The sequence below is a fragment of the Cnephaeus nilssonii genome (genome assembly GCF_951640355.1).
Source record: "Cnephaeus nilssonii genome assembly, chromosome: 5".
Taxonomy (NCBI): Eukaryota; Metazoa; Chordata; class Mammalia; order Chiroptera; family Vespertilionidae; genus Cnephaeus; species Cnephaeus nilssonii.
In genome coordinates this window covers 49645055-49789233 of record NC_137076.1, presented here as the reverse complement: position 1 = coordinate 49789233, position 144179 = coordinate 49645055, and the positions used below count along the sequence as shown (strand labels likewise).

The 144179-nt window shown below is 40.8% G+C and overlaps 1 protein-coding gene across 1 annotated transcript; it reads right to left on the bottom strand.

The window, feature by feature from the left end:
- Nucleotides 1-61517: 61517 nt before the first annotated feature.
- Nucleotides 61518-143639, bottom strand: CPE (carboxypeptidase E). The gene is made up of 9 exons (XM_079772432.1): nucleotides 143131-143639; nucleotides 86161-86357; nucleotides 84020-84187; nucleotides 78696-78813; nucleotides 77061-77243; nucleotides 72245-72384; nucleotides 66214-66313; nucleotides 63086-63204; nucleotides 61518-62321 (listed from the first exon to the last, which is right to left on the bottom strand). Exons 1-9 carry the CDS (start codon nucleotides 143435-143437, stop codon nucleotides 62223-62225), a joined length of 1431 nt encoding a protein of 476 aa, XP_079628558.1. The 5' UTR covers nucleotides 143438-143639; the 3' UTR covers nucleotides 61518-62222.
- Nucleotides 143640-144179: the final 540 nt, after the last annotated feature.

The following is a 144179-nucleotide window of genomic DNA, read 5'->3' as shown; positions in this document are numbered from 1 at the left end:
AACACTGAGGTACACAGAGGTTAAGCAGCTTGCCCAACATCATACACTAGGGTCACACAGACTGGCTCTGAAGTCCATACTCAACCATTATGCTATAACTCCTTTCTCCCTCTGTTATAGAACTTACTGTATTTTAAAAAATTATATTCCTACATGTTTTCTTTCATAACAGCTCATGCCCAATATCTAATACCTAGTAAGTACACAGCAGGTATTTGTTGAGTTGAGTTATCTGCATAGCTAAAAACCATGAAACAAAAGGAAGCCTCTTGTAAAACAAACAAACAAACAAAAACAGAGGAAACAACCACTACTAAATCCATGCATAGATGGTTCTGACCAGGAAAAGTTCTGGCAAAAAAAAAAAAGGAAATGAGGAAGAGGAAAGGATAGGGGAAGAAGAGAAGGAAAGGGAACATTATATTGCAAAGCAGATAACTATAGTAAGCACACATTTTTTAGTTTTTAGCTATAGCTGCTTATGCTCTGAGATTTTTTTGGTCTCTGGCTTTCATTTTGGAATATTACAAAATGTATCTTTTCTCTCATTACCCTCTCTTTGCTGTATACCATATAGGGGCTCAAATGTTGATCCATCACTAAAATTCTTAGAGATCCTTGGAGTAAAATCATTACCTAACCACAAAAGCACATTTGATTGGTATACTTGTCGGTTACCAAAGAAACACTCAAAAAATATAAAGCTGTAAATTTGCTGTGTGGGAAGGGAGCAATGCTTTTAGATAAAAAACTTCTCAGTCAATAAATAATTCTAGACAAGCTAAGGATTCTTCAGTTTCCATGTGCATTAGTGACCATTATTACAGATGTTCTTCAATCATAAATAAAAATTCCCAATTTCCTTACTATCTTAACAGCACTATTTACAGGTTATTTACTTCTTTTGAGGATCTAAGACTTTGACCTTTGTCTTCATGCTTCTACATGGTTGGGCAAAATATTAAACACATCAATATGAGAAGAAATATCAATTCACTCATCAAACATTAGAATGTGTTGGCTCCTAGAAACAGTGGTAACGGTCTGACCTGGTTAAAGCAGGGGTTGCTCAGAGGATGGGAGGAGCTCGGGATGCACAAAGGTAGTTTTTCCAGCTGCCCAGTATCCAGGAAGATGGTTTTGTTTTCTCTTCCTAGAGGAATTAAAGAGATCATCTGTTATCCTTGAAAAGCAAATTAATTGCTTATTAACCTGGCTTTTTATTTGTGTAAAAGATACTCATTCCTTTTTTGTGTTCGCCCCCGTGCTCACTGATGAACTAACAGAACATTTTTTTTTCTCTTTCAAGTCTCACTTCCTGAGTGAGCTCCTGCGGACCCACTGATTGAAACGCCAGGCTCTTGCTCCCCCTCACACTGCAGTCCTGACCTCTCTCCCGAGCTCGAGGTTTGTAGGCACACTATTTGATATTTCTGCTTGTGTATTTAATAAACATCTCAAGCTGAATATCTTCCAAAGGGAGCTTTTGCTTCCCACCTAGAGGAAATAACTCCTTTTCAGCCCCAGCATCGCAGCACCAGTTATCAACTAGAGGCTCGAGACCAAAAATTTGAGAATAATATTTGATTCTCTCTTTTTGCTCACCCCCTACATCCAGTTCATTAGCAAATTTTATCAACTTCACTCTAAAATATATCCCAAATCTCTCCAGGTTTCATCACCTTCTACTGTTGCTCGTTCCCCAACCCACCTATAACCCATTCTCTACAGAGCAGCTAGGGTGAATTTTTTTAAAAAAAAAAAAAAAGAAGAAATCAAATCTTGTCTTGTCATTCTTCTTCTTTTCAATTAATAATAAAATCTAAAATCCTTATTCTGATCTCCACAGCAAGCATTTAAGTCACTAACCATCACTTTCTACTTTCTGCTAACTCCCTCTAATTCCCAGCTCTGCAAAATTTTGACCCACCATGGTCTGCAGTCCATAGATCTACCATCTTCATTATCTTCCACCTCCATCATCCCCTTATTCATTTTGAACAGTTTAAAATTTATGATCAATGATTATAATCAGTATTTTGCATATATACTTTCAAATCCTTTTTTCCTTTCTTACTATGCCATATTTATTTGGCAAACTTCTACTCTTAGTTACAGCTCATCTCAACAGTGTACCATGCCTGCATCCACACAAATGAATAAAGCCAGAGAAAAGCAAATGCCCAAACTGGTAGCTTCTCTGGCATCAAGGAGACCATTCATGCTGCCCAGCAACCGTTCTCTGTTTCTCTGGCCACCACCTTTTCCACTCCTCCAATCTCTCAAATAAGAACCAAGCTCCTAGTTCCTCTGAGAAAATAGAAATAATCAGAAAAAAATCTTCATAAGCTTATATCCACCCAGCTACCTGCATCACTGTGTCCATATGCTCTGCCTCCTCCTGTAACTTTGGCTAAGCTGTTCATTATCCCAGCAAAGGTCAAATACTCCATCTGTGCACTAGATCTCATGTCCTCTCATTTACTTGAAAACATTGCTTCATGACTCTCCCATTTCTTTCCAATACCATCAAATTTTCCTTCTGGCTAAAATTTTTAAGTACACTGGATTTCTTCCTTCCCTTCTTTCTTTCTTTCTTTTTTAATTAACTCTCTCTACCTGGAAAAATTGAAATTCAAAAATGCATCTACAAGTTGTTCAAGATAAAATTATTAGAGATTAGGTTTGAAAGGATGAAAATAATGGGTGATGGTAGAGTATCCATCCATTAATTTATGTTTGGAGATACTATAGGTTTGTTGTCTTTAATTATAGGGTTGGGCAAAAATAGGTCTACAGTTTTTGTATGGAAAATAATAAATAAATAATACTATAAAAATAAACTGTACACTCACAAGTATAAACCTACTTTTGCCCCACCCTGTATAATGAAATAAATTCTTTGTTACATAAAATTTTTTTTCTTCTGTACTGGATCTATTCCAATAACACATAAATGTGTTGCTATCTCTCCCATCTTAAACAACAAATTTTCCTCAGTCTCACATATACTCTAGGCTCCATTTCTCTCTTTCTTTTTACAACAAAATACCTCAAAAGAGTTTTGTGTCTTCAATATTCATCTTTTCATTCTTTGAGCCCACTCCGATCATCCTTTTTAACTACTGAGTAGGAAGAACATACTACTCCTGTGTGTCTCCTTTACTCTCACACTACTACTGCATTCACAATGCTACTTCTGGCCACCAAATGTATGCGGTCCCCCCCCCCCCCCCCCCGCCTTCCAACAATACTCTGACACCAGCTGGGTGTCCTACAATTTAACTCAATTTTGACACTACTTACTGAGATAGCATCTGATTGCAAAGATACAGACTTGGTCCCACAAGAGTGCCCTCCCCCCACTTCAGATGTTAATTGAAGTCCAGTTGTCACCTATACTTCTGACGACCAGCTATAAATTGGGATTATCATAACCTCTTCCTTGGGTTTGATCATTTGCTAGAACAGCTCACAAAACTCAAGGAAACACTTACTTATGTTTTCCAACTTATTAAAGAACATGATAAAGGATAAAATGAACAGCCAGTTAAAGGTCAGGTCTGGAAGGGTCATAAGTGCAGAAGTGGCTGTCCCCCAGGGAGTTGGGTGTGCCACCCTCCTGACGTTTAGATGTTTTCACCAAGCCATCCAGAAGCTACCCAGAGTTGCCTCATTAGAACAAAAACACTCCTATCACCCAGGAAATTCCAAGGAAGTTAGCTCAAATATTAGAACAACAGATGCTCCTAGTATTCTTAGCACTTGGGAAATTATAAGGATTTTGGGGAGCTCTGTGCCAGGAATCAGGCAAAAACCAATACATATTTTTTCTATTATTTTACAACTTCCATTCCCACAAAACTTCTCTCACCTAGTTCACAGATTAGCTCCAAGTTGTTAAAACTCAGTGCTCAATTGCCAGCTTTTACTTGACTTTCAGCGGTATTTGAGACAGTTCTCTACTCCATCCCCCACATGAGTATTTTATTCACTTAGTGTCTGGCAAACTACACTCACCTACCTTTCCTCTTACCTCACTGGCCATTTTTTTCTCTGTCTCCATTACTAGTTCCTCCTCTTCTCCCCACTATATTAATATTGATGTACTTTGGGGTTGAGTCCTCAGACCATTTCTCTTCTCTTTCTACACTTGTTTTTGGATGATCTCATCCAGGTTTATGGCTTTATATATCATATATATGCTGATAATTCCCAAATTTATAACTCTAGCCTGAACATCCCCCCTGAACTTCAGAGTCACACACCCAAACACCTACTCAATAACCACTTAGATGTCTAATAGGCATTTCAAACTTAACATGTCCATGATCTTCTCTCTCAAACATTCTCCTCCTTAAGTCTTCCCCGTTTCAGTGCACGTCAACTCCATTCTTCCAGGGACCTCGGCTTAAATCGTTCATTCTGTTATACCACGCATTCCCTCTCTCAGCATGCTGTACCGCTACCACTGAGTGCAAACTGCCAGGCTTCCTGTTTCACTACAAAGTGCTATTCTCTGTTGCCACAGGTCTTCTTGCCCGTGCTCATCTTTGCCCCTTTATAGTCCTTCCTCAGTGCAGAAGCCCTAGTGATCCTGTTAAAAAATAAATGAGCCCACCAAAACCCTGTAATAGCATCCCATTTCGGCAACAGGGAAAACAAAAATCCTTCGAATGGCCTGCAAGGCCTCGGCTGATTTGGTCCTCTCTACGGCTCTCCTATCCTACTATGTCCAATCGGCCTTGTCCACTCCCTTCCGATGCATGGGGCTCGTTCTTGTTCCTGGAACACGCCAGGACCTTTGCACTTGTAATTCCTCTTCCTACTTCACGTTTTCCCCAACTATTCACTTGGCTCAATCCTTTATCTCCTTCAGGAATTTTCTTAAATGCCACTACTTAAAATTATAACCTCTCTTCCCCCACCAATACTTCCTATTCCTCTTTTCTGCTCTATTTTTCTTCATAGCACTTATCAACTGTAGTAATTTCTCAAATCAGTTCTCTGGAACTTCTTCAGCTCCTTTATAGCCCCATAACCGTGCATGTGTGCATGTGTGATAAGGAAACAGACCATACCAGACCTAGTTCTCTAACATGAATGCAAGCAGAACAGGGTGAACGATTTCATCCTGGGTCACTCATGATCCTCTAGTCAATGGTATAAATTAAAATCTGAGAGTCTAATAAATACTTTGTAATAATAAATGTTAGCACTATTTTTGAAAATGAGAATGTCTCACGGAGACTTTAGGTGATTTGCCCTTAGTCATTCAGTCAGTAAAAGAGGCTGAGCTAGAATTTAAACCCAGGTCTTTTATCCTGACTTCACACAATCACACAATCAGTTTTCTAGGCCAGCTGTCCTAAGTCTGTGCTAATTATGTAATATATAACTTCCATGGAAAGGCACTTTTTTTTTTTTGCAATTTGCTAATCGCTTAAAGTTATTTTGCCTAAGACTGCTTTTAAAACCTGCTGTGACCTCTTTGTCCTTTTTCCATAATGTGTAATTCTTCTTCATTATAACCTGGAAATTCCATGCATTCTAGACAGAACACCTGTTTACACCTTCAGTACAAAAAAACTATTTAACAACACACTTTACTCTTCCTACTCTGCTTACTACGTTCATCATCGTCATTCTACTCATTGAGGCTCAGATTCATTTTTCACACTCAACCAAGGCCAAATAGCAGATGCAGACTTGCACTTTGTGAAAATGAGCCACGATTCACACCATCACAAATTTCTCCAGCCTTTACTTGGGAAATAGCTCACGATATCTGAAGATGTAACCCCCCACAATTCCAACCTCTTCCCCTCCCATCACCCACTCCCAGATTGATGACATAGGTTTTTGCTTCTCGGCAGGGAGGCAGCACTAGGCAATCTTGCTTACACCTCATGTGAGATGTGCTGCAAACCCCCGGGGTGAAGACCCAGGCCAGCCCTGTCTCTTCTGATCAGATCCTTTCCTTCGCGGCTTCACACTTGGCACCTGTTCCCTGACAGCTGGCTGACGCCGACCTACTCCAGAGTACAGTTGCCCAGACAAATACCTTGCATTTTACAGAAAAAGAAAACTTTAGAAATAATGGGGATTCCTGTGGTCTGGAATGGATAACCGTCATTTTATAAGGTACTTCCATCCCCATCTCAACATAGGCCTGTGTGTTGAGCTCTGAGAGAAAAATCACCCTCTAAATTTTTGCTCAATTGACCCAAGGAGCCTGAAAGTCTCCTATTGCTTCTTCTTCTTTTTTTTTTAAGCATTGGACCTTTCCTGGACTTATTTTAAATGTGAATATTTCTAAAAGAAGTAAAATATTATTCGTATCACTTTACTGCTGACTAGTTTATCAGATGTTTTCATAGGCAGAAGGCATAAAGGTGGCATTAGAACACCTAAAGAAAGAGAGGTTTATAACTGAGATGAGATGGGAGTTCTGGCCCAGAAAAGGGGGCACAAAAATTAAATCTGGTATTCCTCCAAAGCCCACCACTAGTTAACTGGAAAAAGGAAGGAAGGGAGAAAGGGAGGGCCCTAGCAGGTTTGACTCAGTGGATAGGACGTCGGCCCTCGAACTGAAGGATCCAGGGCTCAATTCCAGTAAAGGGCATGTAGCTCAGTTGCAGGTTCGACCCCAGGCTCTGGTGGGGGTGCATGCGGGAGGCCATCAATGTATCTCTCTCACATCAATGTTTCTCTCAGTCTCTCCTCTCCCTTCCTCTATCTCTAAAAAATCAATGGGAAAATATCCTCAGGTGAGGATTACAAAAAATAGAGGGTGGAGGGAGGGAAAAAGGGAGGGAGTAGGAGCCAGGGGAGATTCAATATAGTTTAAACTTAATCTAACCTCATGATTTTAATAGACCTTTAGTAGTGCTCATTGTCTCTCAGAAAACACACACACACACACACACTTTCAAGTAGCCAATGTCTGGGTGTGTAAACAGGAGGGGTATTCACATGACCTCATGGTGGGGGAAGGTCCGGAGTCTGGGCATTAGTATCCTCTTGCTTCTGTGGTCTCTACAGCAACGTTGCTGCACACCATGCGGGTTTGATTGTGAGATGCACTCTGTGAGCATGAAATGCTCCTGAGGAGCTCCTGCACTGAGACACGCCTTAGCTCCCACTGACTCATTAGGCTTCTGTAAAGGCTGACTGAGACGGGCATGCAGACCAGGCCAGGCAGTGTTCTCTGCAGCCCTCACTTCATCTTCTCACCCACAAGGAACCACGCCCCAGGAAAGCTCTTCATCCACCCCCTCAGCTACGTGATGATCTCAAGAACCAAGTTACAGGTGGCTAACCCACAAGAAGCAGTCTCTTTTCCAGAGTCCTCAGGTAAGCGTTTCTCTTAACATGCTAACCATGGGAAGGAAACCAGGACACAGGAACCTGGAAGCTGTGCATTCCTCTTTGCCTACAGGGATGAGGTTTCTGCAGGCAATGGAGCTCTCTGTAAGGCACCAGGGATAACCATGCTTTCAAAGGAAAAAAATGGAAACATTAGCAAGGCTGCAAGCAGCCCACAAATAACTAGCACAAGTAACAGGTGTGCCAAAAAGTAACTAAAGTGTGACTTTGCCCATTTCACCACACCCAGGACTACAGGGGATCCACTTTCCCCTCTATTATGTTCTCATTGAATCCTACCGTCTAGCCCATAGGGGTATTTTCTCTATACAGTTGGAGAACTCTGTGAGATAATTTTTCATGGATTGGAAGTTGATATTCTAAAAGGGGAAAATACAGTTTAGAAAACCTTCTCAGACAATGATCTGATGAAAGGAAATTGTCTTACTGCGTAATGCTATTTTGCATGTCAAAAGCTTAATGATTTCACAGGTCATTCTATTTACATTCCTACCATAATAAATCTTCATCTCCTTTTAAGTGAATTAAATAACTGAAGACAACTAGGGCAAAAATCATGTACTCAGAACAGAGATAAGTCAAGCATGTTAAAAAATTTCAAAACTATTCTAAATGTAAATAGAATTTTAGAGAGAGTGCAAAAGGATTATCTAATAAATATACCTCAATAAACATATCTTTTTGACTAGTATAAAAGTTTTAGGAAACAAAAGAAAATTATGTATTTTCATGGAAATAAAATGAAACCCAAAATTTTTTTATCTTGAGTTTTCTAAGAGTTTCTTAAGTTTCAACAAAACAACACTACTTTATGTCAACATTTTATTTTTCTAATAATATCTTAAATCCAAAGTTCCTTTTCAAATTTTTCCTGGTCCTTTCTTTCCCCATCATGCCCACTCAAAATTAGTACTCCTTCTCGGAGAACTTCCCCACCCTCCCATTTCAGACACCTAAGACCTGGGAAGTAGTTATCATTTGTCAGTTTTCCATCCCTACCTCAACTCTTCCCAGGACTAAGCTCCCTACCGAACTATAGGCTCCTTGCCAATCACTGCCTGAAGACCTAGGTGGTGATTTGTATGCTTTGTACTTCTCCACTGTACAAAGGGCAGAGTAATGCCTTGAATTCCTGAAACTTATTCAAGTTCCCTGACATAGGGGAATTAATTCAAAAGGCTTTGTAGAGGTCACGCAAGTCTGATCACTCCCTTTGGAACATTAGAACAGACTTCAAACATCTTAACCTCTATTTGCCCAGCACCATCAGCAGTTTTCTTACTCTCACTGAAACTGTCTAAGGATTCACAAGCAGTTGGCTGCAAGAAGAAAAGATCCTATATAAATAACCACGTTGTTTTTGCTATTTCCTTCTTCCAAGTACATTGGAAAGGACAGGGTTTCACACAGGAAACACTTAATGATAATATTTGGAGGAAACCTGCTGACTTTGTAAGACACAGTTGGCCAAAATTCAGGTCAGAAGTACCCAGGGAAGTAAAAGGCTCCTAGAATTACAGGGATGAGGTTTCTGCAGGCAATGAAGCTCTCTGTAAAGGACAAGGGATAACCATGCTTTCAAAGGAAGAAATGGAAACATTAGCAAGGCGGCAAGCAGCCCACAAGTAACTAACACAAGTAACAGGTGTGCCAAAAAGTAAGCAAAGTGTGACTTTGCAATGAATGAAGTGACTAAAGCCCTCAGATTTAATGATAACAGAAAAAGAGAAGGAGTAGGAAAAGGGGGGGGGGGAGGAAGTAGAGAAGAATGAGATGAAGATGAAGGTAGGAGGAAATAATAACTACTCAGGAAGAAATTCAGCAAAATCGCATCCAGGCTCTGTGATCTGAGAGGATAATTCTCTAATATGCCAACTGGGAGAATTCTAGAAGAAAATCCTCTACTGCCCGGCTGGGTGGCTCAGCTGATTGATCGTCATCCTGTTGTATATCAAAAAGGTTGCAGGTTCAAATCCTGGTCAGGGCACATACCTAGGTTGTGGGTTTGATTCTGGGTTTACAGGAGGCAACTGATCCATGTCAGTGTTTCTCTCTCTCCCCTCTCCCCCTCCCTCTTTCTCTAAAATCAAATTTTTTTAAATCCTCTACTAAAGGATTTTTGAGAATGTTCTTGATGCAATCATTAACATTATTGATAATTCTAAAGTGCTGAGCCCATAGAGAAAAACTGTCACTTCCCTTGTTTGTTTTCTAAGAGCATAAGTACTACAGGAGATGTTCATGTAGTTCCTCCTAAAGGAATATGAAGAAAAAAATGGGTTTTGACCTACTAAACTCACTGAAGAACAAGTTCCAATTGACTAATATTGAAATATATGGAAGGCCATGTTTGATATTTAGACTGTCAGGATTTTAAAGCCAGGAGGTATCTTAAATGTTCTATGGGTTAAAAAGCAAACGCTAAATGACAACCCAAGGTCATATCTAGTTAGGAGGAGAAATGAAATTTTACTATCCAATTATTATCACTTGTGATGAGGGGCCATTTCTAAGAGTTTTATGGGGGGTAAATGGAGGAAAAGCCCGTTATCTTCTCAGCCCCATCTGCACAGTGTGCCAGGCACTGAACTAAGGACTGGGGATACTAGGATGACTCCTCCGAGCTCATGAGCTAAAGAAGAGGACAAGCATGAGACACAAATAACCAAAAGCTAGGAAGAGTTATACATGATGGTGTGAAGACCTATTGGGGAGATCTGGGGTGACTGTACAGGAACCCAAAGGCAAATGGGGTCAGCATCACATTACTGTCCTGCCTTTTCTTTCTCTGCTCTGCTATTGATTATTGGAGAGACACTTATCTAGGCCTCATGTTTCCCTGTAAAGGAATCTCACCTAGAGCAACACTTCCAGTTTCTCTCCAGCTCCTCCTCATTCTTCTCCAGGGGGCGGGGAGGCTTATTTTATTATTGAACTAGGGAGAGGGACCAAGATCTTCTACTTCTGGCCTTTCTCTCCAGAAAGTCTGCCTCTGGGCTAATGGTTGTGGTGGACTTTATAGAAGTGGGAGGTGGTGGATTTATATAAGAATATTTCCTGAGACTTGGGAGCAAGAATCAAGTCCATCACTATCATGATGATAATTAGCATTTTTTCTGACATGATGTCATTTAAAACCTAACATTGTTCTTTTTTAAGGGGCCTTCATATTCTAAAACGATCTGTTTTTATAAACATACATGTGTGGCTTGGTCATGAGGGCTATTGCCTTGGGTTGCATTGACTAATGAATGCTTAATGATACTATATGATTAATGACAAGCCAAATGGTCTCCTAATAAAAGCTGAGTGCTCTGTTGTATTTACTTGGGAGCACAGAGTGGTAGAAACCACATAAAATGGATAAGTAAGCAGTTTTTCACTCTTATTTTATTACCACAGCCATCAGCACCTTTCCTAGCACATTCTTAAAAACCCTAGACTATATACTGTTGCTACATTTCTATACAGTCAGATGCATCCATTTAGCTTATAAGTTAAAATCTGGCAGGTGGAGAAATTATGGAAATGACAACATGTACAGATATTTGTATCAAAGGTTTTCAGAGACTCGGGATGCAGTAAATTACAAATGCCTACAGGACTGTTTTCTGCTTCAGGAGACCAGAGCCTGCTGTGGTATTCTTGTCTGTCAAGAAACAATTCAGGAGTTGTATACCATCTTGGAATTTCCACGTGGGACCAGCAGAAGAAACTGCAGACAGATGGCCCAGGTGCAACACCTAAAGGGCAGCACACACTGCAGCACGATGAAGGAAACTATTATCTCACTGAGTATAACTTGGAGCTGTGTTTTCAATAAGTCAAAAGATTTCAACATGTTGGCCCTAACACATGGCTCAATGTAAAGATGTCTGGATCTTGCACTGAAACTCTGTAATTTAAACAGCAGGGTTCTTCAAAACAGATATTTCACACAAGTAATAGAACGTCTGACTGATTTCCCAATTCTTCACAACAGAAAGATCCAGGGGATGTGTAGTTCACGAGATGGTGTTTTTACTGGCATCCACAGCTGACAGTGACAGTAACAATGAGGCTCAGAGAGTCTCCATCCCTAGTTCAAAGGTTCATGATTCACATCATCCTTCGAATATCACTGCAGGATACTGGGCAGAATGTATATATTATTAGCCTCATTATAGAAGGACTAGGGTTGGAAACGTTATTTAATTCTGTAAGGCAAAGGCAAGGCCCAAATCCCAATCTCTTGATACCTACCAAGTCTCAACTCACATTCTCACATTACTGTACAAAGTGCAATAAAAATATCAGGATTACACAATTCATTTGGTCTTTGTACTCAATCAAATTAGTTTTGGGTTTTTTTTTGTTTGTTTGTTTTTTGTTTGTTTGTTTGTTTGTTTTGTTTTTGTATTTCTTTTACCTTCTTCAGTCTACTTAACACCATCCAGGTCAAATTGACTGTGAAAGGCTATGTCTACAATGTACTTAGCTCTAATAATGAAAAACAGGAAATTGATTCACTATCTTAAGGGTGTTTACATTAAAGCTCCCTTTACCTTGTTTCCCATGTTGATATCAGGATAAGCAACTGTTTCGTTTTGGTTTTTCTTAAATATCAGGGATTTGAGCTGCGTGGGTCCACTTATCACAAATTTTTTTTCAAAACAGTCGCACTTCACCTGGGTTTTGCATCAGCTGATTCAACCGCCTGCGGATCCATCAATGAAAATGTATTTTTACATTCCCAACAGCAGATTCCCAACTGCGAACTCCCAGCCACTACAGAAAATACTACTTTTGATTGGTTGGAACCTGTGGATGTGGAAGATTGACTAGAGTCAAAACTTATACAAGGATTTTTGACTGCTGAGGGTGGGGGTTAGGGGGGAGTGTCAGTGCCCCTAGCTCCATATTATTCAAGAGTCAACTGACGGTTTTTCTCAGGAGATGGCAGCGTAGGTGACCGCCTGTACTCGCCACCTCCCACAACCATATCAAAATTACAACTAAAATACAGAACAACCATCATCCAGAACTGCTGGAGAAATAAAGAAGAAAGCACACTGAGACTGGCAGGAGGTGCAGAGGCACAGAGCAGGCTGGTCTGGCACCCACATGTGCTGCTTTTTTAATCAGGAGGGAGATCATCTCTGTGGAAGCCACCCGGAGGAGCAAGAGGCCCCCGCCCCACACCAGACCCCCAGCCCAGGGTCCCAGAGCTGGGAAGTCTCTACAGGCGGTAAGAACTACAGGCTCAGTGACACAGAGGCTGCTGGAGACTCAGCTGTTCCTCTTAAAAGGCCGGCACACAAACTGAACTTACAAGGTCCTGCTTCCTCTGAGCTTCAGCAACATGGCGAGGTGCTGGGGGACACAGACACATAAGAGGAAGAACTGGACTGTCTGGCATCAGGGCAGGAACTTGGGGGCAGCTTTCTCCCAGACAGAGGTGCTTGTAGAGATCATTGTTCCTGTGCTGGGACCGCCCCAGTCGCAGGGCTGACTAGCAGCCATTTCTGTTTGCTCGGCCCTGGTGATTCCCTAAGACCCCGCCTCATCCAATTTACAACCCCACCCAAGCTGTATATAGCAGCTTTTGCATATGAATGGCCTTTCCTTGCTCAGGGTAAAATCTCTCAAACAAGCTGCAGCTGGGCCAGGGAGCCCCAAACCTATCAATAAAAGCCCAAGCCCTAACACCAGCACCATCCTGCCTTGCTTCACAACTGGGCCTCATCTGGCCACTTCCAAACCGATTCAAAGAGGAGGAATCTGAAGATCTCTCTGTAGCTCCTGCTGGGTGGCTGACTTTGCACCTCCCTGGAGACCCAAGAGCCAGTGTACCCAGTGGTTAGTGTGAGATCATACCAGATTACAACTCTACACATCCAAGTAACACACTCAAGGGGCAGATTCAGTGAGCACCAAAACCCCACTGAAGCAAGTCCTGCTCCATAGAGGTGTCTCCTGCACAGCAGCTTTCTCACTGTAGTTACAGCTGGTCCTCACAGCCAATTGGCCTGGAGGTCAATTCCTCCAGTGACACCAACAGCAATCAAGTCTCAACTACAACAAGACTGTGCTCGCAGCCCACAAAGGGGTGCATCTGGAGCTCCCAGCTCAGGTGACTGGGGAGGCTGAGCTATTGGGCCCTATAGAACACCTACTACACAAGGTCACTCTACCAACTTAAGGAGACATGACAGCTCTACCCAATACATAGAAACAAACACAGGGAAGCAGCCAAAATGCGGAGACAAAAAAAAAAAGATGTCACAAATGAAAGAAATGGAAGAAAGCAGACTACTGGATATAGAGTTCAAAACCATGGTTATAAGGTTACTCAAGAATCTTCTAGAAACCTCCCAAAAATGTAAAAGGACCAGTTAGAAATTAAGCATACACTGACTGAAATAAAGAATAATATACAGAAATTCAACAGTGGCATGGAGGATTCTGAGAACCAAATCAATGATTTGAAATATGAGGAAGCAAAAAACACCCAACCAGAAGAGCAAAAACAAAAAAGAAACCAAAAATGTGAGGATAGTATAAGGAGCCTCTAGGACAACTTCAACCATACCAACATTCGCATTCTGTGGGGGCCAGAGGAGGAGAGAAAGCAAGATATTGAGGACCTGTTAGAAGAAATAATGACAGAAAACTTCCCCTACCTGGTGAAAGAAATAGACTTACAAGTCAGGAAGCACACAGAGTCCCAAACAAGAGGGAGCCAAAGAGTATCACACCAAGACACATCATAATTAAAATGCCAAGGGCTAAAGACAAAGAGAGAATCTTAAAAGCAGCAAGAGAAAAGCAGTTAGTTACCACAAGGGAATGCCCATATGACTGTCAGCTGATTTCTCAATAGAAACTATGCAGGCCAGAAGAGAGTGGCAAGAAATATTCAAAGTGATGAATAGCAAGGATCTACAACCAAGATTACTCTACCCAAGAAAGCTATCATTTAGAATTGAAGGTCAGATAAAGAACTTCACAGACAAGAAAAAGCTAAAGGAGTTCATCACCACCAAACCAGTATTATATGAAATGCTGAAGGGTATTCTTTAAGAAGAGGAGGAGGAGAAAAAGAAAAAGATAAAAAATATGAACAACAAAATGGCAACAAATACCTATCAACAATTGAATCTAAAAATCAAAATAAATGAATAAGAACCTAATGAACAGAATAAACTGATGAATAAAATATGAGGCATGGGAAGGGAACTGGCGATTCTCAGAGGGAATGGGGGGGGGGGGGCGGGTTGAGATGAGATTAACCAAAGATCTTATATGCATATATGCATTACCTATGGATACACAAATAGGGTGGTGAAGACCTGGGGTGGGGCAGGAACCAAGTGGAGGGGAGCAATGGGGGGAAATAAGAAGGACATCTGTAATAATCTCAACAATAAAGATTTTTTTTTAAAATTAGAGGAGAAAAAAAAAGAGTCAACTGAGGCTGCCCTTCTAATATGGAGATTCAATTAACCACAAATTGAAAAAAGCATTTTCCATCTGGTTGAAAAATGTGTTTAGCTCCACATTGGTTTCAAACTTCGCAGAAGAGGAATGTTATATATCGATTGCCTATGTCCTCAGCATTCACATGCACCCAAATTCTATCTCTTTTTTTTCAAATTCTATCCTTTTTTCTTTTTTAAAAATAATTTTTATTTTTTAAATATATTTTTATTGATCTCAGAGAGGAAGGGAGAGGGAGAGAGATAGAAACATCAATGACCAGAGCCATTGATCAGCTGCCTCCTGCACACCCCGACTGGGGATCGAGTCCACAACCCGGGCATGTTGCCTTGACTGAAATTGAACCTGGGACCTTCAGTCCGCAGGCCGATGTTCTATCCACTGAGCCAAACCAGCGAGGGCTGTCCTTTCTTCTGCATGTGCCATCCACTACTTGAAACATCATCTCTCTTCCAATGACACAACCGCCTGTCTACTTCTAGGAAAGATCTGCCCCAGCATGTCCAACGCTGTACAAACTGAATGCATATCTTTGCTCTGGCCAAGATGCTCCTTATTCCCAACCCTAATATCTTTGCCATTCACCTGGTCTCCCAACCAAAAACCCAGTTTTCATTGACAACTTTCTTTTGCTCACGTCACATGTTCAATTCTATCTGCCTTATGTATCCCATATTTTTCCTTTCCTCCTCATTTACCCTTCCATGTCCTTAATTCGGACTCTCCTCATATTTCATAGATAACAATCTCCTACACTTCACCCTACTACCAATCTTTTCCCCTCCTCTCCATTTGCCAATGGCTGTTAAGGTGATCTTTCTAATACAGCAAAGAACAAAAAAAAAAATCAATGTCACATCCTTCCTGGATAAAGTCTGAACTCCCAAGGGTAGCAGCTTCTGTTATTTTGCCCTTGCCTAAACTCTCTAGCCCAATCCCTCGTGACTAATCTCTGTCGACATTGCACTCTTAGTCATACTGTACCCTTGCAAGAACATTGAGATTTGCTCACAGGACTTAAGCAGAGGTTTAAGCAGAAAAATAATATATGAGGTCAAGATAAAATTAATTTTACCATCACCATCAATCCTGCCTAACACGAATTCCATCCTATCTAATAGGAATAAATACATTTGCATACTTCAAATACGCATTCAAATTATGGTATTTTAAAGGTAACAGTGGTCAAATCAAATATGCTTTCATTTATGTCATATCAATGTTAATTTCCTGTTGTCAGTGAAAAGAAATCTAACAAATTACCTCGCAAGTGTTACAATGTTCTCAACATGGAGCTAACCAAGTTTATAATAGTCCCTCAGTCCTTTCCCTGAAATCTACTTCACTTTCATTGTCCTCTTAACCTTCTGACCCCAAGTTAGATACCTTCCTTCACAGAGGTTTTCCTAATCACTTCCAATCCCCTACCACAATTCTCACAACACCCCTTATTGGCTCTATTAGGACCCTTAATTCATGCTGTTGTGATTGCCTCTTTACCTTGACTGTATGTCCCCTCTTAACTCATTGAAGTCAGGTACATCTTGTTGATCAGCGAGTCAGCACCATGTATCATCATGTTTGCACATAGTAGGTGTTCAGTAACTCTTAAATAAACTAATAGATAAACTGTTTATACCACACATTATGTTAAATGCAAAAGATAGAATTCACTAGAGACACACACAACAAAGTAAAAGGCACTGTGCTGACTTAAAGAAGCTTACAATATACTTTGGGGAACAAAATTAAGTGGGGACAAATCAGTTATTTTAATGGTGTTTTTCCTTAATCTTCAAATAATAAGTATCAACAATTTTTATAATGCATTTTAATAAGCAAAAAAAAATCTAAAGAATTTCATTTGTTGATAACACGGAGTTCAAAGAAAGTCAATAATTGTGTTTTTCACAGTTTATTGCAGAATTATTTATTGCCTTTAGTGACTCCTAACTAGGACAAACTGACCATCTCCTTCAGCAGCCATAGCTTTCATTGCTTTTATTACCTGTGACTAGTACACACGTGCCAAACCCAGTGATATGGGCAATAGTTGTACATTTCATTAATTTGGATAATAGCTGATGATCATTTTTTTCTGTGCTCTTAAATTTTCACCATTACAAATACCCATAAATAATGTCACTCTGTCTTGAAGCGTGGATTTGGGAAACACGTCATCGTGAAGCTAATCATAGATCATGTTGCTGTCACTGATTTCAGCTTCAATTCTTAACAGCTTGAAAAGCTCTGGGGGAGTCTACCACTGGTTCAGAACATTACTAGGGTTATGTCACTAATTTTAGTCACATTGAAAGTCATCTTTGAGTCATTTCACTTTTCAAACAGAACATCATGAGCATTGCCCACCAAAACTTAATCATATTTTTAATCAGTGCCTTGTTGTAACAGGCATGCCAGACTGTTCTAGGAAAAACAGCAGGTCACTCGGCCATCTAACAAAGCTCAACTGGTAAATTGCTGAGTTTACTTCTTGCTGCATGGACATTGCAGTCAGACATTTCTGGGTCCTTAGACATGACTCAGAGGCTGCAAATGTCCTGCAGTCACATTCACAGACAACTTACCCAGGACCTTTGAGATGTTTGTTTTTTTCTTACCTAAGACCCTAAACAAGGGGAGAAATCAGTTGCATAGCTGCTTTACCGGATGACAGCATGCTTGCATTGTGCTGGTTATAAGCCAGGAAAGAGGAGACCAACCACAATCTACTAGGCATGTAGAAAATCTGATATTTGTGCCTGGACTTGCAGGCAACCAATTAAGTTAACTCGGCATGTTCAACATTTATGTTTAGCTTTTAAGAATGCTAAACATAACCAACTCAAAGAATTGAGGTCCAAATAACATCTAAATGTTGCTCACAAATGTTTTTTTTCTTTTTAAGCGTGTCTTCAATGTATGAGGGATTGCTAATAGATTTTCTGTTTTCTTGCAGCTTTAAGTCAAGGAAAAATATCCTTTACACAGACATGACTAACATGGCCACAAATTCAAGGTCCCCCACAGTATAACGAGATAGTAAAGAAAGAAGAAAATGGGAAGATTCCGAGTATTCATCAGACTAATACAATCTATAAATGTAAAATGCATATATAAGGCTTCTGATGAGAATTTTCTAAACTGAGGAAATTATTATAGAACCTATTAGGTGAACCACTGGATGATGACAGACAGGTCCTTTGTCATTTAGATAACTAAGTTTCTCAAATGTATCAAAATGATTCAACAAGACAAAGCACCTGGGTAGGTGAGTCTGGAGGGAACATACAGCTTGGTAAGCAGGCAGTTAGAGCAATGGAGTGTCCTAATAGAGCCCAGTAATGGTTGCCGTGAGAATTATGGTTGGGAAATGGAAAGGGTTAGTGAAAGCTCTTTCAAGGAAGTGATGTCTAACTGGAGACCAGAAGATTAAGAGGACAAGGAAGGTGAAAATCTTAGGGAAAGGAAGTAGGCCATGCAAGGCCTAGAGGCCTACCAGACTGTGGTTTGAGCTGGTGAGCTCCGAATTTCTCAAATAGGGCCCACAAAAGTCCCCTAAATATACTGACCAAATATGCTGGGGAGGGAGATATATGGAATGTATGATTATTATCATTTTGATGTAGTTTGGAAATTACCTGCCATATACACACACACTGGAGCCTGTTTTGGCGATATCCTGATCCCCACCCACCCACTCAGGCTCTGTTGGAAAAATATGTCTTTTTAATTCTTTGGTGTTACATAAAGAAGAATTAAAGAAGGAGACCTTGCTTAAACTGAAATTCAGTCTCCAAAGTAATGCATTAGCAGCAGGCTTCAGTAATATTGCCTTCCCTTCCCCAAACCTCCTCCCACTCCACCCACACATAAGATGGACAGATTTTTAGAAAACGTGTAACCTAGAACCAAAATATAGCTATCCTGAAGTTAAGCAAAATACCAAGCTTTTTTTAATCATTCATCCTATCTAATAAATCCTATCTAATAAAGAGGGAATATGCTAATTGACCCTCACACTGTCACAAAGATGGCGGCACCCACAGCCAATAAGGAGGGAATATGCTAATTGACTGCCCCGCCCTCAAAGATGGCAACACCCACAGCTAATAAGGAGGGAATATGCTAATTGACTGCCCTGCCCTCAAAGATGGTGGCACCCACAGCCAATAAGTAGGGAATATGCTAATTGACTGCCACACCCTCAAATATGGCAGCGCCCACAGCAGTAGATGGCAGCACCCAGTCCCCTCAGCCCCACCAGGACAGCAGGCATGCAGAGCAGCCGGAGTCCCCCAGTCCCCTCAGCCCCCCAGCCACCCAGGGTCGGCCCAAGGCACAGGCAAGCCTCGGATGGCAGCTGCCCAGCCACCCAGGGCCTCCTGTGGCTCAGGTAACTGCTGGCAGTGGCAGCAGCAGAGGTGTGATGGGGCATCTCCTTCCCCTGATTGCCAGGTCGCCTCCTGCCCCTGAGGGCTCCTGGACTGTGAGAGGGGGCAGGCCAGCTGAGGGACCCCGCCCCCGCTCCAGTGCATGAATTTTCATTCACCGAGCCTCTAGTCTTAAGACAATAGCTTATATAATGAGTATTTTTCCTTTGACAGAATTATAAACTGGCATTGCAAAAGTAAAACAACCATTTCACTGCTGTCTTTCAACTTAATTTCCTGGTGCAACTAAAAATTAAGCATATTCTTTTCAGTGGCATAGTTATAATTCCTAATAGTTTGACACATTTGTTTTTCTTCTATTTGACTATCAGCTCAGTAAGGATTAAGAACTTGTCTAAAAAATGAACTTGTCTTAAACTTCTTTGTATTTCTCATGTGCATAATAACATGCCTTAAAAACAACCAATAACAAATATTGTTGATTGAAAAAGCATATGATATAATGAGAATGGGTTTTATTCAGAGCCCAAAATTGGAAATAAACTTTTTATCCAGGAATAAAGGAAACAATTTGAGAAAACCAGGTATCTTTACACCTTCATTTTATATCTCAGCAGAAAAATAAAATAGTTTTAAACTAATACGATAACCAGACCAATTTCACAGATTCTAACACTAGATCTCAAAGTGTATCCGATCCTACCCTGGGCCTTTCAGCTGCCTGAGCAGAGGGCGGGGATGCAGCCTGCTGATCCGGTTGTGATGTGACACTATAACAGATAATTTGCATATTTCTCTATAATTAGTATAGATTATCACAGGAACACATATCCATCGTTTGAGCCATGTCATAACAAAACAGGACAGTCTCAGAGCTGTATTCTCTTTTCCTATCCTTGAGTCCACTCCCTCAGGCAACCACATGCAAATCATTTGATTGTTTTAATTTAACATTGTTTACTTCTGTGTGTCTAGTGCTCTTTTATTATTTTTTTCTATTCTTGATATCATCAACTGACTTTCTATGTGCAATACATGTCTTCATGGTTGTGAGCATCCAGTATTGCTGCTGAGCAGTCCAACCTCATTCTGATTGCTGATGCTTGGTATTTGACCTTTCTCTTTGTATCTCTTTTTCTCTCTCTCCCAAAGCTTTTAGGCTGTTCACTTCCCACTCCCCAACCCCTCAGATTCTAAAATGTTATATGATGTCACTGTGTGTGTGTGTGTGTGTGTGTGTGTGTGTGTGTGTGTGAAATGACACTCCATGGACCATTGCAAAATGGAAGAAAAAAAACACGTTTTCAGTTCTAGGAAATTTTCTTATTTCTTTGATAATTTCCTCCTTTTCATTTTCTCCCTTATTTTATTTTGGAGCTGCCCTCATTGAAATGTTCAGCCTCATAGACTGATTCTCCAGTATTCTGATTGTTTCCCCCCTGCTTTTCAACTCTTTGCAGTTGTACTCTATATAATGGAAGATTTACCCAAGTTTTGCTTCCAAACTTTGTATTTATTGTTCTGTTCTCATTTACAAAAGCAATATCCTCTGAAAACAGCTTTTCTATTTAATTATGGTTTTAGTTCCATTCTGTTACTCACATTAGCTCTCTCTTCTTTAAGGCCTGTTCTTCTGAATGTTTTGATTCCTATCTTTCTATAGAGACTTGACTGCTTACTCAGAATTTACATTTAACAGTGGGGTGAGATGCTAAAATTCAACTCGAAGTGCTTTGGTTTGTCAATAGGTAGATTCAGGAAAGGGTTATCAGGCTAAAATCTCTCTTAGAGGGGACTCCCAAATGTCAGTATCACCCAGCCTTTTCTCTTAGGCCAATCTAATTCTCTTCTCAAAGGGAAATTATTCAATTTAATTCCCGAGGGGGCAGGTGTGAGGGAAGGGAAGGAGTTAACTAGTGTCTCTGAGGACTGTTTCTCTAATTCTTTTTTTTTAAGGTCCTTTTCATATACTTGTTATCAGCTATGCTGTTCCCTAATTCTAATTCTGGACCCTGGCTTACTCACATTTTCTGAAGAATAAATCTCTCTCCTGACAGGAAAATATATGTATGTGGAGAGGTCATGGGGGCAACTAGAGTTTTGTTGGGAGTGGTGATTCCTGGCTGTACCAGGTATGGGAAAGATCTGAGGGTCGAAATGTTCCATATAAAGACTCTTAGTCAATTTTCATATATTTACTTCTATCCATCAAACCCATATTTCATAGAAATCTGGTGCCTCAAATTCCAGAGCTTTTTCTGGGATTCTGATACATAAATCATCCTGCTCCTTGTGGGCTCCCGGTGCCACTTACCACATGTCTTTCTGTTCATCTCTCTCTCTCTCTGTGTGTGTGTGTGTGTGTGTGTGTGTGTGTGTGTGTGTGTGTGTGTGTGTGACAGAGAGAAAGATAGCACACATATAAAAAAGTATATATACATATAATTATTATTTTTCAATGCCACTCAGCTTAATAAACAAGCATTACTAGTGCTTTTTTACATTCCCCTTGGGAAGTTCCTCCCACTTACATACCCCTTCTGCATAGTTACAGAACCCAAGGAAAGTGATTATTGGTAAAGGTAAAATGAGTGAAACAGTAAGTATTTTAATTTTTGGAGATTTGCAATGTCCCACTCTCAGCCACAACTAATATCAACCGCTGCTTCATTGTCCTCTGGGTGTGGTTCCGCAGTCTGAGCAGAGGACCCTGTCTTCCTCTTTTCTTAAGGTCAGAAAGGACTCTGACCACTGTGGTTTCAGGGCAGCTGCACTTGAGCTTGGGGATGAGAATGCACTGCATCAGCAGGCCTTTCTGCTTCAGCTCATCAGAGACCCAAGCAAGATGAGAAGCAGTTCTTATTTATTTGACCTAACTAAAAATAGGAATTTGCTCTTGGCTCTAATTTCTAATTCAGTTTTTATTAGGGGGATTAAGACTTTTGGTTTGAATCATCAATATGGAGACTAACATGCCCTTCTTTCCAAAAATGTTCACCAAAGTCGGTGCAGTGTTTCTTTTTTTTTTTTCTTCAATATTTAAGCCAATTTTATTTTTTATTTTTTAACTAAATCTGTATTGTTGAAAGTATTACATATGACCCTCTTTTTTCCCCCATTGACCCCTTCTAGCCCGCCTCCCTCCCTCTCCCCAGGCCTTCACCTCCCTGTTGTCTGTGTCCACGGCTTAGGCAGTGCAGTGCTTCTTTACTACATGATTTCTGTCCCACATCACGGGCGTTAGTTCCATGAGGAACTGTGCCGCCCTCCCGGCTTTCTTACTCCTCCCAGGGGTAACTGCATGTTGAATTAGTTTCACAAAGGGTATTTGTGTTGGCGGTGGACGTCCTCTCGCTCGGATGGCCCTTCTAGAAGTTTCTGGGCTGGAGGTAGCTGGGCAGACAGCCTCCAACTGTGACATCTTCCAATGGGCTGGAATTTTCACCTGAGGCCATCCTCTCCTCAGGCTACCAGCCAGTGCCTGAGCTGGGGCAGTGGAGTGGGGTCCTCGCTGCCCGATTCAGATTCAGGACTCCGCTGACAGGCTCTGTTCTGGAGCGCCCCGTCAGGTAGCCAAGACGGCTTCAGGGCCACGCCGCAGCTTCGCACACTCACTCCCCCTTCCTTCCTCATCTCCTGCATGATGCTCAGCAGGATTCTCTCTTACTCCTCCCGCTGCTTCTCTCCTCTCGCCTATGACACCAATGAGCTCAGAAGCATTTGGTAAATTGGCAATGGTGTTGGTATAACATGGACATTGCAGCAGTGACCTGTATGCACATTTTTCCTGGTAGACTGGATAACCTTCCATTGAAAAGAAAGAGACCCCTCAGCTTTTCCAAGTCCTTCCTGCTCTGCTTTAAGAAAATCGAGGATGAGTCATTGCACTCAGCACTGCCTCCCCGGAGAGGCTCACCTCATCTTTGCATCCCACGCTCAGAGCAGCTTTTCCCTTCCTCCTGGGTCTCCTGTGGAACTCGTTCCATCTCTAATATCTTGGCAGCACAGCTAGCATTTACACGCCATGGATTTTACATTTTGAATATCCAGTCTGAATATCAGCAGCCTCCAACCACACTGAATTGGCCTGCTCCGTCCAGGTCATTATCTGAGATACCAATTGTGGTGGGGGTTTTTTAGTTCTATGGTTACAAATTAAATAGATATTCAGGTTATTACACTGTTGTCTTTCAGTTTCAAACACAGCGATATTCGTTGTCTATTGCTGTGTAACAAATGACCCCAATCTCAGTGTCTTACAGTGTCGCCCATTGATTAGGTCACATTTTGCCTGGTCAGGAGTCTGGGCAGATCCTCCGCTCAGGGTCTCACGAGGCTGTAGTCAAGGTGTCAGCAGCACTGTGGTTCTCACTGGGAGCTCCAAGTCCTTTTCCAAGTTACTGTATTGGCAGGTTGTGGTTATAGGACTGAGGTCCTTGTGGGGTTTCTTTGCTAGCTGTTGGCCAGGGACACTCTCAATTCCTGCAGGCTGCATGCAGTTCCTGGCTATGTGGCCCCTTTGGGCAGTTCACAGCTGGATTCTTGCCCTCTTCTAGGCTGCAGGAGAGACTGCCTCTCGGACTTCCAGTCCTTCTCCAGTCAGCTGTGACTGAGTCTTATGTAGCAACTAGAGGCCTAATGCACAAAGATTCATGCAAGAATGGGCCTTCCTTCCCCTGGCTGCCGGCACCACCTTTGCTCCGGCCGAAGCCACCTTTTCGCTCTGGCCTGAAGCCGCCTTTCTGCCTTCCCATGCTGCCCAGTGGCCCGGAGCAGCTGGGGCAGTACAGAATGCCTGCGTCCCACCCCCGGCCAATCGGCACCTATGTATGCAAATTAAACCGCCATCTTTGTTAGATAAATTTGCATACTCACTCCTGATTGGCTGGTGGGCATCACGAAGGCATGGTCATTTTGCATCTTACTCTTTTATTAGTGTAGATGAACTCACAGGAGTGACTATCCCATCACTATTTGCCATATAATGTAACCTAACCAAGGGACCCACTGTCCCACCACATCCTTAGGATCTGCCCACACTCCAGGGTAGGAGTCATATACGAGGCATGTACACCCGGGAGTGAGAATCATGGAGCCCATCTTCGAATTCTGCCCACCACACTGCCCTTCTGCACCCTGCTTTGTGACGTTGGAGCTGAACTCTGCAAGCCACGTTTCTGCCCTTCCTTCCGGCCACAGTAGGCTCTGCCAGTGATGGGCACACAGGGAAACGGGAAGGTGGGAAAATAAGGATCTGAGTCCTCTCTGCTGCTCTCCGTCCCTGCCTCAGCGACAGCCTCACACTTTGGCAACAGCAGTTGGCTTCAGTCTTCAGTTTTTCAGCAGAAACCACCTCGCTGTGCCCGTCGGAGGTCTGAAACCTCTTCCACGCACTCCTCCTCTGAGTTCCTGAGCTACCATCGCGAATGAGGTAGCACCCAAACTCACAGGTTTCCTGCCGGCTTCACTTGGTCCCCTTTAGCCTCTGATGAACCCACTTTCTTTCCTTTTTCTCCCAAACCTAGGATGGGAGCAGTGTCCTTCTGTCACTTTATTTGTATTAACTCAGTGTCCCTTTTTTATATATAAACATTGACTCAGGCAGACAGCTCTGGTGGGGACGGGGCCATGTTGATTATAATCAATGAAATACAATTATAAACAACTGTGTTTCATTTTAATACATCTTATGCAAGCAGAGGCTTCTTTATAATGCCTAGTTTTATAGCTGGGGGGGGGGGTAGGGTGTGAGAAGAAATGTGAAGCCTCACATAATAACACTTGGCAACATGTATAAGAAACCTTAATTATGTGCCTACTTTTTTTTAATCTTCTCTATATGTTGACAAAGAACTTTATTTATTTACTTTTAATCCTCGTCTGAGGGTATTTTTTCATTGATTTTTAGAGAGTGGAAGAGAGAGAAAAAGACAGAGAGAAATATCAATGTGAGAGAAACACATCAATTGGTTGCCTCCTGCACACGCCCCGACCAGGGCCCAGTCTGGGCAGGAGCCTGCAACCTAGGTATGTGCCATTGACCAGAATTGAACCTGGGACTTTTTTGGTCTGCAGGCCAACGCTCTATCCACTGAGCCAAACCAGTTAGGATGTGCCTACTTTTAATATACTAATTCCATATTCAAGTTTCAGCTAAAGGAATATTTATTTAAATGCTATTATAATTGTGAGCAATGAAAGATATATGTACCCCTATGTTCACTGCAGCATTATTCATGGTGGCCCACACATGGAGACAAACAAAATGTCCTGTGATAGAGGATTGGATAAAGAAGATGTGATACATATACACAATGGAATACTACCCAGCCATAAAAAGGCAAAATACTGGCATGTGCGACAACATGGATGGACCTTGAGAATATTATGCTAAGTGAAGTAAGTCAGGCAGGAAAAGCTAACAACCATATGATTTCACTCATATGTGGGATATAAAACTGAAACTCGTGGGCACAAACAGCAGTGTGGTGGTTGCCAGAGGGAAAGGGTAGGGAGTGGGGGTTGGGGGGGACTAATATATGGTGACAGAAGATGATTTGACTTTGGGTGGTGGGCACACAGTGCAATATAGAGATCTGGTAACAGAAATCCACACCCGAAACCTATATGGTCCTATTAACCAATGTCACCCCAATAAACTTCACAAAATCAGTGAGCAATGGAAAGAAATGTCCAACTATATGGCATTAAATGGTGGCGCATTTATTGAGTGAAATAAAACTATTTTAAATAATAGTGGAGAATAGAAAATAACATCAAAAATTAAAATATGTTAAGTAGAAAAGCAAATAGCTTTTTAAATCCATACATGCAATTTTATTGTCAAAGAATTGGCTTAAAATAAATGTTTGAAGGAAGGAAATAAGAGGAAAAACAGATGTGAAACATGGTTGGCGAAGGAGATTGAAAGCCTGACCAATTGCCTAAGCCCAAAACTGGTTGAATGGCTCAAAATAAAGCCCGTCTTCTTTTTCTAAAATGAAAGATAAGCCATATTCCTATAAAGTGCATATTACTGAAAAAGAAATGATTAAGAATACTTAAATGACCATGGGTTATTAATAATGGAACTAGAACAAATTTAATGAGAATGCAGTTTGCGTCCTATCCCATGGAGACTTTCTGAGCATGGCTGATGTAAAGCAACTGAAATGATCAGGGTGTTGAATCCCACAGGGAAAGCAGACTCCTGGGATGGCCACACTCTAATCACAGACGATCATTCACGAGAAGGCCACTAGCCAGTCTCCATAAGTGAGACAATAGCCCTGGGTGATTGATCTAGAACTTTGCAAGGTTAATTGTAAATACTTATGTATTTTTGTTCAAAGGAAAGAAAGATTTCTCTCACCTACTTTCCAGTGACAGCTTACACATTCTTTTCCATAGAAAACAGGGTTGGAAAGCTAATGGTATTCAGCATTGTCAACCCCTCTCACACATGTGTAAAGTGAAAATTATGATGGACTAAGAAGACAAAGATTTTTACATCTGAAGGACAGAATGGTTGAAGAGGAGTGTGTGTTAAAAAAGACATTAAAGTCATGAAGATCGTGCATTTGTTGACCATAAACACAAACCACCAAATCCCCAAATACTAAAAAGAGCCATATAGGAGGTAGTTCTGGAACAACTTTACTAAACATATGGAATTCATTTCCCCCAATAAATTGTGTGAGACAAAATGGGAACTTTCCAAGAAGGGATTGGTTAGAGTTCTTTTGTTCATGGACCTAATATATTATAAAAAGGGAATAGTAATGTCAGGCCATGGACACCATCAGAGCAGGAAACAACCAAGTTGCTCCAAACATGAGTTCTTGTGTCACTCTTAGTCACCAAATAGACTCTAGGCATTGCCATCTCTTGTGTTTCTAGCTGCACTGGCACAGTGCCCAGTACATGGTGGATACTCAATGCATATCCATTCAATGACAGGCGAATACAATCTGTATATGCTAGCTCCCTCTGAACCACCATTGATTTTCAATCTGCTGTGTCATTGCTCTTGGTGAAAAAAATTGAAAGCCAAAACCTTATCAGAATTATAACCCCCCAAATATTTCTTAAATTCAATGAAAACACAAAAGTTAAACATTCTCTCTTTATAGAAACATATAAAAGGTTAAGATAGAGTCATTAAAGTATTCTTAAGTTTCTGAAGAAAATGTAACAAAAGAATGCCAAATTGTTGTATTAAAAGTAAGTGCAGCCCTAGCCGATTTGGGTCAGTGGATAGAGCGTCAGCCTGCAGACCGAAGGGTCCCAGGTTCCATTCTGGTCAAGGGCACGTACCTCAGTTGCAGGCTCAATCCCTGGCCCCAGGTCAGGGTGCGTGTGTGTGGGAGGCAACCAATTGATGTGGCTCTCTCACATTGATGTTTCTCTCTCTCCCTTAGTCTTAGTCTCTCTCCCTTCCTTACACTCTCTCTAAAAATCAATGGAAAAAAATATCCTTGGGTGAGGATTAACAAAACAAAAACAAAAAAAGAAAGAAAGAAAGAAACAAGTAAGCACAGCCCAGCTGGTGTGGCTCAGTGGTTGAGCATTGACCCGTGCACCAGGAGGCCGCTGGTTCCATTCCAGGTCAGGACACATGCTCAGGTTTCAGGCTCAGTCCCCAGTAAGGGACTTTCAGGAGGCAGCCAATCGATGTTTCTCTCTCATCAATATTTCTCTCTCTCTCTCCCTCTTCCTTCCTCTCTCTGAAATATACATATACGTATATGTACATATATACACATATGTAAATGTAAGCACATAGCAGATATTCAATTAAAGTCATTCATTATTTATATCACTCATTTTAATATAAAAACTCCATTTAGAAAAAAATCCTATCATGCCACATCTTCTCCTTCTTCATCCAAGAATTGTTTAAGGAAGTTTTGTTACTTACCAATTAGTCAGTATTTCAAAAGATCTACGACAACTATAAACTGTGACTTGAGTTTTATCTTATCTTCAGAGAAATAAAATGTATGAAAAAAATAACCCCCCCTTTCTTTCCTCTCTACCATCTTTCATTGTGTGAAGGGCACCCAAGAACATCCCTTGCAAGTAGTTCAAAATTCATGACTACCTTGTCAAGGCTGCCAAATCTGTCACCAAAAGGAGGCTGACAAAATGCTATGAAATACACTGACATGATGGATTTAAAAGACATGCATGTAAAAAGTCTCAAGGTATCTCTCTCCTACCCATTCCAGGGATCTTTTAAGCCTTCCCCTGAACCATAAGGAACATGCCACATACTTTATCACATTTCTTTACTGGCCTTCCGGAACCCAATCTTGCAGCTGCAGAGAATAACAAGAACCGAGGTCTTCTCAAAGTTCCTTGCTGTCACTTCCCATATTAATCAAGAAGAGTCCCAAAGGAAAGTGGATCCTAAAAATCTAAACTTGCTGTCTCTGACACAGCCTCATCACTGCTGGGAATAGGGCGAGTCTACAGAGCTGAACTCCACACAAGGAACGAAACTAATAAGTCACAGAACCTGTACTTCCGGGGTGATAACGAAGAGTAGGAAGACAAGAGGCATAAAAATTGGGTGGAAAATATTTTCTCCCAATGATCCCCACAGATAATATCTTTTTTATTTTGAAAAGTTCAAGTCCACACAAAAATTGAAGAATGATACAATCAACATGGGTCTACCCCTTACCTAAATATAACAACTATTAATAATCTTATTGCACCTGCTTCATTTCTCTACAGAGCCACCTGCAAATACTTCCTTCTGCCAAGCCATCCGGAAGTCAGTTGTAAACAACAAGACAATTCACCCCTAAATGCTTTAGTACATATCTCCCACAAACAAGGACATTCTCCCGCACGACCCAACACCATTACCCAGCCTTTAAAATTTTAACTTAACCCTTTGCACTCGCTTGCTTTTTTCTCGATTCCTTTATTCTAATGCTAACCATGTCGAGTCACACTTGACATCCGAGTGCAAAAGGTTAATAACAAGATTTAACAGCTAAGCCAAACTCGTATTGCCATACCTGTCCATAAAGTGTCTTCTATAGCTTTTTTTTTTTTAACTCAGCATCTAACCAAACTCCCATTATACTTGATGTCACACCCTTGCAGTCTCCTCTCACCTTCCTCTGATCTTCATGACACTGAATCCTTTGAGGAATTCAGGGCACTTGTTCTCTAAAATGTTCTCTTCTGAATTTGTTTGATGGTTCCTCAGGAGAAGATTTAGACAAAACATTTCTGACCAGGATCCCACCTAGGTGATGCTGGGTACTTCTCACTACATCACACCAGAGGGCACCAAATATTAGGCCAGCCCATTCTTGCAATGCCAAGCTTGACCATTTGGTCCAGTGGTCACTGCCAGATCTCTCCACTGTAAAGGCATATTTTGTCCCATTGCTTTATATTGGTCAGTGTGAAATCCAAGAAGGTAAGTTTATTTTACAATGGGCTTAAGCAAAATATAAATTGGATGATAAAGTTAGTGTCAAAATATAATCCATGTAATCCATGTCAATATCTGATGTAGCTTCACGGGTTCACATCATTATTATCATTATTATCATTATTATTATTATTATTATTATTATTATTATTACTAGAGGCCCGATGCACAAAGATTCGTGCAAGAACGGGCCTTCCTTCCCCTGGCTGCTGGCACTGCCTTCGCTCTGGCCCAGAGCTGCCTTTCTGCTTCCCACGCTGCCCAGAGGCCTGGAGCTGCCGGGGCAGTGCAGAACACCTGCATTGTTGCCATGGTGACGACACAAGCATCCCGTCCCTGACCGCTCAGCGCCTGCATATGCAAATTAACCCGACATTTTTGTTGGGTTAATTTGCATACTCACTCCTGATTGGCTGGTGGGCGTTGCAAAGGTGCGGTCAATTTGCATCTTTCTCTTTTGTTAGTGTAGATTATTATTATATTGAGGTATAACTGACATACAACATTATTTTAGTTTCAAGTGTATGACAATGATTTGACACTGTATATATTGTGAAATGATCACCACAATAAGTCCAGCAATGTTCATCACCAAACATAGTTACAAAATTTTTTTCTTGTGAAGAGAACTTTTAAGATCTATTCTCTCACCCTGGTTCATATTATTAATGCTTCTTTTATTAACAAGCATAATCTATAGTTTTAAATTATAGGGCACATACAATGTCCTAAGTATTGTGTGGTCACATTATACACATTAGGAATAGAAATAAAGGGAATTTGTTAATTTCATTTCTTCAGAAATTTAGGCTGGAGTGCCACTTTTTGACATTGTTAGACATCCTAGTGGGATTATATCTTATGTGCTTTTAGTTCAAACTAGATACCCCTTCAGTGTGAGCACATGTAGTGCCCTTTACCCACCGAAATGAATTTTGGTTCCTTGAAGAAGTGGCTGATTCCAGGTCTGGGGCAGGAAAAGTCCAGCTTTAACTGGGATGTTTTATTGGCCAGAGAACAAAAAATGCTCAAAGAATGATGGAGACATGTCAAAAAGCTCCTGGGCTGACTGGAGAAGGATCCTATTAACCAAAATTGGGATAATTTAAACTTCTAAAACAATAATGATGATAAAGCTCAGAAAATATGGCAAAATGTTATCAGTTGAATCTAGAGGCTAGGATACAGGTTTTCAATGTTCAGCTCTTTTAACTTTTCTGTGGGTTTAAATTTTTTCACAGTAAAATAAGGAAAAATAACTTACTAATGGGTTTAACCTGTTCATCCTTGAAGGCTTTGTAAGGCAATCAGCCTCTCCTCTTAAAATCTAACGATGAGCATGTCACTGCCCTCCTCAAAAACCTTCAAGAGTTTCTCATTTGCCTCACAGCATTGGAGGTGTTTTTAAAATTGCACTGATTAAAAAACATGGACCCCTTAGACCACTCAGGTTCAAGTCCCAGAGTTACTACTTACCAGCTTGCAACCTTGGACATATTTCTTAACATTCCTGCACCTCAACTTCCACATGTGAAATGAGGACAATAATAACAGCACCTACCCACCTACCTCACAAAGTGTCATAGGAGTAACTATGGGCAAATAAATGTGACACAGAAAACAGTGCCCAGCACGTCGTTATGCTGCCTAAGTGTTAACTCTCTGTAGATTTAAGGTACTTCCTGCCATATGATTATTATTCAAAGGATTCTGTGGTTAAAAGCCTCTGGAAATGCTGGGTTAAATTCAGTAAAACAATTCCTGCAGTAATTGTATTAGATTATTGAGTATTCTAATGTCCATAATGAATCTTCAAATATGTAGATCACACACTCAGCACATCTCATGGGACCAGGACTTTGCAGATCTGGCTTAGGAAGCTGCTGACCGAGAGTATTAATCTAAACACTTTTGCTTAATTTTTTTTTCACTTACAGTTGTCATTTATATTACTACTAGAGGCCCAATGCATGAAATTCATGCAAGGGGCTCAGCCCTCGCAGCTGCGACGGCTGACCTCGGCCCTCGCAGCCCCAGCTTCGTCCGGAAGGACATCTGGAAGGTCATCCGGCTGTCCAGTCTAATTATCATATTACACTTTTATTATTATAGATCCCTGTACCTTTGGCTAGGTATCTGTGAACTTGAAAAAGCATTCGCCTCTTCTAGACTTTATGAACTGACCTTGGTAAGGGAGATTTTTTTTTTTCAATTAAGTTGTCATTCATATTATATTAGTCTCAGGTATATAGCATAGTGGTTAGACATCTACATAACTCACAAACTGATCCCCTCATCCCAACCTTGACAAATCCAGCACCCTCCCAGCACCATACATATTCATCACAATGGTATTGACTTTGAAGAGCTTCCCTGATAAGGCTCTACCTACCTGTCAACCTCTGTCTCCTGCTTTCACTCTGCTCTTCAGCCAAACTTCATACCCCACTACCACCCAATATACCCTTAACTTTCCCATGAGCTCTTTGGCCTCTGCTGCCAGGGTTTCCCTCCCATCCCCACCCACCAAAACCAGCTCAGGTGGTGCTGCCTCCACAACGTGCACCAGGTGCTCTCGGGTGGATTCGTGTCTCCATGCTTGCTCCCATGAGCATTTTGTTCAAAATACTATCACATCCTATGAAAACACATGACATGCTGTTTTATGTTACAGGTTTTTATTTTTAGTTTTATCAAATAATTTCTTGAGATTCTTTATAACTAGGTAAGAAGAAAAGCACACTCAAGTTAAAGAGGGAGTCTTTTGTCCACCACTGATCTTAACCTCTTCCCAAAAGCATTGTTTAATCCTTGTGGCACAGACCGGCAGTATTATATCATGTTTTGAACATATTTGCTTCTGTAAAGAAAAAAAAACACTATAAATTCCTAGAGGGTAGAACTGAATTGTGTTCATATTTATATCCCTCATAATAGCTAACGGAGTTCAATAAATATAGTCCACGCTGCACAGATGTGTGGGACTTACTAACTGCACAATCTGTGCTCACAACACCTTTGATTCAAAATAGGAAAAAAAAAGAGGAGGAGGAAGAGTAACTTCAGAAATAATAGCTATCTCAAAGACCTAGCTGTGTTCCATTTAAAGATTTCTTCCTTTTGAACAATTTAAATGTAGAGGACCTTTTTGCTTCTCCTGTTGAATGCACAAAGTAAATTGAAGACAGGAATTCTGTAAACAAAGCGAACATTTTCATTCCATTTCAGTCGTTTAGGCGAGATGCAGGAGTTGGAACGTGCTAGGGAGAGTCGGTGTCATTTGGGCAGAAGCTCAGCCCCCAGTTGGCACGGATTCCAGTGGGAAATGGTAATTAGATATGTGCAGAATCGGACCATCTGGAACTATAGGAAGCTTCTAAATTTGATTTGTGTTGGAGGAACTGTGGTCAAGAAAGAACCGTGCACACGATGATTTGGATGTACTCCAAACGGTGGTCTTTTGGGACCCAGAAACATGTAATTCTAGAAGAAAAATGTGAGCAGAGTAATGTTCTTCTAGGCCCCAGAGAGATTTCTTGGAAACCTGTCTGAAGAACACACAGAGCTAACCAATAAGAATCTACCCAGAATTTCTAATTTCACAGGCAATAAGCAACTTGATATTTTGCTTTTACATTAGAATCAAGATGCTCTAGCAAAAAAAAAAAAAAAAAGTGCCTCTGTAAGTTCTGCATGCTTTAAGCATTGGGCGTACTTATGAAACAAAGAAGAACAGCAAACTAGTGTACAGACAGCGTTTCCTTCCCGTGTGACAGTGACATCAGCAGAGCCTACTTTAAGCGAGTTTCCAGCAGCGCCTGGGAGGGGCCCGTGATGTGGCTTTGGGCTAGTTTCAGAAGGGAGCTAATGACGTTTGCAGAGAATAATAACATAAAAGTCCAGTGGAGGTATAGAGATTGAATCCCAAGCCAATCCTTCTGGAACCTAAACGCTTTAAAAAGGGCCCCGTTGTCATTACTCAGTGCCACCCTGGTATGCACGTGACGGGACTAACTGTAGACACTGAAACGGAGAAAGATCTGGCTCGGCTTCTCCAGTCATCATTGAGCTAATCGATGGCTTCAGCCAAATGGTGTGTTGTCAGCCAAGTCCACATGTCCTAAAGGTTTGGCTGTGTTTCAAAATCTAGGTGGATATGAGAGAATTGCCCAGATTTCAAAATCTTTCTGGAATCAAATATGAAAACATATGTACCTTGTTTTCTGGGGGGAGGGGGGGGGGGAGTATATCTGCCGGTATTAATATTTGAAATGACAGGTAGGGGAATTGCTATGTTAAAGCCTTCATTCATGAGCAGCAGGCTTCAGATGTGATCACTGAAATTAAAAAACAAACAAACAAACAAAAAACACAAAAAAACATTCTGTGGCAAGAGAAAGCTAGGAGGGTGGTTTGAAGAACTTGAAAGATTGACCACTTCTTTCAAATCCTGTATCTGCCGCTCATTAGCTTTGTTCCATTAGTTAGGACTTCAACCGCAGCTTCCTGATCTATAAATTAAGGTAAATTCCGTGCCGCGCCAGCACGGCCAAGGATGAACCTGAGTGGGGGCGGCTGAAAGGCTTAGAAAAGATAGATAAGAGAATGAAAGCTGGGTCTCAGTGGGATGTTGCCTCTCTGATGGAGAGACAGTGACACCGCCCACAAGCTGTGTCTTTATTTTTTTTTTTCTGTGTCTTTATTTTATAGCAGGTGCCACGAGGCAAAGTAAGGGCATGATCAAGATGTTTACAACATTCTCGTGGGTTTCAATCCTACTCAACTACATGCACCTGAACTCTATCAAGCCCACCATTACTCAGACACGTGGGGCCACATGTTTGGACCATAGGTTCAAGTTTACAACTATAGCTGTTGGCTATAATTATGCTGGGAGGGCCCTGCCCTCCAAGCTGGGACTTGCACATGGCCATGAGAGGACTGTGCCCTCTCATTCGTCCGAGGCTTGAACCTGTCCAAACACTGTAGCCGCTCTCCACAAAATTCTACCTACCATATAGGTTGGTAAAGATAAACTAAGAAAATATATGTACAGTGCTCCAGGTGCAGTAAGTACTCAGTAAACATCCATATTATTTTCAGGCTTACTACGTGAGAGTCTAGGTAAAACCATGATAAAAGGCAAGTAGGTATTTTATTATCCAACTAGAGGCCCGGTGCAGGAATTCGTGCACAGGTGGGGTCTGGCCTGCATGCCCCAATTGGGGCCAATCGGGCCTGGCTGGCTGCGGGGAGGGGATTTGGGAGGTTAGTGGGCCGGCCTCACCCCTGATCCCAGTGGGGGGCCCCACCCCCTGGTTGAACTCCTGGTCAAACTCCCAGTTGAGGGGACAATTTGCATATTAGCCTTTTATTATATAGGATTGGTCTATTTTTCTTAACCAGAAATACGTCTGATGCTTTTCTATTCTTCATCTTAAAAGCTAATTCCATGGTGATTTGCAGCGTAAAAAGTGTAATTACTTACTATTATTGAAGCCTTACTATGTTACAAGCATTTGGAGTAACTTATCACATTCTCATTTGATCCTCGTGGCAAAACTAGCTTTATGTTTGCTATACTAGGGCAGAACAAAAGCACAGAAAAGGTTAAACAACTTGCTTCAAGTTACACAGCTTGTAAGTGGCCGTGGTGGAACTCAACCCCAAGCAGTCTGTCTCAAGGGCCCACACTCTCAGCAACAATTGCCTCCCCAACTATCTCCTGACAAGCACACACTAAGTTCCCAGAATGCTTTTGTTTCCAGTGAGGGAGCAATGTACGCCGCCGTCACCAGTTGGTGACAACTACCCTCAAACTTATGCTGCTTCCTCACTTGAATGTCACAGTCACTTTCAGTGATAAAGGTCACACCTCATGTTTATATGACGTACTTTAAGAACTATGAGGAAATATCCTAGGCTTCCACCTACTTTAATAGCGCATCTGAAAGTTCCTAGACCTATTAAAGGAAAGCTTCCTTCTCACCGTAGGGAACTATAATTAGACTGTATTGCTGGGCTGAGGTATTAGTGATGCGATTTGAGGTGAGAGAATGCTTCCTCCTCCTCCCCAGCCAGCTAACTTGCTCATCCTTCAGATCTCTGCTGAAGCCTCACTTCTTCAAAAAAGACTTCCTGTCCCCCCTCACACATCCCTGACTAAGTCATTCGATCATCCAGCTTCGTAACTTTTAATACCATTCCCAGATTTATACCTCCAGCCCCATACCACGTGAAACAAAATACTGATCTGGATAACTCACAGACACTTCGAACGTGGCACATCCTAAACTGAACTCCTGATCTTTGCCCCCAAACCCTGTCCCAATCTCAGCCATTCATGACAATGAATGGCTCCTCTGTCCTTCAGATGGTCAGGCCAAATGCCTAGCAGTCATCCATGACTCCTGTCTTTTTTTTTTTTTTTAATATATCTTATTGATTTTTTTACAGAGAGGAAGAGAGAGGGATAGAGAGTTAGAAACATCTATGAGAGAGAAACATCGATCAGCTGCCTCCTGAACACCTCCTACTGGGGATGTGCCTGCAACCAAGGTACATGCCCTTGACTGGAATCAAACCTGGGACCCTTCAGTCTGCAGGCCGATGCTCTATCCACTGAGCCAAACTGGTTAGGGCATGACTCCTCTCTTTAAGTATAAGTCCCACCTAATCCATCAGGAAATCCTGTCATCTCCACAAAATCAGCCTGAACTCTATCACTTCTCAACACCTCTGCTACTTACGCCTACCCAGGTCCCAGCTCCTATTATCTCCTCCTGGATGGTTGGTCTCCTGGCTTTTCTCTTTGACCCCTTAAAAGATTTGTTTTAACACAACTGCTAAAGTGATCCCCTCACAAATAAGTTGATGTCTCATTTCTGCTCAGAACCTTCTGTGGTTCCCTGAGTCAGTCAAAGTTGACCTTACAATGGCCTACAAGGCCCTACATGATCTGCTGCTCATTACCTCTCTGAACAAGTCCCCCAAACCTCTGTGCATTCCTGCCCAGCCACTTCAGCCTCCATGCAGTTCCTTGCACTCATCAGATGTATTTCTGCTCCAGGGCCTTTGCACTTGCTACACTCTGCCTACACCTTTCCTTTCTTTCTTTCAGGATTCCAGGCATGTCACCCTCTCAGTCAGGACCTCTGTGATTGAATTATTTAAAATCACAGATTCCTCCTCAGTCCTGCTTCTCTCCCTTCTCTGCTTTATATTTCTCCATAGCACCTTCCAATGTACTATAAAATTAATTATTTTATTGTCTGTGTCCCTCAACAAAAATAAATATACCTGGGAATACAGCCGAAGAAACACGAAACACTAATTTGAAAGAATATATGCACCCTCATGTTCGCTGCAGCATTATTAATAGTCAAGATCTAGAAACAGTCCAAGTGCCATCAGTAGATGAGTGGATAAAAAAGCTGTGGTACATTTACACAATGGAATACAACACAGCTGTCAAAAAGACAGCATGGGTGGACCTGCAGATTATTACCTTAAATGAAATAAGCCAGCCAGAGGAAGACAAGTACCCTATTATCTCACTTACATGTGGAATCTAATGAACAAAATAAACTGATGAACAAAATGGGAACAGAGACATGAATACATGGGACAGACTGACAGTTGTCAGAGAGGAGGGGGCTTTGGGAGCTGGATGAAAAAAGATGAAGAGATAAAGCAAAAAGATATATCATAACCCACAGACCCAGATAACAGTGTGGAGCTAGCCAGAGGGAAAGGGGATTGGGGTGGTAGGTGGAAGTGGGCAAAGCGGCGGGAGGGGGACAGAAAAAGATTTACTTGGGGTGATGGGTGCACAGTGCAGTGTGCAGATGTTTTATTGAGTTGTACACTTGAAACCTGTATGGTTTTGCAAACCAATGTCACCCCAATAAATTCAATTTAAAATAGACATTCATATGAATTAAGAATCTTTTTCAGTTTAGTCCATTAATGAATCCTTAGCACCTAGAACAGTACCCGGCACTGAATAGGCAGTGAATATACAAATATGTGGAATGAATCAAGTCAGCCCTCCCATTATATAATCACGTGGTATTGTATATTTCTGTAGCCTTTCTTATGATAATAATTGGTCACTTTTTAATTGTGAGGTTGCTTACTTAATTGTTCTCTTCTCTGCTGGATTATAAGTAACATGAAGACGGAGAATGTGTCTTCATCCCCCAACAACTAGCAGAATGCCCATTACTTAGTAGATGCTCACATTTGTTGATGAGTGAACTAGATGAAGAAATAGCTAGAATTCGGTCCTAGTTCCGGCTCCATATTCCTGACAGTATTACAAACAGGTCACCTGCTCCAAGAAGTGCCCTGATGAGACAACAGAGGAATTCTGTGGCCATTAGGAAGAAACTGAAAGCCTAGATGAGGACTGAGTAGGTGACAAGGACCTAAGGCAAGAATACTCTGCTTATACCTCAATACAGCCAGGCCGGGCTGTTTGTGTATAGGGGGTTGTTGGGGTGGGGTTTTTTCTCTTTCCTATGACAAAACCGGTGTCATCTTTCTTCAAAGGTTTGTTTGTATTTGAGATGTAACAAAACTTCTTTTGAGAATAAGAAAAAAAAAGTTACAAGATTAGTTCACCTTATTTAAAATAGAAAAACCAAGATACAAACCTGAATTTTCTGAGGGCTAAAAAAAGAGAACTAAAACAATTTTTCACTCTTGAGAACAATCTGGTTTTGCACTTTAAAAAACATTAGGTGCAGGTTTTTGTGTTGTTTTTTTTTTACTCTTAGTATACAGTTACACTCTCTAGAGAGTTTTCTTTAGGCTATCATAGCATAAAAACATAAAACCTGCTTTGAAGTGGGGAAAATAGGGTTTCCTAGTTTTTTCGTTGGTGTTATGCTGCCACCTAGTGACGATGATGTGTATGACTCACCTGCACAAACTGAACGTAAGTAACAGCTGCCCAAGGTAAAAAAAAGGTAAAGGAACTCACGCAGCCTGTCAAGGTCTCTTTCCATTAGACATCCACTCCCAGACAACCCGCTGTGTTTGAGTGCCCCTCTAGACTAATGTTTGCTACTGACATGTTGCAGCATAAAAAAGAAAATTTTATATTTTTCTACCCTGTACCAAATAGGCGACTTTTATGTGCTTTATAAATTGCTTTAATTGGACTCACAAAGTAAATGCCCTATTTGGAGGGATGTAACCCATGAATATTTTTTCTACTCTGACGTAGTAGCAATCTGGGGATGTTTCAGACCCAGTGGACCTCAAACACTTTCCTATCCAGTTAAACACAGACGAACTGTTAAGACCATTGTGCTATGTGAATACAAATACGTCTGAATATTTTCTGGCGTCAACTATAATCATAAAATAATGGAGTTATATTATTTGGTAATAAATTCATATTATCACACTCAACTGACACTACCCTGGAAATGCCTAACTTTTGTGGATAATTTTTTTAAAAGTCTTCAAGATTACAATATACTGAATATACCATAGTACACTTCACAAAATTATTAAATCTATAGGAAATCTATTTTTTTGGCAAATAGGCCAAAGCTGCTAGTTTATTTGCCTTTCATTTCTCACCACACTTACTTTGTATAATAAAGGTGACTTGTCTGATCTGCTTCATCTTTTTCTCAACAATTTCCACATTCATTTATAAAGATAACACAGAAAGAAATTATATATATATATATATATATATATATATATATATATATATATATATGATACAAAACTTGGAGTACATTCACTTATTACTTTTCATATAAACGAAAAGGGATTAGTGTGCCCCTGTAAAATCATCTTGTCTGGCTAACATCTGGTTAGAGCGTCAGCCTGCAGACTGAAGGATCTTGGGTTTGATTCCAGTCAAGGGCATGTACCTCGGTTTCAAGCTCGCTCCCCAGCCCCAGTCCCACCCCCACCCCACCCCCGTCTGGGCACATGTGGGAGGCAACCAATCAATATGTCTTTCTCAATGCTTCCCTCTGTCTCTCTATTTTTAAAAAATGGAAAAAATATCCTTGGGTGAGGATTAACAAACAAACAAATAAATAAATGGGAATAAATAAATCTGAGAAAAGTTTAGAAATTATGGATTTTTAAATGTGTATTTTCCTAATGAACTCTATTTGGTGCATACAGTAGAGCTCTGTAGTAGACAGTTCTGGACTGGACTTAGTAACTTGCGTGTCATGAATAGAATACAGCAAAAAATGATGGGACATCACCAAAAGCCAGCGAGGGACTGAGAACCTCAATCCAACACCTCCTGCAAAACGGAATCCTGCCAACAACTAGATAACTGAGCATAAGATAGATCTTCCCCTACTGGGCATCCAGGTCAGGCCACCATGATTGCAGCCTCAGACACCCAGGAGCAGAAGACCCAGTTAAGATGAGGCCAAACTCCTGACCCACAAAAACTGTGAGATAATAAATGTGCTGTTTTAAGCCACTACGTTTTGGAGTAATGTCTCATGGAGCAACAGAGAATTAGTAAGGTATCCAACAATATCTGTTGCGAATGAATACATAATAAATGAATACTAACCATAATCAGTTATATGGAAGGCATATAAATGCCCCTTAAAAGTCATCAATGATAAATTCCTTTAGAAACTGGTTAACTCCTCAGAAATAAGGATTTTTTTTTTAACATTGAATTGACCCATTCCTCAGAGAAAAGTCGACCATTTCATAGGAAAGGGGAGTTTTCAAGCCTCATCTTTAGTTTAAAATCTATCAGCGTGCATGTGTAGCTAGTATCTGATATTGGTTCCTAGACTCTTTGGTAAATATGCCTTGATTATTGCAGAAATGCCATATGTAATACTTTAAACAATAAAGAAAAAATAGAGCAATGGTTGTCCTACAGCCCAAACAGATTTTCTTCCATTAGGGCTTCCACTCTTCCCAGACCCAGTTCATGACAGCACTTTCCACAAATCTCAGTTATAGAAACTGCCACCCTGTACTCTCCTTGGTTTGTGATCTATTTGCCCCATGGTCTCCTAGAGGCCGTGGACAGCCCCTTGCCTAGCACCATACCTAGCACATGGTGACTACCTATTAAATGTTTCATGGATGAAAGAGAGAGGGATTAAAATCAGCTGGAATGACTTCGTTTTCACAGCAAGAGAACCTTCCCAAGGAAAAGATTATTGTCCAGGTGGCGTGGCTCAGGGTTGAGCACTGACCTATGAACCAGGAAGTCACGGTTTGGTTCCCAGTCAGGGCAGGCTTGATCCCCAGGGGGGGCGGGGAGGAGAGAGCATGCAGAAGGCAGCCGATAATTGATTATCTCTCATCATTGATGTTTCTATCTCCCTTCCTCTCTGAAATCTGAAATAAAAATGTATTTTTTAAAAAGAAAGAGGACTGTTAAAACAGAAATAGATGCTGTCCTGGTAAGGTGGTGAGATCATGAAACACAAATCTTAAGTAATCTTAAAGTCATAATCTTGGATCTCCCTGAAATCTGCAGGTGTGAATTTGTCTGCATCATATGCAGTTGAGCATGTCCTCAACCAAATGTCCTCAGGTGGGAAGGAGCCTGGCCTGTTCTAGAAACTGAACTGATGACCGGATGGAGTGGCTTCAGTGCAGCAAGCCAGGAGAGCAATAAAGATGAGGCCTGACCTTGCAGAGTCCGAGGTGCCTTGTGGAACAAGGCAAGATAGTAAGCAGAACAGGAACTTGCGTACAGCGCTTCCTGACTCCTTCGCTTCTTTCCGCTTCTCTTAGATAACCACTAACTTTCGTAGAACTTCTGTTCTCCAGCATGTCCATATTCCTCAGGCGTTTGAGAGCTCCTACACTGGACGGTTGATTTGCAGATGTCTAGCCTCTGTCCTCCACTGTCTACAATCCCTGCTTTGCTGCTGAAATCCTAGTACTGTCGAGAAGAGAAAGCAAAGAAGCCTTCCAACTATGACTAAATCAAAAGCTTGATTTTTGAAGGTCATGAGTGATGACTGGCCTTGGCATGTTTTCTGTTTCCTGCACCCAGAATTTACATAACTAAAGGACTCTGCACCAAATGTCTATCATGAAGGATGCAATTAAATGTCATCTTTATCTCCCCTTTGACTGTATTTATCAAGAGCATGAAAATCAAGCCCCTAAGACAGCCATTTTTAACCTTTTTTTTAATCTCATGGCACACATAAACTAATGACAAAAATTCTGTGGCACACCAAAAAATATATATTTTTTGCCAATCTGACCAAAGAAACAGGTATAATTTTGGTTCTTTCATACCAGACAGCTATTGTTGTATTGTCTGTTGTCATTTTTTTTTTAAATTTAATAACCTAAGGAAAAGAGGTCAGTGCCCCTGACTAAATAGGCAGGTACTGCATGTTTTAAAAATCCTTGAGGCACACCGGTTGAAAATCGCTGCTGTAAGGCAAAGACTTGGAGGCAGCTGATGGTTGGATGCAGGCACACATCTGTAGCGGGGGTTTATTACCATAAACTCATCCTCTGGAGGGAAGAATACAAGCGATCATATAAAACATACATTAAAGGGCTCCCCTTGACTTATCACCATCGTAGGCACAAAAAGGGAAGGAAATGCTATCCAATGGTGTAAGCATTATGAATGCTCCCAAGTACGTACTTGATACCAAATTAATGCGACGCCTTTGCAGCCCTGTGTTGTGACCTCTGAGCCTGTATCTGGGACGTCCTCACCCTCCGGGCTCCTCGGGTCCTGGCTTCACTTTCCAAGCCAAGTGAGCGCTGCCGAGCTTCCAGCTGCGCCCTCAGTGTGCCGCCTCTGCCACAGCTGTTATGAAATATCACAAATGAATTTCGGATGCAAGCCTAGAAACTGGACTCTGGAGTCCTGACTTCGCTGAATGGTTTACTTTGTACTCTGTTCAGGAAATGTCCAGGTGCAAGCACAGCGGTGGTTTGTGTTTGGCCTGGACTGGAGGCCGACTCTCACTTACCCTGCTGTAGCAGCCTGGCGGGTAGGACCTGGGGCCCTTTGCTAAAGTCACTTCCCTTGATTCAGGGTCTTCATTTTTACTCCCACTGCTGCCACCCCAGGACAAATGGGAATCGCACTGTGCATGCAACAAACTCTGAACAAGGCTGCCCGCTTGTGATCTCTCCCTTCCTACTTGCCTTGCCTCACTTTGCCTCGCACCAACCTCCGTGTAAGGACCCTTGCTAGCTCCCCAGGCCCTACCTTCTGGTATTTACAGCACAAATGAAAGCAGGCTAACCAACGAGCAGTGCTGCCAGGCCTAGCAAGATGAGTAGAAAGATGGGAAATCACTGCTCAAAGTCACCTCAAATTTTATTTTATTATTTTAATGTTTTCATTTATTTTAGAGAGCAAGGAATGGAGAGGGAGAGAGAGAAACAGCCATGGGAGAGAGGACCATCAATCGGTTGCCTCCTGCACGCCCTCTATTGGGGATTGAGTGTCAACCCCGGCATGTACACTGGAGGAGGGGCTCTGGTTGATGTTTACAACTTCTTTCTCCCATTTCTAACTCCATGATGTTTTGCCCACAACCAGGACCTCAGTTGGGGTCCTTAACTGATAGGGTGACCAAAGCCTCTTTCCTGAAGGGCCAGAGTACTCCATACCCGCACCCCGGACAGTGCTCTGAGTTCCAGAGAGCCTCCTCACTGTCCTCATTGTACAACATCAACCGGCTTCCCTGCCTTCCCAGATACAAGGTTCAGAATTCCTTTTTATAGGTGTCAGCTATGTGTTTTGATGATGATGGTTATTATGATTAAGATATGATGCTAAAACATTACATATATTAGACCAAGCAGAAAGTATGAGACTAATTATTAATACAGTAAATCTTTTTTTTTAAAATGGGTAGAAATGTGGAAATAGAGTTTGTCTCAGTAAATTAACACAAATTATGTCATTTATGGGTATTGGTTATTAGCTGTGCTTAATTATTCCACAGTTTAGTTACATATCATGAACATCAGATTTTATCACAAATTGTATTTGACCAGAATAGTAAACTATGCCGGTTTGTTCACACCTCACAGTCTGGGCTTCTGCAATAAAACCATTAGCTTACAATACTAGCAAAACAGCAGAGGAGTATGTTGTCAGTCAGTGCAAAAGCAGTAACGTGGGTTGCGAATCCCAGGCTGCAGCTGAAATTCTGGTTGGTTTCACCACGTTTGATGGCCATGCCAGGTCTCCTTTACTGAACACCTGTACGGGTGGTTCCCACCTGAGAAAGGCAGGATGTGTTGCCCCAATTCCCTTTGCAGTTGTAATTTTGTAGGCAAGTCAAGACAGTGCCTCTTCAATTAAACCATTTGGAAACAGATCCTATGATAAAGTTGATAATGATCTGCTAACAACATCCAACTCAATGGAAGGACCATAAGAGATCCTAATACCACTTCAGGAAGGGAAGCAATACCTGTGCTCGCTTATTCTGTTCCATTGGTTATTTTCAAATTTGCCAGCAGCGATTTGAAAGAGATTGTTTCATTTCCTAATCAGATTAGAAGAGCACTGATATATACAAAAACAAATCGCTAGTAATTTATTAAGTTGTCCCAAAGGTGTTAGCTTCCTCTCTTTGAAATCTTACACCTAGGCAAGGATTTGCATTTGGCATCACAGGATCTGTGTGAGAGCCGCCCTCTGCAGATCTAAGTCAGGAAAAAGTGACAGCAGCAGAGGGGTTTTCTGTTTTGTTTTCTTGTGGGTTTGTGTGTGGGGAGAGGGGGCTTGTTTTGCCAAATGTTAACATAACATAACCAGGAAAGTTATCTGGTTATCTGGAAGTCTCTATTCTCAGCAGCGGTCCTATCTGACTTGCTCTTTATAATTATTTTTTTTAATCCTCACCTGAGGATATTTTTTCCATTGATTTTTAGAGAGAGTGAAAGGGAGGGAGGAGGGGGAGAGAAACATCAATGTGAAAGAGACACATTGGCTGGTTGCCTCTCCCACACGCCCCTACCAGGCCAGGGATGGAACCTGCAACTATTTGATCCACAGGCCAACACTCTAACCACCAAGCAAAACTGGCCAGGGCTGCCTTGCACTTTTTCTTTTAGTATACTTTTATTTATTTCAGAGATGGAGAGAGAGAGAGAGAGAGAGAGAGAGAGAGAGAGAGAGAGAGAGAGAGGAACACCAATGATGAGAGAGAATTATTGATCGGCTGCCTCTTGCACGCCCCACACTGAACCCAAAACCAGGAATCAGGGATCAAACTGTGACCTCCTAGTTCATAGGTTGAGGCTCAACCACTGAGCCACGCCAGCCTGGGCCTGACTTGCTCTTTAACTTGTATACTGCTGATAAGTAGCTAGCAACAAGTGTAAAAGGCCCCAATGGTGACCACAGAGATACATTTAAATGGGGACAAACCCCTATCAGGTTGTCTCCATTTTAGACGGAGAGCCACATTGATATCTCTTTTGTATTTTTGTTTCTTGCCATTGCAAGTTTCAAAACAAGCTGGCACTAAGTTTCAAGTTTTTACACCAAGAGTCATCACTGTGTGAAAACTATGCATAGGTGTGTAGAAAGGCAGCCAGCGTTGAGAGAATTAAACAGTCTTACAATCAAATTAGGTTGGGTTTGAGATTCCTCTCGGCACGTGCTGGCTGTGTGAACTAGAGTGATACCCACGTGAAACATCTTACAATGTACATGTAAAGAAGAAAAAGTAAAAACATTCCTGAAAATAGCCTTTAATTTTAGAATTTATAACATGACAGTCTAATTTTAAATATCCCTGTAAAGCTTTTTTTTCCCTCTAATTATAAGTTAAAAGGCCTCATCTCACAGGAGGCAAAAAGGGAAGAGGATAGATACATATCTTACATGTTATTCATCAAAGAGATATTTAAATTAATAGTTGCCTTTGTAAAGCCAAGACTTCCTATAAATCACTCACATCCTACCTTGGCATGCTGTAATCTGATCATCCAGTTGCCTCACACCCAGCTAAGATACTCAACAATAGAAGTTTTAATGGGGGAGGGTCCCACCAGAACACAAGCCCCCTGAGGACAGGATTTGGGTCTGTGGGTTCAGTGTAGTCTTCTCAGCACCTGGAGAAGTTTTGGGGACAAAGAGTTGTGTGACTGAAGTTTCAATCTTTTAAGAGAAAGTCATCCTTTTTTCATCCAAAGATAGCATACAGTACATTAGGTACCTATTAGGTGAGAGAAAGGATTAGGTGAAGTCCAGAAATAGAGCCTGAATGTGAACTCTAACCAGGTCTAGGTGGTGGAATGATTTGGTGCCAGACCTAGCATGCCACTCTAGGTTGCCAATTACTAACACATAACAAACATATCATAGAGCAGAAACCATTTCAAAGTGAAACACTGAGCATCCTACCTAATAAAATAGTAATATGCAAATTGACCGCACCTTTGCTATGCCCAAGCCACGCCCACCATCCAAAGCCACGCCCACCAGCCAATCAGGGTGAGTATGCAAATTACCCAACAAAGATGGCTGTTAATTTGCATACATGGAGAGAGGGAGGAGTGAAGACTGAAGACAACTTTGAAGGAAGAGGGAGGAAAAGTGGAAAGCAAGGTGGCTGCCAGAGGGAAAGCCCGGGTGGGGCGGGGCGGGCAGGGCGGAGTGGGGCTGAGCGGGGCGGAGCGGGGCGAGTGGCAGCGGCGCGCAGGTGCGGGCGCGGCAGCGGCAGCGGCAGCGGCAGCGCATGTGGCCGCTTGCAGGATTTTTCCTGCAAATGGGCTACTAGTATTATATATAATACGTACCTTCTCAAGAGATAATGCAACACAATTCTGGCTGCAAACTATATAACACACAAAGGAAATATAAGTGAACTAATCCTTCATTGCAGTTTATAAATTGGAATCCATCTTTCATACAAAAAAAAGAGAAGAAAATACTGGATGTTATGTTTAGTGAATACATGTTAAACTTATTTGAATTCTACACATTTGGACAAGGTCGGGGGGGGGGAATTATATATATATATATACACTAGAGGCCTGGTTCATGAAATTTGTGCACAGAGGGGTATCCCTCAGCCCAGCCTGCACCCTCTCCAATCTGAGACCCCTCAGGGATGTCCGACTGCAGGATCAGGCCTAAACCGGCAGTCAGACATCCCTCTCGCAATTCAGGACCACTGGCTCCTAACCACTCACCTGCCTGCCTGCCTAATGCCCCCAACTGCCCTACCCTGCCAGCCTGGTTGCCCCCAACTGCCCTCCCCTGCAGGCCTGATCTCACCCCCAACTGCTCTCCCCTGCCAGCCTGATCTTGCCCCAAACTGCCCTCCCCTGCTGGCCTGATCTCACCCCTAACTGCCTCTGCCTCAGCCCCCACCACCATGGCTTTGTCCAAAAGGAAGTCAGACATCGGAAGATGGCCGGTTGACCTGGTGTAATTAGCATATTACCCTTTTATTAGTATAGATAGATTATATAGGATATGATTGCTTAAAAGATTCATTTTCCTCCATCATTTTCCTAACTGCCATGGCCACATACCCAGCCGCCTTGATTGTTTGAAGATGCTCTTTACCTGATCATGTAGCAAATAACTCCTTCAAATGTTTGCTTTTAATTGAGCCACTAAATGGACCGCTCAAGGTAGTCAAAACAGTTCAACCGGTGGCTTTGGGGAAAAGCCTTACAGTTAAGCAGAACATTACAGCACATTTTATGGAGGATTATGTGTCTGTTGTTCTCTTTGAAGTGCCAGCATGGCGTGACTGAACACAAATCCTCCCGGTGCTCCTGGGCACTCTGCAGTCTGAAACTTGTCCAGGGTGATTGCTTCACTGCACCATAAAACATCTAACATCAGCTAAAAGGTGAGAACTCTGTTGTTATTGCAGCTGTGCTCCTTTTCCTGGAATTTTGAAATCTCAAGAGAAAAACAGCAACAATTTAGAATCTATAGAGAAAAGGTAGGTGTGATAATTGAATCTCATAACTCATCCCACTGCTTTAGCGTAGGACAAAGCCTGTGGAAATGCGACTTAAAATCTAAAGCTGGAGTCTCTGAGCACCAGAGACTCAAGAGCTCTTGGATGGTGCCCGGCCAGCGTGGCTCAGTGGTTGAGCATCGACCTATGAACCAGGAGGTCACGGTTCGATTCCTGGTCAGGGCACATGTATGGGTTGCAGGCTCGATCCCCAGTGTGGGGTGTGCAGGAGGCAGCCGATCAATGAGTCTCTCTCATCATTGATTTTTCTATCTCTCTCTCTCTCCTTCTTTCTTCCTCTCTGAAATAAATAAAAATATATTTTTAAAAATCTAAAGTTGGAGTCTCTGACTATCAGAGGTGGGATCAGGAGCTCTTGGGTGAAATGCGAGAGAGGGCTTAGCCACCTCTGCTCTTGATGGATGGAAGCACTGCCTCAGTACAGCTAAGGCTCTGCCTGAAGACGAATAAAGGTTAAGACCCGTGAGTCACCATCCCAGTGCTTGCCCCACGCCAACTGATTCAACTCCAAGATCTCTGTTATTCCTTCTCAATCTTGCTGCTTCATCCACCCTCCCCCAGTAGACTGACTCCTCCCAATTTCCTCCCGCTCTCTAGGCGCTCTGATTGCCGTTGCTATCCCCGCAAGATGCTTTGGCTATTTCTGCACCAGTTGGTATATTCCTGATAGAATATATTTTAATAAATTATTAGCAGCATTTTGTGTTACATATGTGGTTATCTGCATTTGTGTTATAGCATTTAAGTTCCATTTGTGTCTGTCCCTGGTTACTTTGGGCAGGTTACATACATGGAGTTAGGCAAACTGAGGGCATAGTCTGCCTGAGACTTCTGACCCTGACTGCAAAGAGTCAGAGTCCAACTACAAAGCTATAGGGGAAAGTTCACACAGGAACCCCCTCACTTCTGACACCAACTTGTGTTTGGGGCTTCCCCAAACCACCCGCAAGTATGACAATTTGAGAGACGGACTCACAGAACTCACTGAAAGCTGTTATATTCGTGGTTATAGTTTATTACAGGACAAACATACAAACTAAAATCAGCAAGGAAACTGATGCATAGGGCAGAGTCCGAAAAGATTTTAATGTGAAAGCTCTGTTGTCCTTAGGACATGTTACCTTTTTAACATCGGTGTGTGACAATACACACAACGTATTGTCAACCAGGGAAGCTCAGCCACGCTTATATGTTCAGAGATTTTATTGAGACTGTTACACAGATGGGATTGACTGGATGAATGATTGATTGTCCTCAAGGTTGAACTCAGCCTCAAGGCTGGCTGATGCAGATGGCCCCCAACTTATGAGGGTTTGACTTACAATTTTTCAGCTTTACAATGGTGTGCAAGTAATACACGTTCAGTAGAAACTGTACTTCAAATTTTAAATGTTGATCTTTTCCTGGGCTCGTGATCTGCGGTAAAATACTCTCTCATGATGCGAGCAGCGAGCCCAGCCCCCAGTGAACCGGACGAACACCAGGGTAAACAACCGATACTCTCCAGCGCAGTGTGTTGCCAGCATTTTTTGGATTTGGTGTTTTGTGTTTGCACATCCCATCATGTCTACAAAACATTCATCTGGGTCTCCTGCTTCTGGCAAGAAGAAGGCAATCACTCTTGAGATGAAACTCAAGGTAAGTGCCCAGCAGTAGCCTAACGTAAGTGTGCTGAGCGCGTTTAAGGTAGGCTAGCCTAAGCATGGTGTTTGGTGGCTTAGGTGCATTTAAATGTATTTTTGTCTTATGATGATTTTAACTTATGATGGGTTTATCAGGATGTGACCAGGGCTTCAAAGATTCTTTTGAGAATATACAATACTTCGACAGGTAAGTGTGAGAGCCCATCTCCCCTGAGGCCTTTTATGTGTTCAGGTACCCAGAGGCCTTCTTTACTCCCCGGAGGCCTGAGAGAATCAGCCCAGCGCCAGCCGCGTGCCCTCAAGCTCTGCTCCCATTCCTGCACCAGGGAGCTGGCTGAACAGCCGAGGGGGAAGGATTCCCTTTGAGTCTTAACAGCCAGCGCCTGCTTCTTCTCCACCAGGCTCTGTGCAGCACCACAGCCGTCACAGGGCCAAATAGACATGAAAGGGGAGGGAGAGAGAGGTGCGCTTAAAGGCCCCGGGACCCGGACACTGCCATCAAGCCAGGTGTCTGCAATCAAGCATTGCACAGGCCAACAACGCTGCAAAACCTCCAAACCCCACCGCTCTCCCTCCATCCCCAAGGCCTGGTGCGTTCCCTCCTCCTCCCAAAGTTCCCCTCTCCCAGCCCTGCCCCCACACTCCTCCTTCACTTGCCTTTGAAGTGAGAAACAAATGAGGAAAGGAGGAAGGAAGAAGAAAGCGAATATTTTTTCTGGGCTGCCTTCACCATCAACAAGACTGGCATTCCCCCATGCTCGCCAGTACTTTTCCTGAAAGGCCCCCATGAGTGGGGTCAGATGCAATGCAGACCTGGTACCCAAGGCACAATGTCCATTCACAGAAGGAAGGACAGAGGGAGGGGGGGAGCCCCCGAGTCCAGGCTCTGACATCACATTACCCTCCACAGAGAGCGGCTTAATGGCACCGAGCAAGGCTCAGGCTGCTGTGGGCCAACCCAGCCATGCCAGTCCTTGCCGTTTTGATGAATGATGTATAAGCTCCCCATGGTTTGGTTCCAAATGACAAAGATACCAATTTTCCTCATCTGTGCTCTGCTGCGGCCAAGGGCAGAGGAGGTTTCGCAAGCAAAACCGAGGGGCAGAGGCAGAGGTGAGCTGCTCCTGAGGGCGAAGACGGTTCCCCCACAAAGGCCACAGGCCGAGCAAGAGAAGACGGCGTGTCTCCACCCCGGGTGGAGGGGGCCCAGAGCCAACCTGTCGGGAACTTCACCCGCTCAGGTGAAAGGTGGGAAAATGCATTTGGAACAGAGTGTTTGTGTGTCATTTCAAGAAGCAGGTGCAGACTTTATTTCTAGGCAAACTGTTGCTGTGTTTAGTATTGTAACTGCTCAGAGTCTGGCAGAGATCAGAGGGCACATCCCCTGGCTCAGGAGGTGAGTGTGACAAGGTGGACAGACCTGAGGAAACCAACAAGGATGCCGTCGCATTAGGGCCAGAAACAGCAGAGCCACTTGTTACCACCCTGGGCCGAGGGCGGGGGGATGGACAGGAGAGAGCAGCTGTATGGTGACAACCAGGGGGCAGGAGCTATGGGATTTGACAGCCAACCCACAGCACCAGGGCAAGGAGGTAGCCCAGGGGGTAAACACACTCCTCCTCACCTCCAGTTTTGACACCTTCCGTTGGCGTCACCTAATCGCAGGTTTAAAAACAAAGGAGTCCACAGAAGCAGTCCAGAGCAGAGCGTGAACATGGAGAACAGAACTGGAATAAACGGAAAATGGCTGGTGCAAGGATTCTTTATGTGCTCTGTGTATATGGGAATATGCCATGTGTTGGGGGCCAAATTGTGTCCTCCAAAAAGACATGTTCAAGTCCCAATCCCTGGGACCTGTGTATGTGACTTTATTTAGAAATAGAGTCTTTACGGATGGAATTAAGTTATGATGAGGATCTACTGGATGAGGTGGGCCCTAACCCAATGATTGGTATCCTTATAAGAAGGAAAATTGGGGCACAGACCCAGGGAGAATGCTAAATGACTACAGAGGCCTGGGATTGCCCGCAACCGAGAAGCGGCGAGGAGGGGTCCTCCCCTAAAGGCTTGGGAGAGGCCGGGGCCCCGCCTGTCCCTTGGTTTGGGACTTCTAGTCTTTAGAACTGTGACATGGTATATATCTATTGTTTTAAGCCACCTAAATCTGTGGTCATTTCTTACAGCAGCCCTAGAAAATTAATAGACCGTGCACACAATAGACGACAGATCCTGTTTCAGAGTCCATGTGGGAGTGTTACTGTGCGTCAGAGGAAAGGTGACGCGAGAAAGACTTCCAGAAGGAAGGATTTCAGGAGGGATGAGTTATCTTTTTTAAAATGGAAAGGGCCCTGTCGTGAGTATTCGCTCTGTTGTTTGACGAGTACCTAGGCAGTACAAGATGTTCCTATACCTACAAGGCATGTGACATGTTTGTGGTTATCTTAGAAGCTTTTCTAAAGACTTTTCTAAAGCAATGGTTTTCAGCCAGGGCTAGTGTGTCCCCTGGAACCATTTGGCAATGGCGGGGATATTCTGGGTTGTCAGACTTGGAGGGGGTGTTCCTTGTATCTATTGCATAGAGGCCAGAGATGCTGCTAATCACCCTACAGTGCACAGGCCAGCCCTCCCCCCCACCCCACCCCCCACAAGAAAGAACTATCCATTGCAAAATGGCAGTAGTGTTGAGGCTGGGAAACCCTGATCTAACGGAATATTCCGGGAATGTAAGGTGGAGAAATCCTTTGTAACTGCAGAAACAATGAGGAGCAAATGCACATTAACCCTAACGAGGGGCATTGGAGAAAGCTTGTAAGGGCACATCGCCGAGAGGCTACGACTACTTCTTCCTCCGGACGGCAAACGCGGGCTCCGTGGGCCACCTCTCACTCATTCACTAACAGCGTTTTAAACTGTGCTTTGGTTTCCCGTCTGTGAGACAGATCTAAACAAGCCCATAGGTTTGCTTGGGGAAGGGAAGGAAAAGAAAATGTAGGAAATGCTTGACACGTTTCCTGTCACACAGTAGCCTCTCCAATAATAACTATAATGATTATTACCACCGTGATTATCGTTTCGATTACCACCATCTGGGTCTCGGGGGCCAGGCATCCCCCCACTACCTCGCCCCAGAATAACCCTCTCACCTCACTTCTGAGTTTGCCCTCTTTTGACATTGCCTGACTCCCTGAGATCGCTGGGAAAATGGAATTCTGATCTTAGACAAAAATTCAAAAACCAACCCCAAATCCTCTTCCACAAAAACAGAGCAACTAAGCATATGCAACTAAATGCTAAATGGAAGTCTTATTTTCCTTGAACTACCAAATGTCATTACCAAGACACACTCCGGCTTCTGTTCTCCAGTTCCTTATTCTGTAAATAAAAAGGAAAAAAAATCTCCACTCTATATTTGTTTGTTTTTCTTGGTTTGGCCAGAACAATTCTATATGTTTTCACTACTCATGTGTCCAAGAAATGTTTCTAATATTTTATTTTAAGCTGATTACATAGTTCTCTAAAACACATTTGTTTGTTTTAAAAAGGCAGAAGGCTACTTTCCATAAATCATGAGTCTGTCCAGAAAAAAATACATCAATCAGTGTTTATAAGCAGATGTTTGCACACTTTACCTCCACTCATTCTCATTCTTAAAAAAGGCAACGGGGGTGTTTTTTGCTTTTGGATTAAGAAATTAGGTTTCTGAGAGAGTCAGTCACCCGCCTGCCCACCATGACGCATTTTCGAAGTGGCTGAGCCTGGAATGAACCTAGAGACGTCCTAGCCCGGACGGTGCCCTTTCAGGACTCGTCATGGTCCCAAACAGCAGTCTGTGCGCTGGGCCCTCCCTTGTGCTGTAGAGCAGGGCAACCGGAGCTGAGCAGAGGGCACTGGAAGGTATCCTAGTGCCCAGTGCCCATCGGGCCGCAGTGGCCCGGGGAGAGGGCTCTACCGAACACTTCCGTAGCGTGCACATGCCTGTTGAAAAACAGCCACTTCTCTCACCCAAGTCTATGCACTAATAACTTTAAAAACAACTGTGAAACAGCCCAGTCCTGGCCCTTATATAAAAGCTACAACTTTGCCTCTCGATTTCACGTGCGATTTGCTTCTTGCACCCACGCTTCCATCCCGTTGCTGTTAGTCTTCGAGCTCAGAGGGCACGAATGCTGGAGCAGATGGGCTCTGGGCTCTGACGGAAGATTCCAGGCCAAACCCAATCTAAACAGGCTGGGCTAAGAGTACTGAGTGTTCGTCTTCTTTCCCTGGTGACCTCCGATGGCCGCAACCTGAGTTCACCTTGTGCCTCCGTCGTTTCTCCTGGGCCCTGCGGACACAGCCAAGGCTTATTTGCCTGACCGATTCTGTCATGGGCTTTTTTCACACCTACTCTAATTCACTGCTCAAAGGATGCCAAAATAAGCCCGAGGCAAGCACTGGGTAGCATTCATTGGGCGTTTTACGGTGACCTGGACCTCTGCCCTGGGCTACACCCTTCCTGGGGATCACCAGGGATGAGTGCATATGGAGGGAAGAGAAAAGAAGAGCGAAAGGAACTCCCTCCGAAGTGTGGCTTCCAGCAAATGGGAAGCACCAAATACAGCAGAGGCCTGCTGCGGGCTTAGGTGTATATTGGCATCCTGCAATATTTACTCACTGGCTGACCAGCATCCCCTGGCCTACTCCTGTCTCCTAAATGATGGTCTTCAAAGGACAGTGGCTCGGGGGGGGGGGGGGGGGGGGGGACAAGGGGAGAGAATTGCAAGAACAGGACGAAGTCTGACATTCAAAAATTACCAGAAGTTTACATACATGGCAATATTTTACAACTAAAAGGTTGCATGACCTGAACGCTACAAAGAGCATGTATACAGTGAAGAATATTTGTGGCAACGTGTTACCACCAAGCAGCTTGAGGCAGAGCCTCTTTTTCTCACTTGGATACTGTTACACATTTGCTTTTGTCTTCTAGCAAAACAACCTCCTACAAGAAAAATCCCTTTTAAAATTCAGAAATACTTTCTTCCCAAGCAATTCTCCACAATTTCCCCCCGACAGCATCTTAACTGTTTTGCTATGACTTGGCACACATCTGTATGGGAATATATGTCATCGTCATCTCACACAGATCCATAGCCCAGTAGCTTTTTCACACAATCTCATTTGTTCTTTAACACCACACTATTCTGATACGTAAGCAGGAAACGTATTTCAAAATGGCCTGTAAGTGACGTTTCAAGACAGCTTATTTCAGTTCTAAGAACTGGGCATTCTTCACACAAGGTTGTTAAAAATGAAAAAGAAGCAGGTCTATTTAATACAGAGTGTAGCCAAAAGCAGAAGTGGCATCACCCGCCTGCCTGTCCTCTCTCTCCCATCCCTGGCTCCTCCAACCCCCAGTGGGTGTGGTAGACACTGGAGAAGGTGCTAACAGCTCCTGGGCACAGCTGGCTACATAGGTAGAAATGGGGACGGATGTGGAGAGGGAGAGGGAGAGGAAGAAGACAGTCCTCTATCAGAAGGATAGATTGGACGCAGACCATCACCCCACGCTACGGATTTGCCACCAACGGCAGCACCCCCACCCCCACCGCCTTGCTCCCTCTTGCCCTGGCCATGCCCTGTGTTATCAGTGCCAGTTTTCACTGACTCCTCTCCCCCCAAAGCTGCTACATCAGACTCTGCTGCTTCCTTACATTCCTCGGATTCACCCCAGGAGGGGTGTGGCGGTGGAGGGAGTATGTTTAAGATTTGATTGCTTGTCTTGCTCAGGGAGTCAACATTACTGACATTTACGAGTCATAACATTGTATGTCCAGAATTTGCTGGCAGTACAGAGCTATTTCTGAGTCACCGTGTACTTGAATCAAAATATACTCACCAACCAAAGCTAAAGGCTTTAGTGTGCTTCCATTTTCACCTTCTCTTGCATGCTACAGGAAGTTCCTACGTGTAGACGTATGAGATGGTTTAATAAATACCATTTTAATAAATGTCTTAAAGCAACTATGCTGTTTTCTACTTAAGCACGAGGATACTGAGGTTCTAAGAGGTGCCGAACTCACCTGGTCTGCCATTGGAGGCGTCAACAAGTCGCAGCTGCTGCGCAGGTAGGCCTTCTGAGCTGGGTCCCGGCGCCTTCTTCTCTACCACACGGCCTGGTCTCAGTTTACCCTTCCCGACGTCTCATCAGTTTGGTTGCAGTTTCTCATATTCGTCAATAGTGATGCCCTAGCCGGTTTGGCTCAGTGGGTAGAGTGTCAGCCTGAGGACTGAGGGTCCCGGGGTCGAGTCCGGTCGGGGCACATGCCAAGGTTGTGGGCTGATCCCCAGTAGCAGCCAAACAATGGTTCTCTCTCAACATTGATGTTTCTATCTCTCTCTCCCTCTCCCTTCCTCTCTCAAATCGATAAAAATATATTTTTAAAAAATAGTGAGAGAAGCAACATAACTCTTTATGAAGACCCTGTTTCATTCAGGAGACCTGCTTTCAGATAAGGCAGGGCAGATTCCAGAATGAGGACCTGGGCTCTTGGGGTCAGGGTCGGGATTGGGGGACTTACAAGGTTGTGGAGAAGGTCAAGCGGGTTGTCCAGAGCAAGCTGGCCAGAGAGAGGCTGGGGCTAAGGAAGGCCCTTTCCCGGGAAGGCGCTTCCAGAGGGAGGGCCCGCGGGGAGGAGGAGGAAGAAGAGTACGCTGCTTGATTTCGACTGCTTTCCTGGCTAATAGACCTGCGGAGAGGCCCAGAGGGGCAGGGGGAACGAAGGCAAAGGAAGACAGAGCGGGCAGAAGAGAAGGAAAGAGGACAGGCAAAGGGAAGTTATGGAAGCTTGCGGCAGACAAAATGTATATGAGGGGCAGCTGATCAGAAAACCAGAAAAGGAGAAATGCGAGAGAAACGGGCCCCATATTTTATGTTGCAAAAACTCAAAAATAATGACACTGGGTTGAAAGTGAGTCCTAAAAAGGGGGGGGGGGGGGGGGAAGTCCTAAAGGGTCCCAGGTTCAATTCCAGTCAAGGGCATGTACCTTGGCTTTCTGCTTTTCCTGTTTGTTTGTTTGTTTGTTTGTGAACAACCCCAGCGAACCTGTCAGTGCTGGGCAGGGCAGCCAATGAGCAGCAGGCCGCGTGCAGCGGTGCGGACGGGGTCACAGCTGCCCCAGTTAGGAAGTTGGCGCTTAGAGAGTCTTGCGCTGTGATGGCCGGGGGCATGTTCTCCCTGCTGCGTGGGCGACAAAAAAAAAAAAAAAAGGAAGAGGAGATAACACCGCCGAGTTTGTGTGGGTAGGAGCCTGCGGACCCACTTGGCAAAGGACTCAGCCGCACATCCAGCATCTAAGCCTCCTTTTCACATCTGCTCAGCGTGGGCGCGGGCGCCCCCTGCAGCCTGACAGGAGCACACGCGGCGGCCCGGGCCTTGAGGTGTGCTCCGAGCACTGGTGCTTTCGGAGTGAATTACGCGCATACCTGGCTTTGAGAGGCCTCTGTACATTACATGCACAAGGAAATATCGTGCAGGTTTAAAGCGAAATATGCTGCACCACCCACGGCTATAATCTCCCCTAACCAGACCCCCCAAATCCCACAACAGAGAAGCCATGGCAACACATTGACAAAGCCCTGGTTAGGCTCAAGGCGATTTTCTCACCATCTTGCTCTTCAGAGTTGGGGTTTAACAGAGACACAGAGGGAAGTCTGCAGCAAAGGGTAGCTGTCGGCAAAGACTGTTCTGGCCAAACCAAAGAGATGGCGACATGGCCAGAGCAGGGGAGGGAAGTGGGCCTGGTAGCGTGAGGGCTGATTTTTTCAGGAATTTGCAGTATAAATATTAGTGTGACTGTGGGATAGGCGAAACGGCACTTTCAGCCAGAGGGTGCACTGGAAAATTGAAAAAGGCATTGAATCAGCACACGAAGAACAATGCATTATTGTGATGTTCAAACTCAGGAGACCTAACTCAAACACTGATTCTGCTACTCAAAAAAGCCGCCGTATCGTTTTCTGATTTACATCTTTTGCACGTGTTATGTTTTGTTTTACGGTAACCAACTGTGATTTCTTAGGAATTCCTTAAATAGCTGTTTATTAGTCAGTTTTCTTAAATCTATGGATAAGAAGATTTCAGCCAGATCAATTTTAAGGCCCAGAGCCGGTAAGTTTAATTCTGAAAAATTATGTAGAAAATAAATGTGAGAACAAGGCTATTTTTTTCAGTTTTGTAGCAATTCCAGTTGGTCATTTTTAAGTGTAAAGTAAAAAGGGAGTGATATGTATGTCTATTTCATCAGTGTTTTCTTCTCAGTAAGTTTCTGAATGTGCCAGATTGCTTGCTGTAGCTAAGGCTCTGGTTTTATTTATAGGTTAATGTTGGAACATCATTGTTCAAGTGTATGCTGCTCACCTGGCACTGTGTGCTCCCTCCTCTCTCAACACACATTCATCCATTCGTTAAACAAACATCTGTGGATAGACATTCACATCCAATTACCCAGAACTTCTGGGCAAAGTCCCTCCACCTTCTATCTTTTTTAAATTGATAAATATCTATATAACATTATATTTGTTTCAAATGTTCAATGTAATGATTCAATATCCGTGTACATTGTGAAAGGATCACCACAATAAGTCTAGTTAACATCTGTCACCATACATAGTTGCTAAATGTTTCCTTGTGATGAGAACTTTTAAGATCTAACTTCTTAGGAACGTCCAAATATGCAATACAGTATTATTAATACAGTCACCATGCTGTACATTACATTCCCGGGTCTTATTTATTTTATAACTGAAAGTGGGGCCAAGCAAACAGAAATTTTAATCAGCCACTTACTTGCTGTGAGGTGAGGAATATAAATTCTGAGTCTGTTTCTTCATCTGTTAAATAGTAATGCTGCAATACTTCCTTATCTTAGTGTTATAAATGGATTTCAAAATATTGCGGCCCTAGCCGGTTTGGCTCAGTGGATAGAGCATCAGCCTGTGGACCGAAGGGTCCCAGGTTCAATTCCAGTGAAGGGCATGTACCTTGGTTGCAGGCTCTTCCCTGGCCTGTGCCCTGGCCGGGGCTTGTGCAGAGGGCAACCAATTGATGTGTTTTTCTCACATCGATATTTCTATCTTTCCTCTATCTTCCATTCTCTCTAAAATATCAATGGAAAAATGTCCTCAGGTGAGGATTAAAAAATAAAATAAAAAAGTATTGTATTTCAAGTACCTAGCACAGAGTGTAGCACAAGACACATGCTCCGTGATGGTGATGGTGATGGTAGTGATGATGATTCCAGTGATGATGGCCTTGGGCAGAGACCATGGCGGTGTGCTCGTCTACTCTCTCGTAGAGACCACACGGTGAGTATTTATTAATTCCTGAATAAATCTCCAAAATACAAGGAACGGAAGAAAAGGAAGGGGATGGAATGTGGAAACAGCTAAGATAGGTTAAAAAATAGGAGAGGTAGAACAAAGTGCAACAACCGACAAAGCCAGCCCGTGGCCGCTGGCTTCATGGAAATTCCCAACAAGCTTCATCAGGGTGATTTTTCCTGTGAGGCATTATAGGTGGGCTGCACCGATCACCCTTCACCGGGCTGAGCCAAACCTTTGCTCTGCTTTTAAAAACACCGATTCTTGGGGAATTTTGCATGAATTTCAATGAATCATATAAAACTAAAGTATGCACTGCCCTAGAAACCCATGTTATGATTGAGTTGATTCATAGGCTGACTCTCTAGTTGAAAAAATTAAAGGGTAAAGAATCAGAACTTTTGTAAGTACCTAAAATGATGTTTACTAAGAACAGCAAAACTAGGATGTAGTATATGACAAGGTAGGGTCTAAAGAGTCCAGGCACGTTCTATCCTGACATTTCCGAGGCACAAACTCCAAATGCCATCTAGTCCCAACCACAGAAGACAATCCTTACGAGAATTGGGAAAAGAGACGTTGAGTCATACGTTGGAACAAATAATGGTTTTTAAGCCTCCCACAACATCCAATGATGGAAAGATTTCAGAAGTTGTGCAAATAAAATAATATCAAAGTTCATACTTCTCAAGGTCTTTTTCATGGTGATAAAAATAAAATCTTGCTGCCCTGGAAAAAAAAATTCATGCTTCCCTTCCTGTAAGTAATACCTATCTTCATTTATGTGCATTGAAAATCAAAATGTGAATTGAAATAAGCTATTCTTTCCATAGCAATGTGTCTGATTTTCATTGACAATTGGGGAGAGAGAGGGTGCAAAGTTCAAAATGTGTTCATTATTTCATTAAAATCAACTGCCCAGCCCCCTCCCTTTCTGATTTTTGTTACCTAAAACAATTCAGCTTTGTTGCTCATAATCCAGATATCTTTAATCCTGAGCCCTCATATCCTCCTTGTTCTTGTCTGTTCTAATCTTTAGTTTCAAATCAAAGCAAAAGCCTTACTGCAGAGTTTTCATTTTATGCTAAGTTTATATGAGGCAATCACGTGACAAAACCTCCCAAAGGTCAGTATCATCTTGGACTGTATTAAGAGAAGTACTGTATTCAGAAAGGAAGAGATATTGGCCCGTGTTACTTTTGCAAAACAAAACAAACAAAATAACACCACACTTAAAGCATTAAAGTATTATACCTCTTAAAAGATTTTAGGAATTCAACATAAAATGCCAGTTTCTCCCATTCTGAGTTCAGAACCAGTTGAAAAATAAGACACAGGAGAGCAATAGAGGTTAAACTGTCAGCTTTATTTATTAACTAATTGGAGAAAATGACATTTGATCTATGGACCAAAGATTAATACTCTATGCCCACAAGCCCTCCCTGCATTCCCGCACACACGCCCAGAGCCTACCTCAGCACCCAGGGGACTTCGGAGCTGTGTCTGCCTGGGGCAGGGAACACTGGGGAAGGGGAAGCTCACAGTCCTTTGATAGAGTTGTTTCCCCCAATTCACTCATCTGTCATCACCTGACCTCTGTAAGGCGTGTCAGGGGTGGGGCTAGAGGCCAGGAGTCTTATTCCAGTGGAGGTCCTTCAACACGGAAACACTGACCAATGAGGGAAGTTTCCTTCCCAACAGTACTCAGTTCTAGACCCTTCATTAGATTAACTCAGAGCAGGCTGAGAGCATGACCAGGGCAGTGGGGACCTTTTTCATGGTGATAAAAATAAAATCTTGCTGCCCTGGAAAAAAAAAAAATTCATGCTTCCCTTCCTGTAAGTAATACCTATCTTCATTTATGTGCATTGAAAATCAAAATGTGAATTGAAATAAGCTATTCTTTCCATAGCAATGTGTGTCAAGCCCTGTATAATCACAAATGGTTGCAAGGACAAGACTATATGGAAACAGCTGAACTGATAGTTGACTTGGTCCTAGACATACATTCTACTTGCCTCCCCCACCATACCTGCTGCATCCTGTTCAGTTATGAGAGGCCATGTGACTAGTCCTGGCCAATGAAATGTGAGCAGAGCTGGTACATGTCACCTGCGGGCTAAGGCAATGACAACTCAGTTGTTGGTTTTTCAGTCTCCCTTTCCCTCTTCTGCAATGACTGCAGATGTCTCTACACAGTGTAGAGAAAAGCCATATTTCTGTCTTCTGCACAGTACAGTTACCTGAGTAAGAAATATACTTCTATTGTGCATAAGCTGCTATGTATTCAAGAGTCTATTATTACAACAGTTTATGCTATTTTTTTTTTTTTAAAATCTGTATCTGAAATACTCATCAACTAAACCAACACACACAGACACACATGCACACACACGACACCCCTCCACTCAGTCACTCTGCATTGCTCACACCTACTCATATGTTAGGTCTGGGCCTATATGCATCAGAAGCCATCCCTGAGTCACCCCATCCAGTCTATTTAAGTTGCTCTGACATTCTCTCTACACACTATTCTTTCCTGTCATTTTACTCATTACAATTCATAATTACATATTCCTTTTTGTGTATATTTAAAATCTGTGGCCACAGTTGAACCATAAGATCCAAGGAATCAGAACCTTTTGTCCATTGCAATAATAGACATGGAGCTTGCACTATGCTTGGCAGATATCAGTCAGTGAATAAATTTGAAAATGCAGAGGATGCTCAAATGAGAGGCCACTACCAAGGGAATACTTTCTTATCATGAGACCACAACTCTAGGCCAAAATCATAAGAGCATTAAAATACAAACCATGGGGGTGATGTTGATTTTTAACCTTTATTCATTTAGAATGACATTCTGGGCCAATCTACAATCAAGAGAGAACCTAAACTTCAAAGGAATGTTAACAGGCAGTAGAGTATAGCAGTATAGCCCCTGTATGCACAAGCAAGAAGTCAATTTCCATTCCCTTCAGAAAACCTCTTGCTAACCACTTACATTCTCTTCCCATCAAAAAATGCATTAACAAGATCATGCTTATATAGCTAGTCAGCACAAGAGACAAATGACAATTTATACTGAACTATACAGTTTCAATATAGTACTCACAACTCCAAGCTGTAGCTATTGACCTTTCAATGGCATTCATTATGTGACATTGTCACCAATTATATTAAAAGGCATTCATTAATTTTTAAAAGCTAGAATGACTCAAAAAGTTCTGCACTGTAAATAACACATGGAATATTCTATGTAAGCCTAAGATGGCCAGACCACTTAAATTTTTTCTACAATCCCTTGTATAATATGTGTAGGAAAATGAATGTTATATAAGAAGAAATAGAGCAAGTTAGTGTACTTTTACCTAAGAGTTTAATTATTTATTTTAAGTAATGTCTATTAATATTTAAATGATTGAAAATAAGTCGATGTTAAAAATTAACTGCACAAACTCTAAAAGAAAATGGCCACGTTACATCAGACTACATTGTACAGAACAAAAGCAGCTAATTAGACCCTTTTTAAAAATTTAAAGTTTCTGACATCATTTTCCACCATTCCATCAATTCTTCCTTTTCCTCCTCTTTCCTTTCAGAAAATGACTCCAGTTCAAAATCAACCTAAAAAAGAAAATCAGGAATATATTGTTAGCAAAGTGCATATGTATTTTTAAAAGCTGAAATGAATTTTTTTAAAAAAGAGTAATCACAGAGCTTTTAGGATAAGCTCAATTTAGCCGCTTGAATTAAAGTATACCCTAAAAAAAAAATCTCTCATGATAAAAGATACTTTGCGGGGAGTGGGGGAGAGACAATCCAAAACCATTATGCTTGAACTGTGCTTTGATCTAGTAGCTTTGTCGGATTATTTAAAAGCAGGTTATTTAAAGGCAGATTATGTAAAGGCAGTCTTTAATAAGGACTCTAGTAAAGCCGGGAAAAAGATGTCGTTTATGATTAATTTTCTGCCTTTGACTATTCAGTGCGCTTCTCCTGTCAACCTTGAATTTTCTCCTCCTGTGCAGCTCAGTGTCCTGGCATCCCAAACCACTAGGCTCTGCTTTCCAGAATCTCGAATCTGCCAGAGAAACCAATGAAGCACACTCATCCCCAAACCACCACAGAGGCCAATGGCCCAGGAACTCAACTCTCCTTGGGAACTAGGCGTCAAGTCCATGGAGAATCAAGAGACACAGAGCAAGGGAAGTGCATGTCATCCCCTCCCTTTCCTCAGCCTGAGCCATGGCCGAGGCAGGGGCCAGGCTGAGTGAGACCGTCACTGAGACAACGGTGACCGTTACTATGAAGATTGAATAAAAGCCACTTAACTATGCCTGGCACACACAAGTGCTTAATAAATCCTAACTGTTAATGTGATTACTTACTCCAACAGCAGGACTGTAAGGAACCGCCACTTTCTTTGTTATCGCCAGATAGCCTGGAGCCGAGGCTGTAAGTTTATAGTTCCCAGGTACAAGCAGCCTCCAGTAATCGCCATCCTTTGCTGTAAAGGAAACAAAATGTCAAATCACAAGGCACACATGTGAAATGCACAGTAAGACCAGCGAAGGCGTACCTAGTCTGCCTCAGTTCAACTCCTTTTATTCCCATGTCTAAAGCAGTTATTAATGGAATTGATTAATTTTAACTGAATAGTGAGAAACTCTCGAGAGGGCATTAGTTCCCCTATCCATTTTACAGATAGGAATGTTAAATCGTCTGATAAGTCTCCTACAATAATGACTCTCCATAATCACATCAGGACTAACACAGATTAAAAAGACATACACAGCCCCCAAGTGGTGGGGTCAGAGCATCTTTTTATTCTTGCCACGGATCCCCGGGCGAAGACCTAAGGTCGGAGAGTCTAGATCAGTGTTTCACAAAGTGTGGCCCAAAGACAGTCTCACCAGAATCCCCGAGGCACTTGGTAGACATTTCGATTTCTAAATCGAGTCTGTTGGTTGGATTGCCGTCTAGGGACGGTATTTTCAGCAAGTTCTCCAGAGAATTCTTAAGCTGAGTTACATGTCCCCCTCGCTCACTCTCCATGTACCCGGAGTTCCCTCCTGACCTGGACTAGCTTCCATGGCCCACCACTACAATCACTCTCACCCATAGGCCTTCAAGTCATTGCTTTTCCTGCGTGGCGATACACGCCTGGCAAACTGCCAACCCCGGGTAACCTGCACCTCTCTCCTCTACGCCTGCCCTGTGGAGTGCAAGGAGCTGGAGAAGGCACGTGACCACACTGATTGGTCTCTGATTCATAAACGCCAATCTTGCGCAGGTCATGGGCCTGGCCTGCCTCCCTGCTAGTCTGTCAGGCTCCCATTTCCCTAGGTCAGTGCAGATCACTGGGGGACTTGTCCAGATGCAAATTCTAATTCACTAGCTCTGGGGCGAGGCCTCAGATCCTGCACTTCTAACCAGCTCCAGGGAGAAGCTGATCCAGCTGCCGGTGGGGGCCACACCGTGAGCAGCAAGGTCCCTGGAACAATGCACACTTCCTCCTGTTTCCTAACACGGCTCAGACAGCCTCATCAGCACTCTCAGCCCGTGCTTTACCTCTTATCTCACTGTGAAAACGAAAACAATCAGCAAAAAACAAGTCCCCGTCACCATCCCTTCCCATCTACCTCTAGACCCCACATCTCCTTTCAGCTGGCGCTCATTTATCTCCTTTGCTTTATAGCAAAGCTCCTGAGAAGACGGGTCACTACTCTCTAAGCTCTCTCCTCTTACCCTTTCTTGGGCCTCCCGGAGCAGGCTGCCACCTCCCTCCCCACAGAAGCAGATTTCATCAAGATCTGCCACTCAGGCTCATTCACAAGGCTCGCCTGCTTGACACTTTTTAGCACTCCTTCTTTCCTGAAACACTCCCAGGCTCCAGGACGGCGCACAGAGACGTCTCTCTGCCCTGGACTTCACTGCTGGCTCCTCCTCATCGCCCTGCCCTCCAATAGCTGGGGTGTCCCAAAACCCAGCCTCAATTTTTATTCCTTTCTGCCTAGGTTCATTCCCTAAGTTAGATTTTACTAAAACTTCCACATCACTGAATGCAGAGAAACTAAGGTCTGTGTGGCACACCAGGGGTAACAGATAGGAGGGGTTTTCTGTGGCCAGAAGGGATCGACGCCCCGGGTGCCATCTTCAACAGCCGGCCTCCTGGGGCCAAGGGGCCAATATCTTAGTGCAGATTCTCGTGTAAGCTTGGAAAGGTGTGCTGGCTCTTAGTGCGTTGACAGGTTATTGACTACATTAATAAATGAAGTTTTAGAGAATAAATAAGGATTCAAAAATACAAGTTACAAATGTGGGTGTTAAGAAAGAGGTAATGGTATAAAGTGGTTTGGGAAATAAGTTAAAAATTAATTATAAAGCCTAGAAATATGTGAAGAGTTTATAGCTAAAAGGTATTCATTCAGTTGTTGAAAAGATCCCAGCATATGACAGTTAAACTAAAATGAGTGGATAAATGTCAGTAACAGGAATAGGTAAGTTTTCCAGGAAAATATATCATTTTGTCTAAACTGGGAAAATTGAAATGTGGTTTAAACCTCGAAACAACTAACATTGACTTCAATCCTGTAACAACCTGTCTAACCTTGAATGGGTCTTGATTTACTATATGGATTAAATGAAGAAACATATGAGAAATCCTAGAGGCACAATATACTGGCAGTTATCTTCTTCTTATTCTTTTCATTCCCTCCTCAGGTCCACTAATGAACAATTCATTAGCAACATATATAGTTATATAGACATATAGGTATATAGATATATAGATATATAGATATATAGATATATAGATATATAGATATATAGATATATAGATATATAGATATATAGATATATAGATATATATTGTCCAAAAAAGTATATACACACACTTTGAATAATTATAAGGCAGTGTTTGTTGAAATACATCTCATGTTCAAACTTGAGCTATCAGCTGTTAAATTGTATATACATTTTTGGGACATATACATATAGGAAGGGAGAAAGAGAGAGAAATGTTGATTTGTTGTTCCACTTATTGATGCATTCATTGGTTGATCCTTGTGTGTGCCCTGACCAGGGACTGAACCTGCAGCCTTGGTGTATCGGGATGGTTCTCCAACCAACTGAGCTACCCAGCCAGGGCCAGCACCTCTTCTTAAGAGAAATAATAAAGGCTCTGGTATTTTAACGCTAGCGGGTTCCTTTTCCTTTGCCTCACCAACAACAAAGACTCTCCAGTAGATGGCACCACCTTGCAGCTCTGCAGTGAGATACCTGAGGGAAGGGCGCCATCTGCTGCACCCCAATTTTTAAACGCAGCAGCCAGCCTGGGTCACTGCCTGAGTTGCTCCGTTAAGGAAATTTAACTAGATTAAAGCTGAGAGAGAGAAGGTAAAGAGATATGAAGCATTTAATTATTTTGCTTAGAACCGCTTAAGAATTATAATTATAAGTAATTGTGCTCCTGTATATAATACGAGAGCCTCAGATCATGGCAGAGAACACCCACCGGATGTCACATCGTGGTCTATTCCTTCCACTGAGATGGTTGCATTGGCAATTGGGTTACCTTGAAGGTCTCGGACAAATCCTTTAACTCCTCGGTGTACCTGTGAGAGTCAAGAACACCCAGAAAATTCATATCAGAAAATGACCTAAAAGTCCATCTCATATCAAGCACCTCCTTCTTTTCTAACAAAATACTGTAGGTCCCCAAAGCATGCTCAAAAAGCCACTGAATGTTTTGTGCACTCTTTAATCTGCTTTTTCTCAAGCGGGCAAATGAGAAGTAATGCCCTCAAAATTGACATCTTGTTCTGAGTCAAGGAAAGATTTTGTAGTACCTTCTGAACCACCAAAACAAAAAAATGATATCTTTAAAATAGTTCTGGTCTTAGCATATTTCATTACTTTCTCTCTGTTTTAAATGTAGTTACCTGTGATTATCTTATATGATCACTATCAGTTAACAAGACAATTACAACATTACTACCTCTTCATTCTAGATAAAAAGTTATATATACTGCGACTACTTTGGCATCAAACCCATGAACAGTATTGTTTTTGGTTGAAAGTAAGTGGCATGAAAGATCAATAAACTTCATAACTGAAAACTTCTTAGAAATAAAATAGAAGAGCTGTTATTGAGAATAATGCCCTTGAATTTACGTGCAGTCATCAACGAGCTATTGTGATGCAAACTACAAAACCAGCTTTTTTCTTTATTTTTAAATGATAATTCAACTAAGTGTGTGTTGGAAGTGATCATCACTTCCGGTTTTTGAGAACGCACTGCTTCTGGAACATCAAATGTTAATTCAGCTTCATTACTTAACAACTCATGTCCCGGCCTCCCAAATGCTCAGCTACTTCTCCATCTGGGCCCAGAAAATGATTTTCCTTTCGCTACGGATGACATGGGAATATTTCCTTACAGAAAGTAGAATAAGCCTCACGTATCCCTTTATGAACAGAGAATACATTTGTCAGTGGTACAATGTTTTATGGAAGAGATGACCCTGGTTATCAGCAAATGTTCTGCATGTTCTATTAAAAAAACAAAAAAGCTCTGGAGTCACCATGGTGTGAGGAAGCCCAGATTAAGTCCTAAGAAGGGAGACCACGTGGAGAGGCCCGAGTTGACAGGAAGATGGAGAGGCGCTCAGGAAGCCCCGGCTGCTTCAGCGTCCCCGCCACCCCAGCTCCAGGCACCACCTGACTCCAACCACAGGAGAGACTCAGTCAGAACTGCCCAGACATACAACTCCCACGTTACTGGCTCCTCAAAAACCCTGAGTGACAATAAAGTGACTGGCACTGTTTTAAGCCACAACCTCTGGGGGTGATTTGTTAGGTAGCAATAGATCATAGGAACCCCCTTTCTTAAAAAAAGTACATTCGGTTAAAATGAAATTTATACAATTATTATATGTAATAATTAAAAATGTGTTGAAATTGAAAGTTTATATTTTGGTATATGTACTGGTTCCACAAATAGAAATATTCTTACTATGATCTCAAAATAAGCAAACAAATAAAAATAAAAATAAAAACCTCTGAGATTCTATAAAAGCAACACGTAATTCTTTTCTCTAAAGGCAATTTAGAAATGGTAAAAAGTTATACATGCATGTTGTTGGTAATAATAAATGCTAATTTTATTGCCAATCAGTATAGTGATTAGAGAGCAAACATATTTTTTATAATTACTTTTCTTTTTTTTCTTTTTTTAATTGATTTCATAGAGGAAGAGAGAGGGAAACATCAATGATGAGAAAGAATCATTGATTGGATGCCTCCTGAATGCCCCCCACTGGGGATCAAGCCTGCTACCTGGGCATGTGCCTGGACCAGGAATTGAATCATGATCTCCTGGTTCATAGGCTGACGCTCAACCACTGAGCCACATGAGCCAGGTGAGAGTAAATCCATTTTTTAAAAAATAAATAAACATTTTTAGTATCTAGTGAATCGATGATTTTTTCCCAAAACTGAGCTATGAATTAGCCAACCAAAATTAACAGATTGAAATTTAGTCACTTGAAACATAAAAAGTTGGTTTCTGAGTGACATTCCCATGGTGAAAGAGTCACTGGGGACCAGAAAAACTGTGGAGATGAATTTATGCATCTTGAAGCACTATAATCCTAATATCAATGCTATAAACCTTAGAGAAATGAAAAGCTTAAATTTCATCATTGGAAGATAAGTCAATCACTTCTAAAACATATAATTCACCTGGATTAGGCCCAAATATACACAATTCATAATTGTGACTTGACTTTTTCCAGCTTCTTCAACCCAAGATATATTACAATATGCGGTTTAACAAATAAACAAGTAAATGTCTCTATATGCCAATTGTGAGCCACAACTTTGCTGTTTAAAAAAAATTCACTGTAGGTCTCCCTCATCACTGATGTTTCTGTCTGTCCCTCTCCCTTTCTCTCTGAAATCAATAAAAGTAAAATTTAAAAAATTCACTGTAGTAATTAAATCTCAATGACAGTGCTAGGGACTGTCACAACCCCACGTGAATGCAAACGGGAAAACCCTGTCACTTCACGGCCTCTGCATAAGAAGTCACAGACGTGAACATTGTCCTCATGACTGCAGAAACTATTTAGTACACTTGTTCCTTCTATGATGCACTCTCCTCAGATTCCAGGACATTTCAGTCAACCAAGGCTGAAAACAACAACAACAACAACAAACATTCCCCATAGTTGCTGAGACTGTTGGCATCAGTAGTTATGAAACCCTTGTGTACTTAAATACAAAAGAGCTTGTTGAAATGGAAATTTTGGGGGGTCCTGCCCTGCAGGGAATATGCTTTGGTGGTGGGACAGGAGATTCATTTTTAACAAGAACCTAGATGATTCTGAAGCACCTGCCCATTAGAAATTCTTTGGGAATTTTGAGAACTAAACTGTAGAGGGCCGCCTGGAAGGTACCTGGGCATTTCTTTTCATTATCGTCAGCTGAACTCAGGGTGTAGGCAGAACCGCGCCCTGGGAACATGCTTCCCCAATAAGACTGGACATGTTAATCAGTTCTGACTTCATAGCAGCCCAGGTGTCAGCAGGGGCGGGTCTAGATATGTAAATCCAGTAATGCTGGGGCCTAGTTAAGAACGCAAATAAGCTCCTTTGAACCTAAGTTTTGGTGTTACTTCCTGGATTTTGGGGATATATAAGATAAACCTGCTGTGTGGCTCAGGGTCGTCGTCATGCTGCCTCTCCATGAGAAAGGAAAGATGGCACCCCACCCAGCCCCAGCTTTATGAATCTATTTCTGCGTCTGGTTTTCTTTATTTCTATTATTTCTCAATCCCTGGCCGCCTCCATTTAGGACCGGTTCGTTCATCTCTCTTTCCGCGTGGGACGCGGAAAAGGGAGATCCCCGCCATGTTTGGCCCCCGCCGCATCAGGCCCCTGCACTAAACTGTTCCAAAGCTAGTGAGTTCAGTTAGCAAACTATCTACCCCAAGCATGTCAAACTCACGGCTGGCAGGCTGTATGCCTTAAACGAGGCATGCGGCCGTGAGTTTGACATGCTTGATCTACCCTAATTAACTGTACAAGTCCAGTTCCTGCAAACATCCCTTTAAAACTCTGCAAGAAATTTCCTCTCAACCAATTATGGAATTAAATCTCCTAATCACCTATTTTCCAGGAGTTGTAAACTAGTCCACCCTTAGATTTTAGGCCCAGGTGTTCAAATTATTAATCACCACCATGTTGTTTCATTGTCAAGAAAACTATTTCAATACAAAATTTCTGGCAGTCTTCACTGATCGTTCACCAGACTCTGAGTCCCTAACTGGAGTGTTCTATGAGCTCATTGTAAATACCACTCCTACTGCTTCCACACAGCTCACACCCTAACACTGATGCCACTGATCACGTGAATCTGTGGACAGGCCAAATTCTCATTCCAAGTGGCATACAACAGGACTGTGTTCCTGGTCCCTCTTCTTTCCAGGTTGTTTCTATATAAATTGATAGAGCTTTTAGATGAACTGATGCATGCCCACCTGCAACAATAAAAACAACAAAATGTTTCTTCTTTCCTAATGGCACATATTTGTGTTTTATTTTGTGTTATATTGCATTTTTTCTCAAGAACTAAGAAAGGACTTAAGCAGCAGTTGAATCCATTCTTTAATTATCGATCAGAGTAATAATCATGTTGGCATTAACTATAGTAAATCTTACAGTCTCGCTCCGAGAAGCCTTTTCCGTGCCCCAGAACTGAGTTAGGGACCTTTCTCTGTACTGCCATTATTCTTTGCAGCTCACTTTTATTTTTGCGTTTATCACCCTCGTTTGTATTTAGGTAATCATGTTTTTGAACCTCATTAACAGAAGCCTTCTTCAAGGTAGTCACTAGCCCCAGTGCCTCACAGGAAGCCAAGGATAAAGAAATAGCTCAATAAAGTTTTGTTGAAAAAATGTATATGAAATGAAAAGCATTGTATTAAGGAGGCATTCTTTGATACCTAAGTGGAAAGCACACCAAATAGCCTTGTCTTATTTCCTCTACCCCCAAAATACATTTTTCAGTTAAAATGTATTTGCTCTCAGAAGATCCATTCAAATACAACTCTCCACAAAGGAGACATTCTACAAAGGAGACAGTCCCCACCAAGGTTGTTCTGGAGTCAATGTGGCTAATTATCCTGTTTTGCTGTTGAAAATACTTTTTTATGTTAGCATGCAGCAGGATTCCATTGACCAAAAACACCCTGTTCAGGGTGTTTTTGAACATCACTGTCTGGCAGCAGTGGATCTATTCCATGGTAGTCCCTCTTGGTAAGGCCTCTTGTACAGATATTTGATCTATGTAAAAGAATTTTTAAGCTGACTTTACATTTTTTAAATACATTGGGTTCATATGTACATGTCATATATATATGTGTGTATATATATATACAAATATATGCAAATAGCTACATGTTTATTTAAATAGCATTTATTTATGTCAAATTACTTTAAAATTAGTCTGGACTATCTGCTGGCACCTGAAACTAACATCACTCCACTTGACTTTGGGTATGAATGGCCACATACAGAATGGAATTTGAAACTGATAAGCACTGCAGGCAAGGAAGAGTCTTTAGGTCTTTTTCACCGTCACTGCCCCCAGTGCCAATGTCTACACCCCATGGAGAGGTGTGGTTGGCAGGGGACTGGCCTGGGTAGGTACAGGGTTTTATTCTGACAGATGCCCCAACATTCCGTACAGATCCCATTGGAATGGCGACATAAGTGACTCTCTGATGAAGATCATGTCGAGAGGCAATATGGCATAGTGATTCTGGAACTAGAGAGCCTAGATTCGGGCTGAGTGACTTCAGGCAAGCTGTGTAATCTCTCTGCGCCCTGATTCCTCATCTTTAATTCAGGGATGATGATGATGGAAAAGAAGAAAATGATGATGATATAAGTTCCCTCATAGAGTTGTTGTGAGAATTAAATAAATTGCTACACATACGCATTTAGAAGAATGCCTGGGAGATAATAAATCCCCAATCAATGTAAGGTATCATTATGATTACCTCACCTTTAGCTGAGTTTAGTGTGAGACAAGTAAGGTATGTGGGGCACAAAATTTAAGGATGCACTCACTCCTACATGCTGATCCCATTCCTGCATGATCTTGAGAGTGAATGCCTCTTTAAATCCTAGATACCTCACTTACCTCATTCTAGTCTTGGTCCTGCCTGACAGGCCAAAGGTGATCAGGGTGACGGGTGATCCTAGGATCGCCCCTGCTTAGAGCAACATCAATGAAAGCAGAGTTTTACCTCACTTCTCCACAACCCTCTAGTTTAATCAATTCTCAGTGAACATTCATGAACCACAAACCCTATAACAAATGAAAGCCTATTTGAACCACCACTGAGACATTTTCCAAGTGTAGTGTCCTCGTTCTGGGTTGGAAGGATTTCCCCTAGATTGGGCTCCTCTTAGGAGACTACTGTACACCAGGTTTAAAGGCTCTTACATTTTCCCTTTTACACTGGCGACTGTGTTTACCTGCTCAAGGTAGCTAATAAGGGAGTTTTTGTTATCCTCCCAGTAGGTCTTCAAAGTCTCTTCAGGTGGAAACTTTTCACAGCTAAGCTCCATGGTGATCTCGAAGCAGTTGCTGCTCAGGTAATTGAAGTCTTGCATTCCTGCCAAAACACCAAATGGAAAGTCTCAACACGCAGGAGGTGACTAAAACTCACACAGGCTGTTCTGTTGAACTGAGAGCCAAGTAAAAGCTACACCAAGCAGCGCCTTTTGGGGAGCCTTTGGGAAGCCACAAGGAAAACCACCTACCATAAAGGCCAGAACAACATACTCGGGAAATTGTGACCGCCTTTGAAGCACACACCCTCCCAGCTCCTTAAGGAATCATTTAGCTTAACGCCCGGCTGCTGGAAGGTGCTCAGGCAGCAGCCACGTTCCATATTGCTGGAGTCGGCGTCAAAGAAGACCACAGGGGAGTGACAGCGTCAAAATGGCAAAATGGGCGTTTTCTACGGCCTTCCCTCCCCGAAGAACACCCATTTTGACAATCACCCAGGAATAGAGTGCCCTTGTGGAAGTCCACGAGTCACTGAAAAAGTCCCAGCATGCCACTGGAGCAAACCTAAAATCCAAGAGCGGACGCACTGACGAAGGTCAAAGGAACAGTTTCACTTTCCCTGCATCACCTCTTCTCCAAGGCAGCACAGCTCAGTGCCAAAGTAACATAAAAACCTTCCAAACTATACCGCACACTGGTGGAGGTGAGCATTCAGAATCCTCTAACACTGTAACACGGTGGTGTGTTAATCACTTAACTCTAGTTTAAAGGTTAAAGGACCAAAATATTAAAAATACCTATAGCTACAATAAGATGGCATAGGTAAGTCCTTACCTGTAAATAATTACCTTAAGTGTCAATGGATTGAATTCTCCAGTCAAAGGCATAGAGTGGCCAAATGGGGGCTGGGGCTTCAGAAAAGCAAGAATGGCCTCTGCCAGCAACTCCATCTGGCAGAAAGCTGCCTCCACCCCAGCTCTTGCCCTGATGCCAGACAATTGAGTTCCTCCCGTATGTCCCTGGTTCCTTTCAAACTGCTGCACCAGCGCTGGAGCTCAGAGGGAGGGAGTCCCACGAAGCCCACGTGCAGGCCCTTTAAGAGGAATGCCTGGGACTCCAGCGGCCCTCTTCCTACTCAGCCACACCCCGCACTGGTTTTCACAGCCAGAGTTATAAGGACTTCTTCTCCTGGCTCTGGAACTCTGGGCTAGGAGGCCTGGTGTGGGGCTGGGACCCCTCGCTCCTCAGGGGGGACCTCCGCGGCTGAGATATCCCTCCCAAGTTTTACCCACCACACATGGGTGAAGGACAGCCCCATTCTATGTCTCTGTCCCTTCTGCCAGTCTCAATGTGGCTTTTTTTAAAACTGATTTAAGAGAGATCGATTTGTTGTTCCACTTATTTATGCATTCACTGGTTGATTCTTGTATGTGCCCTGATCAGGGACAAAACCTGGAACCTTGGTGCGTTGGATCGATTCCCTAACCAAATGAGCTAATGCGCCAGGGCCTGTGGCTTCTTTAAATCCTTAGTTGTAGGTTTTTCATTCAACTAGATTTCAAGTTGTTCTGAATGATGATGTTCAGTAGTTTAGGTGTAATTTTGATGCTTCTCCCTTTTTTTTTTTTAACTAGTAATACTCGACTTTCAACAATGGAAAGATGATAGATGATAGATAGATAGATAGATAGATAGATAGATCGCCCAGACAGAAAATCAATAAGGAAACACTGGCTTCCAACTATACTTGAGATCACATGAACCTAACAGATACATACAGAACACACCATCCAACAGCAGGTGGCAGAATACACAGTCTTCTCAAACACACATGAAACGGTCTCCAGAATAGACCACATGATAAGTCACAAAGCAAGTCTTAGCAAACTAAGGAGACTGAAATCATAGCAAACATCGTTTATGAACACGATGGTATGAAATTAGAAGTCATGATAGGAGGAAAACTGGAAAATTAACAAATACGTAGAAAATTAAACATACTCCTAAACCACCAATGGGTCAAAGAGGAAATCAAAAGAAAAACCAAATATCTTGAACAAAATGAAAGGAGTTTTGGGGGGTAAAAAAGGCAGGTTTAGGTAGTTTTAGAAATTAGGGGGCCAATGGGGGAGAAACACAGGGCTGCAAAGCTGGGAGCTGCCGAAAGGTATACATTTACAGAATAAAGGGAGAGGAAGACACTCACAGAATAAAGGAGGCCACAGGGAGTAGAAAAACAAAAGGGAGAAGAAGAAGAGGTGAACCCCACGTGGGGTTTGAGCTCTGAAGCTGCTATAGTGATCAATCAGAGGAGATACCAAGACACAAAGAACTGCAGCCATTATAAACCTAAGAAAGAGGGATTTGGTGGGTCTCTCCCCCCCTCCCCATGTGAGAGTCTGTGCTTGTTTCCCAATAAATTTCCATCTTTTCCTATACCACCTTTGGCCGTGGCTTCATTCTTAGAATCCACCTGGACAAGGACCTGGGAAATCACCTTTGCATCCTGCCCAGAGGAAAAACCACGCGTTCCAGTTTAAGTTCGGCATTTCAAAATGAAAATAGAAACACAACATACCAAAAGTTATGGCATAAAGCAAAAACAGTCCTAAGAGAGAAGTTTATTGTGATAAATATCTACATTAAGAAAAAAAAATCGCATAATCAATGAGTCACAGCTACAGAGCCACCGAATGCAGGTCCCCTGGCTTCAAGGCAGGATACCCTGCCTGTGACTTATGCTTAAGGCCTTCCTCCCAATGGCTCAGGCCAAAGTTAGACTGTCCCTGAGACCACATCCTTGTTCAGCTCTATCTCCTTCCTCACCCTGCTTCCCTCATTTCCATACAGGGCTTTTCCTAAAAAGCAGCCCCTCAACAAATTATGAGTATCCGAATCCCTGTCTCAGGTTTAGCTTCTAGAAAACCTGACCCGAGACACTGATTTTATTCACTGCATAGATTGCTAAAGAAAGTCACATCTTTGTGACTCTTTGATTATTGTGGGACAGAATCATTGACTATTATTATAATTCTTATTATTAATATTACCAGAGGCCCAGTGCATGGGATTCGTGCACTAGTGGGGAGTGTGGCCTGCGGGGATGGGCCCTTTGTAGGAGCGCCGCTCATCCTGGCCAGCCAAGCGGCTGTGGACCTGCCCTTTGAGTGGCTGCTCCCTGTCCGGCATCTTCCATGGAGCCAGAGCACTCGCCTTTCCAGGAGACCCGGTTGGGTCGGGGCCCAGGGACAATAGCACTGAGAGGCGGCAGAGTAGCCCTCAGTTCTGCAGCAGCCATGAACCCGCCTGCCAGCCTCCGGGGTCAGCTCTGCGAGCCTGGTGCTGCGTGGCCTGTGGGCATCTGGAGGAGGCAGCAGAAAGCGAGGAGGAGGAGCCTGGGGTGAGGAGGCAACGATTGCAGCGTGGGTTCCTGCCCATCAGCCCAGGGTTCACCGCAGGAGCAGCCACTCATCCCGGTCAGCTGAGCTGCGCTCCCACTGTGGGAGTGCACTGACCAACAGGGGCAGCTCCTGCATTGAGCATCTGCCCCCTGGTGGTCAGTGCGCGTCATAGCGACTGGTCGACCAGTTGTTCTGGTCGACCAGTTGTTCTGGTCGTTCCTCCGTTGGGTCGCTGGGCTTTTATTATATAGGATTGTTACTTTACTGATCTAGATTACTTGGCATTTTGTAGACAGTGCACTATTTGTCTGAAAAGGTAATTCCAAAGGAATTACTAAAGTTTTTATAAAAACCAAAATGTAAAATTACTTCCCATTTGATATATTTGACATAGTCTAAATCCTAAAATCTGACATAGACCTTATTTGCCAAGCCATATGGGGGGGAAATGTGCTAAATCTGATCTGACCTGGTGCAAAATATTAATTGCAACAGGGTAAACATATATCGAAGAGAAAGAAATCAGGAAGAATGTTTTTCTCAGGGCACAATTTAATAAAAGAAGCAAACCAAAATCCTTTAATTAGGTAGTGCTGCTATTATGCTAATTGATTATCTTATTCATTTCCAGGTGGGCTGTAGAATATTGTTCTTAGGCAAAGAGAAAAAAAAAAAAACATATCAGTGTCTTTACATTTCACTCATCCTCAGTAGAGGCAAGTATTACACAACTGCGATTGGGCTGAGCAGCCAGAAAAATGAGATCTCTGCAAAGTCCATGTTAGGGCAAAGGGAGCCACGAGAGCTGCAATGGTTTTCTAGGAGGTGGGTCCTCCAGTAACTATGCTGTACGTGGGCTTTTCCCCTTTTCAGACCACATAAAAGGTGAAGGGCTTCCTGATCCAATAGTGGTTATAACAGTAGTGAATATACAATAAATATCCCACATCAAGTAGTCTCCATTATCCCATCATTAAAATAAAATTTAAAAAAGTGTGTGGACCAACATATACTAAAGGTCAAAGCCTGCCCTCTAACATATACATTTGCCTATAGTCAAAGCATGACTAACACATAATCAGGATGCTGTCTTATTCATTAAGCTCAGAATTTCTAACGTAGGGTAATTAACTGTATTCAATTTATATTTTCCCAATGGACATCTTTAGTTCATGCCCCATCTCTCTTCAATTAGCATACTGATTTTAAAAACAAAACTATACACAGCAGTTATTCATGCAGAAAACTAATTTTAATGGGTGAATTATAGATTCAGTCTATTTCTTAGTGATTGAGAAGGATTGGAGATTCTCTCAATCCAAACGGTAATTATACATAAGCCCCTATCACACAAGCAAAGAGGGAAATGGGCACTCACCGCCGGGTACGCTGTACCAAGCAGCACCATTGGTCGTCCCATCTACAAAGCTGCTGTCATCATCGTTCTTGCGACACGGTGGCCGATTGGGGTCCGACATGGATGGGTTAAAAGAGGAGTATGCCCTAGCCAAGCTTTGGAAAATGGCATCATCTGGGCAAGAACTATATTCATGAGCACTCCCTAGAAAATAAATGCACACGATTGAAGAAATGGACACAGACCAAGGAGCACTGCATGTTTTCCAAAGTGTGAGTCAGTATTGACCTCTTGCCTGGTGTATTTTTTCAGCCACATCCCTATGGGAAAGAAATGAAGGCTTAAGTATCAGCAATGACACTTAGCTTTTAGGTTATCTAACTTCCACTGCTAATACCACAAGGTAAAAAATCTGATGGAATGTCCGTTCTGCGTATGAATTCAAAGCTTCACAAGAAAAGGTGATAAGCTTACAGTAAACTGGACCTGGCCGAACAGTAAAGGAGATATTTCTATTGTTAAATTTTTAATTTAAAAAATGTACTTGTGAAGTTGGCAGTTATAAAACAGTCACCGGCATGTAAAGTACAGCATAGGGAACATAGTCAACAATATTGTAATAACTACGCATGGTGTCAGGTGGGTACTAGACTTATCAGGGTGGTGAGTTTGTAAGTTACATAATGTCTAATCAATGGCTTGTATACCTGAAACTAGTATAATATTATATATCAACTGTAATGGAAAATGGTTTTTATTTTTTAAAAATGTACTTGTACTAACCTCATAGCCACTATAAATCACCCTCATACTTTACAGTATCTGAGTTTAAAGTTTTAAAAAAAATCTCCCATGTGTATTATAAAAATAGTATTCTTAATACACTGTATTGTGATCCATGTATCATAAAATCTGCCAGGCTTTTACATTTCCTAGCTAATGACATAATACAAAAATCTCTACATTTTAACGATGTTGTACCAAAGACTTTCTTCAAAACTCAGTTTCCAATCTCTAACATGACCATCCTGTGTTCGCAAAGAGCTAACTCTTCAGAGGGCCGTAAGAATCAACCCAAAGCAGGAAATTTCCTGGAGTAAGAAAAATTAAGGTGAAAATATCTATCTGGCTAAAGCTTGCTGTGCCTGAAACGTAACGAAAGCATGTCAGAGAGAAATGAAAGCACCATGTCCCTCCCTGACAGAACCACAAACAGTTCCAAACGCAAAAGCGTGAGAGGCCGATGAGACACGTGGAGCTCCACAGGGGCCCTGGTCAGCACCAAAAGTCTGCCTCCATTGGTAAGCCATCGTGTACACAGAGCTATGTCACATCCGTAATTTCTCCATGGTACCAGTGTCCAAGGGTGACCCACGTTCATGACCCCTGTTTCCCTCCCTTCTCCCATCTGAGTATTCTGTCAAGATTACATTTCTCTTCACCTAAACTTTTTTTAAAGTTACATCCTTTTCTGTCAAATATATGTGGTCAATGCCATGTGAAATAGTTAGGGGATGTTCCTGATAAACATATGTATTTCTACAGGCAAAATCACTCAATGACCAGTTCCTTAAAAGAATATTATAAACGTGACCTTTCAAAGCCTTGCAAAGTAACTGTAAACCTTGAACCAAGTAGAGAAGCGTAAACACCTACCACTCCGAGTCTCATCATAGGGGTAATTGGCCACAAGGTCTCCTCCGTGGAGATTGGCAGAGAGCACAAAAGGAATATCCATAATCCAGTGGATGACAGCCTTGGTCTCAGGAGCAAGCTGTATGAAACGTTAGAGATTAAAAGGGTTATAAATTGGTAATCACTGGTGAGATCACTTGACAGAAAAGATATAGGAAAGGTTTAAAAAGCGCCCAAAAGCTGGTCAACCACTTTGTGGCTGTTTTCATAGAAAAGAAAGAGTTCCTGTATGAACAGCATCCCATCTCTATTTTCCTCAGACTTTTTTACAATAAAAAAATGTTTTAATAGTGTTTCAATTTCCCCACAAGTTCTACTTTTGTGGGCTGCCAGCTTTTCTCTCTTTGAAGACGAGCATGCAGGTCACTTATAAATTTTGGAATATGTCCATCTGACGTTTCAGTGTTAATAATAGCTAAGGAAAGACAAAGAGAAAATAGTTGAACCCTGTTAAAGATAAAATCACAGGCCCAATGTGGCGTCACTTAAAGCCTATGAAACCAAACCTAGACTTCATACCTGACCTATTGCTATTTCAACCTCTCCCAGAAATATAGTCTTAATCAACCAACCAGTCTGGAATTTTCTGGCCAAGCACCAGAAAGGTTATTTGCCCAGGGGCCCTCTCCAGTATGCAAAGGAAGAAGAAGCGATTTGCATGATAAAAACCCTTGCTGTTCCCTTTCCCCAAAAAGTAATCTTTCTTTTAGACATTTTTTTTTTCTTTTGTTAACAGCTCCCTTGCCCCACTCTTCTTCCCATTAAAAACCTTCCATTTTGTACAACAGCTTGGAGCACCCTTCCACTGGCTAGATGGGATGCTGCCTGATTCGTGTATTGCTTAATGATAAAGCCAATTAGATCTTCAAATTTACTCGGTTGAATTTTCTGTTTTAGCACCACAGAACGGAGTTCTTTCTCTATGGTGGTTCAACTCCTGAAACATGGTAGGTTTTATTTCCTATTTTTGCTTACTATTGTTCTAATCCTCTTCAATTACTTTAAACATATAAAAAATATTAGGCTGGGTCTCTTTCAGAGCTCACTGTAAAATGTCAGTTTACTTTGAAATGTTCCTCTTCAATGTTAAAACAAAGGCAAACGTTTTAGGACTTCATGCTGTCTTTTCAATGATGCACAATCTTTCATATCTTGGAAACAAAACAGAGGGGGGAAGAAATTTTTATCAAAGAATTAATCTGAAGCCAAAAGCTTGATCTTTTTATGTGATGCGTTTTTAACAGCAACTAGGAAGACTCTCAAATTCCAAAGTAATTCTTTTATTTAAAAAATAATAAAATCAAAGCTTTACTGGCATATTTCTATATATATTTTTAGGTTGATACGTGCATTAAAAATAATCTTAAATGAAACATACCCAAAGGTAAATGGTAACCATTTAAGACTAAGAGGTTATTTTTCTCTATTTGCTTTAGATTTTCGTTTGTAATAAAATATCAATTTTGTTTAAAAAACACTTGAAAGAAACTGTGTTTTGAAACAAATTTAAAGATGCAATCCTGAATACACAAAGTCATGTGCGGCTATTAGGTTTGGCCTATTGTTAGTTCTTATATGTACACTGCTGCTAATACACATGCTATCGGTATGCTCAAAACTAGCAAGTGAATTCCACGATTTGGTAAATTAAACTACGTTTCTCTTTGCATATTAACAGAGTCTTTCAGGCTGACTGAGTGCTGAGACGCCCTAGGTGCTGTAATTATACATTTAAGTGATCCACAGGGAAGCTTCTGGTGCATCCCATGATCGAGCCCTTAATACAACCTAGGACCAATTGGGACCTATTTTTAAAGCTTCCATTTAAAGACTGTAAATATAGCTCAAATGTTATGCTCTACAATTAGACGGCGTTGGCTCTTAAAATATATTAAAGCCATATTTATTCTGTTTCCTCCACAACTTTAGCCATTAGAGACGAGTATAAATTTAACAAAACTATTTTATTTATTTTAAGCCACTTTGTTCCAAGCAATTCAGGCCCAGCTCATGTACTGAGGGAGGCCAGGTGGCAGTGGAGGTGGCCTGGCTGAAGGGCCCAGAGCAGATGAGAAATGACTTAGTGAGAAGAGCTCCAGAAGGGCAAGGAGAGCATCTGAACAACCGGGTGGAAATACAGGTTCCTTTCCATCACCCACCCCTGCAGCATCCACACCCCAGACCTCCTCAGTGGGGCGCCACAGGAACCTGCATTTTTGACCCCTGATTCCTAGCACCCCAAAACATAAATAAACCTTGACGTTTAAAAACCACTGTAATCACTTCCCCTAATGAGGGCAGCGGGAAGGGAGGATGTATGATAACATTAATGAACTGTTTACCATGCCCAGTACCAGGCTGGGTCTAACCACTATCTCAGTCTCAGTAACAAAAATGGAAAAAGAAGATGAACCAATATCGTCTGAAGATTCCATGTAATGTGAACAAATCTTGCTTCTGTTCCAGACAAGAGGCTAAACTTAATTTTTATATTTCTCTTTAATTTACCCTTACCAAGAAGTACTGGCATTGAGATTTTCGATATAAAAGCTTTAATATTTTAAAAGCACCAGGAACATGCATCTTTTAAATAAGTATTGCTTCAGCTAGAAATATGGGGAGAAAAAGTACCTAGTGTACAGCCTGTGTAAGCCTGGTGTCGGTTCAGAGGGAGAAGAGGGAGTTCGCGCTGGCTGAATAACAACAGCACTTACACAAATGTCCTGTCAACATGAGTTTATGCCACGATTCTTTTATGGTAAGTGACAGGGATTATTTTTCTCATTTCTCAGATTTAACAAAGTCGGCGTCAGCAGGTTAATGCAAGCCATGCAGAGCGTCTGAGGGCTGATACCAGCACCGGGCTTCCACGAAGTGTTTCATTTCTGTCTTAGCCTCATAGCTCATCGCACAGGCATGCCCTCTTTTCACCTCTCGTTACCCCAGCTGCACCCAGCCCTCTGCCTTTCCAGCTCCTCCTTCTCCCCCCAAAATGGTTAGGGGGCTGAGAAACTGCAAATGTATCTGTGACTCAGAAGCAGGAATGTTTCAGTCGCTCAGAAGGTAGCAGGCGCTGCCAGAATCCTCAGCCGCCGGCGGCCCGGTCCCCGGGCCAGTCTCCTGACCTGTGAGCTCAGCCCACGTTTCTGGACTAAATCCTAAACATAGCAGGAGAGTTTCAGGAATTGCAGACCAACAATCTGGAACGGCCTCTCTCTGGATCCTCCACCCAGTGTCCCACCCACACATGAATGCTTGTCTGGAACTCCAGCTGCGGGTTTTCAGCGGCTACACTTTCCAGATACTGTGATTTGCTTGCCAGGCTGGATGGCATGCGTTCCTAACAGGCCCTCAGCCTACCCCGTGTTAGACTCAAAAATGAATCCTAATTCCTGCAATCCAGGCATCGAAATCTAGAATCAAAGGGAAAACAACTATATAAACAAAACAATTATAACATAACCTATATAATAAAGCTCTCTGTAACATTAGCACCATGCCGGAAGCATGTGGACACAAAGAACGTAAAGGGAGGCTTAGCAGGATCTGTCAGGAATAGCAGAGGCAGGCTTCCCAGAGGAGGGGGCATGGGAGCAAAAGAAGAGCATTCTAGACCACTGGAACACATACAAAGACATAAAAGTATAGAAAAGCGTATGCTTAGGGAGCAAAAAGGAGTTGTGGACTGAAGTATATGGTGTATCAGAGCCAGATTAACGAGTGCATCTGCCGGCAGCTGTCAGAGGCCAAGGAAACCCGAATGGTCCTGGAACGATGAGGAAATGGGGAAACTGTACTTTCCCCAGTTCTCACTTAGGAAAGGTACCGGAGCAGTTGCTAAGCCAGCGCAGAACTGCCTGGAATAATGGGAGGGGAACAGGGAGCTGCCAACAGCACTTCTCGCCTTTCCTACAAGATGGCTCTCCCTCTCCCCCAAGTAAATGAAGACAATGTTCAAACAATTTGGTTTGTAGAAGCACCAAATGTTTAGTGGGTGTCAATGTGTCCATCTAAGCCCGAGGTACGTATTAGGGAGCACTGAGAAATGATGGCAAAATGGTAATAACACTAGGAGTCTAGGTCCTAGCCTCAAATACTTTATATGTAATAACTCGCTCAATCTTTATAACCACCCTGTGAAGTAGATACTATCAACACCTCCATATTCCAGCTGAAGAAGTGGAAGCACATGGTTTTTAAATAACTGTCCCACACCCACACAGCGAATATGGAGCCAGGATTGAACCAAGGTGGCTGCCTGCGGAGTCTCCATGCTAAACCCTCACGCAATTCTGCCATTTTGAGCTTTTACTTTATCTCTGGGCAGTGGAGAGCTGGCAAGGTTTTTTAAGACATAGAGCAAGAATCTGTGTGAAGACCATCACTCTGGGAGATTCCAAGAAGACTGAGTGGAGTAGGGAGAGGCTGAACCCAAAGCAAGAATGTGTGGCTACTGAGCCACCAGAGCAAACGATGGGGGTCTGACCAGGGCAGCAGAGAGAATTTGCAGGAGAGGAAGACTGGACAGGTGTTAGGGAAGTTAAATTACTAAAATTTGGTAACTAATCGCTGGTGAGTGCTGACGGCCATTTTAAAAAATTGAAGTCTTTGATTACGATGGTTAAATGAGAGAATAGTGTTTTCTTAGGGGAAACATTTGGTTTGGGTCAGGCTGAGCATGAGGCTCTGGGTGCCACCAGACAGAAACAGTCCACAGCAAGTAAGATTGAGAAACAGAGCTCAGCTGAGTCGGAGTTACACATATGGATCTGGGAGACACGGCGGGCACAGGAAACCAGGGAAAGGTAGGTGGGTAGTAGATGGGACCCTGAAAACCAGCATTTAAGCTAAGGTAGAAGAAGCAGAGAAAGAAACCAAATAGTGAATTGAAAGGCAGTAGAAGAGGTAGGAGAAAGTGGAGCTGTGCAAAGCAAAAGAGGATAAAATTCTGGACAAGAAGAAAGATCAACAGTGTGGATAAAAAGCTGCAGGAGGAGCCAATCAGATGTTGTGATAAGCAGCTCTGAAAGGGCCATGCTGGCTTTCTAAGACACTCACTACCGGGTTCCACTCTCCTAACCCCACCCCTCACTCCCCACCCCCCAGCTACCCTGCCAGATTCTAGGGGCAAAACTGGTATCAGGGCTCCAGTCTTTGCAGCCTTGACTTTGGCAGCAGAGTTAACCATCTCAGAAGGTTTGACGTCCTTCATCATGATGAGGTTATTTGAACATATTTCATTAGGCTAGACAACAGAACCCAAGAAAACTATACACGTTCTCTACCTTTGCGTTTTGATCCACAATTTTCTTCAGATTTTTCAACAGATGATTATTGGGACCACCTTCCTTCTCATTAATATAAACTATCCTATCCAGGTCGGGAAAGTTCCTGTTCAGATCTATTCCCTGGGCATTGCTTCGACCCACAAACCAGTCCTTGAGTTCACCAGGCTAAAAAAATCAAAGAGAAAAATCATCAGTTATTTACTATTATTGTTGCTATGTATTTAAGGTCTCCATTAATGATTTTTAAAATAATTTATTGAGATTAATTATTTATTTCAACAATATCCTCCCATAATGGCATTTTCACTATTTTACTGATATAAACATGAAGGAATCAGGTTTAAAATAATTGTTATGGCTATTTTGAAAATATTTTCAATAAATATTTTAAATGTTAACAATAATAATAGCATTTAAAAGATATTTATCATCAAATAGCAAAAAGTCAATATGTATTAGCTGATAATAGATGATGTGTGTTTCAAATTATACCACTCTATGGTAAGGTTTAAATAAAATATTTATGGCCCCTGTAAATAAGAGCAACCTATTTTTAAATATTTTAAAAAATAAATTACTAAATAAGATGAGAAGCTTAAAATGAGTTTAACATTAATTATTTATTATTTATATATTAATAAATACTTCCCTCTTATAGTCTTCGTGAAAAAAAACATGAGCTCTAGAACAAAAGTTCTAGAGCTTTATTAGTTGGAGAAATTTCTGTTCAACTTTAAGGCCTTCATTTCACTAATGGTATAACCTGGAAATTTAATAAATTTCTAAGATATTCAGTTATATTCCATAATGTAGATTTTTTTGCTATTAAATTATATCAAGCTATAGATAATTTCCATATTCCTGAGGTCATATAAGCTCAGATACCTTAGACTATGAGGAATAAAAATATATAAGATAGAAAATAACTTGATCATATTTTGTCCATTCTGTCTCACCGTTCTGAATATCACCTTAAAATATTAGATGATTTAATTCTCTGTGTTACTATAATTCTTTTATCATAACTTTAGAAATTATATATCATTGTTATACTTATTTACAGAAATTCACAGTCTGCGTTTCTTATAATGTCAGGTCACAGGATCTTTTCTTTTTAAGTTACAAATTGACTTCTTAACTTTAGTTAAACATACCAAATATATACTTTAATATGCTCTCGTATATAAGAGAATTATCTCAAAGTGTAGAAAACAGCAAATACAATGTCCCTGTCCAAACAAAGAGAGAACACTTAACATATATTCTCTTAATAAAAACATTACTTTCCAGTTTCTCAAACAGTTAAAATTTTTTAAATTAATTTTAAAGGTAGGAAGGGTTTTAGAGGTAGGAGGGGTTTTGTTTTGTTTTGTTTTACTTTACTCATCATAGACAGACAAGGATTAAACATCAGGGAACCATTGACCTGGCCAAAAACATATTTCTTCTTTGTTTTCAGTAGAGGGCGCAATGATATCAATTCATTCAGACACAGCAACTGGTGTGCTGTAAGAATTTTTAAATATACAATACCTGACTATTTAATCAGGTGCACTAACCTCTTTTCCCTTAGATTGTCAAATTTAAAAAATGACAAAAGCCAACATAACAATTGCCGTCGAGTGTGAATTAATCAAAATTATACCTATTTTTTTGTCAGATCAACAAAAAATATACTTTTTGGTGTGCAGCAGAATTTTAGTGATTAGTTTATGTGTGCCATGAGATAAAAAGATTGAAAATCACTGAGATACAGTGATGGTATCATTCTCTATTACAGAGCAGTAGGTATTTTCATGCTTGTAGAGTTTTATTTCTTTTACTTATTTATTTTTTTACTTGTAGAGTTTTAGAAGGAAACTGACCTAGTCACAAACGGAGGAGTAGATGTGATTTCTTTAACAACACAAACAAAACATTGATTAAATACTGATTTCTCATTCGCAATCTCTGCTGAAGAAACTTACCCATCATCTCTTACCTTCTGAATTTTTTTCTTACCAGTAAAACATAAGACTTATACCCTCCTACTGCACCGTGTGTAAGCTTTATGTGAGTGCATTACTTGTAGGTAAGCCCATGTGTACAAATACACAAAGTGAAGAAAGCGTGCTTGTTCTGAGCTGGCTCGCACTCACCTGAGATGCTGCCTTCTCAAAGCCATCAGGGTTCAGTGAAGGCATGATGTGAATCCGAGTGTTATGGATCAGCTTGATGATTGTCTCGTTCCCTTTTTGGTATTCATTGCACAGGTACTGGGCCAGGAAAATGAGCAGTTCCCGCCCAACAGCCTCATTACCATGCATATTCCCAATGTATTTAAATTCAGGCTCACCTACAAGATAAAATAGTATAGAGATGTTTTCTATAGTACCCATTAGACGGCAAATGACATACAGTGCAAACAATATTATATATCTACTAGTTTATTAAACAAAGCTGACAACTTCATTGCCCTCCAGAACTGATGCCAAAGAAATTAACCTTAAATATCAAAATACTCCAAACTCCCCTCTATTCTTCTATTTCTCTCTCCCTAGTCACCCGCTTCTTATGAACTTAATTGTATCTTCCAAATTCATGTGTTGAAGCCCTAACTTCCAATGTGACTGTATTTGTACATAAAACCTTTAAGGAGGATCGTTAAGGTTAAATTAGATCATAGGGGTGGGCCCTAATCCAACAGGACTGGTGTACTTATAAGAAGAGGAGGAGACACCATAGAGAGAGGGCTCACCTCTCCCAGCTGCAGAGAGAAAAGGCCCTGTGAGGACACAGGGAGAAGGCAGATGCCCGCAAGCCAGGAGAGATCTCATCAGAAACCAACCCAGCTGGCACCTTGATCTTAGACTTTTAGCTTCCAGAACTGTGAGAAAATAAACTTCTGATGTTTAAGCCACCCAGTCTGTGATATGTTTTTATGGCAGACGGAGCAGACAAATACACCACCGCTTCCCCAATAACGAATAATGATAACACACTGTGTGCCTCCTATTGGTTAGACACTGAACTTGCACGCTTTCTTATTTAGTCCTCCCCAAACATCTAAAAGTGGATATTATTATCCATCTCTATTTGAAGATGAGCAAACTGAAGTTCTGATTGCTTAAGAGGCCTGATCACAGTTACACAGTCATAAAGCTAGGATTCAAATGCTTATCTTCTCATTTAGTTAGAAGTCTGCATTTTTTATTTTTTTTAACCAGAGTGATTAAACTTCTATGTAATTAAAATCCTAGCACCAATTCTTACTGGCTGGCTTTGAACAACCTACTTCAGCTCTGTGGCTCTGTTTACCCATCTGTAGATCAGATGACAGATTCTACCTCACGAGGTGACTATAAGAACTAAGTGAAATGATAAGTGTAAATGCTTACAACGGGGCGTGGCAAATAACAAGTGCTATGTGTTTGCCATAATTATTTTAATATTATTATTGTGTGACATTATCTTGTCATTGTGAGGTGCTTTAGTACACATAATCTAGTCTTCTCTTGACAGTAGTCCACCAAAACGTGGAAGACAGGTATCGTATTATCCTTTTGTACAAATGCAGCCCAAAGAAGATGTCTTGCTGAAGGGCCCAGAATTCAAACCTAAGTCACAGTGACCCATTTCTGCTGCTCTCCATTGCCTTTGAGGGAGAGAAATAAAATTGCAGAGCGACCTCAGTGAATCCTGTGGCTCCGCTCCTTTCTGCTTCATCCAATCTCAGCAGTGGAAAGAGGCCCCACCTACAAAACCACTAGGACTGCTCACCTGGGTTTAAAAAAAAAAAAAGTTGGAAATGCTCAGCTGGCATGGCTCAGTGGTTGAGTGTCAACCTATGAAACAGGAGGTCACAGTTAGATTCCTGGTCAGGGCACATGCCTGGGTTGAGGGCTCGATCCCCAGTGTGGGGCATGCCAGAGGCAGCTGATCAATGATTCTCATTGATGTTTCTCTCTCTCTCTCCCTCTCCCTTCCTCTCTGAAATCAATGATATATATATATATATATATATATATATATATATATATATATATATATATATATATATTTTAAAGTTGGAATTATTTTTATCTTGGAAATACATAATCTAAATGTTCTTTGCACTCTAGTGTTTCTCTTCAGAACATATAAATCTTTCACCTTTTTACTAAATGTTCTTTGCATCAGAATCCTGAGTGTGTGATTTAAGTGACTGCTCGCCACAGAAAGCCATGCCCTGCGTGACCTCTCAGCCTGAGCTTACGCTCATCTTCTTCTTCTAAGGATCAGAAGGGAGCAGGATCAGTGCTGTTTATATGCCCTCGTTTTCTACTTCAGGGAAACTCTCTAATATAACCACCTCCCTGAGACTTGCCCAGGAGATGTGTGAGGAGAGATGTTTTTTCACTTCTGATTTCAAAAGTCCTAAGAACCTTCTTCGTTTCTGTGGAACTCGCATGCTTTATACCTTCCCATGACTGGGTTGTATTCATCTGACTGGGGCAGGAGAAACTGGAGCAGTCCATTGTGAAAGGAAACAGAGTCCTCGAAGCCAGAGGAACATTACAGCCCGCTTGGCAGTTCTCTGAGAAGACTGCACTGTTGGAGGCATTCTGGTCCTGCTCCCTTACATACTTCATCCAACACAGCTTTGAAGCTTCGGTCACTCAAAAGATCTTGGCCCACAACCCATAAGAGTAGATGGGCACACTGCAATTTTCTATTACTTCTCTGGATTTAAAAAACAAAACACAAAACACATCTTTAATAGTCACATAGCCCCTCGAATGTTTTTTGTATGGCTGTCACGGTGTGGTCTGCATTTGAATGCCAATGCTGTGGGATTAACTCCTGCTCTCCCAGTTCTGCACAGAGAGTACCACTCCCTAACCTACTTTATTCAATTACGTTTGCAACTCCTGATTTTCCGATTCAGGAAATTTCCAGTATGGTTTTGCTTCTGTGACTCTCTAGGAAAGTGCCCTCAGGAACAAATCTCCCCCAATGAGTCTATTGTATTTGTGAGGAGATAGAAATAATAATGACAATAGCAATGCTTTAGGTTGACAGGAAGATAGGACTGTAAAGGTCATTTTATGGAAGAACTTAATATGTGGAAATAAAATGCAAGGCACATATGAGGTAGCAAAAGAAAAGGCAAGGGTATTTTTATCTTTGTCTTCCACATTTTGGTGGACTACTGTCAAGAGAAGACTAGATTATGTGTAGGAATAAATTAGATCGCTAGATAATACTATCACTAAAATATAGATGGGCTGTATTCTTTTAAGCCTACTGACAGGCCTTGTGAGATGGAGAAGAGCTACAGATTAACTATAGCTACAGATTAACTATGCATTTGTTGAATGCATACAGTATATTCAAATTCTGGTGTGAGACACTACAAGGAACCCAAAAGCAAATAAAGCAGCATTCCTAAACTCAAGGAATGTAGGGTCTGAAGGACACAGACATGCACAGAACAATGTTCAGGAGTAAGGCAACGATGAAGGAATGTTGGATCATAAACAACTGGCTTCCAGAGTCTAAACCGGAATATTCCTATGGCCTCTGTGGCCCCTTTCTGATACTTTGCCCTCCCAAAGCGAGAGTTATCATTTCAAACACAGCCCCCAGTGGGTCCCCTCTAAGGCCTAAAAATCCATCAGTTAACTTCTCATTTGCATTTATCATAAAGCCCAAAATTCTCTACAAGATTTTTAACTCCTGCTCAGCCAATGTGGCTCAGTGGTTGAGTGTCAATCTATGAACCAGAAGGTCATGGTTCAATTCCTGGTCAGGGCACATGCCCGGGGTCGCGGGCTTAATCCCCAGTAAGGGGCGTGCAGGAGGCAACTGATCATTGATGTTTCTATTTCTCTCTCCCTCTCCCTTCCTCTCTAAAATCAATAAAAAATATATTTTCCCCCCCAAAAAAAGGTCTAAGTGAAGTACGGTAGCAATGATCTCAGGTAGAAACTGCTGTTTGGGTTCTGTACTTATTTGTTTGCTAAAACAATAGAAAGTTATTTTGATTTTCTGAACTTATGTATGCTATCCCAATACTCCACTGATGATGGTTTGAATGTCCTATTGATTGTGATCTCACTGGTCATCAAAGCACATTCTTCTGGGACCCAGGACAGATCAATTATCCTAAGTTGTCTCAGTAGCTACAGAAAACTGAGTTTCGGTTGACTCAGTGTTCCCGGAATCAGAACAGACCCTAAATTGCTTCAGTAGCTACAGATAATGCATTCCGGTTGTCTCAGTGGTCCCGGAATCTGGACAGCACAATTATTCTAAATTGATAATGTGTTTCTGTTGATTCAGTGATTCATAGATACTTTAGATAACTAACTTGCTCACGAAACAGGTTCTTCATTCCAGACCCAAAGATGTCATCGATACCTTTGTGATATTCTGCCAATGTAAGCCAGATGTGGCAAGCTGTTCGGGGCTGCGAGATTTGGAGCTTTAGCCCCTCCTAGGCCGCCGGCCTTTAATAAATAACTCCATAATTCGACCTTTTTTTGAGGCGTCCTTTGTGAGATTCGGGGTACATCACAACATAAGTCCCATGTGGTCATGTCTGATCCACCTCTCTGCTTCCTCAGGCACCATCCTCCCCGCTCCATCTCTCAGCTACACTTCCTTCGACAATATGATGCACTCTTGCCTATGATGCGCTCTTCCCCCACACACATTTTGACACCACATGCTTCTGATCATGGATAAATATGGTCTTCTCAGAGTGTGTTTAGTCTAAATCCACTTCCTTTGTTACTCTTAATATCTCCGTTTGAAAATAGACATTAATCAGTGTGGTCTCTTGTTTAATTCCCTATCCCAAGACTGTGTGGTCTAGTAGTACAGAGATGGTATCTATTTTAGGTCACTAGTGTCTCTTCCATGCCCAGCATAGAGTTGGAAACATAGTAAGAACACAAAAAGTAGCAATTAAATAAATTCATGAGTCAAAGGGTAAATGTATGGTCTTGTTTTTAAGCCCATCCTCCTAACAGCCTGACTGACAGTTCAGCACACCCTTGGGATGCAGGTGCGGCCCCGGTGCCTGGACACTTTTCTGGAACAGGGAAGGGCATAAATGAATAACTAAAAAGGGACTTGAGTTAGTATCAGGGAGCCCGTACCCCAGGCGGAATACTGAGAGGACTTGGTGCTTGTTGATGTATCCGACATTCTCAGGCAGGACCGGAAATCCTTCTTTGGGAATGAAGGCAGCAGTGTTGTGAACAGCTGATTCACCAGGAACAAGATTAATCTCCATGGTCACGAGAGAACCACAAAACCTCTCTAGGCAAGCAGCTCCCTAGGCTATTTTTGTTGTAAAGCCTACACAAAGGGTTCCGAAGAGACTGCCTTCAGAAAATGACATAAAATTGAAGGCTTTGAACTTGAAATAAGCCTCCCTGTGTCCATTTTAACTTCAATTTACTTAACAAAGGAGTGACAGCTTTTCATCAACACTTAATTTTCTTTCCTGGGGCTATACAAATAGAGTTTACAACAGGTTGTTAAATGGATGACAGCAGGCATGCCTGTTTACAAAGTCTACAGAGAACAAATCCCAGCGTTAGCAGGTACGTCATTCCTTGTGGATGCAGTCGGTAATGCACACGTACCGGCTCATCTCTCTCCTAGCAACAGAAGAAAAGGCATTGAGGACTATTTGTCAGTACATTTGAGGATGGTTGTTTTTACACTCATCTTACTTTCCTCACTCACTATCTAATTCATTTTCCTTTTTACACAGCAGTTACCCTGAGTTCCTGATCCTGCAACTGAGGAATCACAGTATTTGCAAAGGGTGCACAGTGTGGGCTCAGAAAGCACAGTTTACCTTGTTGCATCAATTTTTCCACAATTTTGTGTAACTATCCAGTTTCCAGTCACATCCCAGGGCACACAATCAAGCAAACCATTGCTAAATGATAATCAACTCACAAACCGTGTCCTGCCTGGGTGGGCCGAGTTCCCCTCTTTTTCATCTGTATCCCAGAATAATTAATGAACCTGGTTGGATTTGTATTCTCATTAGAACAAGATAAGAATAACTTACAAGTTTTTAAAAACAAGCTCCAAAATTTTACTGAAGTCAGAGGTAATTCAATAAATTCCAAACCAGAGCAGGCAAATGATTTTAAGTTCCATACTTGTAACTCTTAATTTGTCCCAACTATGTATAACTAAATCAGTAAAAACAAACAAACAAAAAAAAATTACCCTTAAGGAAATTATACCCCCAGAAACCCACACCTCTTAGGCTTAGCATGTAAGTGAGGCTTGAAGCTGACTAGTAGCTTAGTAAAGCCCCAAATGGTATGAATTAACGGCTTTAAAGTGACCAGAGTCCCTAAAGCAGAAGGCTACAGGCCCAATAGGCTGAGCCCAGAAAAAAACAGTCAAGTAAAGGAGTAAGAATAAAAAGTAATACTGTCTGCCTTCCCCATAAAAAGGAAAATTTTTCTTCCACTCCTTTATTTGATCCAATAGTCAACCCGTCTGTCTCTTGAATGTTTTCTAGTCTTGGAAGCAGCTGACTGGCTGACCATTGGGTAGAGTTATTGATCAGAAAATGTTCAAGTTCCCTTTCAAATCTTAGAGTCAATTATTCAACAACCTCCATATGGGAAGAAAGCAGCAGAGGGAAAATACCTAATGAGGAATTAGCTAAATGTGAAAGTGAGTTGAGAACTGTGAAATTCTACATAAGTATAGCATCACCATTTAGAAAATAATAAGTAGGTTAAGGGTATTTTAAGAAGAGAATTTTTTTAAATTACAGTTGACATACAATATTACATATTAGTTTCAGATGTACAACATAGTGATTCGACATTTATGTACCTTACAAAGAGATCAGCATAAGTCACCTTACAAAGTTGTTGTGATATTGTTAACGATATTCCCTATGCTGTACATCCTCATGATTTGGATGAAAAAGAAAGAACTTGATTATAGTAACAGAATGCTCCCATCTTTCATTATGTAAATAGAGATGAATTCACATTCAGATAAACCTATTCTTTCTCTAACATCAAATTATTGCCAAAATATAAGTCCACTCACTCATTTGAAAATTATGTACTTAACTCACTGATTACACAATTCTTAGAACTGGTGACAATTGCAAAATACATGTTCCTAGTACATATAATGTACTATACACATTGCTGAATTATCTATAGTATCCAAAAATAAAACCCCATTTCTCAAACATATCATGGTAAATATGCACACAACCAATGATTTTGAGAAATAGACAAATAGCTAGACAAGCAGCACAATCACTGAACCCATTTGATGCACAAACAACTAGGCAAGCAAGCTGGAAACATCTTTGGAACAGATGGGTGTTTTAATCAATCATCTCCCTCTCTCAGTGCTAAGCCTGGGGTTCAGACATTAGTGCTACTAATTGTTTCCACTTGTTTGATGTTCTAACATATAGCCTGTAAATCATTCTTGCAGAATGAACCCTGCAAATTTCGAGAACTTGTCAATAAGAACATCATTAATTGGCTCATGTTTCAGCACATCTTCGCAGCCTAAAACACTGAGCATGTTTCCAAAAGAAATTCAAATCTCCAGAGGCCAAATAAACAAGGGAGGAGGGTAGGTATGGTTATAAAAATAGATTCCTCTTCTACCCACGAGATGAGCGGAAAATAAAGAGGGAGGGAGGGAGGGAGGGAGGGAGGGAGGAAAAGAAAGGCAAAAGAGTCAAAACAAACCATAGTTCTCAGTAAATGTAGTTGAAAATTCTGATAGTTCTCTGAAACAAAGAGAAAATGATAGATCATCATAGTGAACCAAGTCACAATTACAAAAAGTAATGGAAAACCACAGGTCCATTTCCTGCAGTCATCTCTCTTTATGCCCATGAATGAACAACTCATCCTATCACAAAGGTGAATAGATGAGAGGATGAGTAACAGTGATGTCATCAGAACCTGTATGGGTGGACAATGTCAAGCATTTCCAGCAGACAGGAATGAATGAGAAATAAAAACCTCAATTTGCTATTAAGCAGATAAAGTGGTAGCAGCATTGACTATCCAGAACAAAATCAGCAATGTGAAAGCTTAGTTGAACAATCTGTTTCCAGAAACTCCATAGAACGGTCTTTTTCATTCTCTCAGGAAGAAAACAGCTCAAATGTCAAGCTAATTTGTCAAAACCTCTTCAGGATGTTATTTTTTTTCAACATCATAACTAAAGACTTGCAGCACTAAACATACACCAGTCTCAGAAACAGTAGGCAATGCCATAGAACCTTCCTGAAGGAGAGTAAAGGGCCAAAAGATGCTTGTGGGGCTTTCTGCAGGCCTTAGCAGAATAGAGGCTGGCCCTAGCTGGTGATGAATCCCTGTGGGAGGCCTGGGTCTACTCTGGGTCTCCCACCGGATTATTCTGCACCAGGACATGCATGAAGTGTCCTGTGTTGTTCAATCCAAGTTACAAAAATTGTGCTTATAACTCTATGTCAGAATCATTGTGCTTCTTATTCATACAGATTTCTGAGCTCCATTCCCAGAGATCAGCCTTCAAAATGTCTGAGAAGGGACCTGAACATCTGTATTTTTAAAGGATCTAGAGGTGATTTGGATGCCCTTCCAGGACTGAGAAGAAATGATTTTGGCGGTAAGTGCAGGGAAAGTCTAGTGTGAGAAGAAGTTCAATGACATCAGCAGGCAGGTGGAATTCCAACGGCCTAAACTAAAGTCATTGGGATACAGACTGCCTAGGGTGCTGGTTTTAACAATTTATGGGTCACAGACTTTCTGAGAATTTGATTTAAACAAAACTATGAATTCTTTTCCCTCACATTTGCAAAAAAAATCCACCAAATTATGTGAAGACTTTACAAATTTAAGGAACCTTATACTAGACATTTAGATGTCAGAATCAGGAAAGGGGGAAATCACAGCTACTGTAAGTGTCTACATACGTATCTTACACAGGCTTGTTTTCTGATCCCAGACAAAGAGGAGACTGCAAATGAAACACAGAAGGATGGCAGCAACATAGCACTGCATTTTTTTTTTAAGTTGGAGGATTGGGGAGCATGGACTTAGGTAAAACAGACTTGGGTATAATTTCAGCTCTAACAGAGTATATCTAACTTTGAGCAAATAATCCCTTACCCTAGTCTCAGTATTCTTTTCTGTAAATTGGATTACTAAAATCTCTTTTGTTGAGTTGTTGAGAGGGTTAAATGAGATGATAGATAGATAGATAGATAGATAGATAGATAGATAGATAGATAGATAGATAATAGATAGAAAGAATATCAAATCAATGGATATTATATTGCCCATAACTAACATTGTTAATATAATCTTCCTTATTCAAGACATATTCCAACAGGATAATGAGGTACACCAGGGGTCTTTCAAAGAGATATGGAACCTAAGTGGGTCTGAAAAATTAAGCAATCCTTCCAGGAGAATAGATAATATCAGCCTAGTGTCACCCTACCCCATATGGCAGGTGCCTAAAAATTTGATGTGCACTTGAATCACTTGAAGATCCTTTTAAATGCAGGTTGCAATTCAGCAGTCTGGCGTGAGGCCTGAGAGCCTGAAGCCCCAATAAGTTCCCAGGGTGTACCAGGCTGCTTGCCTGTGAAGCACTCTGTGAATGTGAAAAGACTATTTGGAACTTCCAAAACCAAGAGTGGGCAGAGAAAGAGAGCAAGAGACACTGACTTGTAAAGAATAAAAGAACTCTAGAAACCTGAGTGCTTTTTCCTATTGTTGGCTCACTCAAACCAACTTGAGTGCCTGCCTACCAAAAGGCACAGCCAGCATAATTTTGGAGGCTGCTATGTGATCTCAGGTCTAAGACTCACTACAATTGTTAAAATGCATGAACCCCAAAAATATTTGCTAATGTGTAGTGAATCCAATGTTAGATACAAGAAGACGGTAGAATGTTACAGCGTTACTGAAGTATCCCTATAATGCTTCAGAACTCTTCAGATTACAGGAAAGCGTATTGCTCCTCTCAATTTTTAAATTCAACTTAAAAAATTTAAATAATTAAGCATAGCTCTGCATTTTTAATGTAGTTATGAATAAATTGTGAGTAATCATGGATTCTTATAGGATATGTACTATCATAGTTTATTCATAGTTCTCTCACTCAAGTATTTTCAAGATTTTTATTGATTGCAACTGTTCTAATTTTATCTCCACTCCATCTAACCCATCTTCTGCTACTCTTTGATTTATTTCTTCAGCACTAAGCCTTTTAGAGAATTTTTTTTCTGTGAAGAGGAGAAGGTAGTAAAATGGTGGACAAAATCTCATATAAGGTCGGGTCGGTAATTAGACAGATACACACCCCCCCCCAAAAAAAAAAAAAAGACTACAGATTTCTGATCTTACGTACATTTATTAGTTTGTATTAATATTTCACCTGTCCCTTCCCTTAGGGGTTCTTTAGTGTTAATTTAAATAAATATTCTATAAGTACTCAAAAGTAAAATGAATATTGAAATGTTTTTGCTAAATAAAATATAAAGCACCTGGCTTCAATGAAAAAATTAAAAGTTACCATTAACTAATCATTTTTAATTTCATATGTATCCCAAGTAAATAGTATCTACAATCCCAAAACGTCAAAGTAAAATTTTATACTGAACCTTGTAATTTTTTTCATGATTCTTTTAAAACTATTTAAGATTCTGCATTTGGATGCTTTGAGATATCTTGTCAAAAACATTCTTAATGGAACATATGGATTCAATTCCATTGACTCAACTCCTATCGATAAAGTTGTACATTTCCCTTCACATATGAATTGCACCTTTCTTGTTAAATTTGTTCCTGAGTGAAATGTGAAAGGAATATTTTTCCACTACTACATCTAACTTGTTATTGCTACTACTTTTAAAAGCTGTTAACTTTCTTGTCATTTCTTTTATATTTTTAAATCCAAAGAAAATACAAAAATCAGCCAAAAGAAAATAGGAATGGGGAATTTTAAAAACTATAAGCAAATTAATATTTGAAAATACAAACAACAACAACAAAATAGTAGAAAGGATAAATAACATCAATAAAATATAAAATATTCACCCTGATTTCTGACTTCCAGCCTCCAGAAGTTAAGAAATAAATGTTTACAAAATACCTAGTCTGTGGTATTTTGTTATAGCATGGACAGATGGCTTTAATCAAAAAACAATTGTTGGTGAAGATGTGGAGAAACTGGAACTTTTGTACACTATTGGTGTGAATATAAAATGGTACAGCCACTATGGAAAACAGTATGGAGGTTCCTCAAAAACTTAAAAATAGAACTACCATATGACCCAGCAATCCTACTTCTTGAGTATTTATCCAAAAGAATTAAATTTAGAAACTTGAAGAGACATTTGCACTCCCATGTTCACTGCAGTACTGTTCACAATAGCCAAGATGAATGGAGAAAGAAAACATGGTATATATACACAATGGAATATTATTCAGCCTTATGTTTTTAAAAAAGAAAGAGAAAAAAAATCCAGCATTATGTGACAACATGGATGAACCTTGAGGACATTATGCTAAGTAAAATAAGCCAGTCTTAGAAGGACAAATACTGTATGATTCCACTTATATGAGGCATCTAGACTAGTCAAAAAAGCAAACAATAGAATGGTGATTGCCAGAGGCTGGAGATAGGGGGTAATAAGGAGTTGCTAATCAACGTATATAAAATTTCAGTTATTCAGCAAGATGAATAAGTTCTAGAGATCTACTAACAATACCATACCATACACTAAATTTCTGTTAAGAGGGTCAATATCATGTTGTGTTCTTACCACAATTTTTAAAATAAAGTGACTAGAGAAAGTTATCCAGCTTTCAATAACAGGATTTTGTTCTCCAGTTGCCACAGCCGTCCTGTAATTCATGTGGCTGGTGCCACTGAACACTGTCACAGCCCAAGCTGAATCCCTCTATTCACCAGAAGTTTCCCTCCCCAGAGGGGAAATGCAATGAGGTAGGAAGAGAGGCTATGGCTGGGGAAGCAGGAACACTGAGAGTATGAGAGTTAGCAAGTATAACAAAGACTAACAGAAGCCAGTGGCAGCAATGATTGTGCCCTGTCTCCCCCACTAGGCTTTCATCAACTCCCAATGCTCCAATTCAGTCAGCAGTTATTTCTTTTTCTAATTCGTTTCAAACCCAAATAGGTTGCCAACTTAAGAGATGCAGTACCTGTCCTAGTGGTTAAAAATGCAAGTTCTGGAGTTGGACAAGCTGGACTTCTATCTATGCTCCATCATTTACCAGCAGTGAGACTTTGGGCAAATCATTTAGTCTCTGTACCTCAGTTTCCTCAACTCTAATGTAGGAATAGTAATAATACCTACTTCATAGGCTTATTGGGAGGACAAATAAAATAATCTATTAAAAGCACTTAGAATAATGGCTTGAATGTAATAAATGCCCAATAAGGTTAGCTATTAGATGATAATGATGATGATGATGATGATGATGATGATGATGATGATGATGGTGGTGGAGAGGAAGGATGGGAGAGAGAAGAAGGAAGAGAAGAAAAACAAGGAACCATTCAGCAAATGCCATTTGCTCTACTCTTTGTTATGACTTTTACATACAAGACATTTCCAATGACTCTCTCACTTGCTGCTCCTTCTCAAGTTTTAGGGAGCACTCAAAACGATCCAAATCCCAAGAGAAGCCCACATTTTTGCAGTTAGGTTAAACTTTGCTGAGCTCTTTCATTTATTCACTCACACAGGTGCTGAGTGCTTACTATGTGCCAGACCCAGGGGGTATAAAGGAAAACAAAGCAGACTTAGATCATACTTTCAGGAAACTTAAAGTCTCCTAGATCTTGGGTTCTGAGTTCTGGGACAGTTGTGCCACTTTTAGGTTTCATTGCTTTTCTTCAAAAGAATAAAATGGATTCTCCTAGAGGTTAACTCAATTGCATTTTCACCAGAAAATAAAACTGAGTGTTTATACAAGGTCTGCCAATCCTCCATAAACACACTGCCCAGTGGAACTTTCTGCAGTGGTGGCAAGTTTCTGCATTTGTGCTGTTCAGGGGAGTAACACTAGAGTGCTTCGAATGTGGCTAGTGCATCTGAGAATCGAGTTTTTAATTATACTTCATTTTAATTAAATTTGAATAACTGTGTGGAGCTATGATCTTGAATATCATAGGTCTAACTCATTGTCTGTTTTGTGTTGTTTTTTGTTACAATCTGGAAACCAAATTTGGCACTTTGGCATGAATTCCCTGTATGTTGAGTTTATTTACATCTCAAGAAGACAAGTCTGAGGAACATCAGAAAAAGGAAATCTGGAAATAGTACTGTGGACACACTAGCACAAGCTGCAGTTATATTTCTGAATAAAAACTCATTGTTTTGCTGTGGGAAGAAACTTTCCTTAGTGCGGAAAATGTTTTAAAGTTCTGCCAAACCAGAAATGCTATTTCAATAATAAGAATTTATAAAAAGAGTAGATTTTATACAAAATATGGAATGCATTCCTTACTGCCCTTTTTAAATACATATGTATTTTTTATTAATTTCAGAGAGGAAGTAGAAGGAGAGAGATAGAAACATCAATGATGACAGAGAAATCATTGATCAGCTGCCTCCTGCATGCCCTCTACTGGGGATCAAACCCTCAACTTAGGTATGTGCCCTGACCAGAATCGAACTGTGACCTCCTGGTTCATAGGTCGACGCTCAACCACTGAGCCACACAAGCTGGGCTCCTTACTGCCCTTTTTAGGAGGAGAAAGGACCAATCATGATTAGAATCATTTACAAAAGTCGCCTTGAATGCATCTGTACACACAACCTGGTCAGCTGCAATAGAATTGCAGCAACAGAGGTGTTCAGGTTTGGTCAAAATGCCTATCGGTCCTTGACCATAACCCAAGCCCTCTAGCAACTGAGGATGAAAATCAAACCCAAAGTTTTCAGTGGAACTCAGAGCCAAAGGAAAATTTTTTAAATCTGTAAAGAAAACCCAAATATTATGGGATAAGTAATTGGAAGTAACTGAAACCAGTATCTCATGGAAAATGCCCACCCTGAAAGTTATAGGTATTGCTCCTCGACTGCTACTTGGAAAATAGCGTTAGTGCATATGGAGGAGACCACAGTGGTTTGGTCAAAATGACCACAGTGGTCTGCTCCAGAGGCAGGTGCTGACAGGACTTTCAAATGATGACATCGTCCTTTAGCCAAATGGGGCTGAGTCATGTGATGTCCTGTGTCACAGGACAGCTAAGGTCTACCACGTGCTGGTAACCAGGCCTCTTTAGGAGTTCAGGACATATATGAGCCACCTCCTCTCCAAGTTGTTTCAATTTATTCTAAGTTTGGTTATGCTATTTGAGCTATTAAAACCAATTTCACTGTTCATCAGATAAACAACCAAATCAGGAATGCAAGGGATCCAGCACCTCCTCGCTGTGGCCACTGCATGTCTGCAGCAGGGATCCAGAGCGTCAGGGTCTTGTATCAGACAGGAGGCATGTGACCCAGGCCATGCCAGTAAGACTCAATTAAGGATTTCTATAGAAATGATCCTTCTAAGAGAAGTGCATGTCTGAGGAAGGAGACAATACAGAGAACAGCAATCCTCATGACCACGTCCTGGGGATCTCACTTTCACTCTGATCCAGCCATGCCTGAAGCTAGCTTTATCTTGGGACCTGTCATTTCTGTGAACCAAATACATTATTTTTCCTCTAGAGTTGGGCTGTCACTTGCTACAAGAATCTCAGTACAGTATCCAACATAAATAATCACTTGAGCTATGAAAGCTTCCAAACCAGACCAATTTTGAATACAAAAAGTTGTAAAGAATAGTACCTAGTGAAGGTTACAATTTCACTAAAGGTCTAAATGAAGGGGTTTTTTAATCCCTAAATTTCTCTATAATAGTACTTCAGTTGAGGTGCAAAAAAAGACCATTATGTAAAAAAAAGACCAAATGTAAACTCCATTTTACATTGCACTATCTCTAAAATAGACTAAATAGGAAATTGGCTGGGTTTTAGAAAACTCTAGCCCAATAATACGTAATGTTATTCTCTGAATGTGTTTTGATAGGAAACAGACTAAACGTCTCGGGTGTGTTAAGCAGAGTAAAAGCACCATACACTAATCTGGAGAAACTGATTGAGGCAGAGCTGGAAAGGTGAAGTTACATAACAATACCAAACTCCCAAATACAGCGTGGCATCTTTCGTGAGGACTGGAATTACAGGCACATCTGGTGGCAGGGTCTGTGGGGGCCACTGGTTTAAGGTCCTTCATCTCTCACCTCCATGCACACATGGGCAGGGGTCTGGACTGGGAGCAGAAGAGGCCTCTCACCCTCAGCTTAGGAAACAAACTGTCCTAAGGTTCTCATTTGCAGCCAGGTCAGCAAACCCTGATTGGGGAACAGACAAGAAGGGGAGCAGGCCGGGTACTAAGGGAGCAGGTATGAGACAGGCCCCAGTGGAGGGCGAGCCCTTGGGGCATTTGATAGTTCAGGTACGGAAGTCGACTTTATGTGGTGACCATGCCATCTAACTTGGTACACAGGACTGACGACAAACAACAGAGGGCACACCCCTCCCAATATGTGGTTCCCATGGAACAAAGTAGTTGAATTGGTTTTACTCAAAATGTAAATTGGCAACTATTAGTCGGAATAATAGTAAACTGTAGAGAAACAAAGTGAGTACTAGATGTACACCAAAGCCTATAGCATATATAGATTAAGGGAAGCAAGTAGAAAAAAAATAACTTATTATATTCATAAAGCGCTCTTCAATTGATGGAGTGTTTTTACATATATAATTATCATATTTGATCATCAGTTTACCTTGCCACAGCTTCTGAGATTGTGCAGACCTGGTGTTCATAACCTCAAAGGTGAGAAAACTGATATAAAGTGAAGTGACCTGCTCAAGATCATTTTGCTATGAGTTGTAAAACTGGACTCCCGATTTGGATCTTCCTACCCCAAAGTAGGTGCCCTCACTGTGCCAGGGTGTTCTCTGAAAACTGCCAGTGTCCACACAACTAAAAAGTATTTATTCTGGCTCCATACGAAAGCATCCCTTTCATGCAATTATGATATGCAGTTATGAATTATTACCACCTAGATTTGTAACCAAGGTTACAAAATCAAAGAACACTGTCAGAACTTAGAAGGGATTCAGAAAAAGTCCCAAAGCTTATTTTAGTATGGGGGAGGGGGAAAGAATGCTATAATAAAAGAACACAAATGTTTTCCTCAGGACAAAAGCCAGGAGTCTGACTTAATAATACTCATTAAGACATGAGGAAATATTAAACAAAGGCTACAGACTAGGTCTCTTCTAGGCCCATGGGAAGGGGGTAAGAGAAAATGGGCTTCTGTATCTACAAGATGTTACAGATGGAGATGCTCATAGGGCTGCTAAAGTTAGAGTGGATATGCTGAAAAGGATCATGAAAGTGCTTTCCTCAGCTCAAAGATTTATGGAAAAACAGATTTTTTTTATGTCTAAGATAATTCAAGAATAACCCTGCCACAAAATCTTTGGAATACTCTACATCAGGGTTTAGACAACTATAGGCTGTGGCCTGGCCCCTGTTTTTAGTAAAGTTTCATTGGAACACAACCATACCTATTCATTTATGTAGTACCTATGGCTGCTTTTGCACTACCACAAAGCCAACAACAATTCTTATATGGTCCTTTAGAAGAAAATGTATGAAGGCCTTAGAGGAACGAGAGTGGCCAAAGATGAATTTTAGTTACTTCTATTTAGGACTGGCTGGTGAATCTCTGTTCTTCTGAGGTTCTGTTTTGGACATAGTGAATTTAAACGACCTATAAGAAATTCAAGTTAAGATATATCACGCTCAAGTTCTGAGAAAATTCCCGCTGGAGTTATGCAGGCAGTCTTTGCTTTGCACAGATCCAACATTAATGAATGTCAGCTACCACAGGTTAGTTAAATAACACCAGTCCCCCAGCAACCCGCTTCAAATTTCAGTAACCAGTATATTAGATATGAGTATTTGCATCAAGGATAAACATCCCTGTTAGCTCTTCAGTCCACAAATTACTACGTGAAATAATAGATGTGCCTCATAATTAGTGACCAATCATGTCATGTCACCTCTGTTGGTGATGGGCCACACATCTGTCATTAGGTTCAAGCCAGACAGCAAAGCATATAATTGTGTTACCTTCTTATCTCACAGTGATAAACACATACACATTTTACAGAAATGGATCATTAAAAGAGAGAATTGGCCAAGAAAGATGAAATTGCAGCAAAGAAATGGAAAGTGATAATGCGGGAAGTGAACTCAAATGGAGTTATAGAAGAAATGGCTAATAGTCGGAATACACTGCTACCATCTGAGAAACCAGATAGGCAACCTGAGGAACTTACCGACAGAAAGCAGGAAATGAGAATATGAGGAAAGGGATAAAGGTGTCCTAGAGGAAGTGATGCTGGCAAAAAAAAACAACAACAAAACAAAAACACAACTCTTCACATTAAAGGAACTTGGGGAAATATTTCATGACATTGAAAGTGCAAAGGATAAAATGTTGGAAGCTGATCCAAGATTAGGAAGCAGTACAACTCGCTGAGGCATTGAAAGATGGTCATACCTATATACCGTCAGTTATATAAGGAGAAGGAAGCAAGTTCTGTTCAAACCACTCTAGATGTTTGTTAACAAAGAAATAAAACACTAGTTCTCATGAAACTCTGATTCCACTTTGAAAATACTTTTTTCAACTGAAAGCTGTGACTCATTGAGTAGTGAAACCAATTTAACAATTGTGGAAAATGTTTAATAAAATAGAAAAGAGAAGAGAATACAGAAAATTGTATTGTTTTGTGAGGGGTGTGTGTGTGTGTATGTGTACTCAGGAATGTGGTAAAATGTATTTTTTTACTGCATAGGGATCCAAATAAGATTGAATATCAATGACCTAAGAAATGTGTGCAGACAGAGAAGAATCCTAGAATATTTGAATCTGGGAAGTTAAGGGGAAACTATCAAAGCCAGCAGAGAATAATCAGCCAATGAGGTAAGAAAGAAAAAAGAAACCAAGTCCTGGGAGCCAATAAAAAGTGTTTGTTTTAAGAAGGAAGGAATACTCAACATGGTCAACTGAGAATGCAATTACTATTGTACTTAGCAACATGGAGACTGATAGTCTTGACACTGAGGGAGATGACAATGGAGATAGAGGAGCAAAAGATAATTGAAATCCATTCAGAACAGGAAGGAAAGGAAAGACTCAAAGACAAAGATTTTGCAGTAAAATGGCACAGATAGATATTTTAAATATCTAAGGAACATGACATCAAAGTGAATAAATGGCAGTACACATGGTATCATATATGGTATATAAATGAGGTTCAAATTTATAGGTAATATTATTTTATGTTTCTCTTGCATACCTGGCTAAGATTTATGCTGTTATTATAGGAAAAATTCATTTTATTTTCCAAAACATTCAAGGATTGTTAATAAATTACATCATATGTATAATTAGGTCTTATGATTAAATAATCTATAATATGTTCTGCTAATGAATTACATATCTGCTTTTTATAAACATAAACTCAAACTTTCATCTTTTCTTCTCTTGTTTCTCTGAATTATTTTCCAAGGTATGTTTTTCCCTGTACCCTGGAAGGCACTAGCATTTCAATTCTACCGGAAAGCCATTAAGTGCAAAATCAAAGTGCTTTTTCATTTAATCGAGCTTTTCCATCTTTTCCCTCTAGTATTAGCCAACTAACTCCAAAGATCTTTTATTATCATGTCCTCAGTTTCCAGGTGTTGCTGCAGGCTCTTCTTCCAGCTCCCACCTTTTGGCAAGTTCCCCTTTTTCTTCCCTCCAAGACCTCAGATCCATCAAGAACGTATTTAATGCAACATTCAATGCAACATAAGCCAAGTAGGCACTGTGACCACACATCAGTGTTCGTGGGTTCCACTGAGCTCTTCAGGTACTAGAAACAAGGAGCTATAAGAAAGAGGGTACGAAACACTGAATATTAGATTGAAGTACATGAAACTGCCTTTTGTTGAAGGTCAAGAATAGTCAAATGTAGGCAAAGAATAGTCAATTGTAGGATTAGTTGCTGAGAATTCGTAGCTGAACTGCAGATGTGTTCCCTGACCCTCAGACTTTTCAGCTTAGCAAGGAGCTCAATGTTAGAGAAATATTCATACAAATATTTATTCAATTAAAATTGAGATAAAAGTTATTTTTTAAAAAGTATGAATATAGCACAGGAAACTATATTAATCTTTTAGGAAGACTAGGGAAGGTTTCCCTGAGAAAGTGGCATTAAGCTGAGAACAGAAAGGTTGAGTGGGAGTTAGGAAAGAGAAGTTTTCCAGGGAGAGGCAGCTTGTGTAAAGGCCCCAAGTCGGGAAGCAACCTGGAGCGTTCAAGGATCTGGAAGAAATAAGGCCAGTAGGACTGGCCGGGAATGATCAGGGAGGAAAGGGCTCCAGAGAAGCAGAATAAAGAACCAAAACATTACCCATTTATTCCCATGAGCCGTGAGAAGCACTTAAAAAGATTTAAGTAAGGGCCTAACACAATTCAATTCACATTTAAGAAGGATCACTAGCCCCAGGTTGCTTCCCGACAAGGGTCCTCAGAAACATCAGACCTTGCTGCTGTCTGTTTTGTAAATAAAGTTCTACTGGAATACCATTTGTTTATGTGTTTTTCCCTCCAATGGCAGAGTTGAGACAGAAACTGTAGGGCTGCCCAAGCTAGAAATATTCATTATCTGGTTCTTTAAAGAAAAAGTTTGCTGCCTTCTGGTGTGACCAAGATGGGGAAGGAAGGAAGGGAGGGAGGGAGGGAGGGAGGGAGGGAGGGAGGGAGATATTATGGTGGTCCATGCAGGAGATGCCGTTGGCTTGATCTAGAATAGTGGTGGGGTTCATGGAAGGCAGTGGTAAGATGTGAGAAATATTAAGTAGATATGACAGGGCTTGGTGATACTGGGGTGAGACAGAAGGCATCTAGAGTAACTCCCAGGTTTGTGTCTGGAGCAGCTGGGAGATGGTGGGGCCACTGAAGCAAAAAAACAAACAAACAAAAAAGAATAAACAGGCTTAATGGGGCAGAACAGGAACTGGCCCTGAACTTTAGAGACAAATAAGAATAATCCATCAGGAACATGTGACTATCCTCTGTGCACAACACAATGGCTGTATATAGCTCTACTCACAAAATACCAGATGAAGGAACACAGGTGCCATCAGCTTCCAAGTTTTTGAGTACTTAAAGTCTATGTTTATCTTACAGTGATTGCTTCATTTTTGTTTTGCTTTGTTCTTGGTGGTGGGGGAAGCTGGAGAGAAAGGGAAAGCGTTTTTTTTTCTACTTACTACATTCCTCTCTCTTGCCTTTGTTACCTGTGTCCTCTATGCAACAGATAGACATGTCTACTTTATTCCATAAAGCTTTCAATATTCTTCCTTCCCTTCAGATCTTTTCTCATATATGTATCCATGATTATTACTCTCCAGGATCTTTATCACCCTTTTTAAAAAAATATATATTTTATTGATTTTTCACAGAGAGGAAGGGAGAGGGATAGAGAGCTAGAAACATCGATGAGAGAGAGACATCAACCAGCTGCCTCCTGCACACCCCCCACCGGGGGACGCGCCCGCAACCAAGGTACATGCCCTTGACCGGAATCGGACCTGGGACCTTCCAGTCCACAGAACTACGCTCTATCCACTGAGCCAAACCGGTTTCGGCTCTTTATCACCCTTTATCGTATTTTAATGTCTTCGTGTTCAAACAAAAATCTAATCAGCTTTCACATATCTCTACCCCAAATTCCAAGTTCTTCAGTAGTACTTAAGCCCAGTTACTGCCATGGTATGGTATACAGAAAAAGCAGAACCTTTCCATTTCAGATGTTTCAAACCTGTGAGGAAGCCGCATGTTGAGGAAAAAGCATGGCCTTTGTCAGAAAAACACTTCCTAATATTAACTGTGTGTCCTTACTTGATGGGAAATATTAACACCTACTTCACGGAGAGTTATGGGAATTAAACACAGAGATTATATATGGGAAGTACTTACCTTAGTGCCCTGAACAGATATTTTTCCCCTCTCTATCTTTTTTTCTTCCCTCTCTTATACAGAAAGACAACCAGTTCTGCAAGTTGTTTCCCTCCCCCGCCCCCGCAAGGGTGATTTTGTAGTATTAACATGCCAAAACCATAGCCAGGCTGGTAAGGAGCAGATGCAAAAGCCAATGCTGAAGCCAACCCAGGTAAGTTGAACGGTGGAAAACAAAGCTCTCACATTAGGACAGGGAAGTCCTACCAGAGCAGGACTGACAGGCAGGGAGAAAACACAGCTCCTCAAGCTTGGTACAAATATGGCTCCCAGGTCAAGATACAGCGGTCTAAGGCAAGAAAGCCAGGAGGCTGGGGAAAGGCAGGGAACATGTGGAAAACTCACTAGGAATGGCTCAGCTCCATTCCCCAGTGAGCAGGCTCAGCAGGGAGCTGGGGCTGGGGCTGAAGAGCTGTTTTTGGAATAAATGATCACAGAGTCTCCATGCAGGTGAGGCAAGTTTATTGGAAAAGGCCAGAGCATAGGCTGGTCATGAGCAACCATCAAGGCCAGCGTTTCTTCTGGTAGGGCAAGCTGCCGCATCAGGAACAAGGAGATGGCAACAAAGGCTTTGTCTGTAGGACCATTCAGTTCTCAGCTTCCTCTGGGCTGTGCCAGCATTCTTTAACCTTAGGGTCTTCACACTAAATCCAAATATTTAACTTGAATCCTTTTCTGATTGTTCTTTTTGCTTTTTCTGAAATATTGTATTCCTTCTTCATCCTAAATTTCACTCTCTCTTAGTCGGCCTAAAAAGCATATATCCTTAAATAACTTCATTTTCTTTTTTTTTTTCTTTCTTTTTTTTTTTTTTTTTTTGGTAAGGCATATTTTAAATGTAAATAAAAATCACTTTCATATAAATCTACATTTTTTTTCAAACACTAACATGGAGTGAAAACTATATATTTTACTACCAGACAGTTTCAACCATTAATCATATTGTGAATTTCAGAAAGTCCTTATCTTCTTCCTTTTGGGATCTGTGCTAGAAATGACGACACTTAAGTATTAATTGGCAACACTTTTAGTCTGTTACCTTCAAAATGTCACAGAAATGGGAACATATCTATAAACATCACTCTGAAATCCCACATAAGCACTTAGATTTGGAATTAGGACAAAAAAATATTTTTTATGTTTTTTTGTCACATGTTGTTTGCATTGCTTTAAAAATTTTTTGTGCAAACTTCCCAAAGTGACATTTTTCTCAGAGAACAAGAAGGTTCTGTAGAAAGTATGACTAAGATTACTACTTCCAAAATTTGCATCAACACATGTAATCAATTTGGCCACATATGGTTACTTGCAAGCAGCAATTTTTTTTTTTAATAAAAACTACCTCTAGGCTTTGTGATTTCTGTAGCTATTAAAAATTGGTAGAAAACTAAAAAGACTAGAATCAATCCATTCTGAAGAGCACAGTAGTAATAGCATTATTTCTATTTTTCTTTGCTATTTTCACTCAACACAACTACCAAGGCAGAGACTGGAGTGACAGTGGCCATAAGTCAAGGAATATCAGCAGCCATCTGAAACTGGCTTTGAATCTACCAGAAATTCTCCAGATGCATAAAACTTACCTGCAGAATGACTCCCAACACAATAATGGCTGGCCTCATGCCATTTATTATGACTTCCCTAGGGATTAAATGTGAAACATAAAATTTGTCTTACCTATTAATCTTATTCACAGCATGAAAAAATAACCAACAACAAGCACAACATAAACAAGCACTTGCAATTCCTTGTAATTGTCTAGGTTGCTTGTTATTGTTCTTACATGTTATATAAAATATATATCAATACATTTAATCTTTCTTATACATTTGAAGTGTTGGTAACTTGAGAGGAGTTTAAAACTTTTTAAAGTGTGAATAAAAGAACAAAGAATCTTTCCAATATACTTATTCTGGAAATACTTTAGTATAAACTTGAATTTCCAAAAGTATTAAAAATGGGAGATGCAGGAAATTGTTAAATTATTGGCCTTCAAAGAATCACAACTCCCTGAGTTCACATGCTTGTACAGTCCCTTCTGCCTGCTGGGCAACCACAACCTGCACAGTCAGATGTAAGTGAAGCCATTTGAACCAGCCAGCTTCTAAGTGAACTCAGACAAGACTAACAGAAGATCCACCAAGCTGAGCCCAGCCCAAATTGCAGGCCTACAGATTGTGGGATTGTGGGATGATTCATTATATAGTAATAGAAAACTAATAAAAAATAAAAAGAACACTAATAAAAGAGAGAAGACTAACATGATGGGTTAAGAGACAGAGAAAACATTAGTGTTATTAAAAGATAAGCTGAAGCATGTTAAAAATTTGAGAGTTTATTTGTAGAAAAATTGATTCAAATCAGCCAGCATCCTACCTAGCAACCTAGCAGACAAAAAGGAGCTCCAAGATCCTGTACAAATGAAAAACTTCCAAGCAGGAGAGAGCAAGAACAAGGAAGTTATACTAGCCCCCCGCCCCCCGCCCCCCCAAAAAAGCAGATTACCTCACTAGTGCTGATCAGGTGATTCCTAACTAACTAGTTTAAGATTCTATTTCTGGGAAAGCCAAATTAGGTTAAGTTTAGTGACCTGGGGCTTAGCATAAATGAGTCCATTTTGAGTCTGTTTTCAGTGGTGGGCTGGAAAAAATAAATGGACCTTTAACAGATACCAGTGTTCTAATCCCTGGAACCTGTGAATGTTACCTTACACAGGAAAAAAAAAAAGGGGGGGAGTAGGGGGGGGAAGGGTCTTGAGATGGGATTATGCTGGATTGTCTGGGTGGGTGCTAAATGCAATGACTTGTATCATTATAAAGAGGGAGATTTCATATAACAGAAAAAGAGAAGGCAAGGCAACTACCAAGGCAGAGACAGGAGTGACAGTGGCCACAAACCAAGGAGTATCAGCAGCCATCTGAAACAAAGAGGGGAGGAGGGGGTTGTGCCTCGGGTCTCAGTAGGAAGCAGCGGCTCTGCCAACACCTTGATTTCAGCCCAGGGGAACTAATTTCTAAATCCTGACCCCCAAACCTGTACAGAATAAATGTCTGTGGTTTTACACCACCAAGTGTGTGGCAATTTGTTACACAAATCCTGCAGGAAACTAATACAATGAGTAAGGCATGTATATGGGAGACCAGGCTGTCTTTATGTTATAATGTCAAAAGAAAAAATGACATGAAAGGACCCAAAAGAAGGGACCCCACAGAAAATGTGCATCCATATCAAACAAACCCAAAAATAAAATAAATAAAACAAGAAATGTAAATGACTTACACACAGTTGACGTTTTTTAAAAGGCAGTAAGTAGTGTTTTGAAAAGTTATACTATCTACTGAGTATATAACTCTAAATAATGCATCAAGAAAAGTATATATGCAGCAAAAACTTAATGGAAGTATAAGTAGGAAATAATCAAGACACAGTTATATAAAAGACTAATCTGTTTTCACAATAGGGCAGGCAGACTAAAAGGTTGGTGAAGGTTTCTTTTAAATATAAAATTAATCAATAATATTAAACTCAATAGTCTAGAAACAGGGAATTTATCTTCCAATGTACACATGAAACATAATGGCTAATTACAAAATAGGAAAAATATTTTTGATAGATTTTACAAATATAAAAGAATATAGATCACAATCTCAGTAACCATACAATGAAACTGTAAATTCACAAATTTTAAAGAGGCATACAACTGGAAATTTAACGTTTTCTTTAAAAATATACAATTAAAGAAAAAAATTAAAAATAAAACTTTTATAAAATAGCAATGAGGTTGCTAAATGTCCAAATCTTTAGGATTAGTCAAAGGTGCACTAAAAGACATTGTCATAGCTTTAACTTTTTTCACTTTTAAATATTAAAATAAATTAACTAAACTATTTTTAAATTGTAAAAAGTTTTCTATAAAAAAGTACAGAATAATTAAAATATAGGAAAAACGTAAGAAGAAATAAAATAATGAATTGCATATATAAGCTCCGAAGCACCTTATTTCAAGTAATGAAGATGATGAAATAGTCCAGCACTTCTCAAATTGGTGTTCAAAAAAAAAAAAAAAATCAATAACTGTGCCAAGAAAATGTCTTCCTCTCCACAAATAAGTTCTTTACTTTTAAGTTCTTTAAAACATTAAATAGACTTCACATTTTCCCTTTCAGTTTAAAACGTCTCAGATCTTTTCTTATGTTAATATGTACTTTGACTTTGAGTCCTCAAGGAGGGTACTTGTACAATTTCCCAAGCTCATTTGCCTTTTTTTTTAGTATTCTGAGAACAGCTTGCAAAATGCTGAACTAGACAAACTGCTAGCAAAATTACTAATGAAAAAAAAGAAATAATTAGATTAGAAACAATAAAATGGAAAATGTGTGTTAAAATGGAATGTTATGCACAATTGCACTTTAATTAAAATGGGAGTACATTATTTTATAAAGCAGTCACATTCCAGATATGTCTTCCTGTTTATATAACTTAGGTTTTAAATCAAAGGATATTAACTAGATATTAACTTATAAGCTGGATGAAAATGTGAGCACAAAATATTTAGCCTTAATTTAAACTTTAAATGAATATTCTACAACTACAACTCAAATTGTCCTTTCCTGGGTCAAAAACTATATATATCAAGGCACACAAAGAAACTTCACGGATCCTGTGTGTATGTAAAAGCAGGAAGGACAGAGGGGGTGTCAGGCAAATGTGAGGGGCTCTTTGGTCAAACTTGGAGAATAATAACAAATTCACCATTCTGGAAAGACACACAGGACAGCAGCAGGGTGCCAAATTCAAGTGTAGAATAGAAGCAAAGGTTGTTTGCTGACCAACCACACAAGGGACATCAAAATTAGGATTCAGTCCTTTCTCTGCTCACTGGAGGACAAGGAGCTATAACGAGGCTTGTAGGTCCTAAAAGTACATTTTTCAATAGAGCAATGAAAAGTCTCAAAATCCTAGTAGGGGGGAAATTTTAAAAAGTAGAGTGGGATTGTAAAGTATTTTCGACTTCACTACTGCACACCCAATAAGTTTCTACATTAAGATCATGCTTAATTTAACCAGTCTTAGGCAGTTAAGGTGAAATAAGTAATAGTCAGGCAGAGTGTTAAGAACTGTAATTCTCCTATATGACTCAGTTCCCAATAGAGTCATTTTCCATCCTATCTAATAAAAGGGTAATATGCAAATTAACCATCACTCCATCACAAAGATGGAGGCGCCCATAGCCACAAAATGGCAATGCCCAGTCCTCTCAGCCCCGCCGGAGTCGCCCAGTCCTCTCAGCCCTGCCGGAGTCCCCTAGTCCTGGGGGGGGGGGCGGGGGGTGGCCACTGAGAGCGGGCAGTGTGAGCGACCGCAGAATGCTTGCTTTATCACCACAGCGATGAGGCAAACATTCCGCACCCGGCCGCGGATGGGCCTCTGGCCAGGCCAGGTGCGGAACGCTTGCATTGTCGTCCCAGAGACGAGGCAAGTGTTCCGTGCCCAGCTGCGGATGAGCCTCTGATCCGCGGAGAGCCTCTGGGCAGTGGACATGGAACAGCCAAGCCCTGCAGAGAGTTACTGGCGCACGGATTCATGCGCAGGGCTACTAGTTATATTAATAAATATATAAATCTCAATAAAGTGATTTTCTGAAAAAGAAACACAATTGTATAGGAATGACTATAATGAGAAGTATATTATCAATATTAACAAAACAGCTTGAATTTTCTGAGAAAAAAGAGATATAAAATATTTTCACTTTTCCTAGATTCACGTTTTGATGCATTTTCAGTCAAAATAGAAGAAGACATTTTTGTTACATGATAAAATGAGTCTGAAGACCTCCTGGAAGAAGGAATGATGGAAATAACAAAACATGAATATCACTGAAGGTGAGATCTGAGAATGAGAATGAGGATAGAGCTAATCCTTTGATGTATTAAAAGGCACCAACACATTCGGAGCCATAGAAATGAGGGAAAAGAATGAAAGCACAGGAAGAAAGAAACAACCGTGTGTGTGTGTGTGTGTGTGTGTGTGTGTGTGTGTGTGTGTGTGTTATCTCCCAGAAATAACCTTTCATATTCCTTAATACCTGTTTAAAGAGACTTCTTAAATCTGTGGTTTAAAAATATTATTCAGTCCTAGCTGGTTTTGTTCAGTGGATAGAGTGTTGGCCTGCAGACTGAAAGGTCCCAGGTTCAATTCTGGTCAAGGGCACATGCCCAGGTTGCGGGTTCAATCCCTGGTAGGGGATGTGCAGGAGGCAGCTGATCAATGATTCTCTCTCATCATTGATGTTTCAATCTCTCTCTCCCTACCTCTCTGAAATCAATAAAAATATATTTAAAAATAAAATAAAAATAAAAATATTATTCATGTGGTGAAGGCCTGGGATAGGAGTGGAGGGTAGGGGCTGGGTGAAGGAGTCAAGAAGGGGGAAATGGGGGACATCGGTAATACTGTCAAGTATAAAAAATACATATATTTTTTAAAATTTTATTCAGTGGAGGAAGTTGAATTAATTGACTGGCAACTTGCAGAAAATAACGTTTAGATCTTTACCTAGCACCAAACAGACTGGGTGGCAGGGTTGGTTGGTTAGTTTTTGAATCTTTGGACACAGCAGTCCCCAAATAAAGTTAGAATCGAAACCTCCTCTGAAACCTTTTCAGTATAGATATGCCTGGGCACCACCCTGGACAGGTGCAGAGGACAAGTAGTCTAATGGGCAAGAGGATTAAGCAATCTTATGTGCAAAACCTTTCCCCTATGTAAAAAGCACTGGTGTAATGGAAAGAGTTGGGAGACTCTAATGGGCAAGGGGATTAAGCAATCTTTATGTGCAAAACCTTTCCCCTATGTAAGAAGCACTGGTGTAATGGAAAGAGTTGGGAGACATACGGAACTGAGTTCAAATCCTGACGCCGTTACTTATTAGGTGTGTGACTTTAGGACGCTGATTTGGTTTATATGATCCTCTGTTTCCCCAATTGTAGAATGAGGGTGATAACAATAACTATGTCAAAAATGTTATTGTGAGGATTAAATAAAATAACTTACGTAAAGTGTCTAGATTTCATGGTTCTAATTCATTTAAAAATATATGAATACATAAGCTTGTTTCCTGTCTGGAAAACTGTTTTGAAACATAAAACAAATTTTCATTTTATGTTTGATTTTCTGCCTTCGGTTCTCAAGGAAAAGGGCAGAAGCATCACCATACAATCCACTCCCCAGCCTTTTACTTTATTCATTTAAGCTTAAAATACAATACTTAAGTATCATTTAAAATCTGAGTAAAACAACTAAAATAAGTAAAAATTCAATATATTAAATTATTGACTACTTACAAAGAGAGGGAAGCATCTAATATTTCCGATGCATGAAATCAAAGGCATATTCAAGCAGAAATGCATCAGTGGTCTGAAAAAGGATTGTACAAACCCGGGTTTATTTGATTACTTAAGCTGGACACTGCCTTGAGAAAATGGACTAAGTAGTTCTGAATTAAAATTTAAGCACAGAAAATTAGGTCCTTTATTTTAAAATGATTCCCAATTCTAAATGTTCAGCTGCATCTATCTTAAAGCATTACAATGAATACTGTTCAAATTCCCCCTAATGCCATTCCATATAATCAGTTTTCTCTGCTATAATTTTTTCTCAACTTGCAAATTAAAATTCTTTACCTTAAACCTCAACATTATTATTTCTCATTTTCTACATCCCAAAGACCTTTCTTTAGCAATAAAAAAGGAAAGAAAGAATGTCTTGTACATTCTTTCAGTTAGAAAATTATTATTGCTACCATAGCAACCTATTAACATTCTTAGGAGAATTCTTTCTTACATCAAAAATGTGAAATGAAAAAAAAAAAAGTGAAAGGCACAGATTTAATACAAATGCAACTCCTTTTTTGCAAAACAAAAACACTTTTTGTAATTTTGGTCACAATCTCTAAAGCAAACCAAACCTCTTCTGATGAAATAATGCACCTCACATTTCCAGCATCCTGACACACATACACCCTTACTTAATATTCTGTTTTTGTACCATCACCCTCCCTTGTAATACTAGCAAAGTGTTTTCATTTCCCCCCAAAACCTGGAACTACAGATGAATAATTTTATAAAGTCTGGTGATTTTAGCACCATCACCCCTCACTGAATCTTTCCTATCACCATCTGCCTCCTTTAAGGCCAAATAGGACTTTGTTGGCTTATTTTTCTGCACCGTCTGCTGTCTGGCATTTTTCACACCACCTTCTGGCCTCATGCATTTTTGGATCGCTGCTCCCATCTGATGGCTCTTCCCACTCTTGTGTTTCCTGATTTTCCCAATGGGTCTTGAATGTCAATCCGTGGGCTAAGTTCTCATTCATACAAAATGTGTAGCTGATGATATTGGTGTTGTGTACCACGACATTTATTAAATTCCTGCATCCATTAATTTGAAATGACTCCCTGCACTGGTGCCATCTGTCTTAGAGTAAAAGGATGGAGGACAAGAAACCCTAAGCTCCCCTAGGAAGTCAATTCTCGCGGTGACTATCACAGTGGTGCATGAATTTGACCCTGCAAGTCCTTCATAATTTCCACTCCATAAAATGTCCCTTTATGCAAAACCAAGGGGAAAAAGTCAGACTTTGTGAATACAGAAGAGACAACGACTTATGGTTCTAATTTCTCTCATCCACTATAAATTATTTACTAAATGCCCACTGTGCTCCAGGCACTGTTCCAGGGGTTGGGGATTCAATGGTTTTAAACAAAAAGACAAATAAGTATTCAAGTTATGATGAAAGGAACCAGACACTTTGAATGAGTAAAATGGTACACTCTTGTGATCTACCTAATTTAGTGCTCTTTTCTACATAGCTTTCTTTGTATTAAAATCATGGCTCTAAAGTACAGCATAGGAAGTACAGTCAGTAATGTTGCAATAACTATGTATGGTGCCAGGTGGGTACTGGGAATATCAGGGAGAACACTTTGTGAAGGATATGATGGTCTAACTACTATTCTGTACACCTGAAACCAATACAAAATAATACTGAATGTAAACTGTAATTGAAATTTTTTTAATTTTATATTTTTAGATATATTTTTATTGATTTCAGAGAGGAAGGGAGAGGGAGAGAGAAACAGAAATATCAATGATGAGAGGGAATCATTGATCAGCTGCCTCCTGCCTGCCCCCTACTTGGGGTTGAGCCTGCAACCCAAGCTTGTGGCCTTGACCGGAATCGAACCTGGGACCCTTCAGTCTGCAGGCCGACACTCTATCCACTGAGCCAAACCAGCTAGGGCAAACTACTTTTTAAAATAAAATAAATAAATAAAATCATGGCTCTAAGTGAAATACAATTGTTACCATCAAAAAACATAAAACCAATTATGAAAAACACTTACTGCCAATATATATTTGTTTATGAATGAATGAATAGCTACCAGCTCTGCTGTCAATTTTGCAACTCTAAAGTTAATTAATCCCTTGAGTTTGTTTGCTTGTTGGTAAAATGGAAATACAATTCCTACTTTATTAAATTGTTGCATTAAAGGAGATAATCCATATGAAGGCCTGGCTCATGGAGATTGCTCAGTAATGAATACCTCTCTTTAAATCAAATGTCACCCAATAATATCAAGGAAATCACATTTAACTTAGTCCAAATATTTTTATTTGGCTACATTTAACTTTTAGGGAAATCGACTCTTTAAAAAAAAAAAGTCCAAATTAAACAGAATTAGACAGTTTCCCAATTTCCATACCGTTAACACCACACGTTCCCATGCACCTACTCCCTCCATCACCAACGGTGGAAGACAGGGCTTAGTTTTATTAAGGAGCCCAGCGAGTTCCTTACATCTTCCTTACTTCAAGGCACTGATTTGCTCTCATTTAAAGTAATGGCTGAGCTGGCACAGGAGTGTGGATGGTGGCTGAGCTGAGGTAGTACAGATGGCAACATCTCTCACCTAGACCAGCACCTAAGTTTCAAAGAAAACATTAATGCCTTGCCCAGAACTAGAGACCCAAAGCCAAGTTCAAATTCTCTAGTTTACATTTAGTCTTTACTTCGGGTGGGTCTAGATCCTAAACAAAACTAAACTAAACTAAACAACCAACCAAAAAGCTCTGTCTCCTTTGAGGACTGTATTTAACAGCATAAAGATGCTTGGTTCAGTTCTCCAATATTACTTACAAAGCAGATAGTATGTCACACTCTCTGAATGTATTTGTATTAATTTTGATCTAAACATTTCTACATAATTGAAATTACACACTTTCAAGTTATGAAATAATTAGGTAATGATAGGGAACAAGAGAGAGAGATGGAATATAAACGTTCACCAATAAGCTTAGACTCATGGTGTAAATTTAAGTATTAGTCATTGTTAATTGTCCCAAAACATACTATAAGGGAAAATAATACTAAGAAGGTATTAAAGGTTGTGGTGACAGTGGCCCTGAAGAATGCTGCTTTCATTTTGCTGTGTTTAATCCAAATGATAAAAGAATTTATTAAAATTACCCTCCAGGTAGCAGTAGCTTTGAAAGATAATTCAAGTCAGTTCTTACACAAAAGTTCCTTAGAGAAAAATGGATCCTACAAAGTGTCAGGAAGAAACACCCGCACTGCCCTCATATCGGGAGAAGAAGATTAGCTCACTTCCATGGAAACCTGTGAAAACCTTTCTGCAAAGGTTATTCCACCAACCAGAAGGTCAGTGATCCAGAGATGGTTTGAGGTTTGGCACTATTAACATTTTCACTAATAGTGCTTGTATGTGATTTGTGAGCAGCAAGGTTAACAATGCAATAAAGATTCTAGACTGCTGTCTCATTTAAACATATTCAGTTGGAATTAATTTATAATAATGAGATATTTTAAATTGAAGAGAGCCCTGTTGGAAGAGTGTGTGCTGTAATGAGATCATCCTGGATTTGGACTCAAGAATCTGGGTTCAGACACAGCCACTTGCCAACTATAAAGCCTTGTTCTTTATAATCATGAGATAATTGATTATAAAACTTATTTTCTAGTTTTAATTATTTTTTAATGGCTTCCTGCTCTCCCAATCTGGCACTTTGCAAAGTCACTGTAGTTCACTTCAAAATGCAAATATTGCCATAAGCAAATAACCAGCTTCCCTGCAGTCATTTTTAAGCTCATTTTTTATTTCTAGATGCATCTTATGAATTACTTCACTTCATATATACACGTCATCTAAGTTATTCTTGTTCAATATTTATTTGGACAAATTGCATACACTAGTTGATTTTATCAAACTACCATAATGATGGAGCCAGGTAGCCTACAAGGAAATACTCTTCAGGCTGTTACACACACACAATTTATGCAAGAAAACGTTCATAACTTCCTGATTGCATCACTGTTTTTAATTTTCTTACATAAAAATTATTTTTAGAAACATTAAAAAAAATTGGTTTTCAAATAAAAAACATCTGGCTTTAAGTTGTGTACAAATACACTCAAATCATTTAAATTCAACTTTTTTTAAAGCAGGTCATGCTATTCATTATAGGATTCCTAAAATTCATAGCTTTGTTTTTATTTGTTATTAAAAAAGCTTTCTTTAGAATAAAATACATTGTATCTAAAGACACAGAACTATTTTCAAGAAACATCCATCTGATCGATTTAATAGATGAAGAGGCTCTCTTAAAGTAGTCATCCCTCAAGTTATTTTAGGAAAACTAATGAGACAGTAGAAGCTTAAAATGTTGATGACATAGCTTCAAAAATTCTAAAGCCTTCATGGATTATATTTTGCTATTATATTGAAATATATATATAAATCTTTTGATAAAATAACAAAACTAAGACATATTTCCCGGTATGCTATAAACAAACATCCTTAAGAAACAAAATGTGAACATTCTTGTCCATATTAAAAATAGAACATTTCTCTGGATGCTATTAATAATTTAACTTAGAATAGAATCATAAGTATTGATGAACGGAAGATCACTTGCTTTATCGTCATGCTCAGAAAAATCTTGGACTATACTCTTCAGAAAGATGAACTGCTGGCCAATTTCCAGGCATCTCTAGGCACGTCTATGCCAGAAGCTCTGAGGAAGAAGAAGGTTTGGATGGCCTCTTCCCTGATCCCCAGGGCGGGGCTGGTTGCCCTCCTCTGGTAGTGCCTGTACCATAACACAGCATGTGCCATAATCATCTCTTTATAAGTCAGTTGCCCACACAAAAGCTCCAAGCCATTGCAGTGATCCCCACTTTTTATTTGAGGAAACAAGGTCAGAAAGGTTAAGTAACAGGCTTAAAGTTTCAAAAGTGGTAAGTGATGACGCTCGAAATCAATTATGAGCTATTGGATTATACTCAAACCCTCCATTATATTACGCTTCTGCCCAGCATCTAGCCAAAGCAGGGGTTCAAAAGATGTCTGTTAATTGATTAAATGTATTCATGTGACAAAGTCTGTAATGCCATGCTGGTGCTGGACAGAACTGTGACCCCTTATCCCTCCAAACCCTCTTTGACCACAGCATCATGGGGTTTCCAGTCCAGTGAAGGAAGTAGTGAACGTGCAATTACATTGTGGAGAGGTGGTCTCTAGATGAAGAGTAAGAAATAGGATTTAGCCACTTTGAAAAGACAAAGTAAGAGGGGAAATGAGGACGTGGGGGAAAGAGAGATGTTTGAGGCAGAGGAAACAGCATCTGTAACATGAAAAAAAGGCAAGAGAGAGAATGTCTTGCTACATGGCCAAAGTTCAGCAGGACAATAGCTCAGAGGGGGGAGAAGGGAGTCGCAAGTGATATGATAAAGATGCAGAGACAGGCAGGGACCCACCAAGAAGTCTCCACAGCAGTGATTATAGTCAACAATATTGTACTATAAACGTCAAAGTTGTGAGGAGACTAGATCTTAAATGTTTTCACCACAAAAAAGAAATGACAATTATATGACATGACAGAGGTGCTAGCTAAACCTAGGGTGGTAATCCTATTGCAATAGATAAATCTGTCAAACCAGCCCATTGTAACCCTTAAACTTATAGAATGTTATATGTCTATTATATCTCAATTTTAAAAAGATAGAGAACATGCTGAGAAGTTTGGGGACAAGGATTATGTAATTGTAAGGTGTCACTATAATTACAAAATATATTTAATGTCTAAAATTTTCCTCACCACCAAACAAATGCTTTTAAAATTCACAGTCCCTATGTTAACCACACATCTGTCTTTTGTTGGTGGTGGTTTTTTTAAAACATAAAAGTAAGTTGACATTCTTCTTTTCTGTTTCTTCCTTAACTTTTCTATAATGTGCTTCACCCTTTCAAACAAAGCCTCTGCTGTTGAATGCATTTGTAAAGCCTAACTTTCAGACTGGCTGGGGCCCAAATGCCCTCTAAAATCTCCTCAACCTGTTCCACATGTAGACAGATGCTGTTCCACTGGAAAAGTTGTCCCTTAGGTATAGATTCAAAAACATATTAGCTCAGCCAGTGGTACCAAAAGTTATGAGTGATTAAAAAAAAATTATTCCCTTGTGGACAGAAAGTGCTTTCATAAAAAGGTAGTTTTATTCTCATGGAGGAATGTAAAGGCACCCAGGCCCACACTCTTCCTCACACTGCTCTTATACCCACTCCCGGCAAAGAAGGTTTTCACTTCGAGTCATCGGCAACAGGTGTAGTGTTTCATCTAGCAGAACCAGAATCCACTAAACGATTTAACATATACTGTAAACAGAGCACTCTCTTCACTCCGAATACAAGTACTGCATTAACCATTTGATCAAATGAACAAAATGTGTTTGCCATGTAGCCTAGGCCCTTACAGGTATCTACATATTCAACGAGAAAAGCACTGCATACTCTCTCGAGGTTTGCATTGCATACTCTAAAGAATTAGAATTCAAGTGGCCATACCCCTCCCCCCCCCCAAAAAAAAAGAGAAGAAAGCTGGCTTTCATCTTGGTTCAATGAACAATAAGGAGGGGGTGATATGTTCATCGGTCAATGCTATTCTTGGCCAATGATTGGGCAATCTATATGGCACTGATTTACCAACTGTGTAGAATGTCAAGTGTACTCTACCAGATGGTTGACTGTGAGCACCACAGAACGAGATAAACTAAATAAAACAAGGGATCAAGGGAAGATGAAAAGGGAGAAAGTGGAAATGAGGTAAAAGCAGGGAAGAGGGGAAGGAGGGAAAAGAGAGGGGGAGAAGAAGAATGAAGGGAAAAAGTTGACCCAAAAATGACCACTTTTTTAAAAATAAGCAAGTACTCATAGCACCTTTCTTATGCTACTAAGACAAACACTTTTTTCAATAATGCCTTTTTATTTTAATACTTTCTTTCCACAGAGGAGGAAAAAGGGGGAAATATTCCACAGAAAGGGGACCCCAACACACACACAGTGTGTGCACATGCACACACAAAAGGCATAGTGGCACCATAAAAGAAAAGAAAATTAATTTGGAGCAAGATTTTCCCATTCTCCAAACTAATCTAGGTTCTCAGCTAGGACTTTAAAATATCTTCTAATAAATTATTCTACTTTCCATTTTGGGAAAGGAACAAATGCAAAGACAAATACAGTCCCCTCTCCTTTATCTCTTGTTTCCATTTTTTTTTAATTGCTGCAAACTTATAAAACCTCTGTCTCCTAAATTAAGTATAACTGAGATTCTATTTCAGCACCTCTGGGATGACAACATTCCAAATGTGTAATAAAAATAAATCTCCATTAATAGCTGGGTCTTTGGCAGCTGAGAGAGTTACTGGTCTCTTTCGTTTACTCACCCAGCATGGTGTGAGTTCTACTTTGGGCACAGCTGTGAATAGGACCATTAATAATCAGGCTGCATTAGAAAGAGATCAGTTCATAGCTCTGGGTCTCAATGATTATTATTTTTTGGTCCTTTATAAACTGAAGTTATTCTTCTGAGTGAATTGTTCATACAGTTCAAGATTGGTCCATTCAAATCACTGATTTGTAAAATTAATTCATTAGAAAGCCTTGGATGGTTGACAGACAAAAGTACTTCAGAAAGAGGGGCAACTGGGAGACAATCCTGAGAGTATATATATCCCATTAATACTGAGTCTGCAATGAAATTTTACAGAACTCAGTAATATGAAGGTTACTGGATGAGCATAAAGTCAAAATAAACTATAGTATAAAACAATTCAACAAAGACTGGCCCATCCACATGCACTGCAGGATTCCACAGCCTCTTAGAAAAGCAGTGATATATTGCTATTGTCAATATTTTCCGTATCAAGTTATCATGTGTACATTGAAAAACTCCGAGCCTGCCGAAACCGGTTTGGCTCAGTGGATAGAGTGTCGGCCTGCGGACTGAAAGGTCCCAGGTTCGATTCGGGTAAAGGGCATGTACCTTGGTTGCGGGCACATCCCCAGTGGGGGGTGTGCAGGAGGCAGCTGATCGATGTTTCTCTCTCATCGATGTTTCTGACTATCCCTCTCCCTTCCTCTCTGTAAAATATCAATAAAATATATATTTTTTTTAAAGAAAAGAAAAGAAAAACTCAGAGCCAAAAATAATCACCAAATTAAGTCCACCATTTACTTATAGTCTCTCATACAAATGGGATCAATTCCCTGAAACTGACCGTGGCTAGAAGAGTGCTTAGAAGAGTCTAACCATCCTCACTCACATTACTTTCTTGTATTGAGTTTCATAGTCTGGCAGCTCTCTCTGCACTTTTCACATTAACCACTTCAGAACCACCAACCTTTCCACAATGAGCTTGCTCGAGCGCTCAGGAGCTTAGCTGCTCTAGGCGTATTTGTGACAAAATAAATAAAAGAAGGGAAGTTGCTGCTTTGTGATTTCACCAATTGGAGGTAAAGACTCGAGATCATCCATAAACAAATCTATCCCCATGTCTCCTCCAGAAACCTTTTCCAACCCTCTAATCAGAAGTAATGTTTTCTTTTCCATGCACTCGCAGCCCTCTGCAATTATTACTGACTGTACATTATTTTCTCTTGTGTCTCCTTCCACCTCATCTGAAAGCTTTCTGCGTTTCAGGAACCACACACAGGGGAAGCATCACAGCTTGTTACAAAGGCTCTCAAAGTGCAGTCCCTGGACCAGCAGCATCAATGTCCCTGGAAGCTTGTTAGAAACACAAATTTTCCGGCCCCACATTAGAGCTGTTAAATCGGAAACTCTGTGGGTGGGCCCAGCAACTTCATGTTCAATAAGTCCTCCGGGTGGATTCTGATGCAGGCTCAAGTTTGAGAACCTCTGATATATTTGAACAGTACGGGTTTTGGCTAAGGTTTTTTAATTCCTGCTGTACTCCTGATAACTTTCAGCAAGTCATCTGACATTTCTGAGTTGCCTCTCCTCATCTATGAAATGGAGAGATTATTAAACAATGCCTGATATATAGTAAGTTCTCAATAAATACTACCATCTTTATATGTTGTATCTTCAACCCCTGGTCTAGTCAACTCTCTGAAAATAGTCTGCCCTCCATACTGATACTTAATTGAACCAAATGAACTGAATGGAATGAGAAAAGTAGACACAACCACTGGGAACCAAACCTGAAAGTGTTTGCAATATAGATATAGATAGTGGGTAAGGAGTAAATTCAGATAAAGCACCAAAAGGAAATACACTTTGTTAGAGAAAAATATCCCATCAATTTTTCAAATTCTGCCATACTCACTGGGAATACATTATGGTTGGTATTATAACTTTAATGAATGCTACTGCTTCATCTAAAATCCTCTCTTCATCCACACTGTCTAAGATTCAGGCCAATCAGGCACCACTTCTTCCACAGGGACCTCTTGGTATCATATTAATGGCTCCTCCTCCATTCTTTAATCTCAAACTTCACTTTGCATTTCCCTTAAATTAATTGCCATATTCTGTCTCCATTATCATATACATGCATCTTATCCCACCCTACTATATTGAAAGCTCCTTCAAAATAGGGTATGTCTCTTAATAGTTACACAGCAGATATTTATTACTTTGGATAGTTATCATTTGCATAATAGATGCAATTGGTATCTTTTTAAAAAATTTTTTTTTCTTGATTTCAGAGAGGAATGGAGAGAAAGAGATAGAAACATCAATGATGAGAGAAAATCATTGATCGGCTGCCTCCTCAAGCCCACAACCCAGCATGTGCCCTTTACTAGAATCAAACCGGGGACCCTTCAGTCCGCAGGCCAACGCTCTATCCACTGAGCCAAACCAGCTAGGATGACATCTTTTTATTTTGTACCTGAAAATACAGGATATTTATCATCCTCACATGTGAAAAGAAAAAAATGGCAACTATTCATATTCCAATATAGGAAACACCCTCAGTAATCATTATTTTAAAAATACATCACTATATGGTTTATGGACATGATAATGTGGGAGAACAGTTTATCAGGAGGGTTTATTTTTAGGCACATCAAATTAGCATGATCACATAAAGGTGTCTATCTAGGTTATTAAATTTGTATAACATAAGCAAAAGCTCAAAAGTACAACCCTTTAATTCCTAGTGCCAAAGTCTAGAATTATGAATTAATTGGCTATACTAGGCAGTGATCTGAAATGGAACCTCTTAGTCACTGATTAGTTAAAATAACTGACGCCTGCAAAACTTATTTTTAATACCTCAGTGTATGTCACCAGGTATTTTTTTCTCGAACAGAACTGTACCTTTAAATATGGCTAATGCCAGATGGCCTCCTCAATAAAAAAGAGCAGAAGCAACATATTAATGCTACTCAACAAGCCAGTCTGCAGACTCTCAACCAATGAAATTAGTCTCCAGTTGCTAAGCATTCTGTCACCATAGCAACACCTACTTCAGAAAAAATTATTGGATTTTCAAGTGAAATGAGCCACACATCTTAAAAACTCCAGTGTCCTCCAAGGTATGATGATCAGATACTTTCGCTAAAGTAGCCTAGATCTTTTCACTCGCCTCACATCAGGTCTACCTATGAAAAGCTATTTGCCCTTCCATTTAAAAATACTATGTACACTCCGTTTCTAACTTTCTTGATTTCCAAGATACACATGCGCCATTTAAAGTGAGTATATATGTGTATGTTCATGCCCTTATAGGCTAATGATCCCAAATATAATGACAAAGAATGGCTTCGAAAATTCTTACTGTTTACTTTAAAAAAACATTTCCCAAGAGTCTTGTTCTATTTTCTACATGTGAAGTAACACGTCATATCTTTGAAGTACATAGGCTATGCAGCATTTATGACTTCAAGTTTTATCCTGAGCTGTCTATGTCGCTTCTAAGCTGAGTATATAACTTAACAGAATGCAAGAAACAAGATGAAACTTGGCCCACACTCTTTCCTTTTATTCTAATCCAAATAAGAAAACTTGGAAAACAACCCTAATAAGTCACTTTTTATTAGTCTGGCAAAGAAATGGCGGCTAATAAAACTACCCAATCAAATAATACCAGTATTATTCACTGACCCCTGGCACACTTAGAGCTCCCCCACCCCCCCGCCTTCTTCCTGATTTCGCCCATGATTGGGCTCTGGACTCACACCCTCATTAACACCCACAGGTTATGACTATGCATAAATCAAACGGAGAATTGGAGCAATTATCTGAACAATTCAGACCAAGTACTTTCACCTGAAATAACATGATAATCAAAGGAAAGTTACTTTACCCTGAATTAACTGTAAAATTATCTCAAGTGTTTTCATGGTATGATTAGCAAGGAGAGAGGATGTCTAAGAACATGGCAGCAGCTCCCACTGTTTCCTGCTCATGAGAACACACCCTCTCACGTCAGCCTGAAGATTTTAGCTTTTTTTTTTTTTTTGGCTTACCCATATCCTGACTAAAAATTACCAACAGACATGTAAATACTTGGTAGAGTTTCTCAAATGGGAAAAAAAAATGCCCACATATATTTCATAGAAATTCTTATAATAATGCATACCAGTATTTTCTGTATTAATAATTTAAGAAGGTGCTTTATCCCAGGTGTAGTTCCTATCCATAGTTAATCATTTTTATGTATAGTTTCTATAGCTAGTTAATCTTTTTTATATATTATTAGGTATGCAATATAATAGAATACCAAAATAAGGTGTTTTGTAAAACATTCACAAATATGGAGATAAAGTTCTTTTAAAAAACTATGTGCTGATTGTTGGTTTAGAAACATTCTCAACAAATATGTAACCCTCTTTAGCACAAATAATTTTTTTCACATTAAAATTTAATGTAGACACATGAAAAAGTCAACACAAGGACTGTTTTTTTTTAAAAGGAAGCCTGACCCAGTTTCAGTTATTTATATGCTGCACCCCTAACCTCCAACAACACATGATTCATCCTGCAAGGTTCACACAGCCCTCGAGCCGGCCTCGCAAACCACAACAGCCTCCCAAAGCCCTCTCCCAGTGTTCATGTTCTCCTGGGACCAGGATTTGAATTCAGAAAACACAGCTCAGGGATCTGAGGCTGGTTTTTTATGAGTTTATTTGATTCAAACTGACAACATATGCTGGGGAGCAAGATGCCAAGTGCTCTGGGATCTTAGACCTGACTGTAAATGGTCAGTGGGGTGGGAGATGTCTGGCTTACGTTCCCCAAACATCGCCTTCATGTATTCTAGGAAGCACTGCAGTATAGTGCACAGCTGATCTTTGTTAACAAGTTCTCCTAATTGTATTGCCACTTACGTGTAACTGTACTTCCTTGGACAATTTCTGGCTTTGCCAGTGCTTACCTTTTAAAAAAAAAAAAATATATATATATATTTTTTTAATTTATTTCAGAGAGGAAGGGAGATGGAGAGAGAGATAGAAACATCAATGATGAGAGAGAATCATTGATGGGCTGCCTCCTGCATGCCCCCCACTGGGGATTGAGCCCACAACCTGGGCATGTACCCGTACTGGGAATCGGAACCTCGACCTCCTGGTTCATAGGCCAATGCTCAACCAGTGAGCCACATCGGCCAGGGCACCAGTGCTTATCTTGAAACAAAATTAAGTACTTCATCCCACTGCCAAAGTAACCTACTCCACAAAGATCCACAACAATCCAGCTGCCGTCCCCACCCTCCCCATCCGACACTTCTCTTATCCCCAAAGTTCCTGTTACGCCACCAGCCATTAAGTCTTTCTCGCCTCTGACTCTCCACACAGCCTCTGAAAATGTTCCTCCTCTTTACTCAGCCCAGGCCTCAAAAGACTTCATCAGAGCAGTCTTCCAACAAAAGCTTGTTTCTTTCTAGAGAGTGGGTTCTACTGCCAAGAAAAATAATATTTCCTGTACATACTTAGAGTATGCTAAAGTAATTTATTTCCATCCTTTCCTGATTTTTTTGCCACCCAACACTCTGTCGCCACCCCAGGCCCTGTCCATCCACCTCCGGCACACCCATGCCCATTTATAACTTATGGTGTGGAGACTCAGCTCTAAGGAATTGGAAACAGACTGATAAATTTCATTCCTGTGACTCCCTCACAGACTCAGTCCATGTAAATAGTTCATGACCGTCAAGGGCCACATAAGAAATAGTTATGTTTATTCCCCCATCTGTATACATTGCTATAAGAATCGTTTTAAAAAGAACACCTAACTGTATATCAGGAATTGGACCTCCTACGTTACACGACCTTGGGCAGGGTGTTTAATCTCTCTCTGAAGCTCAATTTAATAAACTCATTTTTTAAATATATGTTTATTGAGTTCAGAGAGGAAGGGAGAGAGAGAGAGAAACATCAATGATGAAAGAGAACCATCGCTTGGCTGCCTCCTGCACGCCCCCTCCTGGGGAATCAAGCGCACAACCCAGGCATGTGCCCTTGACAGGAATCAAACGGTGAGGCCTGACGCTCTATCCACTTAACAGCTCTAATGTGGGGCCTGACGCTCTATCCACTGAGCCAAACCAGCTAGAGCTAATCAACTCATTTTTAAATGAGTGCTTCTTCCAGCGAGGAAAGAAAAATCTATAATTCTAATGTTTCACAAGTCTATACAACACTAATGAAGATTGTGTTTAACATTAGGAGTAATTCAAAATAAATTTCCCCTAATCAAAAACCTATAATTGGAAAAATTAGTTAAATACTAAATATTTCTGCATAGTGAATTCCTCTCCCGAAAGCATCTGACAGTACATGATCAAGTGTTAGGCAGATGCAGCTGGAGGAATGTTCTGGAATGGCTGCCAACACCAGGAGAAAGGCAATTCTTCAGTAACTCAAACTACTTATCTTTTGTGTTGTTATTGCATTGTTAAATGTAGTTTTTGATATGCATCGTCAAAACAGACCACTGATGGAGCTATATTTAACTCTGGGAGATTGGCCTAGTAAAATCAAAACTATTTAACTCTTTTTTTTACTCCATGACTTACTAGAGAGTATTCAAAAATATACCTGGGAGAGGAGGAAAGTATTGGTAATCAATTGCAGCTTATTGAAATATAATATATATTATATGCTTAATATAATTAGAATTATATGCTATATAATATAACCATATTATATTACATGCTTAATATAATTATATTTATAATTATTTGACCAATACTGTAATCATGTTATATTCTACGTTTAATTTACATATAAGGAGAATGTGAGCATAATCTCCATCCCTAATAGTTTTATCCTCCTGATGATGAGGGAAATCTACCCCAAACGATAACACTCTAAAAATTACACTCTCTCTAACAAGGTAGAAATTTCACAAGTGAATGTAATATAATTATCTCACAACACTTACTGAATATTTATATGTCATCACTTTTGGGGATAGTGAAGAAAAATACACGAAAAGCGTGAATGATATTCTATGGCACAGAACGAAGTTCTCTCTTCTACTTTCAGGTGTGATTCATCCTTGAAGTCCTGCTCCAATCCCCACCTCCTTCTGAAAGGCTTCCCCTGATGGTCTCTCTCTTGACTCCCTGTAGAATTTGAGTCAATACCTTCATATTAAGTACTTGGTAAAATACTGTTGTTTGCTGCTCCTTTTTTATAAGTATCTCTTCAATTTGCAGAATGTCACACATAAAGCAGGCACTGGTTAGTATTTTAAATAAGTACTAGAGGCCCGATGCACAAAATTCATGCACGGGTAGGGTCCCTAGGCCTGGCCGGCGATTAGGGCTGATCTGTGGGACAACTGGTGGGGCAATCAGGGGGCTCCTGCTGGCACCCACCTTGGCTGGCCTGGGACCTGGGGGCTGGGGGCAGCTCCTGCATTGAGCATCTGCCCCCTGGAGGTCAGTACAAGTCATAGTGACTGGTCATTCTGCTGTTCAGTTGATTTGCATATTAGGCTTTTATTATATAGGATATTGGCTATAAATATAACAATATATATAGTAATGGAAGATATACTTCATTTACTGCTCTCTACTACTCAGAATTTGATTTCCAAATGTCTATAGACTTCTTAGTAATTTGTTCAATTAGAGAGATTTATACTCCCAAGTTGTTAGTGGGGCCTTTTTTTATTATAGAGTGTGCTTATTACCCTGGTCTGAAAACTGAGAACATCATGGAAAATGTGGTATGGTCTACAAATGAGGGCCTCTTGGCTTCTTGGCAATGTTGGCAGATATATATGCTTGCTTATGCAACTGTCTTTACAGAGTCAATGAACACATGACCTTTATTCTATGAAATGTGGAGGAAATACCGGCCAGTCTCACCCATATGTACATTAATTTAAGAAACACACTCTCATTCATTCCCTCTCCCTGTACATACAGCTCATAGAATTACAAGAACCAACAGTTCAGCTTCAATATTAAAGTAACAACAGCGAAAATAATAAGAGTTTTAAAACTATTTAGGAAAAATACTTGGTGTTCCTGAGAGTTACATGTTATTTTTTAAGATATAGCTTGTGCTAATTGAAATGGAGTCAAAAGAGACGGGAAAATGTTTATTTAGACAGTATAAGGTGCCCCCAATTCCTATCTCTCCAGTAATCTAAATCAATTATAAAAGGCATATGCAGAAGTCTAGAAGTAATAAAGAAGAGGTCTGAACAATATTTAAAAATATTATCACATAATCCATGGGTTTTACTGCTAGTGCAAGGCTTACAGTTGTCTTCCACATACAACCGACCAATTTTGACACATGAGTAAAATTAATGTACTCTTATAATATAGTTTCTCCAGCTCAGTCCACAGAGACCATTGGAGAGCAAATTAGGAGCTGAATGGGTTTGAGAGGTACAGTAAAATTGTGTGTAACTCACATGTATGAAAACATGAAACTCTATTAATCCCATAAGCTACACTGGACAGTGGAACACTGGAACAAACCAAAGATCCGGTAAGCATTTGAGGTGACTCTTCCAAGCAACACTCAGCCCAGAGGTTGTTATAATTTGAAAAAGTTAATTTGAGGAAAGCTTATAGAATCCTCCCCATGCATTAACACATAGAGGAAGGCGTTTTTCTCAGGTATTTTGCACATGCTCAACACCTCCAAACTCTGCTATAGCTCATGCATTTGGAAACAACAGTTTTTTCAGAGGAAGCAGGACCCCTACTTTCAGAACTGAGCTCTGATCCACTAAATGCTGAAACTAATGTTAAATGCAAGCTTTTTGAGAGTCACCCCTTGGAGGGTGACTTATGTAAATAGAAAAAATGTGGGCATTAATTTGGTTTTTAAAAATTAATATTCAATTTATTAGAATTATAAATTATAAATTCAAAATCCTAGTCCTTCCATAAACATTTAAGTTCAGTTTACAAAACATATTAACCTATTTAGAAATCCAGCAAATTCTATAATCACCTTTAAGGGAGGTTTGCTCACTAAATTAAATTATCTTTAAAAATTTTAACTGTAAATATAAGTTTACTATATTCAGCCCTAGCCAGTTTGGCTCAGTGGATAGAGGGTGGGGTCCCGGGTTCAATTCCAGTCAAGGGCACATGCCCGAATTACAGGCTCAATCCCCATTAGGGGGCTGGCAGGAGGGTGCCAATCAATGATTCTCTCTCATTATCGATGTTTCTATCTTTCTCTCCCTCTCCCTTCCTCTCTGAAATCAATAAAATATATTTTTTAAAAATTTACTGTATTCAATTCCCATTTTTTTAATCCTTATCCGAAGATATATGTGCCTTTTGGAATTTTTTTTTTTAATTGATTCTATAGAGAGGAAGGGGGAAAGAGAAAGAGCAAGGAATAGAGAACTTATTTGAAGAAATAATGACTGAAAACTTCCCTAACCTCATGAAGGAAAAAGACACACAACTCCAGGAAGCACAGAGAGTCCCAAATAATATGAACCCAAAGAGGCCCACAGCAAGACACATCATAATTAAAATGGCAAAGGTTAAAGACAAAGAGAGAATCTTAAAGCAGCAAGAGAAAGACAAATAAGGACACTACAAAGAAAGAAACCAGTGGTCGGCAAACTCATTAGTCAACAGAGCCAAATATCAACAGTACAACGATTGAAATTTCTTTTGAGAGCCAAATTTTTTAAACTTAAACTTCTTCTAATACCACTTCTTCAAAATAGACTCGCCCAGGCCATGGTATTTTGTGGAAGAGCCACACTCAAGGGGCCAAAGAGCCGCATGTGGCTCGCGAGCCGCAGTTTGCCGACCACGGGTATAGGCCAATAACCCTGATGAACATAGATGCTAAAATTTCCAACAAAATATTAGCAAATGAGATCCAGCAATACATTAAAAAGATTATACACTAGGATAGGTGGGATTTATTCCAGGGATGCAAGGTTGGTACAATATCCACAAATCAATAAATGTGATACACCACATAAACAAAATGAAGGATAAAAGTCACATGATCATATCAACAGATGTAGAAAAAGCATTTGACAAAATTCAACATCTATTTATGATATAAACTCTCAGCAAAGTGGGAATAGAGGAAACATACCTCAAAATAAGGAAGGCCACATATGACAAACCCATAGCCAACATCATACTCAATAGTCAAAAACTACAAATGCTTCACTTAGGATCGGAAACAAGATGGGGATGTCTGCTTTCACCACTCTTATTCAACATAGTACTGCAAGTCCTAGCCACAGCACTGGGAAAAGAAGAAGAAATAAAAGGCATCCAAACTGAAAAGGAAGAAGTAAAACTATCATTATTTCAGATGCTATAATACTGTATATAGAGAACCCTGAAGATTCCACCAAAAAACTACTAGAACTGATAAATGAATTCAGTAAAGTAGCAGTATGCAAATTAAATATCCAGAAATCAGTTGTATTTTTATATAACAACTAGAGGCCCAATGCACGAAATTTGTGCAAGAATAGGCCTTCCTTCCCCCGGCTTCCAGCACTGGCTTCCCTCTGGCACCCGGGACCAGGGCTTTTATAGGGAATTAAAATCAGTGCGATAAAAATTTTAGAAAACAAGAAAATTTACATTCCTAATTTTTCTTTTAAACATTTCTTTTCAACAATAGGTAGACTTTTCCTACATCTTTAAGTCCCCATAAAGATAAATACTATCCAATTCCTCACCTGTGATAGGTATAAAAAAGTTGTTAATTTAGGACCAACCTGGAGGTTGTTTATAAGGAGATGGAGAGTTACAGAATTAAATGGTTGAGAGTAAATGAACCTATCACATCCTTTGGGTTTATGATGCAAACGTATCAGACAAAGGCTTCCAATTGCTATTCAGAAAACTACTGTCTTATTTTGATATCCACAGAAGAGAAGAAAAGCCAAAGGAGAAAGAGGAGAAATTACTAGCCCACATTAATCTGTTAGGTTCTCCTAACCCAGTGGTTGGCAAACCGCGGCTCGTGAGCCACATGTGGCTCTTTGGCCCCTTGAGTGTGGCTCTTCCACAAAATACCACGTGCGGGCGCGCACTTACAGTGCGATTGAAACTTCGTGGCCCGTGCGCAGAAGTCGGTTTTCGGCTCTCAAAAAGAAATTTCAATCGTACTGTTGATATTTGGCTCTGTTGACTAATGAGTTTGCCGACCACTGTCCTAACCTATCTCAGATGGTATACCTTAGTTAGGATCTTTACATGGAAATAAAGGCAAGTTTGGCCAAATATGTAAAACCCTGGTAGAATACCTGAACATGGTAAGAGAAGGCAATAACCCAAGAAAACTTCCTGAAAGAAAAAACTTTTTGAGAAATAATTTTTTTTTAAATAGAGTAAGCTACTTAGCCTTAGCTGGTTTGACTCAATGGATAGAGCGTCAGCCTGCAGACTGAAGAGTCCTGGGTTCGATTCCGGTCAAGGACACATGCCCAGGTTGCAGATTTGATCCCCAGTGCAGGAGGCAGCCAATCAATGATTCTCTCATAATCATTTCTATCTCTCTCTCCCTGTCCCTTCCTCTCTGAAATCAATAAAAATATATTGTTTTAAAAAAGAGTAAGCCACTTAGACAAAAGAAAAAAACTCTTCAATTCCTGACAAAAGCTATGGATAGAAGTAAAAACAAGAGAAATGAAGGCTATTTTATAGATATAAGAGAAATCTATAAATACACCAATTTGAAATTTTAAATAATTTAAAATGTTCTACTCATGATTATTTTGCCATCATCAAGGCCTAGGCAAAATCTATATGTCTACATGTATGTTAATCCATTTGTCTATATCGTATATTCACTATACATATATACAATATTCACATGAGAATTTTCTGTTCGTATTTTGTATGGCATTAACATATTCCAAAAGCTGAATCTGATTCTTGAGAAAATTCATTTAACAAGTGGATTTCTCATTGTGTGAGTGCTATAAAGGTCCTTTTGATTTTGTAAAGTTAATACAATTTCCAAAAGTGTGTTAACTTAGATCCCATGATGCTGATTATATGGGGAATTTGGCTTAACATTTACTGAGTTCCCACAATGAATAAGAACTGTTTCCTCCAATAAACTTTAAAAAAAAAATCCATGCTTGAGACAAATAAAACTATTTCAATAGGACTGTTGTACTTTAAAATCAGTTGTCCAACACTGTACCTAAAACACAAAAAGGGCAACAACCACATTTTAGTTTGCAAAATGTGACTGCAAGCAGTGTGTCAGTTAAGCTCAATGTGCATTAAAGAGTGAATCCAAGGCAAGGAATGAAGTAACACGTTTCAATACATGCAAAGGCTCTGCCTAAAGGAGTGACTGACAGAAAGTAAAATAGCACATCCATAGTGGATATTCATTAAATACGCCTTAAATTAAATTGTATTAGCTATACTGACAAAAGCTTACATTTTCTTTTCATATTGGAAAGTTGATTTTAGCTTGGATTGCCACACAGAAATTTTTAATGGTCATAAGAAAGGCTGTTCTAAAAATTACCCATTGGCTAGAAAAGGGGTGGGGGTGGGAGGTACTCAGGCCATTGGTCCAGGAGGTGACAGTACAACTTTTACATTGAAGTGCTACTATCCTGAACTCATGATCAAAGCTTATGACTTGTGCAAGTTGTTGAACTGAGCTCTAGAAATAAAATATTTCTTGTGGGGAAAACTACACAATGGCAGTGAATAGCAGCTGCATAGTAAGGAAAGATCGTCTGGTTTGGAATACTTTAGACCCGTGGTCGGCAAACTGCGGCTCGCGAGCCACATGCGGCTCTTTGGCCCCTTGAGTGTGGCTCTTCCACAAAATACCACGGCCTGGGCGAGTCTATTTTGAAGAAGTGGCATTAGAAGAAGTTTAAGTTTAAAAAATTTGGCTCTCAAAAGAAATTTCAATTGTTGTACTGTTGATATTTGGCTCTGTTGACTAATGAGTTTGCCGACCACTGCTTTAGACTATATGGGAAGAGTAATTGGGTAGGTCCAATCAAACAGCTTCATTTTGGGGTCTGAACATCTGAGTAGCTGTCTGCATATGAAAACACATGAGATATTTGTTATTTTTCCCAATTACCTGGATGCTCATAACCACAGGATAACCAGAGATTTTTTTAGCCACCTGGTAAAGGTTATATTTAGTCTCATTTTAAAAATAAGTGCTCTGCATCCATTTTTTAAATAATCATCCTTTGTTTGAAATTAAATGTCTTAAAAATAAGGGCTATTATTATTATTATCACAGGACCAGCTCAAAATGATGTCACACTAACAAGATACTGAGTTGTTTTTCAGAGACAACAGAACAAAAACACAAATCATGCAGACAGAGCATGCACCAAAGAGAGAACTTGGACCTCCAGCTGCACCAGGAAACAGAGAATCACCACCCCTACCTCACTCCCCACACAAACACACACAGAGGGACCCAAAGACCAGGACGTAACCAGAACTTGAACACCAGAGCCCTTTTGTCCAAGAAGATCCAGGGCTGACGCCCCCCACTATAAATGGCCAAGTTCCCAGAGCCTCCAATTCAAACTTGCCCGTACGCATTCTCCCGAACCTCTTAAAAACCCTTAAACTAGTCGATACTTAAGAGTTTGGCCTGTCAAAGCCTCAGTATAGGAACCAGAGGTCGACAACATTATTATTCTAGAACTCACATGCTCAGCAGTGATTTCACAGTAAACAGATTTCTCAAAAACAAAAAATATGTACTGGCAGTAAAAAGTTGTCCCAGGGTTTACTATCATAATTACCTCATTTCTTTTTAAGAATCAACCCCGTAATCAATACTTCCATAAGCCACCTTATTCTTCAAAGATTACGAATTGGAGACAGTTAAAGATGTAGATAAATCATTTGGAAATAATAAAAGGTACTGGCAATACACACAGGCTCTTCTCTGAGGCCACATTTTATTAGAAAGAGCGGACTGCTGGATTGCTTACAAAACAGCATATCCTGAATTTCAAAAGAAAGAGAAACATTCCCAGCCCAATGGACTGGCAGCAATTCAGTAATTAACGAGAAGGGAAGGAAAGAGCACATTTAAACATGTTTCAGATTGGAGCTTGTTTGACCCATGGCTACCTTTCAGATACACCTCCTCCTACAATGGCACTTTGGATGTTCATCAAATAGGAAAAAGGCCTCAAACCAGTGCCGTTAACACAGACAACAAACACAGCAAGCACATCACTGAACCTAAAAACACAAGCAGTTGATGGATCTCTCCATTATGCAAACTGGATTCATTACATTAATATCAGTATATACTCACGAAAAACATTATTTCTATCCTTTCTTGATTCAAACTTCTGCCATGCTAGCATACCTAAAGTCAACATTGATCTGCAATATGGCTTTGTTTTGTGATGCACAATTTTGTTTGAGAAACTTCATTTATTCTACAAACATTCACTGAGTGGCCACTATGTGTTAAGCATGCTACTAGACATTTTGGATAAAGAAATGAACAAAATACAATCCCTGGCCACAAGAACCTCACAGTCTACTGGGGGCAACACTGAGACCAAAAATGGAAAGTGCCATAATAAAGATAATAGTAATTGTTGACACATATTGAATTAAGAGCTTTATATTTACTACTTCATTTAATTATCACATTATTGTCATTTCATAGCTGATGAATTCAGTACTTACAAGTTAAGTGACTTTTCCAAGAGCATTTAGTTAAAAGTAGGAAGAGAAAGGATTTGAATTCAGATCCCCTGACATCACAGCATATACTGTAAACCCCTACATTATAGTTATTCAAAGAACTGTGTAAGCACGAAGAGAGCGTTACCGGACAGGGCCACTGCCCAGGGATCTCCCTACCTCCCACTATTCTGCCTCAAAAGGACCCAGCGGGGTAAGAAAATCAGGGATGGATGACAAGGACAGTTTCAAATATCTTTCACTTACACTGTTTGTAAAAGAATAAATTAGTCAGGTCCCTAGCAGTTTCATCCTGCATTCTTTTTTTTTTTTTAATGTATTTTATTGATTTTTTTACAGAGAGGAAGTGAGAGGGATAGAGAGTTAGAAACATCGATGAGAGAGAAACATCGACGAGAGAGCAACATCGATCAGCTGCCTCCTGCACAACCCCTACTGGGGATGTGCCCGCAACCAAGGTACATGCCCCTGACCGGAATCGAACCTGGGACCCTTCAGTCCACAGGCCGAGCATTTATTTTCTTAAACTGCATTCTTTAAGAAAATAAGTTTAAGCCCTAACCGATTTGGATCAGTGGATAGAGTGTCGGCCTGCGGACTGAAGGGTCCCAGGTTCGATTCCAGTCCAGGGTATGTACCTTGGTTGGGGGCTCATCCCCAATAGGGGGTGTGCAGGAGGCAGCTGATCAATGGTTCTCTCTCATCAATGTTTCTAACTCTCTATTCCTCTCCCTTCCTCTCTGTAAAAAATCAATAAAATATTTTTAAAAAGAAAAAGAAAATAAGTTTAAAAAGAAAAGAAAGTAAGTTAGTTTGCCAAAGTAGCCGCTGGAATTGCCCTAGATTTATTTAATAACCTGAAGAAACAACCATAAAAACATTATCAAATAATGATGAACACTTTCACTGTTCCTATTGAATAAAGCAAAGCAAGATGTCAAATAGCATAAAAGCAGCAATGGCCCTCCTTTTAAAAACCAATAGAGGGCAAACAATTGTGAACAAGGAAACGGTGCTGAGGGGGTAAAAGTCCTTTGGGCCTTCCGCTGGGCTGATGCAATAAACCACTGTAACAGGTGAGCACTCAGCAGGTCTCCTGTGATGACACAGCCAGGGAGGCCTACTCTGAACCAACGCAAGGCCCCTGGAGCCATTTCCCAGGCCAACGGAAAGTGAAGAAAATTTGTAACAAATTAGCTCATCTTCATAACCAGATGCAAGCAACTTCAGTAAATTCTTTTCTATGTACTATACTACTTTGGCCTCACAGCAACTCTATGAGGTATGAGTTTTTAAAGTATCCGTATTTTATAGAAAAAGGGGCAAAGAGAAGTTAAAAGCATGAAGCTACTTAACAAGAAAAGAATTGGATGGCATTTTTTACTTTGATCTTTCCCGTCAAAATTATCTGTCCTAGGCCTTATTGCCTCAGAATTATGTTCTCAATTCAATAAGCATATCTTAAGAGCTTGCCCTACATAAATCACTTTATGGGCAAAAAAAAAAAAAAAAAAGAAAAATATAAAAAGAATTTTCTGTATGAGTCTCTCTGCTAAAGAATTACCAAATTAATCCTTCATAATATGGTACTGAATGATAATGAACTAATACTGTGTTTCTCAAACTAGTGTAACACTAATTACAAGACAAGCTCCTTGAAAAAAAGGTGCCATGGTGAAAGAAGGTAGGAAAACACCATCTAGTATACATATGACTTGGAGATCTCAAACAAATATTGGCATATTAAGGGCTCTGATAAGTCCTGTAATACACAAACCTATTTATCTTTGTTTAGCTAGCATCAAACCAAGCTGAACTAATGTCCCATTGAATAGACTTTGAGAAAAGCTGGGTTATGTGTCCCTCCTTACATGGGCTATTTTTGTATTTGTCAAAAATATCTTTCCCAAAGGAAGTGACTGTAAAGGCAGGGATTTCACCCCTAAGCTATGCCAATATGGAAGATGCTGGCAGGTGATTCCATTTCCACCTCTCAAATCAGTTTCCAGAGAAAGCTGCCTATTTTGTCTTAGCATAGGATATAATGTTAGGGGCCAACCCAATTTTCTCTCTTCCATTAGCCAATCACAAGTCAATCAAGGACATTATTTCTGGCAAGAGTTGCACTGACTCGTTCGTGTCTAAAAATAAATCTTGACCACATGTGGTACATCTATATCCTTCTCCAGATTCTAACATCTATATGCACCAACTACAAAGTTGTCACTCAGTTGTAATCATTTTCCACTAATACATATTGATCTGGTATGAAAAGAAGCCATATCAAATAACCAAAATCCCCACTTCTTTTTTGTTTGTTTGTTTTATAGAAATTTTGCCAGTATTAAATGTTCCATCACAATATTTGGCAAATGCATACTGGCCTTCATACACTTTAAATTTTAACAGATTTTGGGAGGAATAGGTCCAAAATAATCATTCCAGTCTTTGAGAGGGAAACATCTATGCTCTAAAGAATGTTCCTAAGATAGCATTTTAGTTATAAATAAGACTTACGCCCCAGGAACAATCTTCAACTACAAGTAAAAGAATTAGAGGCTTAAACAAATTAATCTTAACTCATGTTTAACTCTGGGAGGAGAGCTCTGGGAACATGGATTCCATTGCTTTGACATAAATGAAAAAAAGGTTTTTGTTATGAGTATTGCAATGACGAACATGCCTGCCTGGCAGAGCAAGTGTTTGGGTTTGAGCACGTAAGTCCCTATGGGTAGAAATATTTTAAAAGTATAAAATATAAAGAAAAATGGGGACCATGATGAGGCCTGGCAGGTATCATATCTAACGGAACACATCTGAGTACCCAGAATCAGCCAAGAGGCAGTCTGACAGCAAAGACTCGATCTTAGCCTAGTCTTCATCTCAGTCCCACATCTGGGGTCCGGAGTCACCATATGTGAGGAGATGAGACTGGTGTCAAAGACCACTTGCAGTTCTTCTGAGGATGGCTGATACCCACACCCTTCTCCAATAGATTCTTGCCGGCCTCCAACGTGATACAAAATGAAAACAAAGACCCAACATTCAGCTAGTCAAGAATCAAGCTGATTCCCATGGTGTCATCACAGAATAAGTACGGAGAGTCCTCACGGATCAATTCAAAATGGAATTTTCTTTCCCCTTTGATGATTCTCATGTAGAATATCTGAGAGAATGAATCTTTCTCAAGAGATAAGTTCAAGCTCGGACCACAGCCTGGTACCAAACAAGGGTGATAAGCACTTCTTTCTGCTCAGCAAGAGCTGGTGGTACCAACAAACACCTTCTGTCCACATCCACTGATCTCACCAAGTAAACCTCTCACTTGCCAGTTCTGCCACAGGGTAGGGCTTCGGGTGAATATGTTGTTTTGTTTTGGGAGAGTTTTTCTATTATGGTAACTAAACCCTGACACATTAGCTACATTTTTTAATCCAGAAAAAGAATTTAGATTAAGAAAAGTAGCAAACTTGATACCTCTCTCTTACTGGGAAGGTAAAATGAATATGGGCAACTTCATCAAGTTTTAGTCTAGTCAACGAATTTGTCAAGCTACATATCACTTCCTACTAGCTTAATCACGTGTTAAAACAGCACTGATAAGGTGAAAATAGTTAAGGCAGTTGCTCTCTTTCATAAGCAGGGGGCACTTAAAACATGGATCCTACACGAACCACACTGGAATTGGTAAATTTCAATAGCCAGCGTTCTATAAATATATTTCCTACTTTCTTGTCATCCACTTTTCAATGACAAGATCCCCCTGACCGAATGTCTCTGTTCTCCTTTACCCAGTCCTTCCACACCATGTAGTTCTTGCAGCCCTACATACCTTTCTACTGTCCTTAAAACTCCTGATTCCCTGTTCCCCAAAGGGCAGGGACTAGCTTGTGTATCACTGCACATCCCATAGAAACTGGTCCACCTAGAATGTGCAGGTGCTCAAAAAAACTGAAAGCATCTATTTCTACCTCAGAATAAGTATGGGTATTCCTTTCTCGTTTCTTGAAATATCTTCATCTGAAAGGAATTTGAAGGCCATCTAAGAATGAACACTTTCATTTCTAAATTTCAAAACCTTCTAAAAATGTTAATGCATACCAGTACTATCAAACTTATATACTAATCAGACCTCTCCATTTGCTAGTGTTAAAAATAATACAACAGGCCCAAAATGGAGTCACTTATGCTAAGCCTCATGTCAGCAAACCAAGACAACTACAGTTTCAGCTCTCTCAGAAATAGAATCTTAAACCAGTAAATCTGGAATCACCTGACTGATCAGCACTAGTTAGGTCAACTGCCTGATAAGCCCTTGCCATCCCTTAAAGGAAAGTAACTTTGCAATAACCAACTCGCTTTTTTTGCCTATAACTTCCCTGTTCCCGCTCCCTTCTGCGGGAAGTCTTCATTTTGTACAGCTCCTCGGAGCTCCTTTCTCTCTGCTGTCCAATTCATAAATTGTTGGATAAAGCCAATAAGACCTTTCAAATTTACTCAGTTGAACTGTGTTTATTAAACACTAGTTCCCCAAAGATTTCTAACTTACTTATCTCCTCTTAAAACTGGGGTGGGTGGGAGGGGAATTAACCTCATAATAGTTTCTACCTTTAAAAATACAATGATTCCTGGTCAAGGGCACATACCTGGGTTGCAAGTTTGATCCTCTGCCCCAGTCTGAACGTGTGCATGAGGCAACCAATCAATGTGTCTCTCTCACATCAGTGTTTTTCTCTCAAAAAAAAATAATAAAATAAATAAATAAAAATAAAATGACTAGACATTTTGTATTCTACTAATAAGTAATTCCATGAACTTAAAATTCGCTTCATTTAAAAAGATATTATAGCCCTAACTGGTTTGGCTCAGTGGATAGAGCGTCGGCCTGCAGACTGAAAGGTCCCAGGTTCGATTCCAGTCAAGGGCATGTACCTTGGTTGCAGGCACATCCCTTTTAGGAGGTGTGCAGGAGGCAGCTGATCAATGTTTCTCTCTCATCGATGTTTCTAACTCTCTATTCTTCTCCCTTCCTCTCTGTAAAAAATCAATAAAATATACATTAAAAAAGAAATTATAAAGAAATTATAATGTAAAAACATTTGATTCGCCTTTGTAAAACCAGTTAAATCTGTGTATTTTGTTTTTATGAAGAATAGAACATATTTTTAAATAGTGTGTTATTCAGCAAATGACTGATCTTTTTTTTTTTTTTTAATACTGTGCACTGAGTGCCTGCTGTGTGTAGATGTGGGCTAGGAGATACTGTCCCTACCTCACAGAGCTTGCAATCTGAAAGAGAAATTTACAAATCTTGTCAAATCATCCATTCCAGATATTCAAGCAAAATAAGTATTGTTTTCATTTTCAAAAGCATATTGCATTCTAACAGTAATATTATGACAGATTTTTACTGCTACACTTGAAACAAGCCAACAAAAGTGAATGTGAGCTTTCATATAATCTCCTTGAAAAATCTGCCAAGATTAATTAATAGTTCCTTTACTATCAGAAGACTAGGCCTTATTATAACTCTTAAGAGTAGAAACACGAAAAAAGCCCCAAGAACACTGTTTTAAATACCTCTAATAAATACTAAATAAATCACATTTAACATAAATTAAAACGTGCCTTAAAATACTCTGGATGGAGATGCATACGATAGGTATAAGGGAACAACATCTGAAATAAAAACCTGGTCACCAACCACTTATGCCAAGTGTCAAAAGCAGGGGGGGGGGGGGGGGGGGGAATGGAAATATTTCTTTTTGCTGAGAAAGGTCGAGTCCAGTTTCAAAATCCGAATGCCTGTCAAGGCCACTTTCCCATCCTGGGGGGAGGCCTCCCGGTCTGCACACACCACCACCCAATGTTGCCAATATCCTTTACATTCCCCGAGCAACCACAGTGCCCCTGTGCGTAATACACACGTAGAGGCAGAGAAGGGTACGGAGAGCCTGCGGAATCCAATAAAGCTGGCCCTCTGGAGATTAGGAAATACCTATAAACGACTCTTTCTCTTTTCTCTAAGTCCCTGCCTTCTGCACCTTCGCTTTCTACACCTGTCTGCAAGGATTCGGTTATCCCCTCGGGTCTTGGATACAGCAAAGGGAGAGTGGCCGCTGGGTTGGCGAGCCCGCAGATTTACTCGCTACGTGCTCCTACCCTCTCTGGCCTAAGCTCCCCCAAAGGTGGCCTAACTGCTGGGGGAGGGTTTGGGGGCTGGGAAGGGACGGAGGACAGCAGAGGCTGGAACCCAGCAAGCCACAGCGCTCTAGGTCAGGTTCATCCCCATCTCCATCCGCCCCCCCTAATTCCCACCTTCCACGCCAAGACGCCCCTTTCCACAGGCCCCCCTTTCCCTCCTGCCCCCCAACCGCCACCAGTGCGACCGTCTGCGGCTCTCCTCCAGGGATGGGCGCGCTCACCGGGCTCATGGACCCCAGGGTTGTCGGACAGCTCGATGACCAGCAGCTCCCGGCCCTCGAAGCTGCGCCCCACCGTGTAGATCCTGCTGATGGCGGTGCACTGCAGCCACACGGACACCAGCGCCTCGCGCAGCTCGGGGTAGCGGTGGTACTCGAAGGAGATGCCGTCTTCCTGCTGCAGCCGCCGGCGCCGCCGCATGCCCGCCGCGGACGCCCCGGGCTCCAGGGCTTCGGCGCCCAGCAGCCACCCGCCGGCGGCCAGCGCCGCGCACAGCGCCAGCATCGCCCGGCCTCCGCGCCCGGCCATCGCGTCCCCTCGGCGGCCCCTGCCTTCCTGCGCTGGCGGCCTCTTTTGTCTGCCCGCCCGGCTCTGGGCTGCGGGCGCTGCGGGAGGTCGGCGGGCTCCGCAGCAGCCTCCGGGCGGCTCACCTTCCCCGGTGGACTGAGTGTCAGCCCGCGCGCGGGGGCCACCCAGAGGAGAGGGGCGCAGCCGCGGGGCGGGCTGCACTACCGGCCGCCGCGCCAGGGGAGCCGCAGGAGAAACCACTGCAGGAGGGGCCGCCCGCCCGAGGATGCTAATCTGCGCGGCCGCCTGCGTGATCTGTGGGCTCAGAACCACGTCAGAAGCCAGATGGCTCCGGGGACGACCCAGGTGGAATGACAGCTGAGGACGGGGTTTGGGAACAAGGCTATCATGGGGAAATCCAAGACCTGGCGCGTGGAAGAAATACTCTCGGGTTGTGAGTGGAGCCTTCTACGGTGACATCTAGTCCAAGCCGACCTGGGTTTCCATCTTGATGCACCAAGAAGTAGAGAATATTCCAGAAAAAAAAAAAAAGAAAGAAAGAAAGAAAAGGGAAATATTGACAACCACTGGCCTTCACCTCAAGATGCATCGTTAATAACTGTATTGATAGTTCAAACACAAACCCAAGGGACGGGTTTGCATTTATTACAAGATCTGGCTGGCAAACTGAACACTTTAACTTTGAGGGTTAACAGATATTAAAAAAAAAAAATCATTCTATCAGTTTGCAGATACTGTTGTT

Excerpts from the sequence above, each read along its gene's own strand:
- CPE (XM_079772432.1), bottom strand. The coding sequence starts at position 143,437 with ATGGCCGGGCGCGGAGGCCGGGCGATGCTGGCGCTGTGCGCGGCGCTG. Across the intron at positions 84,188-86,160 it reads TTGAGAAGGCAGCATCTCAG|CCTGGTGAACTCAAGGACTG; the intron begins GTGAGTGCGAGC and ends TGATTTTTTTAG. Across the intron at positions 66,314-72,244 it reads TTATTAGCTACCTTGAGCAG|GTACACCGAGGAGTTAAAGG; the intron begins GTAAACACAGTC and ends TGACTCTCACAG.